A 144,179-nucleotide genomic window follows, 5' to 3' on the forward strand; every position below is an offset into this window, starting at 1 on the left:
AAAAATCTGTCAATGTGCCCTTGCGCAAGGCACTTAGCCCTAATTGCTCCTGTAAATTGCTCTGGATAAGACTGTCTGCTAAATTACAAAAAAAAATTTTTTTTTTGATCATACAAAAATCTCCAGGCTCATCCCTAAGCTTTTCATCAAAACACAGGCGGGGTGTCCGCTTTAATATAATATCATTAAGGATTCTACTCATTCATTTCTGAAGAAAAACACAAATGTGAAAAATGTATTGGTTGGCTATTCCGTTTAGCCACACAACTATCTTTATTTTACCCTTATTTTACCAGGTAAATTGACTGAGAACACATTCTCATTTACAGCAATGACCTGGGGAATATTTACAGGGGAGAGAAGGGGGGATGAATGAGCCAATTGTAAACTGGGGATGACTAGCTGACCGTGATGGTATGAGGGCCAGATTTGGGAATTTAGCCAGGACACTGGGGTTAACACCCCTACTCTTACGATAAGTGCCATGGGATCTTTAGTGACCACAGAGAGTCAGGACACCCGTTTAACGTCTCAATCCGAAAGACAGAACCCTACACAGGGCAATGTCCCCAATCATTGCCATGGGGCATTTGGGATATATATATATTTTTAGAGCAGAGGAAAGGGTGGCTCCTACTTGGCCTCCAACACCACCAATGGGTTTTTAATCTATTTGAGGCTGGAGCAAACAGGCTACATTTCCAGGACTGGGAAGTTACCATAGTTCATGTGTTACCATGGTTTCAGTCACCATTTTCGTTTTTGAGACATGAAGCAAGCTAATGGAGCCCATCTGTGTCGCATATGACAGAAAGACAAAACACACATCTTAGATCATTTAAGATAACTTTTGGGCACGCGTTGTAACATTGTATCTGGCTAAATCTTTCGGGAAATACAAGTCAATTGGCTATACCTATGACGCTACGAGGACAGAGAGTGTAGTAGAGAAAACGAGCTCCTATTGTTACAGGTAGAGAGATATATGAATTGATATACTGTGCTGTAAAATGATAACGGAGAGAAAGAGGGATATCTGATCATGTCCGTGTCAAGTGCATGTCCAAATAAATATTAACGACGTCTGGAATCCAACAGTTTCACTGCAATTATCAAACGGCAAGAGCCCGACAAAACGCCAAACCTCAACATGTCAAACCGGTACATGTCAACAGCTCGTAGGCACGGTTTAGCGGAGACGCATCTCTCGACGCCAGGTAGGTTAAACCTATCTTTATTTTCATGAAATAATTATTTTCACCCGACTTATGCCCGTCTTAACTGAAATGTTGCGCTTTCATTTTTCTAGGAGCTGCATCTGGCCAAATACACCAGGTGAGTGACAAAAAACAGGCTCATCACACCGCTTTTTCAATAAAAGCGAATGAAAGGCAGTGTAACGTTAATCTTAAACAATTCAATCTTCATTCTGATAAGCATTTTCTCAGTGTGCTAACAATTAGGGTGCAAAATTAGGATGCAAACTGGTAGCCAAAATGTTGCCAGTAATATATATATAAAAAGTATGGGATGCTCCATAAACAATTAAAGGGATCTCACAAATGTTTACATCCAAAGAACAATAAAAGTCTCTTGACTGAAACGGTGGTGTGCTGTCTTAGTTTGTGGAGCATCCAACATCAGTGTGATGGACTTTCCATTTTATTTATATATTTGTTCTCTCTCTGTGCACCTGTAAACACAAGAGCAGTTTAAAGTAGGGCTTTATAAAATAATAAGAATGAATAGTTATTATTTCTCAGATCTTGCTCCTGAATTCAAATGTTTTATTGCCCACAGGACTTCTATATCTCTCATCTGATTCGTCAACTTGAGGACTTGGACATGTCAAGTGGCGTCAGAGCACAGAAGGTGATAACTGTAAAAGTACTTACAATAGTTTAGACCATTTAGATGTACAGCATGTATGAGCAAGTCTAATCCATTTGAACTGTTCTGGATGTTTCCAGACAAGGAATTGTTACCGGTTGTGTGTGTGACCATTTCAACAAATTCCTTTGCTTTTAGCGTACTGTTGTTTTTAATGCCTTCAATAATACAAATTACTTTAAAATTAATTTAATACAATCATCTTTTTAATTTCTTAGATATTTCCATCAACACTCAATTCAAGTATCTACCTGACCACCTGCCATAGCCCATCAGAGTCTACATCAGTGTAAGTAGATAAATATTTTAAATGCCTGCTTTACTACCCTAACTTGGTGACAGCTGGGCTATTCACGGGCTGAATGAGATTTTCAGTGTGGGAATATTACTCCTCTGTATACCAGTCACCTGTATAGAGGACAATGGGATATTAAACAATGGGCCAGCCATTACCTTGATGGAGGGAAAATCAATCAGAAATGTATGCCAGCCCGTCTGACAGAATTTGGTGTCATGTTTGTTCTGCCGTCGCCAAAACACCGAACTTTAAATTGACTAGCTATTCATTGGAATCAATTTAAAAAAAAATGTTTTAAAATAATGTTGTGTATCCAAACTCAAATATTAGGTTACTTCACCCCCATTTCTTGATTATCAAAAAGGAATATTCCACTCAAAATATAACCAAACATGATTTACCATTTACCTTGGCTATAGTCAATCCACTAGGACAGATTTTAGGTATCCGCTTTGCTTCGATAAACTACTTAAAAACACCACGTGGTTGTCAGTATTACCAAAGGTGTAAATTAAAACACCTTTCAGGTTTACGGAGTTTGAAATTAAAATACGTGTTTTATGACATTATTAAGATCGCCATACTACTTATTTTTATTCCCTCTTATCTTTAGCCAGAGCCAATCACAGAGAGCCCAGTTCAGGATGATCCACAGACGTCCAACAATCAACATCCATCATCTCAACAGCAGGCTACGGCACCCGAGTTTCACCAAACATAACCAAGGGGAGGGCCGGGACACAAGCTGCAGTGAGTCTCTGTTGAAAATCACACCTGTCCAGGCGGCTTACACTATCAATTCGAGGGATAGGAGAAGGGCCAATGGGGAGAGGAGGGTAAAGACATTCTACTGTTGGGGCCCAATGAATGACAGAGCAGGGCTTGGGTCAGGAACCATCACCGATGGGTCAAAGCGAAACGGTAGCAGCACACCGGCAGACATCCACTCTGACGCCAGCGATCTATCCGACCAAGAGAAAGGGGGCGCCCAGGCCCACGAGTGGGTTACGCCCAAAGTAGAGCTCCGGTTGAGGCCTGAACCTTTCGACTTAGACCTGGACTCCGACTTGCACTTCTCGGAGTCGTCGGAGGCCCAGTCGCCATTTGCGGAGGTGCTCCCAGCATCTCTGAAAGTGCTGGATCTGACCCGGAGTCTGCCCAGCACGGCCGATTGGGAAAGTCGCCAGAGCCTGCACATGCGAGAGCCTTCATTGGTTGCCATCGTAAGCAGACTATCTGAGATGGAGGATCTGCAGGCGGCCACAGTACAGCGAGAGCTGACCAAAACGGGCCGGTGTCGGCCGGCGACGGCCATCAGCTTGACCAGGAGCACTTCTCGCTTGAGGAAAGCAGATTCAGTTGTGTCCAGTGTTACGGAACTGAGCCTGTCTCAAGACTCACGCACTAGGCCGACTTGTGCTCCTTACAAACAGAATCGCATCAGGGTGGGTGCAAGGCCACATACAGTCTTTAAGAGACCCTGTTCCAGCTCAGCCAAACTAAACAGGACAGAGACCCTTGTCCAGGTCCAGTCTTGGGGTGAGGGATCAACACCAAAACCTACAGGTTGCACCAAAATCAGAAAAGCCAAAGCTAACAAGAAAGGTACATTGACCTCCCACAGAGTGTCACCACCAAGCTCTGCAAAGAGAACTAAAGCCAGGGACTTGAGAAAAGCTTAACAAATTGGGGATTACACAGACTGCATTTAGAAAGCCTTTTCCTTTGACAGGGTGTTCCTGATCGCTGCACGATGTTCTCAAAGTAGAACATGACAGCTAAGTGAACTAGTGTACCAGTCAATGAATGTACAACATATCTCGTTAGACCTTACCTGAACCCTTTGGTGTCATGACGATATAACATGTCAAAGTTCAGGCAATGTTATCTACGTAGGTACTGGAAGCTAGTTGACTCGTGGGAGTTAGCATGCCTAAATAACACTATGTTCAGAGTTCAAATTATACAAACTCTTTGGGGTGTCAAAATCTTGACTATTTTCAGGGTGTCCTCACTGACTGTTTAAGTTCATATTCTAGCACCCCTTAAATTCAAACCATGGTTGAGTCATGTTTGTTTTAAGTCAGTTGTCATTAAGCAGACAGGCTAAGTCATGATTGTTTTTGTGACATCTTGTCATTATGGCAACACGATTAATGTAGGCTATGGCAGCGTCCAAGTAAACGGTTACCAAAGAAACTCAAAATCTTCAGATAGTCTGTGCCTATGTTTATTATATTAATACGCCAAATGAAAAATGAACACACGTTGTTATGTTCTCAAGGACAAAGCATGCACACTGATGTTATCATATCATAAGGAAACAGTAGTGTACAAGATTACATTGAATAAAGTGAAGGATGTAGACAAATGTGTTACATAACATTACATTTTTTTTTCTTTTTCTGTTGTAAAAGAGAAATATCCACAGGGGCTCATTCGTTGAACATCTTCCCTGGTCTCCAGTCTTACATGGGTACCAAAGCAGAAAGAGGAGACTGAAGGAACCAAGGCAGGGAAGAGAAGTTCTGACTTACCCTGAAAAACAAAAAAAACACAAAATTGCAATGTTACCAGTGATAACATGAATCTGGCCATATTTATCAATAACAAGAAAAAGTATTACCTTTATGGTTGATCACTTTGGCATAGATTTAGCCACATTATAACCAAAGTTCAATCGAACTAAATACAATTTATCATGATTTCCATATACTTTCTCAGAATCCATAAGTAAAAAAATCAGAGTTCATGAACAAATCTCAGTCTAATGGGTCCAAAATCTCACCCAATGTGTCTAATGCTGACTCATTACGATAACAACGTGTAATAGTGACTCATTACGATAACAACGTGTAATAGTGACTCATTACGATAACAACGTGTAATAGTGACTCATTACGATAACAACGTGTAATAGTGACTCATTACGATAACAACGTGTAATAGTGACTCATTACGATAACAACGTGTAATAGTGACTCATTACGATAACAACGTGTAATACCGACTCATTACGATAACAACGTGTAATAGTGACTCATTACGATAACAACGTGTAATACCGACTCATTACGATAACAGCGTGTAATACCGACTCATTACGATAACAACGTGTAATAGTGACTCATTACGATAACAACGTGTAATACCGACTCATTACGATAACAACGTGTAATAGTGACTCATTACGATAACGTGTAATACCGACTCATTACGATAACAACGTGTAATAGTGACTCATTACGATAACAACGTGTAATAGTGACTCATTACGATAACAACGTGTAATACCGACTCATTACGATAACAGCGTGTAATACAGACTCATTACGATAACAACGTGTAATAGTGACTCATTACGGTAACAACGTGTAATACTGACTCATTACGATAACAACGTGTAATACTGACTCATTACGATAACAACGTGCAATACTGACTCATTACGATAACAACGTGTAATAGTGACTCATTACGATAACAACGTGTAATAGTGACTCATTACAATAACAACGTGTAATAGTGACTCATTACGGTAACAACGTGTCTAACACCGACTCATTACGGTAACAACGTGTCTAACACCGACTCATTACGATAACAACGTGTCTAACACCGACTCATTACGGTAACAACGTCTAACACCGACTCATTACGGTAACAACGTGTCTAACACCGACTCATTACGGTAACAACGTGTCTAACACCGACACATTACGGTAACAACGTGTCTAACACTGACTCATAATAACTGAAGTAGTTACTGATAACATATTTGAAAAATGTCAGGTCATGACATGTCTACTAATAATTGACTTAGCAAAATGGCATCATCATACAATGCCCCCCCGTCTTCCTGCTTAGACATCAACGATGGAATAAAAATCTGCCAAGACTGCGACATTTGCCTCTTCCTAATTTGCGCCCTCCCTTGAGCTTTGCCCACATGGGGAAAAGCCGCAAGCGTCAGTCTCAGAAGATTTGAATGCTGTTGTTGATTTCTGTATGCAGGAATTTCCCCCGCTTTGTATGATGTTGTCATATTGATGAGTCCACCTTTACAAATACAGTAACTCTCTCCAGAACAGAAACCTTTGTCCAGAGGAGGTTCCTTGCGAGACTCTTCTCTAAAAGGGCGGCACCTAGAACATATAGAGAACAAATGAACAAGTATCTTGGTTCAACTTTGACAGTTACAAGTCAAGCTACCTGATGCCTGGTGGTTCAACTTTGACAGTTACAAGTCAAGCTACCTGACGCCTTGTGGTTCAACTTTGACAGTTACAAGTCAAGCTACCTGACGCCTTGTGGCAATCTGGAACCAGTTTAGAGCCATATGCGTAACCAAAACACACTCAGGTACATGTGCAGCTTGTAATGACACTTTGTTAACCAAAAAGTGTCTGTCATGTGTAGACGAATACAACGATAAATCCTTAACAGAGGAAACATTTGGAACCACAACTTTTTAATGGTCGAGTGTGGGTGAGCGTCTATGACAAATGCCTTCCCGGAAAACAGTAAGCAAAATGAATTCGCCATATTGTATTTTACATCACCCCCAGTGTTGTTGGCTTCTAGTATCTAATAACAAGCTGGAGCATCCCCAGGGAACATTAGTGTAGAGGTGCTGACTATCGGCAAATTAACTGGAAGCTATACAACTAAATAGAGTCGCTGGGAGTTATACGAGTTTACGACTATTTATTTCTATATCTTTACGGCTTTTAGTATCTACACATGCCATCAGAAATGACCTTGATAAGTGGCCTTGTGGAGGTCTTGTCTCTCTGAAAGGGGAGCCCGGCCTGGAGAAGGAAGTGCTGGACTCTTGTCTCGCTCTCAGCCACCACAGGAAACATCATTGTGGGGAAAAACAGCACAAACATCAGCGTCAGTGAAACAGCACACAAAATGTTGTCTTCTTCTGCTCCTTTGGTTTGAACTAAATCTAGCACGTGAGGGACGAATTCTAACTTTCGATCTGTACGTGTCAAGTTTTGGCGCACAGATCTCAAGTTTGGATTCCAGCCTAAAAGTTGCTGAACACCAAAGTATTCTTAGTTTAGGTTTGGCTTTAAAAAGAACGCATTTCAGTTCATTGTTGACACTTTATGTGGCCTGAACATTGGCATTTGTATGTAGGGAAGACATTTTATGGAAAAGGCATACATACTGCATTAGCTACTCATTTAGGCTGTTTTATTTCTGTTTTGGTCCTATAAGATCATCATTATATATATATATAACACCAAATAAAGTAGAGGCAATTACCGCTCATAACAAGCAGACTCAAAGCTCAGTGCAGGAATATCCCTGTATCAAAAGACACCATGGTCATACAAAACATGAAAACCAATGACAGATAACAGAGGGAAACGACACACTTTACATAGCCTTATTCTATTCTATTTTTTTTTTTTTTAAAGAGAACACACCTAGAAACAATTAACACATGCTTTTGTGTACATAGCAAGACTGCTATCCTCTAACACCGTAAAGGGAGCACAGAAAAAAAGGTATTCATTACACAGTAGAGCAAATAAAACATAGCTGTTGCATTAAGAGAAGTACACTGAAGGTGACAGCTTGTTGGATAAAGCCCCCCCCCCCCCCCCACCCCACACACACACACACAATTTTCTCTCTACAATTTAGATGCATGAGTGATTTTGGATTTTTTAAAATCCAATCTTTGCCATAGTGATTTGAATTATGCTTAAGAAATATATAGTTGTCTTATAGAAACCATATTTCTTGACATAACCATGTCTACAGGGACATCTGGCTAAAACCATGTGTAATATATAAAACACATAAACCATGAGGTAATAACCAGTTGAAGTTGATGAGTTTAGTTTTTTGTTTAGGAGGGTGGGGGAGATAGCTTACCTTCAATGTACTGTAAGTGGTATACAACCTGCTTTAAACATGAGGGGCCATCCCTGCAGGTGTGCTCAAGTAGAACCCAAGGACCCCCCCAACCGTTTGGGTTTTCGGCACTGACAGACCTACAGGCAGCAGCAGAACGGGCATGCGGACCAGGGCCTGCACAGACACCAGGATGTGGGGACAGGGTGGATGGGGGCTTTCAATACCTGGGGGAGACGCGGATATAGACATCATTTATGCTGGCCCTGCACCACATCACAGGTAACAGTAAGTCAAAGGAGCTGCCAAGGTTGCAGGAGTTTAGTCAACCCACTGTACAAACATCCCATTCAAAAGGGTAAGGGTATTGGGTTACCCTCCCTGCTTGTCACTGCCTTGGTAACTCATGAATGACCGTTAACTCAAAAACCCTTCCCAACAATCAGAATTAACATTTGACTAACCCAATCAGAATTAACATTTGACTAACCCAATCAGAATTAACATTTGACTAACCCAATCAGAATTAACATTTGACTAACCCAATCAGAATTAACATTTGACTAACCCAATCAGAATTAACATTTGACTAACCCAATCAGAATTAACATTTGACTAACCCAATCAGAATTAACATTTGACTAACCCTCCCCAATAATCAGAATTTACATTTTACTTAACCCAATCAGAATTCACTTTTTTTTTTTACAGCAAAAAATGTCATCCACCTTCAGTCACCTGCAAGGGGCCAATCAAAAAACGGAAGATCTGATTGGATGAAAGTCCAACTCGAGTGGCTTACTGTCCATGAGATAGAGGGCTTATAATGAGACAGAACTATCTGACTTGCAGGTATGCTGAAGAAACTGAACATATGCTATGCAGCAGGCATTCTGCTTGGAGCCCTACTATGGTTATTTATACAATCCAGAAGATCGATGAAAAACGGGAGAGAGTGTGTGTGTGGTTCAAACAGGGGAAGAAAGATAATACTACTTCCTCTCCATCAGCAGTGCCAGATGGGATGGGGGTCCAACCATAGTCAAACTAAGGACTCAGTACTGGTTGCAGCAATCAATGCATGACTGTGAGTGGATACAGTACGAAGTGGTCAGAAGATCTTCTCCTGGATGTAGGGGTGCTGCAGGGCCTGGTTGATGCTGATCCTCTTGGCCGGGTCCAGCATAAGTGTCTGGTCCAGCAGGTCCTTGAGCTGGGCCACCTTCTTGCGTTGGTCCTCGGGCAGACGCTGGCAGCCCACCATGTCAGCCAGCAGCTCCTTGGTGGGGTTGATGGTGCTCATCACTGTCACCTTCTCCTGTGAATGGGTGGGACAGAAGAAGAACAAGCGGGGGAGGGGGGAGAGCGATGGAGGGAGGGAGGGAGGACAGGAGGTAGAGTGAGAGAGAGAAAGAGTTGGGATGAGAAGCAGAACAGATAAGTGGTGTGGAGTTGGATGGGGCGGGGCAAGAGATCAGAGTCGAAAAAGACCCAGAGAGGAAAACAAAACGGTTTTAAAAGAAGGAGAGTAAAGGAGAGAGGAAAACAAAAACGATTTTAAAAGGAGAAATGAGTGAAGAAAACAAAGATGGTAGAGAGAAAATTAGCAGAGATATGGAAGGGGGGGTGGAATAGGAGGAAAAGGAGAATGAAAAGAGGGGGAGAGAAAGAGGGAGAAAAAGAGTGGGAGAAAGAGGGGGGGGGGGGGGTGGAAAAGGAGTAAGGACAGAAGGCAAGAGCAATGACACCATAGAGATGAGATGGACATAAATCGATACATCATATCATTTGGGGTTCGTTTAACTTTTTTGCAGATCACAAGGTTTTCGAGTCATCCTCAGAAAAGTAGAGTCCTTAAAAATAGACACATGGCTTAGCTTACTATCCTCCATTAACATTCCCACTGAGACAATATGAGAGAAAACAACAACCTCCTACCCTTTCAGTAACTCTGTCTACTTCGGTGTACAGGAAGTTGAGGTTCTGGTCAAAGTGCTGGTCCTTGAACACGCCTTTCCTGATCATCTGTGCAGGATAGAAAGATAATAGTTGGGGGGTCAATTCCATTTCAAATGATTCCATTCAGGAACTAACCAGAAACTCAAGAGTTTAGATTCTTCAGATAAAAAAAAATTTGAATTTCAATAACACTTCTGAATAAATTGTTTTTCTGCTGTAAAATGTCCCTTAGCAGGGTGAAGGGAGAGTTTCTGGATGGACCCTACAGTACAGTTAAATGTCCCTTAGCAGGGTGAAGGGAGAGTTTCTGGATGGACCCTACAGTACAGTTAAATGTCCCGTAGCAGGGTGAAGGGAGAGTTTCTGGATGGACCCTACAGTACAGTTAAATGTCCCGTAGCAGGGTGAAGGGAGAGTTTCTGGATGGACCCTACAGTACAGTTAAATGTCCCGTAGCAGGGTGAAGGGAGAGTTTCTGGATGGACCCTACAGTACAGTTAAATGTCCCTTAGCAGGGTGAAGGGAGAGTTTCTGGATGGACCCTACAGTACAGTTAAATGTCCCGTAGCAGGGTGAAGGGAGAGTTTCTGGATGGACCCTACAGTACAGTTAAATGTCCCTTAGCAGGGTGAAGGGAGAGTTTCTGGATGGACCCTACAGTACAGTTAAATGTCCCGTAGCAGGGTGAAGGGAGAGTTTCTGGATGGACCCTACAGTACAGTTAAATGTCCCGTAGCAGGGTGAAGGGAGAGTTTCTGGATGGACCCTACAGTACAGTTAAATGTCTCGTAGCAGGGTGAAGGGAGTGTTTCTGGATGGACCCTACAGTACAGTTAAATGTCCCGTAGCAGGGTGAAGGGAGAGTTTCTGGATGGACCCTACAGTACAGTTAAATGTCCCGTAGCAGGGTGAAGGGAGAGTTTCTGGATGGACCCTACAGTACAGTTAAATGTCCCTTAGCAGGGTGAAGGGAGAGTTTCTGGATGGACCCTACAGTACAGTTAAATGTCCCGTAGCAGGGTGAAGGGAGAGTTTCTGGATGGACCCTACAGTACAGTTAAATGTCCCGTAGCAGGGTGAAGGGAGAGTTTCTGGATGGACCCTACAGTACAGTTAAATGTCCCTTAGCAGGGTGAAGGGAGAGTTTCTGGATGGACCCTACAGTACAGTTAAATGTCCCTTAGCAGGGTGAAGGGAGAGTTTCTGGATGGACCCTACAGTACAGTTAAATGTCCCTTAGCAGGGTGAAGGGAGAGTTTCTGGATGGACCCTACAGTACAGTTAAATGTCCCGTAGCAGGGTGAAGGGAGAGTTTCTGGATGGACCCTACAGTACAGTTAAATGTCCCGTAGCAGGGTGAAGGGAGAGTTTCTGGATGGACCCTACAGTACAGTTAAATGTCCCTTAGCAGGGTGAAGGGAGAGTTTCTGGATGGACCCTACAGTACAGTTAAATGTCCCTTAGCAGGGTGAAGGGAGAGTTTCTGGATGGACCCTACAGTACAGTTAAATGTCCCTTAGCAGGGTGAAGGGAGAGTTTCTGGATGGACCCTACAGTACAGTTAAATGTCCCGTAGCAGGGTGAAGGGAGAGTTTCTGGATGGACCCTACAGTACAGTTAAATGTCCCGTAGCAGGGTGAAGGGAGTGTTTCTGGATGGACCCTACAGTACAGTTAAATGTCCCGTAGCAGGGTGAAGGGAGAGTTTCTGGATGGACCCTACAGTACAGTTAAATGTCCCGTAGCAGGGTGAAGGGAGAGTTTCTGGATGGACCCTACAGTACAGTTAAATGTCCCTTAGCAGGGTGAAGGGAGAGTTTCTGGATGGACCCTACAGTACAGTTAAATGTCCCGTAGCAGGGTGAAGGGAGAGTTTCTGGATGGACCCTACAGTACAGTTAAATGTCCCGTAGCAGGGTGAAGGGAGTGTTTCTGGATGGACCCTACAGTACAGTTAAATGTCCCGTAGCAGGGTGAAGGGAGAGTTTCTGGATGGACCCTACAGTACAGTTAAATGTCCCTTAGCAGGGTGAAGGGAGAGTTTCTGGATGGACCCTACAGTACAGTTAAATGTCCCGTAGCAGGGTGAAGGGAGAGTTTCTGGATGGACCCTACAGTACAGTTAAATGTCCCGTAGCAGGGTGAAGGGAGAGTTTCTGGATGGACCCTACAGTACAGTTAAATGTCCCGTAGCAGGGTGAAGGGAGAGTTTCTGGATGGACCCTACAGTACAGTTAAATGTCCCTTAGCAGGGTGAAGGGAGAGTTTCTGGATGGACCCTACAGTACAGTTAAATGTCCCTTAGCAGGGTGAAGGGAGAGTTTCTGGATGGACCCTACAGTACAGTTAAATGTCCCGTAGCAGGGTGAAGGGAGAGTTTCTGGATGGACCCTACAGTAGAGTTAAATGTCCCTTAGCAGGGTGAAGGGAGAGTTTCTGGATGGACCCTACAGTACAGTTAAATGTCCCGTAGCAGGGTGAAGGGAGAGTTTCTGGATGGACCCTACAGTAGAGTTAAATGTCCCTTAGCAGGGTGAAGGGAGAGTTTCTGGATGGACCCTACAGTACAGTTAAATGTCCCGTAGCAGGGTGAAGGGAGAGTTTCTGGATGGACCCTACAGTACAGTTAAATGTCCCTTAGCAGGGTGAAGGGAGAGTTTCTGGATGGACCCTACAGTACAGTTAAATGTCCCTTAGCAGGGTGAAGGGAGAGTTTCTGGATGGACCCTACAGTACAGTTAAATGTCCCGTAGCAGGGTGAAGGGAGAGTTTCTGGATGGACCCTACAGTACAGTTAAATGTCCCGTAGCAGGGTGAAGGGAGTGTTTCTGTGGTTGGTGGATTTTGGTCTGACCTTGTTGGGCATCTTGCCCTTGAGGTCCATGGCGAGCTTGATCATGTGGTTGTTGGTTTTCCCTGGGAAAAGGATCTTGCCCGTGTACAGCTCATACAGAGTGCAGCCAACGGACCACATGTCGATGCCGTGGTCGTAAAGCTTCCCGATGACTGCAAGGACAGATAAAGGCTTTAGGAGACTTGGGTCAAACTATGGAAAATTAGTATGTTTGATGAGCGTTGTGTTCATAAGGGCACACCGTTTTCAAAAAGATTCAAAACATTTTATAATGGGGGGGGGGGGGGGGGGGGAGTAGCCCCCTCCCTATTTTACGCAGTTTTTCATTCCGTTTGGCGAGTACTAAACACGACAGTTGAATATTTTCCCTTCAAGTTAAGACCTACAGCAGTGTTCTCCAACTGGTCGCGGAGAGCTGCTGCACTAATTCAACCAATCAAGGACTTGATGAGCAGGTGATTAGTTGAATATAACTGGGCTGGAGAAAAAGCCTGAACCCAGTAGCTCTCCAGGTCAAGGGTCGTGACAGGATAAAAATGAAAAAAAAGAACAGGAGGAGAAGAACACAAAAAGAGAAGAGTAGGAAAAGACAAGAAGAGAGGAGTCTCACTAATCTCCGGCGCCCTGTAGAACCGGCTAACCAGGTAGGGAGTGATGTCATTCTCTGCCACGTGCGACGCTGAACCAAAGTCGCAGAGCTTGAGGATGGTTTTCGACTCGTTCACCTGTTGAAAACAAACCAATAAAAAAAAATATATATATATATGCCACTTGACCTATATAAAAACTCCAGCCAACAGGTTTAAAAAGATCAAAGGTGACATCAAAGCCCTGTCAAACAGCACATTGTTCACACTGGGTGGGTTCAATTAGCCCCGTGAAATAGCATATTGTTCACACTGGGTGGGTTCAATTAGACTGAACTGAGGTCCACTCCCGTCATGTGACGGGGAGAAACTGTAAGGGTAGAGTGCCCTGATAAAAACTGACAGTTATCTCCACAAGCGGGTCATAATACCAACAAGGCATCATATCATGATGGATCGTTTGGAAATATACAACCTGCTATTAAAACATTAATTCTCCATTAAATGTTTGTTAAAATCTTCTCTCTGGGGGCTATGGTGGGTTAGTGGTGACTCTCTCTGGGGACTACGGTGGGTTAGAGAAGACTCTCTCTCTGGGGACTACGGTGGGTTAGAGGTGACTGTCTCTCTCTGGGGACTACGGTGGGTTAGAGGTGACTGTCTCTCTCTGGGGACTACGGTGGGTTAGAGGTGACTGTCTCTCTCTGGGGACTACGGTGGGTTAGAGGTGACTGTCTCTCTCTGGGGGCTACGGTGGGTTAGAGATGACTGTCTCTCTCTGGGGACTACGGTGGGATAGAGGTGACAGTCTCTCTCTGGGGGCTACGGTGGGTTAGAGATGACTGTCTCTCTCTGGGGACTACGGTGGGATAGAGGTGACAGTCTCTCTCTGGGGACTACGGTGGGTTAGAGGTGACTCTCTCTCTGGGGACTACGGTGGGTTAGAGGTGACTGTCTCTCTGGGGACTACGGTGGGTTAGAGGTGACAGTCTCTCTCTGGGGGCTACGGTGGGTTAGAGGTGACTCTCTCTCTGGGGACTACGGTGGGTTAGAGAAGACTCTCTCTCTGGGGACTACGGTGGGTTAGAGGTGACTGTCTCTGGGGGCTACGGTGGGTTAGAGGTGACTCTCTCCGGGGGCTACGGTGGGTTAGAGGTGACTGTCTCTCTCTGGGGACTACGTTGGGTTAGAGGTGACTCTCTCTCTGGGGGCTACGGTGGGTTAGAGGTGACTGTCTCTCTCTGGGGGCTACGGTGGGTTAGAGATGACTGTCTCTGGGGACTACGGTGGGTGACTGTCTCTCTCTGGGGACTACGGTGGGTTAGAGATGACTGTCTCTCTGGGGACTACGGTGGGTTAGAGGTGACTGTCTCTCTCTGGGGACTACGGTGGGTTAGAGGTGACTCTCTCTGGGGGCTACGGTGGGTTAGAGGTGACTGTCTCTCTGGGGACTACGGTGGGTTAGAGGTGACTGTCTCTCTCTGGGGACTACGGTGGGTTAGAGATGACTGTCTCTGGGGACTACGGTGGGTGACTGTCTCTCTCTGGGGAATACGGTGGGTTAGAGGTGACTGTCTCTCTCTGGGGGCTACGGTGGGTTAGAGGTGACTGTCTCTGGGGACTACGGTGGGTTAGAGGTGACTCTCTCTCTCTGGGGACTATGGTGGGTTAGAGGTGACTGTCTCTCTCTGGGGACTACGGTGGGTTAGAGGTGACTGTCTCTCTCTGGGGACTACGGTGGGTTAGAGGTGACTGTCTCTCTCTGGGGACTACGGTGGGTTAGAGGTGACTGTCTCTCTCTGGGGACTACGGTGGGTTAGAGGTGACTGTCTCTCTCTGGGGACTACGGTGGGTTAGAGGTGACTGTCTCTCTCTGGGGACTACGGTGGGTTAGAGGTGACTGTCTCTCTCTGGGGACTACGGTGGGTTAGAGGTGACTGTCTCTCTCTGGGGACTACGGTGGGTTAGAGGTGACAGTCTCTCTCTGGGGACTACGGTGGGTTAGAGAAGACTCTCTCTCTGGGGACTACGGTGGGTTAGAGAAGACTCTCTCTCTGGGGACTACGGTGGGTTAGAGGTGACTGTCTCTCTGGGGACTACGGTGGGTTAGAGGTGACTCTCTCTGGGGGCTACGGTGGGTTAGAGGTGACTCTCTCTCTGGGGGCTACGGTGGGTTAGAGGTGACTGTCTCTCTCTGGGGGCTACGGTGGGTTAGAGGTGACTGTCTCTCTGGGGGCTACGGTGGGTTAGAGGTGACTCTCTCTCTGGGGGCTACGGTGGGTTAGAGGTGACTCTCTCTCTGGGGGCTACGTTGGGTTAGAGGTGACTGTCTCTCTGGGGACTACGGTGGGTTAGAGATGACTGTGTCTCTCTGGGGGCTACGGTGGGTTAGAGGTGACTGTCTCTCTCTGGGGACTACGGTGGGTTAGAGGTGACTCTCTCTCTGGGGACTACGGTGGGTTAGAGGTGACTCTCTCTCTGGGGGCTACGGTGGGTTAGAGGTAACTGTCTCTGGGGCTACGGTGGGTTAGAGGTGACTGTCTCTCTCTGGGGGCTACGGTGGTTTAGAGCAGACTGTCTCTCTGGGGGCTACGGTGGGTTAGAGGTGACTGTCTCTCTGGGGGCTACGGTGGGTTAGAGGTGACTGTCTCTCTGGGGGCTACGGTGGGTTAGAGGTGACTCTCTCTCTGGGGGCTACGGTGGGTTAGAGGTGACAGTCTCTCTCTGGGGGCTACGGTGGGTTAGAGATGACTGTCTCTCTGGGGACTACGGTGGGTTAGAGGTGACTGTCTCTGGGGACTACGGTGGGTGACTGTCTCTCTGGGGGCTACGGTGGGTTAGAGATGACTGTCTCTCTGGGGACTACGGTGGGTTAGAGGTGACTGTCTCTCTGGGGACTATGGTGGGTTAGAGGTGACTGTCTCTCTCTGGGGACTACGGTGGGTTAGAGGTGACTCTCTCTGGGGGCTACGGTGGGTTAGAGGTGACTGTCTCTCTGGGGACTACGTTGGGTTAGAGGTGACTGTCTCTCTCTGGGGACTACGGTGGGTTAGAGGTGACTGTCTCTCTCTGGGGACTACGGTGGGTTAGAGGTGACTGTCTCTCTGGGGGCTACGGTAGGTTAGAGGTGACTGTCTCTCTGGGGACTACGGTGGGTTAGAGGTGACTGTCTCTCTCTGGGGACTACGGTGGGTTAGAGGTGACTGTCTCTGGGGGCTACGGTGGGTTAGAGGTGACTGTCTCTCTCTGGGGACTACGGTGGGTTACAGGTGACTGTCTCTCTCTGGGGACTACGGTGGGTTAGAGGTGACTGTCTCTCTCTGGGGACTACGGTGGGTTAGAGGTGACTGTCTCTGGGGGCTACGGTGGGTTAGAGATGACTGTCTCTCTGGGGACTACGGTGGGTTAGAGGTGACTGTCTCTGGGGACTACGGTGGGTGACTGTCTCTCTGGGGACTACGGTGGGTTAGAGGTGACTGTCTCTCTCTCTGGGGGCTACGGTGGGTTAGAGATGACTGTCTCTCTGGGGACTACGGTGGGTTAGAGGTGACTGTCTCTCTCTGGGGACTACGGTGGGTTAGAGGTGACTCTCTCTCTGGGGGCTACGGTGGGTTAGAGATGACTCTCTCTGGGGGCTACGGTGGGTTAGAGGTGACTCTCTCTCTGGGGGCTACGGTGGGTTAGAGGTGACTGTCTCTCTCTGGGGACTACGGTGGGTTAGAGGTGACTGTCTCTCTCTGGGGACTACGGTGGGTTAGAGGTGACTGTCTCTCTGGGGGCTACGGTGGGTTAGAGGTGACTGTCTCTCTGGGGACTACGGTGGGTTAGAGGTGACTGTCTCTCTCTGGGGACTACGGTGGGTTAGAACTGACTGTCTCTGGGGGCTACGGTGGGTTAGAGGTGACTGTCTCTCTCTGGGGACTACGGTGGGTTACAGGTGACTGTCTCTCTCTGGGGACTACGGTGGGTTAGAGGTGACTGTCTCTCTCTGGGGACTACGGTGGGTTAGAGGTGACTGTCTCTGGGGGCTACGGTGGGTTAGAGGTGACTGTCTCTCTCTGGGGACTACGGTGGGTTACAGGTGACTCTCTCTCTGGGGGCTACGGTGGGTTAGAGGTGACTGTCTCTCTCTGGGGGCTACGTTGGGTTAGAGGTGACTCTCTCTCTGGGGGCTACAGTGTGTTACAGGTGACTGTCTCTCTCTGGGGACTACGGTGGGTTACAGGTGACTGTCTCTCTCTGGGGACTACGGTGGGTTAGAGGTGACTGTCTCTCTCTGGGGACTACGGTGGGTTAGAGGTGACTGTCTCTCTCTGGGGACTACGGTGGGTTAGAGGTGACTCTCTCTCTGGGGGCTACGGTGGGTTAGAGGTGACTGTCTCTCTCTCTGGGGGCTACGGTGGGTTAGAGATGACTGTCTCTCTGGGGACTACGGTGGGTTAGAGGTGACTGTCTCTCTCTGGGGACTACGGTGGGTTAGAGGTGACTCTCTCTCTGGGGGCTACGGTGGGTTAGAGATGACTCTCTCTGGGGGCTACGGTGGGTTAGAGATGACTCTCTCTGGGGGCTACGGTGGGTTAGAGGTGACTGTCTCTCTGGGGACTACGGTGGTTTAGAGGTGACTGTCTCTCTCTGGGGACTACGGTGGGTTAGAGGTGACTGTCTCTCTGGGGGCTACGGTGGGTTAGAGGTGACTGTCTCTCTGGGGACTACGGTGGGTTAGAGGTGACTGTCTCTCTCTGGGGACTACGGTGGGTTAGAACTGACTGTCTCTGGGGGCTACGGTGGGTTAGAGGTGACTGTCTCTCTGGGGACTACGGTGGGTTAGAGGTGACTGTCTCTCTCTGGGGACTACGGTGGGTTAGAGGTGACTGTCTCTCTCTGGGGACTACGGTGGGTTAGAGGTGACTGTCTCTGGGGGCTACGGTGGGTTAGAGGTGACTGTCTCTGGGGGCTACGGTGGGTTACAGGTGACTGTCTCTCTCTGGGGACTACGGTGGGTTAGAGGTGACTGTCTCTCTCTGGGGACTACGGTGGGTTAGAGGTGACTGTCTCTGGGGGCTACGGTGGGTTAGAGATGACTGTCTCTCTGGGGACTACGGTGGGTTAGAGGTGACTGTCTCTGGGGACTACGGTGGGTGACTGTCTCTCTGGGGACTACGGTGGGTTAGAGGTGACTGTCTCTCTCTCTGGGGGCTACGGTGGGTTAGAGATGACTGTCTCTCTGGGGACTACGGTGGGTTAGAGGTGACTGTCTCTCTCTGGGGACTACGGTGGGTTAGAGGTGACTCTCTCTCTGGGGGCTACGGTGGGTTAGAGATGACTCTCTGGGGGCTACGGTGGGTTAGAGGTGACTCTCTCTCTGGGGGCTACGGTGGGTTAGAGGTGACTGTCTCTCTGGGGACTACGTTGGGTTAGAGGTGACTGTCTCTCTCTGGGGACTACGGTGGGTTAGAGGTGACTGTCTCTCTCTGGGGACTACGGTGGGTTAGAGGTGACTGTCTCTCTGGGGGCTACGGTGGGTTAGAGGTGACTGTCTCTCTGGGGACTACGGTGGGTTAGAGGTGACTGTCTCTCTCTGGGGACTACGGTGGGTTAGAACTGACTGTCTCTGGGGGCTACGGTGGGTTAGAGGTGACTGTCTCTCTCTGGGGACTACGGTGGGTTACAGGTGACTGTCTCTCTCTGGGGACTACGGTGGGTTAGAGGTGACTGTCTCTCTGGGGACTACGGTGGGTTAGAGGTGACTGTCTCTGGGGGCTACGGTGGGTTAGAGGTGACTGTCTCTCTCTGGGGACTACGGTGGGTTACAGGTGACTCTCTCTCTGGGGGCTACGGTGGGTTAGAGGTGACTGTCTCTCTCTGGGGGCTACGTTGGGTTAGAGAAGACTCTCTCTCTGGGGACTACGGTGGGTTAGAGGTGACTGTCTCTCTCTGGGGACTACGGTGGGTTAGAGGTGACTGTCTCTCTCTGGGGACTACGGTGGGTTAGAGGTGACTGTCTCTCTCTGGGACTACGGTGGGTTAGAGGTGACTGTCTCTCTCTGGGGGCTACGGTGGGTTAGAGATGACTGTCTCTCTCTGGGGACTACGGTGGGATAGAGGTGACAGTCTCTCTCTGGGGGCTACGGTGGGTTAGAGATGACTGTCTCTCTCTGGGGACTACGGTGGGATAGAGGTGACAGTCTCTCTCTGGGGACTACGGTGGGTTAGAGGTGACTCTCTCTCTGGGGACTACGGTGGGTTAGAGGTGACTGTCTCTCTGGGGACTACGGTGGGTTAGAGGTGACAGTCTCTCTCTGGGGGCTACGGTGGGTTAGAGGTGACTCTCTCTCTGGGGACTACGGTGGGTTAGAGAAGACTCTCTCTCTGGGGACTACGGTGGGTTAGAGGTGACTGTCTCTGGGGGCTACGGTGGGTTAGAGGTGACTCTCTCCGGGGGCTACGGTGGGTTAGAGGTGACTGTCTCTCTCTGGGGACTACGTTGGGTTAGAGGTGACTCTCTCTCTGGGGGCTACGGTGGGTTAGAGGTGACTGTCTCTCTCTGGGGGCTACGGTGGGTTAGAGATGACTGTCTCTGGGGACTACGGTGGGTGACTGTCTCTCTCTGGGGACTACGGTGGGTTAGAGATGACTGTCTCTCTGGGGACTACGGTGGGTTAGAGGTGACTGTCTCTCTCTGGGGACTACGGTGGGTTAGAGGTGACTCTCTCTGGGGGCTACGGTGGGTTAGAGGTGACTGTCTCTCTGGGGACTACGGTGGGTTAGAGGTGACTGTCTCTCTCTGGGGACTACGGTGGGTTAGAGATGACTGTCTCTGGGGACTACGGTGGGTGACTGTCTCTCTCTGGGGAATACGGTGGGTTAGAGGTGACTGTCTCTCTCTGGGGGCTACGGTGGGTTAGAGGTGACTGTCTCTGGGGACTACGGTGGGTTAGAGGTGACTCTCTCTCTCTGGGGACTATGGTGGGTTAGAGGTGACTGTCTCTCTCTGGGGACTACGGTGGGTTAGAGGTGACTGTCTCTCTCTGGGGACTACGGTGGGTTAGAGGTGACTGTCTCTCTCTGGGGACTACGGTGGGTTAGAGGTGACTGTCTCTCTCTGGGGACTACGGTGGGTTAGAGGTGACTGTCTCTCTCTGGGGACTACGGTGGGTTAGAGGTGACTGTCTCTCTCTGGGGACTACGGTGGGTTAGAGGTGACTGTCTCTCTCTGGGGACTACGGTGGGTTAGAGGTGACTGTCTCTCTCTGGGGACTACGGTGGGTTAGAGGTGACAGTCTCTCTCTGGGGACTACGGTGGGTTAGAGAAGACTCTCTCTCTGGGGACTACGGTGGGTTAGAGAAGACTCTCTCTCTGGGGACTACGGTGGGTTAGAGGTGACTGTCTCTCTGGGGACTACGGTGGGTTAGAGGTGACTCTCTCTGGGGGCTACGGTGGGTTAGAGGTGACTCTCTCTCTGGGGGCTACGGTGGGTTAGAGGTGACTGTCTCTCTCTGGGGGCTACGGTGGGTTAGAGGTGACTGTCTCTCTGGGGGCTACGGTGGGTTAGAGGTGACTCTCTCTCTGGGGGCTACGGTGGGTTAGAGGTGACTCTCTCTCTGGGGGCTACGTTGGGTTAGAGGTGACTGTCTCTCTGGGGACTACGGTGGGTTAGAGATGACTGTGTCTCTCTGGGGGCTACGGTGGGTTAGAGGTGACTGTCTCTCTCTGGGGACTACGGTGGGTTAGAGGTGACTCTCTCTCTGGGGACTACGGTGGGTTAGAGGTGACTCTCTCTCTGGGGGCTACGGTGGGTTAGAGGTAACTGTCTCTGGGGCTACGGTGGGTTAGAGGTGACTGTCTCTCTCTGGGGGCTACGGTGGTTTAGAGCAGACTGTCTCTCTGGGGGCTACGGTGGGTTAGAGGTGACTGTCTCTCTGGGGGCTACGGTGGGTTAGAGGTGACTGTCTCTCTGGGGGCTACGGTGGGTTAGAGGTGACTCTCTCTCTGGGGGCTACGGTGGGTTAGAGGTGACAGTCTCTCTCTGGGGGCTACGGTGGGTTAGAGATGACTGTCTCTCTGGGGACTACGGTGGGTTAGAGGTGACTGTCTCTGGGGACTACGGTGGGTGACTGTCTCTCTGGGGGCTACGGTGGGTTAGAGATGACTGTCTCTCTGGGGACTACGGTGGGTTAGAGGTGACTGTCTCTCTGGGGACTATGGTGGGTTAGAGGTGACTGTCTCTCTCTGGGGACTACGGTGGGTTAGAGGTGACTCTCTCTGGGGGCTACGGTGGGTTAGAGGTGACTGTCTCTCTGGGGACTACGTTGGGTTAGAGGTGACTGTCTCTCTCTGGGGACTACGGTGGGTTAGAGGTGACTGTCTCTCTCTGGGGACTACGGTGGGTTAGAGGTGACTGTCTCTCTGGGGGCTACGGTAGGTTAGAGGTGACTGTCTCTCTGGGGACTACGGTGGGTTAGAGGTGACTGTCTCTCTCTGGGGACTACGGTGGGTTAGAGGTGACTGTCTCTGGGGGCTACGGTGGGTTAGAGGTGACTGTCTCTCTCTGGGGACTACGGTGGGTTACAGGTGACTGTCTCTCTCTGGGGACTACGGTGGGTTAGAGGTGACTGTCTCTCTCTGGGGACTACGGTGGGTTAGAGGTGACTGTCTCTGGGGGCTACGGTGGGTTAGAGATGACTGTCTCTCTGGGGACTACGGTGGGTTAGAGGTGACTGTCTCTGGGGACTACGGTGGGTGACTGTCTCTCTGGGGACTACGGTGGGTTAGAGGTGACTGTCTCTCTCTCTGGGGGCTACGGTGGGTTAGAGATGACTGTCTCTCTGGGGACTACGGTGGGTTAGAGGTGACTGTCTCTCTCTGGGGACTACGGTGGGTTAGAGGTGACTCTCTCTCTGGGGGCTACGGTGGGTTAGAGATGACTCTCTCTGGGGGCTACGGTGGGTTAGAGGTGACTCTCTCTCTGGGGGCTACGGTGGGTTAGAGGTGACTGTCTCTCTCTGGGGACTACGGTGGGTTAGAGGTGACTGTCTCTCTCTGGGGACTACGGTGGGTTAGAGGTGACTGTCTCTCTGGGGGCTACGGTGGGTTAGAGGTGACTGTCTCTCTGGGGACTACGGTGGGTTAGAGGTGACTGTCTCTCTCTGGGGACTACGGTGGGTTAGAACTGACTGTCTCTGGGGGCTACGGTGGGTTAGAGGTGACTGTCTCTCTCTGGGGACTACGGTGGGTTACAGGTGACTGTCTCTCTCTGGGGACTACGGTGGGTTAGAGGTGACTGTCTCTCTCTGGGGACTACGGTGGGTTAGAGGTGACTGTCTCTGGGGGCTACGGTGGGTTAGAGGTGACTGTCTCTCTCTGGGGACTACGGTGGGTTACAGGTGACTCTCTCTCTGGGGGCTACGGTGGGTTAGAGGTGACTGTCTCTCTCTGGGGGCTACGTTGGGTTAGAGGTGACTCTCTCTCTGGGGGCTACAGTGTGTTACAGGTGACTGTCTCTCTCTGGGGACTACGGTGGGTTACAGGTGACTGTCTCTCTCTGGGGACTACGGTGGGTTAGAGGTGACTGTCTCTCTCTGGGGACTACGGTGGGTTAGAGGTGACTGTCTCTCTCTGGGGACTACGGTGGGTTAGAGGTGACTCTCTCTCTGGGGGCTACGGTGGGTTAGAGGTGACTGTCTCTCTCTCTGGGGGCTACGGTGGGTTAGAGATGACTGTCTCTCTGGGGACTACGGTGGGTTAGAGGTGACTGTCTCTCTCTGGGGACTACGGTGGGTTAGAGGTGACTCTCTCTCTGGGGGCTACGGTGGGTTAGAGATGACTCTCTCTGGGGGCTACGGTGGGTTAGAGATGACTCTCTCTGGGGGCTACGGTGGGTTAGAGGTGACTGTCTCTCTGGGGACTACGTTGGGTTAGAGGTGACTGTCTCTCTCTGGGGACTACGGTGGTTTAGAGGTGACTGTCTCTCTCTGGGGACTACGGTGGGTTAGAGGTGACTGTCTCTCTGGGGGCTACGGTGGGTTAGAGGTGACTGTCTCTCTGGGGACTACGGTGGGTTAGAGGTGACTGTCTCTCTCTGGGGACTACGGTGGGTTAGAACTGACTGTCTCTGGGGGCTACGGTGGGTTAGAGGTGACTGTCTCTCTGGGGACTACGGTGGGTTAGAGGTGACTGTCTCTCTCTGGGGACTACGGTGGGTTAGAGGTGACTGTCTCTCTCTGGGGACTACGGTGGGTTAGAGGTGACTGTCTCTGGGGGCTACGGTGGGTTAGAGGTGACTGTCTCTGGGGGCTACGGTGGGTTACAGGTGACTGTCTCTCTCTGGGGACTACGGTGGGTTAGAGGTGACTGTCTCTCTCTGGGGACTACGGTGGGTTAGAGGTGACTGTCTCTGGGGGCTACGGTGGGTTAGAGATGACTGTCTCTCTGGGGACTACGGTGGGTTAGAGGTGACTGTCTCTGGGGACTACGGTGGGTGACTGTCTCTCTGGGGACTACGGTGGGTTAGAGGTGACTGTCTCTCTCTCTGGGGGCTACGGTGGGTTAGAGATGACTGTCTCTCTGGGGACTACGGTGGGTTAGAGGTGACTGTCTCTCTCTGGGGACTACGGTGGGTTAGAGGTGACTCTCTCTCTGGGGGCTACGGTGGGTTAGAGATGACTCTCTGGGGGCTACGGTGGGTTAGAGGTGACTCTCTCTCTGGGGGCTACGGTGGGTTAGAGGTGACTGTCTCTCTGGGGACTACGTTGGGTTAGAGGTGACTGTCTCTCTCTGGGGACTACGGTGGGTTAGAGGTGACTGTCTCTCTCTGGGGACTACGGTGGGTTAGAGGTGACTGTCTCTCTGGGGGCTACGGTGGGTTAGAGGTGACTGTCTCTCTGGGGACTACGGTGGGTTAGAGGTGACTGTCTCTCTCTGGGGACTACGGTGGGTTAGAACTGACTGTCTCTGGGGGCTACGGTGGGTTAGAGGTGACTGTCTCTCTCTGGGGACTACGGTGGGTTACAGGTGACTGTCTCTCTCTGGGGACTACGGTGGGTTAGAGGTGACTGTCTCTCTGGGGACTACGGTGGGTTAGAGGTGACTGTCTCTGGGGGCTACGGTGGGTTAGAGGTGACTGTCTCTCTCTGGGGACTACGGTGGGTTACAGGTGACTCTCTCTCTGGGGGCTACGGTGGGTTAGAGGTGACTGTCTCTCTCTGGGGGCTACGTTGGGTTAGAGGTGACTCTCTCTCTGGGGGCTACAGTGTGTTACAGGTGACTGTCTCTCTCTGGGGACTACGGTGGGTTAGAGGTGACTGTCTCTCTCTGGGGACTACGGTGGGTTACAGGTGACTGTCTCTCTCTGGGGACTACGGTGGGTTACAGGTGACTGTCTGTCTGGGGGCTACAGGTGACTGTCTCTCTCTGGGGGCTACGGTGGGTTAGAGGTAACTGTCTCTGGGGCTACGGTGGGTTAGAGGTGACTGCCTCTCTCTGGGGGCTACGGTGGGTTAGAGGTGATTGTCTCTCTGGGGGCTACGGTGGGTTAGAGGTGACTGTCTCTCTCTGGGGGCTACGGTGGGTTAGAGGTGACTGTCTCTGGGGCTACGGTGGGTTAGAGGTGACTGTCTCTGGGGCTACGGTGGGTTACAGATGACTGTCTCTGGGGCTACGGTGGGTTACAGGTGACTGTCTCTGGGGCTACGGTGGGTTACAGGTGACTGTCTCTGGGGCTACGGTGGGTTAGAAGTGACTGTCTCTGGGGCTACGGTGGGTTAGAAGTGACTGTCTCTGGGGCTACGGTGGGTTAGAGGTGACTGTCTCTCTCTGGGGGCTACGGTGGGTTAGAGGTGACTGTCTCTCTGGGGGCTACGGTGGGTTAGAGGTGACTGTCTCTCTCTGGGGACTACGGTGGGTTAGAGGTGACTGTCTCTCTCTCGGGGCTACGGTGGGTTACAGGTGACCGTCTCTCTCTGGGGGCTACGGTGGGTTACAGGTGACTGTCTCTCTCTGGAGACTATGGTGGGTTAGAGGTGACTCTCTCTCTGGGGGCTACGGTGGGTTAGAGGTGACTGTCTCTCTGGGGGCTAAGGTGGGTTAGAGGTAACTGTCTCTGGGGCTACGGTGGGTTAGAGGTGACTGTCTCTCTCTGGGGGCTACGGTGGGTTAGAGGTAACTGTCTCTGGGGCTACGGTGGGTTAGAGGTGACTGTCTCTCTGGGGCTACGGTGGTTTAGAGCAGACTGTCTCTCTGGGGGCTACGGTGGGTTAGAGGTGACTGTCTCTCTCTGGGGGCTACGGTGGGTTAGAGGTGACTGTCTCTCTGGGGCTACGGTGGGTTAGAGATGACTGTCTCTCTCTGGGGGCTACGGTGGGTTAGAGGTGACTGTCTCTCTGGGGCTACGGTGGTTTAGAGGTGACTGTCTCTCTGGGGCTACGGTGGGTTAGAGGTGACTGTCTCTCTCTGGGGGCTACGGTGGGTTAGAGGTGACTGTCTCTCTGGGGGCTACGGTGGGTTAGCGGTGACTGTCTCTCTGGGGGCTACGGTGGGTTAGAGATGACTGTCTCTCTGGGGACTACGTTGGGTTAGAGGTGACTGTCTCTGGGGCTACGGTGGGTTAGAGGTGACTGTCTCTCTCTGGGGGCTACGGTGGGTTAGAGGTGACTGTCTCTCTGGGGGCTACGGTGGGTTAGCGGTGACTGTCTCTCTGGGGACTACGGTGGGTTAGAGGTGACTGTCTCTCTGGGGGCTACGGTGGGATAGAGGTGACTGTCTCTGGGGCTACGGTGGGTTAGAGGTGACTGTCTCTCTCTGGGGGCTACGGTGGGTTAGAGGTAACTGTCTCTGGGGCTACGGTGGGTTAGAGGTGACTGTCTCTCTGGGGCTACGGTGGTTTAGAGCAGACTGTCTCTCTGGGGGCTACGGTGGGTTAGAGGTGACTGTCTCTCTGGGGGCTACGGTGGGTTAGCGGTGACTGTCTCTCTGGGGGCTACAGTGGGTTAGAGGTGACTGTCTCTCTGGGGACTACGGTGGGTTAGAGGTAACTCTCTCTCTGGGGACTACGGTGGGTTAGAGGTGACTGTCTCTCTCTGGGGACTACGGTGGGTTACAGGTGACTGTCTCTCTCTGGGGACTACGGTGGGTTACAGGTGACTGTCTCTCTCTGGGGGCTACGTTGGGTTACAGGTGACTGTCTCTCTCTGGGGACTACGGTGGGTTACAGATGACTGTCTCTCTCTGGGGACTACGGTGGGTTAGAGATGACTGTCTCTCTCTGGGGACTACGGTGGGTTACAGGTGACTGTCTCTCTCTGGGGGCTACGGTGGGTTAGAGATAACTGTCTCTGGGGCTACGGTGGGTTAGAGGTGACTGTCTCTCTGGGGGCTACGGTGGGTTAGAGGTGACTGTCTCTCTGGGGACTACGGTGGGTTAGAGGTAACTCTCTCTCTGGGGACTACGGTGGGTTACAGGTGACTGTCTCTCTCTGGGGACTACGGTGGGTTACAGGTGACTGTCTCTCTCTGGGGGCTACGTTGGGTTACAGGTGACTGTCTCTCTCTGGGGACTACGGTGGGTTACAGATGACTGTCTCTCTCTGGGGACTACGGTGGGTTAGAGATGACTGTCTCTCTCTGGGGACTACGGTGGGTTACAGGTGACTGTCTCTCTCTGGGGGCTACGGTGGGTTAGAGATAACTGTCTCTGGGGCTACGGTGGGTTAGAGGTGACTGCCTCTCTCTGGGGGCTACGGTGGGTTAGAGGTGATTGTCTCTCTGGGGGCTACGGTGGGTTAGAGGTGACTGTCTCTCTCTGGGGGCTACGGTGGGTTACAGGTGACTGTCTCTGGGGCTACGGTGGGTTAGAGGTGACTGTCTCTGGGGCTACGGTGGGTTACAGGTGACTGTCTCTGGGGCTACGGTGGGTTACAGGTGACTGTCTCTGGGGCTACGGTGGGTTACAGGTGACTGTCTCTGGGGCTACGGTGGGTTACAGGTGACTGTCTCTCTGGGGGCTACGGTGGGTTAGAGGTGACTGTCTCTCTGGGGGCTACGGTGGGTTAGAGGTGACTGTCTCTCTCCGGGGACTACGGTGGGTTAGAGGTGACTGTCTCTCTCTCGGGGCTACGGTGGGTTACAGGTGACCGTCTCTCTCTGGGGGCTACGGTGGGTTACAGGTGACTGTCTCTCTGGGGGCTACGGTGGGTTAGAGGTGACTGTCTCTCTCTGGGGGCTACGGTGGGTTAGAGGTGATTGTCTCTCTTGGGGCTATGGTGGGTTAGAGGTAACTGTCTCTGGGGCTACGGTGGGTTAGAGGTGACTGTCTCTCTCTGGGGGCTACGGTGGGTTAGAGGTAACTGTCTCTGGGGCTACGGTGGGTTAGAGGTGACTGTCTCTCTGGGGCTACGGTGGTTTAGAGCAGACTGTCTCTCTGGGGGCTACGGTGGGTTAGAGGTGACTGTCTCTCTGGGGGCTACGGTGGGTTAGAGGTGACTGTCTCTCTCTGGGGGCTACGGTGGGTTAGAGGTGACTGTCTCTCTCTGGGGGCTACGGTGGGTTAGAGGTGACTGTCTCTCTGGGGGCTACGGTGGGTTAGCGGTGACTGTCTCTCTGGGGGCTACGGTGGGTTAGAGGTGACTGTCTCTCTGGGGGCTACGGTGGGTTAGAGGTGACTGTCTCTCTCTGGGGGCTACGGTGGGTTACAGATGACTGTCTCTCTCTGGGGACTACGGTGGGTTAGAGGTGACTGTCTCTCTCTGGGGGCTACGGTGGGTTACAGGTGACTGTCTCTCTGGGGACTACGGTGGGTTAGAGGTGACTGTCTCTCTCTGGGGACTACGGTGGGTTAGAGGTGACTCTCTCTCTGGGGGCTACGGTGGGTTAGAGGTGACTCTCTCTCTGGGGGCTACGGTGGGTTAGAGGTGACTCTCTGGGGGCTACGGTGGGTTAGAGGTGACTGTCTCTCTCTGGGGGCTACGGTGGGTTAGAGGTGACTGTCTCTCTCTGGGGGCTACGGTGGGTTAGAGATGACTGTCTCTCTGGGGACTACGGTGGGTTAGAGGTGACTGTCTCTCTGGGGACTACGGTGGGTTAGAGGTGACTGTCTCTCTGGGGACTACGGTGGGTTAGAGGTGACTGTCTCTCTCTGGGGACTACGGTGGGTTAGAGGTGACTGTCTCTCTCTGGGGGCTACGGTGGGTTAGAGATGACTGTCTCTCTGGGGACTACGGTGGGTTAGAGGTGACTGTCTCTCTCTGGGGACTACGGTGGGTTAGAGGTGACTCTCTCTGGGGGCTACGGTGGGTTAGAGGTGACTGTCTCTCTGGGGACTACGGTGGGTTAGAGGTGACTGTCTCTCTGGGGACTACGGTGGGTTAGAGGTGACTGTCTCTCTCTGGGGACTACGGTGGGTTAGAGGTGACTCTCTCTGGGGGCTACGGTGGGTTAGAGGTGACTGTCTCTCTCTGGGGACTACGGTGGGTTAGAGGTGACTGTCTCTCTCTGGGGGCTACGGTGGGTTAGAGGTGACTGTCTCTCTGGGGACTACGGTGGGTTAGAGGTGACTGTCTCTCTCTGGGGACTACGGTGGGTTAGAGGTGACTCTCTCTCTGGGGGCTACGGTGGGTTAGAGATGACTCTCTCTCTGGGGGCTACGGTGGGTTAGAGATTACTCTCTCTGGGGGCTACGGTGGGTTAGAGGTGACTCTCTCTCTGGGGGCTACGGTGGGTTAGAGGTGACTGTCTCTCTGGGGACTACGGTGGGTTAGAGGTGACTGTCTCTCTCTGGGGACTACGGTGGGTTAGAGGTGACTGTCTCTCTGGGGGCTACGGTGGGTTAGAGGTGACTGTCTCTCTGGGGACTACGGTGGGTTAGAGGTGACTGTCTCTCTCTGGGGACTACGGTGGGTTAGAGGTGACTGTCTCTCTCTGGGGACTACGGTGGGTTAGAGGTGACTGTCTCTCTGGGGACTACGGTGGGTTAGAGGTGACTGTCTCTCTCTGGGGACTACGGTGGGTTAGAGGTGACTGTCTCTGGGGGCTACGGTGGGTTAGAGGTGACTGTCTCTCTCTGGGGACTACGGTGGGTTACAGGTGACTCTCTCTCTGGGAGCTACGGTGGGTTAGAGGTGACTGTCTCTCTCTTGGGGCTACGTTGGGTTAGAGGTGACTCTCTCTCTGGGGGCTACAGTGTGTTACAGGTGACTGTCTCTCTCTGGGGACTACGGTGGGTTAGAGATGCCTGTCTCTCTCTGGGGGCTAAGGTGGGTTACAGGTGACTGTCTCTCTCTGGGGACTACGGTGGGTTACAGGTGACTGTCTCTGGGGACTACGGTGGGTTAGAGATGACTGTCTCTCTCTGGGGACTACGGTGGGTTACAGGTGACTGTCTCTCTCTGGGGGCTACGGTGGGTTACAGGTGACTGTCTGTCTGGGGGCTACGGTGGGTTACAGGTGACTGTCTGTCTGGGGGCTACGGTGGGTTACAGGTGACTGTCTCTCTCTGGGGGCTACGGTGGGTTAGAGGTAACTGTCTCTGGGGCTACGGTGGGTTAGAGGTGACTGCCTCTCTCTGGGGGCTACGGTGGGTTAGAGGTGACTGTCTCTCTCTGGGGGCTACGGTGGGTTACAGGTGACTGTCTCTGGGGCTACGGTGGGTTAGAGGTAACTGTCTCTGGGGCTACGGTGGGTTAGAGGTGACTGTCTCTCTGGGGCTACGGTGGTTTAGAGCAGACTGTCTCTCTGGGGGCTACGGTGGGTTAGAGGTGACTGTCTCTCTGGGGGCTACGGTGGGTTAGAGGTGACTGTCTCTCTCTGGGGGCTACGGTGGGTTAGAGGTGACTGTCTCTCTGGGGCTACGGTGGGTTAGAGATGACTGTCTCTCTCTGGGGGCTACGGTGGGTTAGAGGTGACTGTTTCTCTGGGGCTACGGTGGGTTAGAGGTGACTGTCTCTCTGGGGCTACGGTGGGTTAGAGATGACTGTCTCTCTCTGGGGGCTACGGTGGGTTAGAGGTGACTGTCTCTCTCTGGGGCTACGGTGGGTTAGAGGTGACTGTCTCTCTGGGGCTACGGTGGGTTAGAGATGACTGTCTCTCTCTGGGGGCTACGGTGGGTTAGAGGTGACTGTCTCTCTCTGGGGCTACGGTGGGTTAGAGGTGACTGTCTCTGGGGGCTACGGTGGGTTAGAGGTAACTGTCTCTGGGGCTACGGTGGGTTAGAGGTGACTGTCTCTCTGGGGCTACGGTGGGTTAGAGCAGACTGTCTCTGTCTGGGGCTACGGTGGGTTAGAGGTCACTGTCTCTCTCTGGGGGCTACGGTGGGTTAGAGGTGACTGTCTCTCTCTGGGGGCTACGGTGGGTTAGAGGTGACTGTCTCTCTCTGGGGACTACGGTGGGTTAGAGGTGACTCTCTCTCTGGGGGCTAAGGTGGGTTACAGGTGACTCTCTCTCTGGGGACTACGGTGGGTTACAGGTGACTGTCTCTCTCTGGGGACTACGGTGGGTTACAGGTGACTGTCTCTCTCTGGGGCTACAGTGGGTTAGAGGTGACTGTCTCTCTGGGACTACGGTGGGTTAGAGGTGACTGTCTCTCTCTGGGGGCTACGGTGGGATAGAGGTGATTGTCTCTCTCTGGGGGCTATGGTGGGTTACAGGTGACTGTCTCTCTGGGGCTGCGGTGGGTTAGAGGTGACTGTCTCTCTCTGGGGGCTACGGTGGGTTAGAGGTGACTGTCTCTCTGGGGCTACGGTGGGTTAGAGGTGACTGTCTCTCTGGGGCTACGGTGGGTTAGAGGTGACTGTCTCTCTCTGGGGGCTACGGTGGGTTACAGGTGACTGTCTCTCTCTGGGGACTACGGTGGGTTACAGGTGACGTACCAGGATATTGTCAGGTTTGATGTCGGCGTGAAGGATGTTGCAGCGTTTGAGCAGCTTCAGGGCCAGGAAGAGCTGCTGGCTGTAGGAGCGCACCGCCTTGATGTGGAGGCCCACGTCTTTGCCATACTTCTTCAGCACCTCGCGCAGGTTCATACTGAGGAGGAGAGAGAGTAGAGAGACACCACATACAATATTAGGGGTGAGTCACAAAATGGCACCCTATTCACTAAATACTGCCGACATTGCTCGTCCAAATATTTATATATTCTTAATTCCATTCTTTTAGATGTGTGTGTTGTTGTGAAATTGTTAGATATATTACTGCACTGTTGGAGCTAGAAACACAAGCATTTCGTTCCACCCGCAATAACATCTGCTAAAACACGTGTAGGTGACCAATAAAATATGATCGATTTTAGCGCACTTCTAACCACAGAAGAAGAAGAAGTAGTTGTTGTTCACTATGGTAGGGAATATGGAGCCATTTCAGACAGTTTAGTAATCCGTCTGCACTAAAAATAATTGAGATGCTGGTTACAACGAAAACAATATCTACTCAAGAGGTAAAACACGGGACAGAGTTAGACTGGAAATTGCCAGCGACCTCACGATACTTTTGTATTTTACCTTACTCTATTGTCGGAATAAAAAATAAAAAATCTAACAGAAAAGTATTGATCCTTTTTTTAACCTAATTTTACCCAAGACAATGTGCAGTAGGATGTTGGTACCCAGCCTCTCTCTCTCTCATAGTGTAATAATGAGTGTGTGTGTTATGCCTATTGATCAGCGTTGGCACTCATGTTAATAATTTTAACTATTTTATGTAAACAATTTAAAAAAATAAAAAGCTTTTACATTTGATTTACTATAACTCTATTACTAATCAAATTAATTGTCAGGGAAATTACATGAAATGCTGTTTGTTGCAGTAGGCCTTTAGAATAATGCAAAACATATCCTGGACTCTTTAAGTTGATGAACAGGAAGTAAAAACGATGCCAGTCAGACGGCACGGCTGGCCCATCGAAACTACACAATAAACGATACCGAAACTAATTTCACACATGACAGTTAGCCTATAGACAAGATTAATTTGACAACACTCTGACGAGTGACAATATTAGGCCATCAGCTTTGATTTCTATACAGTATCAGAAAGAGCATATTCTGCTGTTTCTATGACATTTACCTCTGTCAAATAACTCTCATGATTCAAGAGGTGCAGCTCTATTTCCAAATGTCACATTTTCAAAGAATATACGTGCGGTCCCTGTATTCAGCACGACACCCCCCCCACGCAGCAGAATATACGTGCGGTCCCTGTATTCAGCACATGACACCCCCCCCACGCAGCAGCATTGCTTTGGCTACTAAGCAAAAACAAATAACATTAAACTTAAAAATATGCTATTTATTTAGGCAATACATCCTTTACAATTGTTCATGCACTGGTGCCTTTGTTAAGGAATATATAGCAAATAATATCACCTGAGCACCTATCTGGTTATATTATCTTTTTTATTTTCTACTTTGTCAAAAGCAGCTGTAGCTGGACTTTATTAATTACTATAACTCTTTTACTAATTTAATCTAAAATAAAGTTGATACAATTAAAAACATTACTGTAATCCATTTTAAGGGAAACTAAAATAGGCTATAGGCCTATGCTTTTTTTTTCTAGGACAAAACATATCCATGACTATAAAAAAATAAAAATAAACTATTGTTGTTATTTTTTTGTTTAAAATTGATATAGTTCCACAAATATCTCTTCATGCAACTAATCCTTAACAATAGTTGATGCACTATTTATCATGCGTTGGCGCTTATGTTTCAGCACCTTGTTGTGGGTTGATATGCATCTGATGCTAAAGGAGATGACCGGCAACGTCCTCTAGCGGGTACCTGTAGGATGAAAGGCCAGGCGGTTCTAGTGTTTAAAAAGAACAAGCTATAGGATGAGAAATACTGGAAGTCTTTTGCAAGTACAGCCGACTAGTGCTAGCTAACGTTAAACTGCCCAGCAAAAAGAAAGAAAGAAGAAAAATCAATAATTGGGAGTCACAGTATTGATTTAATAAAATGGGCAAAAATAATACCACCATTCCATCCCCAGGACAGAGAGCAGCAGACTCCCTCAGACTTCAAAACAGCCTCTTTGCATCAATAAGACCACCTCTTTTCAGACTCCATCTCCAGCAGCTAAGGCTTTTACAACAAAAAAATGATCACTTGAAACCACATTCTTTAACACAGGGAGAGCAAGCCTATGCGCAAGGGGCCCACCTTGGGGTGACCGTATTGCCGCCACACCGGCGGTAAATACCTTGTTGAGTCAAGGTAATCAGGCTTCTCCAAGCTGATGCCGCTGCTGGTCATTAGTAGCCTACCAAACTTGCGAACTGCCTGGTACCCAGCACTCTATTGTCCCTCTAATTACGCTGACATCAATGTAAATGTAATTGAAAATCTAATTAAACACTTAATCAGAGCCCATGAGCTTATGTTGCGCAACATCTCTACAGGCTATGCAATTGTGCAAGAAAACAGAGTGATGGCCTCTACTAAAAAGAGGATCATGCACCATTAAAATGTATTAAAAATCAAAACATATAGCCCAACATTTGTAGAACTAAAATTATGCTTAATTTAGAGTTATTAATGTATAAGAATACCTATTTCTTTGTTAACCGCTCAACACAACTCAGCATTCCCTCCAATAGTTTGGAGAAAATATCCTTTATTTTATTCAATTCTATTCGTAACTACTATAAAATAATGCCGGAATTCTAAGCAAATCTTGTCTGCTAAATGAACTAGCGTAGCCCACAGCCTTTTGGCATAGCCACATCAGGACAACTCAGAGTGTGCTATTCTGTTCTGAAATAGACTACATGTTCTTCAAATCATGCTTCTTAAAACCGGTCGAAAATAAATAAAAATGGCTTCATTGTGAAGGTGTAGGCTATATTAAATTAATTGATTAGACTTTTTAAAATGTAGATGTTCAAAAGATCTGCATCAATGGCTTGAAGCCAGGAGATGCTAAATGTGTTCATTAATTAAGCCAATTACCGTGAAACCGACAGCTATTTGCTTGACAATCACCGGCTGACAACCTTTCGTGACCGCAACAGCCCTAGGCCCACCCTGCCTATACAATGAGAAGGGAAACACTGCACTCAATCTAGGGGTGCCAGTAACCTGGAGGGTGGTACCTGAGAGGCTCGAAGACCAGGCAGAGGTGCTGCTTGTGGTAGAAGTGTCGGAAGAGGCGCAGGCAGTGGAACTTGTCGTCAGGGTCGGCATCGTTGAGTTTCTTCAGGAACTCCAGCTCCTTCAGCCCAGTCTTCTGCCTTTTGGGACAAAGAGACCACTTCGATGAGTCTAAAGTCATGGACACACTGGTGTGCCAGTAGTACAGGTCCCCCTGGAGAGCGATTGTGTGGACAGGGTTTTGGTTCCAGCCCTGCTCTGACACACCTGACTCAGATAATAATAAGTACAGGTTAGTGGAATATGGTGTGTTCGAGCAGGGCTTTAATAAAAAGCCTGTACAATATCTACCCACAATAGTAACTGAGGTAGATATGTAACTAGGAACACAGTAACAGCAGTGTAAGTGATGAAAAAAAAAGGAGTGCAAAATTAAAAATGGTCAACGCAGATAGTTAAATAGTTAACCAAACCAAACTAATTATTAACCAGTCTTATGGCTTGGGGGTAGAAGAAGCTGTTCAGGGAACAGTTGGTTCCAGACTCGGTGCATCGGTACTGCTTGCCGTGCGGTAGCAGAGAGAATAGTCTAGGACATGGGTGGCTGGAGTCTGACAATTTTTAGGGCCTTCCCCTGGTATAGGAGGTCCTGGATGGCAAAGAGCACTGTACTGGGCTGTACACTCTACCCTCGGTGGCGCCTTGTGGGTTGCTAAGCAGTTGCCATACCAGGCGGTGATGCAGCCAGTCAAGATGCTCTCAATGGCGCAGCTGTAGAACCTTTTGAGGATCTGAGGGCCTGTTGTCATGCCCTCTTCACGACTGTTGGCGTATGTGGACCATGATCGATCCTTTGTGATGTGGACACAGTAACTTGAAGCTCTCGACCCGCTCCACTACAGCCACGCGATGTAAATGGGAGCACGTTCTGTTTCCTGTAGTCCACGATCAGCTCCTTTGTCTTGCTGACGTTGAGGGAGATGTTGTTGTCCAGGCACCACACTGCCAGGTCTCTGACCTCCTCCCAATATGCCAGCTCATCATCTGTGATCAGGCCTACCACTATCGTGTCATCGGTAAACTTAATGGTGTTGGGTGTTTTGCGTGGCCACGCAGTAGTGGGTGAACAGGGAGTACAGGAGGGGACTAAGCACGGACCCCTGAGGGGCCCCCGTGGTGGATGTGTTGTCGCCTACCCTCACCACTTTCTCTAAGGTATTTTTCGTAATGTGTCAGACCCCAGGAAGACTAGCTGTCGCAATTGGCGTCAGCTAATGGGGATCCTAAATCAAATAAACAACCTGGGGGCGGCTCGTCAGGAAGTCCAGAATCCAGATGCAGAGGGAGGTGTTTTAATCCCAGGGTCCTTAGCTTAGTGATGAGCTTGGTGTTTAACGCTGAGCTGTAGTCAATGAACAGCAGGTAGTATCTCCCCAGTTTCAAAATGTTTTCTGCCTACAGAACCGGGTCCAAGACTAGCTATTGGTAAACGACACTCACATGAGCTCGTTGTTCCGAATGATCTTAATAGCAACCTCCTGGCTGGCGCGGGCCACGTCACGGGCTCGGATGACGTTGCTGAACACGCCCTGCCCAGTGTAGCCGTACACACTGTACCGCTTGTCCAGTTTCTCCCCGATATTGAGTCCTGTCAAATAGCAAAAGACATTGAATGTATTAGCTAATTGGTTATGAATAAGTAGGGATTGACCTTAAGCGTTTCCCTGTTGCCTGGGGCAAGTAAAACAAAAACGGAAAAGAATTCCAGTAGGCCTAAAACAGATCTTTATGGTTCATTCCCATTGTTTAGGTGAAAGACAATTTATGGGATTTATGGCAGCCGGGCAAGTGAGCTTGCTCTATGGTTGCGCCATTAGGAAGAATAAAAAATTAAAAACATATTTCCAGTAGCCTAACCACACACTATTTTTTGCTACACTGGAACAGTACCTTTTGGTCAATGCGAGCAGAATGCTAGCCACAATATCCTTTTGCTCTCAGGCGTGAGCTGCGTGTCGAAATCTTCAAAATAGAACCAGAGCTGAATATTATGCTCAAAACAGAGCCGGCACGGTTACGCTCAGGACTTGTTGAACTGAACAGGAGCGTCTCACGCTAAGCAAAAGTTACGCGTCCGAGGTAGCAGGCGAGTAAAACAGATTGTTTAATCCTCCTTGTTGTTTGAATTAGTGACCAACAAGAAATGGCAATTTTGCAAGTAAACAACCATCTTCACATTTTCGGGGCAAATCAAAGTTTATTGGTCACGTACACAGATGTGAAAGCAGCTGCAGCGAAATGCTTGTTCCTCTAGCTCTGAAAGTAATATCTAGCAGTAAAAAATATAAAATAAAAACACACGGACATTAAGAAATATCAAAACACGTCAGAGACTGGAATATAAATAAACATCCAACATAAAATATTAAAACGCAACATGTAAAGGGTTAGTTCCATGTTTCATGAGCTGAAATAAAAGATCTCAGAAATATTCCATCTGAACAAAAATCTTATTTGGGTAGGGTGCTGAGGAGTATTTCTGTCTGTAATAAAGCCCTTTTGTAGGGAAAAACTCATTCTGATTGGCTGAGCCTGGCCCCTCAGTGGGTGCCCTCCAAGGCCCACCCACGGCTGCACCCCTGCCCAGTCATGTGAAATCCATAGATTAGGGACTAAGGAATTAATTTCAATTGACTGATTTCCTTATATGAACTGTAACTCTGTAAAATCTTCAAAATGGTTGCATGTTGCATTTGATATTTTTTGTTCAGTAGTGATTAATGAATGAATAAGCTAACAAACAAATGAAGGAACAAAATAAGGAGCTTTAATTCCAAATGGGACTTACGGTAGTATCCCTCTGCGTCTGTCCAGTTGTCTCGGAGGTTGGGGTTCTCCTTGAAGTCCTTCCCGATACCTGCTGCTCGAAACCTTGCACTCTGCAGTGGCCACAAATCACTTAGTGTTAGTATGACGGGAAACCAATGGTTTTTCCCAATGTTATTTTTTTTCCCCCTTTCAAGAATCAGTTATTATTCTGATGGGAATATGTGCTTGATTGAGCTTGCCTGGAGCAATGGAACCAAAGGAACAGTCCCAAAAGTGCAAATGCTGTCCATCTGGCACCCCATGCAGGCCCATTTAAACGCTAATTTGAACCAAGGTCTGACTGTCAGGCTACAATACGAAACCACAGTTGAAGTGGTATTCTGACTTGAGATTGACGCGCCAAACTTTTGGCCCCGCACTGACATTAACAAATGATTTACGCTTAAAAGTCCCAACTTGCGCGCTTATCCCGACTCAACAAAAAAAATCTGACAAGCAGTTCTCAGTCGCCTCACAGAAAGGTCACCAGAGAAAACGCTGTGGCCCGGTCTAAAGTTACCCGCTGACAGACGCTTGTTTGGACAGTAATAATAACAAGGGCGACCCGAGACACGGACACCACTCTTAGCAACCCTATCTGACAGGATCCTATTCCATAGACAACTTCATAAAAAAAAAAATAAAAAAAGTTGAAGACACATTGGCACAAAGTCATGGTGGTCAGATTCCAAACAACGCAATGGCATCAAAGCAACGGGAGGAGTACTCACGTCAAAGTAGGCGGCGAACATGTCATCCGATTCAGTAAACATGTCGGGGCCGGAAGGTTTTTTGGGGTTGGTTCCTTCTAGGAAAGAAATGGGCTCGAGTTTAAGATCAAGCACTGTTTATCTGTAAAAGCATCTTGACAACTGCTAATGTCAATATAACTTAAAAAAAAAAAATTATATATATATATATATATATTTCATTGATTAAGAAGTCAAGAGTACATGAGAAATTAACATCATATTAATAAGTAATTGAGTAATAGATTTATGAACTATATTTGAAAAATCGATCAATGTCCAGGAAGTCTGGTGGGTAGGAGCGTTGGGCCAGTAACCGAAAGACTGCTGGATCAAATCCCAGAGCTGACAAGGTAAAAAAAATCTGTTGTTCTGTCCCTAAGCAAGACAGTTAACCCACTGTTCCCCGGGTGCTGAAGACGTGGATGTGGATTAAGTCAGCCCCCCTCCCCGCACCTCTCTGATTCAGAGGGGTTGGGTTAAATGCTTAAGACAGATTTCAGTTGAATGCATTCAGTTGTACAACTGACTAGGTATCCCCTTTACACTTCTGAATCACTACTACTAAGCTGACTACTACTAAGCTGACTACTACTACTAAGCTGACTACTACTACTACTACTACGCTGACTACTACTACTACTAAGCTGACTACTACTACCAAGCTGACTACTACTACTACTACTAAGCTGACTACTACTACTAAGCTGACTACTACTACTAAGCTGACTACTACTACTAAGCTGACTACTACTACTAAGCTGACTACTACTACTAAGCTGACTACTACTACTAAGCTGACTACTACTACTAAGCTGACTACTACTACTAAGCTGACTACTACTACTAAGCTGACTACTACTACTAAGCTGACTACTACTACTAAGCTGACTACTACTACTAAGCTGACTACTACTACTAAGCTGACTACTACTACTACTGCATCAGATAAACATCCCGAGTGCTGCTGTTTCTGCTACTACTGTATCAGACAAACATCCTGAGTGCTGCGGTTGCTACTACTACTGCATCAGACAAACATCCCGAGTGCTGCTGTTTCTGCTACTACTGTATCAGACAAGCATCCCGAGTGCTGCTGTTTCTGCTACTACTGTATCAGACAAACATCCCGAGTGCTGCGGTTGCTGCTACTACTGTATCAGACAAACAAACATCCCGAGTGCTGCTGTTTCTGCTACTACTGTATCAGACAAACAAACAAACCAAACATGCCGAGTGCTGCTGTTACTACTACTACATGAGACAAACAAACATCCTGATTGCTGCTGTTACTACTACTACTGTATCAGACAAACAAAACATACAGAGTGCTGCTGTTACTACTACTACTGTATCAGACAAACACCCACCTGGGTCAGACACTTCATAGTATTTAACAACAGAGTATTCTATGGTTTCCATAATGTACCAAGCGAAGATCAATTAGTTGAAAGTATTTGTCATAGGTCTATGTCTTAGTTGACAGGTCTGATGTACACACACTTATATACAGCACCTATGTTTACCATCTCTCTCCTGTTCGATGAGGTTGTGCTTAGCCTTGATGTTTTCTTCAAAGGTGTCCATGTTTTCCCGCTCGTACTCTTTGACGTCGGCCGTCACACGCTCCAGGATGTCGTCCGGCGAGGGCGAGCGGCTGCGCTGGCTGCTCTGCGGGCTGCCGGGCTCCGACATGTTACTGTCCTCGTTCCCTCCCTTGTACTTCTGATCACAGAAAAAAAAAACACACACACACGTCAGCAAGAAGAATATGTATAAAAACAGACAATATTTATAAAAGTCGAGCAGAATCCCAAGACTTCCTTAATATGACAGATTGCGCACGAGCTGTTAACAAAGAGACACACCACATAGGATATTACAGTACCACAGATCACGTTGATAGAATAGTCACTATCGGAGCTCATCCAGTTTATTCTCTAGTGATTATAAACATGATACATTTTAAAATGTGCACCCTTTTCTAAATAATAAAAAAATTAAATTGTGCATACAAAATCATCTCTATATGGTCACAATTATTGGTATTCTTAGTGGTGTGCTGGGAGGGCATACAGGAATTCTGGTTGTTGGTGGACAGGGAGAGAGCGAGGTTTGTGGATAGGCAGAGAGCGAGAGGTTTGTGGACAGGAAGAGTGAGAGAGGGGGAGGGGGGTTACATTTTCCAGGAATACAGAATACACTGCCCTCCCTCCCTCTCTGTCGCTCAGCCCAGCCTTCTTCCTGCCTACCGATGTAGTCATCTTACACAACAATCAGAAACTAGTGATCAACACACCAGGACCCGATCAGCCAATCAAAAAGGTGGGTGTGCCATTAAGCTTTTGAGTGACTCCCTTGGCACTAAGCAACACAAAACCTGGGATTAGGAGTGTGGCCAGAGTATAGGCACTGCACAGTGTCCAACGCCATTCGAATTGTTGAACTAACAATCAAACAGCTGTGCCTGTCATGTTTGCATGCCGTGCATGACAATAGCCAATAAAGAAAGGTTCAAATACATATTGTAGCAACATGGCTGTGTGGCTCTGGTTAAGTTAGGTCGGCGCAGAGGGGATGATGACGTCATACGTCTTTTTACGCACCCGGACGATGGCCAGACGCTGTAGCCTCCGCTGTTCGATGAGAGCCTCCTCGTCGTCCTCATCCACATCGTAATCTTCCAGCCTATTATAGGACAAACCACGTCAACACACACATACAATGTGGTCGTCCACCCCACAACCATTGACAAAAGTTATATTGCTAAATTAAAAATTAAAAAAAGGTAATTTAAATATATAATTTATAATTTAATTAATGACATTGAAATGGATTAATGTTGTATCATTTGTGTATGATCCATCCATTCAACACATCTGAGGTAAACAGTAAGCAAATCAAATTAAAATCCCAAGTGAACTGCCTACACTTCATCTTCAGAGTCCTCCTTGTCGACCTTCATTCCCTCCGAGAGGCTGCCCTTGAACTTGTCCTCTCTGTCCCGGCTCAGTCTCTGCCTCCCCTCCTGGGATCTAGAACCCCACTGCGGCCTCCGTCCCATCCTGTCCCGATCCAATGACCTACGTAGAAGAGTCGCAGGAAAGAAAAGCAAAAGCCAGGTGCAATATGTAAGATGACCGATGTTCAACGGTCATTTCAATTAATGATATACAGTGCATTCGGAAAGTATTCAGACCCCTTCCCCTTTTTCCAAATGTTGTTACGATACAGCCTTATTCTAAAATGTGTGTGTGTATATATTATATATAAAAAAATCCTCATCAATCTACACACAATACCCCATAATGACAAAGTGAAAACAGGTTTACACATTTTAGCAAGCGCATTTAAAAACCAAAAAGCAGAAGTACATTATTTACATAAGTATTCAGACCCTTTGCTATGAGACACGAAATTGAGCTCAGGTGCATCCTGTTTTCACAACTTGATTGGAGTCCACCTGTGGTAAATTCAATTGATTGGACATGATTTGGAAAGGCACACACACACAACCAATCAAAAGTAAGGACATACCGACTCATTTTTACCATTTTCGACATTGTAGAATAATAGTGACGACATCAAAACTATGAAATAACACATATGGAATCAAGTAAAAACCCCCCCAAAAAAGTTTTAAATCAAAATATTTTATATTTGAGACTCTTCAAAGTAGCCAACCATTGCATTGCGCCCGCTTGGCATTCTCTCAACCAGCTTCATGAGGAAGTCACCTGGAATGCTTTTCCAACAGTTTTGAAGGAGTTTCCACATATGTTGAGCACTTGTTGGCTGCTTTTCCTTCACTCTGGGGTCCAACTCATCCCAAACCATCTCAATTGGGTTGAGGTCGGGTGATTGTGGAGGCCAGGTCATCCGATGCAGCAATCCTTCTTGGTCAAATAGCCCTTACACAGCCTGGTGGTGTGTTTTGGGTCATTGTACGGCTGAAAAACAAATGATATAGTCCCACCAAGCGCAAACCAGATGGGATGGCGTATCGCTGCAGAATGAATGCTATGGTAGCCATGCTGGTTAAGTGTGCCTTGAATTCTAAAAGACCAAGTGGTGGACAAGACGGTTGGAAACAAAAATCTCAAATTTGGATTTCCATTGCTCATGTTTCTTGGCCCAAGCAAGTCTCTTCTTATTGGTGTCCTTTAATAGTGGTTTCTTTGCAGCAATTTGACCATGAAGGCCTGATTCACGCAGTCTCCTCTGAACAGTTGATATTGAGATGCGTCTGTCACTTGAACTCTGTGAAGCATTTTTTTAGGCTGCAACCTGAGGTGCAGTTAATTGCCGATTTCTGAGGCTGGTAACTATAAATTAACTTGTCTTCTGCAGCAGAGGTAACTCTGGGTCTTCCTTTCCTGTGGCGGTCCTCATTAGAGCTAGTTTCATCATAGCTCTTGATGGTTTTTGCGACTGCAGTTGAAGAAACTTGAAAAAAAATACAATCTTGAAATTTTCCGGATTGACTGACCTTCATGTCTTAAAGTAATGACGGACTCTCTTTGCTTTTTTGAGCTGTTCTTGGACTTGGTATTTTACCAAATAGGGCTATCTTCTGTATACCACCCCTACCTTGTCACAACACAACTGATTGGGACAAACACATTAAGAAGGAGAGAAATTCCACAAATTAACAAGACACCTGTTAATTGAAATGCATTCTGGGTGACTACCTCATGAAGCTACTTGAGAGAATGCCAAGCGTGTGCAAAGCTGTCATCAAGGCAAAGGGTGGCTACTTTAAAGAACCGTAAATATAAAACATATTTTGAGGGGCCTCCCAAGTGGTGCAGTGGTTTAAGGTAGTGCTCGCTGTGTCACTAGAGATCCTGGTTCGAGTCCAGGCTGTCGCAGCCGGCTGGGGTTAGGGGAGGGTTTGGCCGGCTGGGATGTTCTTGTCCCATCGCCCACTAGCGACTCCTGTGTCGGGCCTGCGCAAAGCACACATTGTGTCAAGAACAAGTGCAGCTTGACTGGGTTGTGTTGCGGAGGACGCACGGCTCTCGACCTTCGCCTCTCCCGAGTCCATATGGGAGTTGCAGCAATGGGACAATTAGATACCACAAAATTGGGGAGAAAAAGGGGTAAAATAATAAAATATATTTTTGATTTGTTTAACACTTTTTGATTACTGCATCCATGTGTGTTAATTCATAGTTTTGATGTCTTCACTATTATTCTACAATGTAGAAAACTGTAAAAATAAAGATAAACTCTGAAATGAGTAGGTGTCCAAACTTTTGCCTGGTACACAGTTGATAGTGCATGTCAGAGCAAAAACCATGCCATGAGGTCGAAGGAATTGTCTGTAGGATTGTGTCAAGGCAAAGATCTGGGGAAGGGTACCAAACTATTTCTGCAACATTGAAGGTCCCTCAGAACAGTGGCCTGGTGAACCACCAAGACTCTTCCTAGAGCTGGCTGCCCGGCCAAACTGAGAAATCAGGGGAGAAGGGTCTTGGACAGGGAGATGACCAAGAACTCTGTGGTCACTCTGACAGAGCCCCAGAGTTCATCTGTGGAGATGGGAGAACATTCCAGAAGGACAACCATCTCTGCAGCACTCCACCAATCAGGCCTTTATGGTAGAGTGGCCAGACGGAAGCCACTCCTCAGTAAGAGGCACATGACAGCCCACTTGGAGTTTGCCAAAGGCACCTAAAGGACTCTAAGACCATGGGAAACAAGATTATCTGGTCTGATGAAACCAAGATTGAACTCTTTGGCCTGAATGCCAAGCGTCATGTCTGGAGGAAACCAGGCACCATCCCTACGATGAAGCATTGTGGTGGCAGCATCATGCTGTGGGTATGTTTTTCAGCGGGAGGGACTGGGAGACTAGCCAGGTTTGAGGGAGAGATAAACGGAGCAACATACAGAGACATCCTTGAAGAAAACCTGTTCCAGAGAGCTCAGGACCTCAGACTGGGGCGAAGGTTCACCTTCAGACAGGATAACGACCCTAAGCACACAGCCAAGACAACGCAAGAGTGGCTTCAGGACAAGTCTCTGAATGTCCTTGAGTAACCCAGCCAGAGCCTGGACTTGAACCCCGATCTCCCTGAACATCTCTGGAGAGACCTGAAAATAGCTGTGCAACGACACTCCCCATACAACTTGACAAAGCTTGAGAGGATCTGCAGAGAAGAATGAGAGAAACTCACCAAATAGAGGTGTGCCAAGCTTGTAGCGTCATATCAAAGAAGATTTGAGGATGTAATCACTGCCAAAGGTGCTTCAACAAAATACTGAGTGAAAGGGTCTGAATATTTATATAAATGTGCAAACATGTATTTTATTTGATCCATTGTAGAATAAAGGTGTAACGTAACAAAATGTGGAAAAAGTCAAGGTGTCTGAATACTTTCCGAATGCACGGTATAAAACTATTGAACCTTGAAGAAAAACATGATTAGGATGGCAGGTAAATTAGCAGTTAGAGCGTTGGGCCAGTAACCGAATGGTTGATGGTTCGAATACCCAAGCCAACAAGGTGAAGAATCTGTCAATGTGCCCTTGAGCAAGGCAAATAACCCTAACTTGCTCCAGTGGTGCCGTACCGCTAGGGCTGATCCTGTAAAACACCACATTTCACTGAACTGATCCTGTAAAACACCACACTTCACTGAACTGAACCTGTAAAACACCACACTTCACTGAACTGATCCTGTAAAACACCACACTTCACTGAACTGATCCTGTAAAACACCACACTTCACTGAACTGATCCTGTAAAACACCACACTTCACTGAACTGATCCTGTAAAACACCACACTTCACTGAACTGATCCTGTAAAACACCACACTTCACTGAACTGAACCTGTAAAACACCACATTTCACTGAACCAATCCTGTAAAACACCACACTTCACTGATCCTGTAAAACACCACACTTCACTGATCCTGTAAAACACCACACTTCACTGAACTGATCCTGTAAAAAAAACACACTTCACTGAACCTGTAAAACAACACATTTCACTGCACCTATCATACTGCTACGGCTGATCCTGTAAAACACCACACTTCACTGAACCGATCCTGTAAAAAAACACACTTCACTGAACCGATCCTGTAAAACACCACACTTCACTGATCCTGTAAAACACCACACTTCACTGATCCTGTAAAACACCACATTTCACTGAACTGATCCTGTAAAACACCACACTTCACTGAACTGATCCTGTAAAACACCACACTTCACTGAACTGATCCTGTAAAACACCACACTTCACTGAACTGATCCTGTAAAACACCACACTTCACTGAACTGATCCTGTAAAACACCACACCACACTTCACTGAACTGATCCTGTAAAAAAACACACTTCACTGAACCTGTAAAACAACACATTTCACTGCACCTATCATACTGCTACGGCTGATCCTGTAAAACACCACATTACACTGAACTGATCCTGTAAAAAAACATACCTCACTGCACCTATCCGGTTACGTGACAATACAATTAGAAGAACTATGATAACCTCAAAACAGGTAAGTTGCAACACTCCCCATTATATATATATATTTTTATTGTGAGTAAAGATTAAAATAAAGAATGACGTTTCGGTCCAAGTAGACCATCGGACAGAGAATCGGGATAGAATAACTTGTGTATTTTTAGACTCACAGACATATACACAACACAGGCGGGGACAGTACAGTTATCAGACATATTGGGACAAAAGTACCTCCACCCACCTCCTCCTGAATGGAGACCTGCTGCGTCTCCTGGGAGAGCAACACCTCCGCCTGAATGGTGAGCGGCTGAGCCGTCGCCGGGCACCTAGAGCTGCGCTGGCATCCCTACGGCCCCCCGCTTCGTCCTGGCTCCGAATCCTGAAGGTCACGCAGGAACAGGACAAATGGTTACACATTCAATGTTCACCATGCATTACCTAAAAATAAAAAAAAGGTGTGTGATTTGGACACGATTCAATGTGTGGATGACATAAACTGGACTATGTTTGGATGGGACATGATGACACATGCCATCTTCCACATGGCAATTAAGTACTGGTTTTACGTCAACACTCCTTTCTTCTTCGTGGATTTGATCTGCTTCAGATTCTGCCGATAGACCCTTACAAAGACTCAATCATGGACACGCTTACTGACAGTTGTGGCTGCTTTCTATGGTGTATTGTTATCTCTAACCTCTTGACCTTTGTGCTGTTGACTGTGACCAAATAAGTTTTTTTTTACCAAGTCATGTTGCTACCATGCTGTGTAATGTTGTCGTCTTAGGTCTCTCTTTATGTTCGTGTTGTGTCTCTCTTGTTGTGATGTGTGTTTTGCCCTATATTTATATTGTATTTATTTATTATTATTTTTAAATCCCAGGCCCCCATCCCAGCAGGAGGCCTTTTGCCTTTTGGTAGCCCATCATTGTAAATGAGAATTTGTTTCTTAACTGACTTGCCTAGTTAAATAAAGGTTAAATAAATCAAATAAATACTGGCTAAAGCAGCTGTCTACTTGCAATTAGTGAGTTGGGCTAGTAACTGAAAAGTCACCGGTGTTGAATACCCGAGTAGACAAGGTTGAGGTGCCCTTGAGCAAAGAACTTAACCCTAATTTGCTCCAGGGGCGCTGTACTACTATGGCTGACCTTGTAAAACCACACATTTTACTGCTCCTATCATACTGCTACGGCTGACCCTGTAAAACACATTTCACTGCATCTATCCGGTGTATGTGACGATATAACATCTTGTTATTATTTTAAATGAGATGTAGTTTTAAAATGTGAGCCCGGCCCCTTAACAAATCCTCGGTGTGGTGTCTAACACCATCGTATTCACTAGAAACCAAGCGGAAGCGACTAGCTGAAACGGAGAGGGACTATGCTAAATTTAACCCATAAGAAACACTACTATTCATTGTAAACTGTTTCGCTACAGTGTGAACTAATGAATACAGCCCCCAATGCTCATGGTCTATTCCAGCGGGAGAGTGACAACCCCGAACCTAATAGTTTGTCACAATATGTTAACAGTAAATTAATTTGTGGAGAAGATGCATCTCCTCCGTGAAAACAAAATTGCCTGTTTATCTGTATAAAACACAAAAGGACAGATTTCTTAACTCATCAACTTGGATGTTTTTTTTTGTGATGCGTGTGTGTGTGTGTGTGTGTGGATTCGGCATGAGGCCAAACAATGTCTTGACCTGCCAGGTGAGAGTCTCAGTCGGTCCACCTCTCTCCTTTGACTCTCTGGGGGGCTCGGGTGGCCCCCTCTGAGTGGTGGCGGTGACCTGGCCCTTCGCTCGGCTCCGGTGGAGGCCCGGAGGTCCCGGCACTGTGATGGGGACTTGCTGCGCTGCAGCTGGGAGGCAGGACCTGGCGGCCTTCCTCGTAGGCCAGGAGAGCAGTTCTCATTCCCAGAGGAAGCGTCCTTGGCGGGGGACTTGATCGCCTTCTTGTGTTTGTCCTGGCTTTGTGTCTCTCTGCTTTGAGCCGGCAGGGAAGGCTGCTTGCTAGTGCCAGGAGGAGACTTGGACGCCTGTGCCCTTTCCTTGAAGCAATCTGCACTCCTGGAATGTCTCCTGTTGTCTCTATCCCTGGACGTGCTCAGTCCTCTCATCTGATCCTTGGTCTTGCCGTCGATCTTTCTCTTCCTGCCGTTTTTATTGGGATTGTTCTGCTTAGCTTTGCCGGCGTCTGTCGACTCTCGCTGGACTCTACCGGTGTCTTTAGCAGTCTGCGAGCCTGAGCCAGCCACGTGCCCCGTTGCCCCTTTCCGGAAGTGCTGCCCGTTGCACATCCTCTCCCCCTGAATCTCCCCATCCTCCTCCACCCCAGAGTGGTATCCCTGGAGTATGAGAGCCATGCCCGACTGTACCCCCCTGCCACCCTCAGTCATTTCACTGTCTAGCTCGGCTTGGATCAGGGCCCTCTGTTTCTCCAGCTCCTCCAGAAGCGCCATCTCATCGTCTTCCAGTCTCGGCGGCTTGGCAGAGGAAGAGTATGGGAAAGCGTTGTCGTCGCCACCGGTGGTGAAGCCGTCAGTCAAGGGGCCGTCTTTACGCTTGTGCTTTTTGTGCTTGTGCCGGTGCTTGTGGCGTCGCTCCTTGTCCTCAGGCGAAGACTGCTTGTGTCTCTTGTGTTTGCTTCGGTGCCTGTGTTTATTTTTCTTGGTCTTAGCTGAGGTCGCGGCGACCATGAGCGTCGACGAACTGGCCTCTGCCTTCCCTGCGCCTCCTTCCTCCTCTGACAGGTCCTGGTTTTCCTCTTCATTGCCACTCTCTGCTTTCTCTCCCCTGCACATGACAGGACATGGGAAGGAGTAATGTAATGATTAATCAACTGGAATGCTCCATGGTAAATCGGTTCATTTGACAACTATTGCTGGTTTAATATACAACAACTAGTTGTGCAACTTGAGTGTTTCTCAGACCTTTCCTTGGGGACCCCAGTCGTTACACAATTTTGTTGCAGCTTGAACAAGCCCACCTGATTCAATTAGCTAGTCAGGGGCTTGATGATTGGCAAGTTGAATCAGATGGTCTAGCTATTGATTATAGCAAACGGCTGGGGGTCTCGGCTAACCTTGTCCAGTATTTATCCTAGTTTCATTACCATAACATAGGCTTGTAAGCTAGCTAGCTAGCTAGAAGCGAAACAGACTCTGGCTAGCACCTAACAACGCGTATATAAGACGATTTTTTTCAAAACAATAACTGGTTATGACCACACGCAGAATAACCCATATGGAAAACTATACATTTTAGCTACCTAAAACACAATTTAAAAAATATCTTACGCTTGTTTTTTCTCGCTGTCACCAGTTAACGTTATAAAGTCAATGGCAGCCATTTTCAGTGAGGGGATTCGATTAATCTCGTCCAGGCGCCCGTTTCAGCGGGTTTCGCATTAGCTAAAAGTTGATGGCATTCAATGTGGGACTGTCTGCCTCCCGGGCGTGAGCCAGGTGCCCCGTTTAAAGCCCGTGACGAAGTTGGCTAAAAACAAATATGTTGTAATTTAGCACGTGTTGTAATTAGTAGGAGGACTCTGTGATTTCCCATGCAGATGTGATTGCATGGGAAATTCCCCCAAAATGTATGGAACATAGATGTTTATGGACGATGCACCATGTTACCTTGTTGACAAAATGAGCGAGCGACACAGATTATTGTTCGAGTTGAAATGGAGCTCCTACCCAGTGCCCCGGAGTTCATTGTAATCGAATAGGCACATCGTTTACTTTGGACATGCGCAATGGATAGGAAAGCGAGACAAACCAAAGCGTTGTCTTTAAATTATTTTTCGTCTGTATCCTCTATATGAGAGATTTCGAAATAATTCATCTTCCTTTTGCGTATACTTTGATTTTTACAAACTATTATACAATGACTTATTACATCAAATGTTTCAACAAGACAATAAGTAATTTACTGCACAGAAACTAAGCATACCATTGACAGTGGTCCCTAAAAGGTCAGCATGGGTTGGCTCATTTGCATGCTTGGATCCAGTTTGTTTCGGAATCGGAAATGTTTACATTTCATACTTTAAGTATATAATTATGGCTGACATAACGGGGACATCATTGTCGGATAATCTAACTAGCTATGGACTGTAGGTCTATGTTAACATTTGCTGGCTAGCTAGCTACCTGAAACTTCTGGTGATGACTGACAAGATGTTTTAACAAATGTAAAGTTAGTGGTTGCACATTCAGTGTTTACAGCCCTTAGCCGTGGTATATTGTCCATACAGTATATCACAAACCCCAAAGGTGCATTATTGCTATTATAAACTGGTTATAACATAATTAGAGGATACTCCTGGTATATGATCTGTTATAAATTGGGTGGTTCGAGCCCTGAAGGCTGATTGGCTGAAATACGTGGTATATCAGACTGTATACCACGGGTATGACAAAATAATAATTTTTACAGCTCTAATTACGTTGGTAACCAGTTTATAATAGCAATAAGGCACCTCTGGGGTTTGTGGTATATGGCCAATATACCACAGCTAAGGGCTGTATCCAGGCACTCCTCGCTGCGTCGTGCTTAAGAGCAGCCCTTAGCTGTGGTATATTGGCCATATACAACACACCCTCGGGCCTTATTGCTTAAATATTTCAGCCAATCAGCATTAAGGATTCGAACCACCCAGTTTGTGTGAGTTATAGCACATAAAACATTTTACTGCCACAGACAAATTTGTATTTTATTTCACCTTTATTTAACCAGGTAGGCTAGTTGAGAACAAGTTCTCATTTGCAACTGCGACCTGGCCAAAATAAAGCATAGCAGTGTGAACAGACAACAACACAGAGTTACACATGGAGTAAACAATAAACAAGTCAATAACATAGTAGAAAAAAAGAAAGTCTATATACATTGTGTGCAAAAGGCATGAGGAGGTAGTAGGCAATAAATAGGCCATAGGAGTGAATAATTACAATTTAGCAGATTAACACTGGAGTGATAAATGATCAGATGAACATGTGCAGGTAGAGATACTGGTGTGCAAAAGAGCAGAAAAGTAAATCAAATAAAAACAGTATGGGGATGAGGTAGGTAGATTGGGTGGGCTATTTACCAATAGACTATGTACAGCTGCAGCGATCGGTTAGCTGCTCAGATAGCAGATGTTTAAAGTTGGTGAGGGAGATAAAAGTCTCCAACTTCAGAAATAATGAGTTCATGGATTTTGGTGTGAATTCAGGTATTACATTTATTGTCAAACGTCACTATTTTTTCTTAAGAGTGCACTCATATATAAATGTTCTTCTTTTATCAGGAATTTCCTTTGTTTTCTTTGTTAAAATAAAGAAAATGATATGCTCCTCATTTGCATAAATACACTGGGTATATTTGCAAACCTTAATATATTAACATAAAGTGGAACAAAGCTGCAACCACCAAACACCTGCTCTGTCTACCCTACCTGAACTCACCTGCTCTGTCTACCCTACCTGAACTCACCTGCTCTGTCTACCCTACCTGAACTCACCTGCTCTGTCTACCCTACCTGAACTCACCTGCTCTGTCGACCCTACCTGAACTCACCTGCTCTGTCTACCCTACCTGAACTCACCTGCGCTGTCTAGACTGTCCATAGAGAATGATAGAGAAAGCATCCCTATGTAGTTACCATTATGACATCTGTGACCGCATGGGCAACGCTGTCTAGACTGTCCATAGAGAATGATAGAGAAAGCATCCCTATGTAGATCCCATTATGGCATCTGTGAGCGCGTGGGCAGTCATCGAGACAATCTCCATTTTGAAGTGTCACATCTGCTCCTGCCACACCCCCTAGTGGTCATCCAGTGTCTGCTTGACCTGCAGCCATTCCTCCAGTACTCACTCACTCAATTCAATTAAATTCAAGGGGCTTTATTGGCATGGGAAACATGTGTTAACATTGCCAAAGCAAGTGAGGTAGATAATATATAAAGTGAATATGTAAAGTGAAATAAACAATAAAAATTAACACTCTCTCTCTCTCTCTCTCTCCCCTCCCCTCATCTCCCCTCCCCTCCTCTTCTGTTTGTGTGTGATTGTGTGGTTGGAGACGTGTGAGCTGCAACAAGTTCCATTATCAAGGCCTCTACAAATACTCAGTTCTGCCACTTCCACCAGATCGTAATCTCTGCTCAGTCAGTTTATGCTTCTAGCCATTATTATTATTCAAGATCCTGTTACCCTGCTTGTACCTGTTTCCCTGCTTGACGCTGTTTATCATTTCACTGCAGTTTTGCCGCCCTGACTCTGGCTCCTGTCTCCTGTTCCACATCACAATAAAATTGGAAGTCCCGCCCATGCTAATAAGACCTGGTCGAAGTGTACAGCTGCAGAGTGTGCCAGTTCACCAGCATCCACACACACGTACTGGAGAGGCACGACTTATGAGACCCTGTCTTGAGAAGGTCCATGGCCTAGAGGTGGATGTAGGGGTTGGAGTTGAACTGATCCAAAATGGCTCCCCAGGCTAAAACCTGGAGGATGACCTCCATTCTGGCTCAAAGGATGCTGATGATGACCAGCCCCTCCCTGCATCATAGCCCCTCCCTGCACCATAGCCCCTCCCTGCATCCAATCAAATCAAATCAAATTTATTTATATAGCCCTTCGTACATCAGCTGATATCTCAAAGTGCTGTACAGAAACCCAGCCTAAAACCCCAAACAGCAAGCAATGCAGGTGTAGAAGCACGGTGAAGCAGGTGCATCATAGCCCCTCCCTGCACCATAGCCCCTCCCTGCATCATAGCCCCTCCCTGCACCATAGCCCCTCCCTGCATTATAGCCCCTCCCTGCACCATAGCCCCTCCCTGCACCATAGCCCCTCCCTGCACCATAGTCTCTCCCTGCATCATAGCCCCTCCCTGCACCATAGCCCCTCCCTGCACCATAGCCCCTCCCTGCACCATAGCCCCTCTCTGCACCATAGCCCCTCCCTGCACCATAGCCCCTCCCTGCATCATAGCCCCTCTCTGCACCATAGCCCCTCCCTGCACCATAGCCCCTCCCTGCACCATAGCCCCTCCCTGCATCATAGCCCCTCCCTGCATCATAGCCCCTTCCTGCACCACAGCCCCTCCCTGCACCATAGCCCCTCCCTGCACCATAGCCCCAAAGCACCAAACCAACCTTCTCATTGTGTGCACCCAAAATATTTATAAGCATTTGGCCTGGACATAGGCCCTATTTGAATTCAGTAAAAATCCATCTGTGAAGTAATCACTGATTAGACGACACAAGGGCTCAACCATCTTTCAGGAAAGATGCACTTCTAAATAATTTGAACAGGGCTCCGGTAAGCTACTGTATCAAATATATTCTGATGAATTTTCACAAGTTGGTGTTTTAACACAGTTGAATCAGTTAATTATATCAACCATACGTTTTTGAACATTAAAGGGGCAATCTGTGATTGGTACTTCCATGTTGGACATTTAAAGTAATATACCCATTGATTCTTAAAGAATATAACTTATAAAAATGCCTCATGAGCTTAGCAACTGTCATATCCAATCAGCAACCAACATATCATTTTTCCCCCCATTTTTTTTGTAGACAATGTGATTGTAAACAAACATTTTATAGCATTTTTATAACATTTTTCAACCATATATTTAATATAATGAGTGGTCAGTCCTTGCATTAACGGCTCTGCTCATGAATTTGAGATTGGTTATATTTCTCCCATTCATCCCTCAGCTGTTTACCAAAACAGTGGCATGGTATCCGATTTGTTGTTTGAACTGCAGATTGCCAATTTAACGTTCCCCTCTCCAACTCACATGCGCGCTTCAAGGAAGTTCACCCACGAAAGCAATTACACACAAGACCTTTTAAAAAAATATATATATATTTTACCTTTATTTAACTAGGCAAGTCAGTTAAGAACAAGGGGCTGAAGCAGACAAGAAGAAGGAACGTAGAGGAGGGGCAGGAAAGAGTTCTGCTGTTCCCTTTGCAACAGGAAGTCACTCAGAGGTGTCAGTAACCCATTTTACCACAAGGGGTCAGAGTTCAGTGGAAGATCATTACAAGAGCAACTTACAGTAATGAGTGCCACTTTGACTGTTGACTTGTTTTTTCATTTTTTTCAGACCATACACTTTCAAAAATAAAACTTGTCACCAAAAAATAAAAACTTCATCGTTTGGTGTTCATTTTAAAGTATGACCATGTTATGAATACATCTCGATGAGCCATGACAGGAAGTTCTCCACCACATGGACATTTTATTTTACTAGGCAAGTCAGTTAAGAACAAATTCTTATTTTCAATGACGGCCTAGGAACAGTGGGTTAACTGCCTGTTCAGTGGCACACGCGTACCTTGTCAGCTCTGGGACTTGAACTTGCAACCTTTCGGTTACGAATCCAACACTCTAACCACTAGGCTACCCTGCCGCCCCGACATGCAACAGGCGACAAGCCACGTTGAGTGTCCCCATTGCCACTTCAAGCACCCGGCTCAAGGCTTCACTGGTACAGCACCTCCGTGTTCACACAGGTCATGTTTTTATACCATGGCCAATCGTCCTACAGTAACGGGTACTGTAGGCAGCACAAGGATACATACACGTACACATACACATTTTAACACATGTTGTGTCATTTAGCAGATGCTCTTATCCAGAGTGATACACACACACACACACACACACACACACACACACACACACACACACAGGTACTAGTGTTATTCATGACGCATGTAGTAGTAAGGCACAGTACTGTGTGTGTGGCTTGTGGATCAGACGTCTCTGTTTAAGAAATGGTGTGTTAGACGTTTAATGTAGTTTTATTTATTTATTTATTTTTAACAGAAAAGCTGGACATGCAAAAACCAGTGAACACCGTCAGAGGGGTAACTGGACCCTCATTTTCCCGTTGTTCACTGGTTCTTACCGGGGGAGGGGGGGGGGGGGGGATGTCGCTGTGGCCCAATTTTATTACAGAACCTTTCCCACACATTCTGTCTCAGCAAGTGCTTTGAGGGCTGTGTGGCCATGGTAACATCAGGGAGGTTACATAATATGCCATGGGGTTGAAGAATGGAATGTTCATCCCATATAGGCCAATGTTCCTTCCCACTGACATGATATGAACATCAAAAAACACAATATTTAGTAGAATGCATTGTTTTTCCTAGATATTTTCCCTAAAGTGGGGCCAGGCCCCCTCGAGAAACTTGCAGGAAAGCAGACACCAATGTTTACAATATATTGTTGACATTTCCTTTAGGAATTGGGATGCAATGGGCAACAGAGCAAGTAATATGAGATACGCAGTTTTATACAGCCTGGATTCAAACCAGGGTGTCTGTAGTGATGCCTCAAGCACTGATATGCAGTGCTTTAGACTGCTGCGCCACTCGGGAGCAACCAAGTCTGGCATTGAAACCCCATTATTAAGTAACTACCTACTCTGGCCAAATAAAAAAGTGATCTTTGGTTAGCTTTGGGTTTAAAAGTTAGCTTTGGGTTTAAAAAGGGTTTTCCTACTATTCCTGGAGTGCAGAGTTCCCAACCCGTCCTTGAGGGCCAGAGTCACATTGTTTAACTTTGCTTTAAAGACCCCCTGTAGAGACTAGTAAAAAAAAAACACGTTCAACTGTTCTGCTTGCGGCTATGGAAACCTGACCTGTTCACCGGACGTGCTACTGTACCTCGTCCCGGACTTGCTGTTTTTCGACTCTCACTCTCTCTCTCTCTCTACCGGACCTGTTGTCTCGAACTCTGAATGCTCGGCTATGAAAAACCAACTGACATTTACTCCTGAGGTGCTGACCTGTTGCACCCTCGACAACCACAGTGATTATTATTATTTGACCCTGTTGGTCATTTATGAACGTTTGAACATCTTGGCCATGTACTACAACAGGTAAACTACACACAGGTAAACACACACACACACACACACACACACAAACACGCACACACACACACACACACACACACACACACACACACACACACACACACACACACACACACACACACACACACACACACACACACACACACACACACACACACACACACACTCTCACACTCTCTCTCTCTCGCTCTCTCTCTCTCTCTCACACACACACACACACACACACAAATAGCTCTTTAGAGTTCATGTTAATCGTTTGCAAAGTCTCTCTACTCCTCAATGGTAGCCTCTGTCTACCTCAACAGTCTCCCACACACTAGCTCACTGTAAGAAAGCTCTCTCCCTCTCCATCTCTCTCTCTTGCCATCTCTCTCTCCCTCTCCATCTCTCTCTCTCTTGCCATCTCTCTCTCTCTCTTCCTCGCTCTCTTTTTCTTGCTCTCTCTTTCTCTCTTTCTGTAGCATCCAGAAAAAGAGCTTGGACCTCCACGCACGGCGCCACCTCAAAGGCGAGTCTTTCCCCTGACACCTCTGTCCGTACCCTACGCCAGACCACCAGCCACGTGCGCAATGCACCACCACTCTAGATCGTCCCCCGTATTAGGACCAAGGACACCCAAACGCTCCAAATCCTCTACCCTTGGCAGGAAGGGCCCAGCAATCCTGACAAAGGCCTTTCATTGAGCTGTTTTCAGTAGGCACCAAGCCAAAGAAAATTGACTGATGTAGGGAGGGACTACCGTGGATGTGTCCAATAAGAAACGCTTATTTTCCTTTTTCTGTTGCGTGGCCTAATGAACATGACCCTGGTCTTGTATGTAAATATGTAATGAATCTTATTAAACAAGCACATCTATTTTACGACACCACGTACTACTTGATACTACTTTTATTACACAGTATTAACCTATTCATTTTCTATGAAGTTTTTTTTCAGATTCGTTAAATCAAAGCAGGTGCCACTGAGTAACATGTGGCACCAGGTAGTTTGCATAGGAGTACATCATTTCTATCATCTCTGTCTTCAGTGGTATGGCATGGAGAAGTGCCTATAATCTAATTTTGCACCCCCCCCTCAAAAAGATTCTAACTGCCTGCCCGGCGTGAAAAATTCAATGACAAAACAGTGACATACACTCTGAATGACCTAAAATGATCAATCTCATATTGGTCTTTCGCAGTCAGACAGACCCAAGCTGTAGTGTGCAAGTAGTCTAATAGTAGGCCTACTATTGAAACAGATAAAGAAGACAACTGAGTCAAAGAAATCCTGTTTTCGCTTTCAAAAGTGAAAGTTTTTTAAATAAATAAACTAAAACTAAACTGGATGTTCAAAGTCTACATCAGGAGACCACTTCTGAGGTCTGAGAAAAATCTAAGAAAATTAGTGTAGTTACCCTTTAATTAAACTGGCCCCGGCACTTAGCACTGTTTGGTTAGTGTGTTGCTGTAGAGCACATGAGATGGAGTTTGCAAAACAAATGGCCATTGGATTGATGCAAATAATCATGATATCATTCTGCCAGGTAGGCATATATAGGCTACGTTGTAGTTAACATTTAATTGAAAAGGTTTTTGCGAAAGCCTTTCCATCTACCAGTAGAAGGTTAGGCCAGTCATTAGCATCGCTATATTTTCCCTGTTCCTTAATTGTTTGAAACCTGGATGTTTTATCAAATCAAATCAAAGTTTATTTGTCACGTGTGCCGAATACAACAGGTGTAGTAGACCTTACAGTGAAATGCTTACTTACAGGCCCTAACCAACAGTGCAATTTTTAAGTAAAAAAAAGGTATTAGGTGAACAATAGATAAGTAAAGAAATAAAAACAACAGTAAAAAGACAGTGAAAAACAGTAGCGAGGCTATAAAAGTAGCGAGGCTATAAAAGTAGCGAGGTTATATACAGTAGAGAGGCTATATACAGGCACCGGTTAGTCAGGCTAATTGAGGTAGTATGTACATGTAGGTATGGTTAAAGTGACTATGCATAGATGATAAACAGAGAGTAGCAGTAGTGATGAAGAGGAGTTGACGGGGTGGAGGGTGGCGGGACACAATGCAGATAGTCCGGGTAGCCAATGTGTGGGGACACCGGTTAGTCAGGCTAATTGAAGTAGTATGTACATGAATGTATAGTTAAAGTGACTATGTAGATATGATACACAGTTCATAATATGATGTCTTACTAGCTTCAAAGTAGCCTTTTGACAAAATCCTGCCATAGAAACGTGGAGGCAATTATTTTCTATTGTTTTTCAAATTAACTCTTTCATTGCCACCAGCCAAAGCCAGTATCCTAGTCATGATAGCAACCCATGATAGTTGTTGCATCTTTAGGTTGCATCTAAATTCCTAATGGATATTTCCATCTCTGTCCATGGGAAACCATTCACATGTGTAGCGCACATTTTAGAAAATGTGTTTTCCCTCAAATTTGATCAATGTTTTAAGCTCAACATTCTGATATGTTACATCAGCCTCATTGATTGATATGGCGTATAGCCTAACTCTACTACACTACTTTGATTTACGCATCGTGGGGATTAAGAAGTGAGTATATCCAATGCCCATCAAAAGAGTGGCTATAAGGTGTATAACTGTGTATACCTTCCACCACACCACTGCTTACAGTTACAAGAGAGATGAGCAGTACATTTGACATTATATTTACAGAATTTAAAATATTAGAAAATGCATTACTTTTTTATATAACTGCCCTGTGCATGCGTACTTTTCTCTGAAATCTGTAAGCCTCTACCTGAAGAGAGCGACTTTATCAGATACTGTGGTAGTCCTAGTGCAGTAGTTTACCAAGGTCTGTGGTAGTACTAGTAGTTTACCAGTTACTGTGATAGTACAAGTAGTAGTAGTAGTTTATCAGGTACTGTGGTAGTACTAGTGTAGTAGTTTACCAAGTACTGTGGTAGTACTAGTAGTAGTTTATCAGGTACTGTGGTAGTCCTAGTGTAGTAGTTTACCAAGGTATGTGGTATTACTAGTAGTTTACCAGTTACTGTGATAGTACAAGTAGTAGTAGTAGTTTATCAGGTACTGTGGTAGTACTACTAGTAGTAGTAGTTTATCAGGTACTGTGGTAGTACTAGTAGTAGTAGTTTACCAGTTACTGTGATAGTACTACTAGTAGTAGTAGTTTATCAGGTACTGTGGTAGTACTACTAGTAGTAGTAGTTTATCAGGTACTGTGGTAGTACTACTACTAGTAGTAGTTTATCAGGTACTGTGGTAGTACTAGTAGTAGTTTACCAGGTACTGTGGTAGTACTAGTAGTAGTTTACCAGTAACTGTGATAGTACTAGTGTAACGGATGTGAAACGGCTAGCTTAGTTAGCGGTGCGCGCTAAATAGCTTTTCAATCGGTGACGTCACTTGCTCTGAGACCTTGAAGTAGTAGTTCCCCTTGCTCTGCAAGGGCCGTGGCTTTTCTGGAGCGATGGGTAACGATGCTTCGTGGGTGACTGTTGTTGATGTGTGCAGAGGGTCCCTGGTTCAGGCGAGGGGACGGTCTAAAGTTATACTGTTACACTAGTAGTACTTTATCAGGTACTGTGGTAGTCCTAGTAGTAGTTTATCAGGTACTGTGGTAGTACTAGTAATAGTAGTAGTAGTTTACCAGGTACTGTGGTAGTACTAGTAGTGGTTTATCAGGTTCCGTGGTAGTACTAGTAGTACTTTATCAGGTACTGTGGTAATACTAGTAGTGGTTTATCAGTTACTGTGGTAGTACTAGTAGTACTTTATCAGGTACTGTGGCAGTCCTAGTAGTAGTAGTTTACCAGTTACTGTGGTAGTACTAGTAGTAGTAGTAGTTTATCAGGTACTGTGGTAGTACTAGTAGTAGTTTACCAGTAACTGTGATAGTACTAGTAGTACTTTATCAGGTACTGTGGTAGTCCTAGTAGTAGTTTATCGGGTACTGTGGTAGTACTACTACTAGTAGTAGGATGGGTACCACAGTACCTGATAAAGTACTACTAGTACTACCACAGTAACTGGTAAACTACTACTAGTAGTTTACCAGTTACTGTGGTAGTACTAGTAGTACTTTATCAGGTACTGTGGTAGTCCTAGTAGTACTTTATCAGATACTGTGGTAGTCCTAGTAGTACTTTATCAGGTACTGTGGTAGTACTATTAGTGGTTTATCAGGTACTGTGGTAGTACTAGTAGTACTTCATCAGGTACTGTGGTAGTCCTAGTAGTAGTATAGCAGGTACTGTGGTAGTACTAGTTTATCAGGTACTGTGGTAGTACTAGTAATAGTGGTAGTACTAGTAGTAGTTGTAGTTTACTTGGTACTGTGGTAAGACTAGTAGTAGTAGTTTATCAGGTACTGTGGTAGTACTAGTAGTAGTTTACCAGGTAATGTGGTAGTACTAGTAGTGGTAGGATTTCCCAGTACCCAAAACTATTCTGTAGTTTTATAGTATACTGTTGGTATACCGATGGCAAACAACCAATAACACAGGAGACCAAATATTTCCCCCATAGTTTGCTGTGCTTCTTCTAACAGAGAGAAATGCTGACATTGCCAAAATGATTTGGAAACGATTCCAACACACTCTCTCATTAGAGCTAGTATCCAAGGGGACGCTGGTCGTGTTACATAATAATGTGGGGTTGAGGGACTGACTGTGGCTGGAATCCCCCCCCCCCCCCATCCCGTAAATTTCTCTTTAACCACTGTTATTTAGCAGCAACAGCACAGCTTGGGGAATGGTTGTCTGTCTGTGTGGATTCATGTAGAAATTCTAATCTTTGTTATTCAGCACAGGAAGATTCAGAGAACTTATTTGCATGTACAGTATATTAGGCTATGTTGAAGTTGTATGCGTGATGCTAACTGATGACAGAGTGAGAGTCAGAGCAGGACTCTTTGCTGATTCCGCGTATGACTTTGAATGTGAGTTTGCGTGAACCTTGAAAACCAGGCCGGCGTTGCCCACTGATCAGCTAAGGATCATTATAGACTAGAATAACAGATCAATGAACAGGCCAATGGACCACCGGCCATGTCATCTTTTTCATTGTTTTTACTTCTTCTTCTTTTTTTGCACCATTTTTATTTTTGTGTATGTCCATTTTGACCAGCCCACCCAACAAAAAAATGGTCCGGCCCATCTGGCATTTACCAGAATTGCCAGATGGCCAATCCGCACCTGGCACATAGGGCAGGCAAATGATCAAAGTATTTGATAGATTGCACATCGTTTTTTGTTGTTGTTTTGTTTATTTTTCAGGGACCATAAATAACATGCAATTGCACCAGATTTAGCTAGATAGCACTTTTTTTTAAATTTTCATTTCAAGTCCCTTACTTTACTTGGACTTGGCAGGTAGCCTAGTGGTTAGAGCATTGGGCCAGTAACCAGAATGTTGCTAGATAGATCAAATCCCTGAGCTGATAAGGTAAGAATCTGTCCTTTTACCCCTGAACAAGGCAGTTAACCCACTGTTCCCAGGCTGTCATTGTAAATAAACATTTGTTATAACTTCACTGTAGTTGAATATATATTTAAAAAAGTTTAACCCAGGTTGGATGTGCTGTGTACTGAACATACCGTGGTTATTGTTTAAATACTGTACTAGGCTAACCCTAGCCTACAAGACCTGTGCCTCAGTTGACATAGTAAACACCGTGCTGTGAAGCAAATCCCACCTCTCAATCCCACGGATTGGATTATCCCACCTTTGTTGTTAAAAATAAACACAGCACCAGTTCCGCTAGCATCCACTATCCTGAATGGACCATCAACTAAACCGCAGGTATTTAATTGCCAGTACATCAACATTTATTTGAAATCACTGGCTTTCTTAGCTCTAAATTGTTTTCTAGGTTTGCAAAACTTGCTGTTGCAGATGGTTTTGTAGTCATGCTATATTGCGTCGTTAGTGTGGTTTGGGGTTTGGGCATCCCCGGCTGCATAGCATCAAGTGGTGTGCGGGAGCGGAGCATAAATAATCAGCTAAACTTCCAACCTGGCAACCTTCTTCAAGTCACTTCTGCCAGTGAGAGAAGAGTCGCTTCCATCAGCGGGAATGGTACTTGTGGAATTTTGATCCAACTGGACATCATACAAGCCATTTAGGATAATCGAAACGGCACTTTATATTTCTGAAAACGTTAGAGAAAAAAATCCTTTCCCGACAGTTTGCCTATGCATGATGAAGATTGGGGAAAGGAATCAAATTGCAAGTATTTAGACTTCCCGAAGTCAAACTAACAATTATAGCCTGTCATCGACTGGGAATTAAGCAGTGGAAATGGCAACTTTTGCTTTTGAGGGAACTTCGCTCATGAACATGTTTGTACAAAACTGTTGGGTTGTTGGCACACAGCGAATAATTAGTCAACGCGGAGAGGAAGAATTCATTGAAGTCCGGACCGAGTTATCGGACAGGAGCGTTCTCTATTTGCACAGAACGGACCGCGATCTCGGAAGCCTTCTAAAGAGACTCATGGATGCTTTCCCAGAGGATAGAGCAACTCCTACACAGTCAGCGCTCCTAGATGGTAGGTAGCCCGTTATAAATACATGACCCATGATAAACAACTCACAGAATCAGAACTACATTATTCTATGTCCTATGTGGATGAAAAGTTGAATAGACCATTTCATGTGGAAATAAGCCTAAAATGTACAGGCCCACAATAATAATTCAAAGTAGAGCCTACATTGATGGATACTGTCATGTGAAGGTGTACAAACCTAGTTTATATAAAAACACCAAGATGACATGTCGTTCTTACATGGACAAAATCTTGCAAAGTCATATTACAAATGCATCATTGAAAGCCTATACAAATTGTAAACCTATAGTCTACAGTATAAATACAGTATTTAAAATAACTTGACTGTATTTATATTCTGAAATACTTTAAAATACGACTTGTATTGAAATAGTTCCTGTCTATGGTTTTTCCCCACCAGGACTTGTGCGAATAAGAGACGCTGCAGAGGCCAATGATATTGAGATTCGATTGCAAGAGGTGGAAAAACTCCTCAGGAGGGTCGTTACCTTGCCAATGAAGGTAGAGTGGCCTATAGTTATTTACATCTAGCAATGCATATCGATATACAGTTATGACTCTTCATAATAACCCTCTGGCTATTTCAACAGGCCACTAGTTGACGTGGTATTAAATAATACAGCGTGGACTCAAATGACAATTTATGTGTCTCCTTCAAGACGGTTGGAAAAGCATTTCCAGGTGAAGCTGGTTGAGAGAATGCCAAGAGTGCGCAAAGCTGTCATCAAGGCAAAGGGGTGGCTACTTTGAAGAATCTCAAATATATTTTGATTTATTTAGCGCTTTTTTGGTTAGTACATGATTCCGTATGTGTTATTTCATAGTTTTCATAGTTTTGATGTCTTCACCATTATTCTACAATGTAGAAAATAGTACAAATAAATGAGTAGGTGTGTCCACAATTTTGATTGGTGCTGTATCTTATACTTATCCCTTCTGAGGTTGAATAATATTGCTTATGAAGTCATTTATTTCTGAGCCTTGGAAGGGAGTACTTGGGCTGTATTCCCTGAAAATGTTTCCCCTAGGCGGGGTGATTCCTTACATCCTCTCTCCTCGCCTCCTCAAAACGTCAGAGAGAAGCGAGGTGAGCATTGAGGGAGATTTTCTCCTGGGTTATTTTCTTCCAACACTCTCCTCCTTTCCGTAGAGAAGGTGACGAGGAGAGAGGAAACAAGCAATCGAGGAAAATACTTTTGAGATTCACCCAAAGGTAGTTGTGTTCTACTCTCATCTTCAACCTTTTCGTCTACAGTATTCACGATCAGAAGCAGTGCTCACGTTCTTTGAGCAATCTCCGCTGGACCTGATGATAAGAGAAAACAACATCAACAACATGGAGCCATACTACCAGAGTCCAGTAACAATATCAGGTCTGAATGTATCTAGCAATTTATTTAATGACCATGTTTTTACTGCCAACAAGTGCCTGATTTATTGTTTAGCTAATTTCACAGTCCACATTCCAGTTTCTGGAGGGCAAACGAATGTGCTGCCCAATTAAAGCAACATCAAGTGCACCGAACCAAAATATAAATGCAACATGCAACAATTTCAAAGATTTTACTGAGTTAAAGTTCAAAAAAGGAAATCAGTCAATTAAAAGAAATGCAATCTATGGATTTCACATGACTGGGCAGGGTTGCAGTCATAGGTGGGCCTTGGAGGGCATAGGCCCACCCAATTGGCAGCCAGGTCCAGCCAATCAGAATTAGTTTTTAACCACCAATAGGCTTTATTACAGACAGAAATACTCCTCAGCACCCCTCCCACACCTCCTCAGATGATCCCACTGGTGAAGATGTGGAGGTCCTGAGCTGGCGTGGTTACAGGTGGTCTGCGGTTTTGAAGCCGGTTGGACGTAAATTCTCTAAAACAACGTTGGCTGTAGCTTATGTTAGAGAAATGAACATTAAATCATCTGGCAACAGTTCTGGTGGTCATTCCTGCAGTCAGCATTCCAATTGCACGCTCACTCAAAACGTGAGACGTGGCATTGTGTTGTGTGACAAAACGGTACATTTTAAAAGTGGCCTTTTATTGTCCCCAGTACAAGGTGCACCTGTGTAATGATCATGCTGTTTAATCAGCTTCTTGATATGTTACAAATGTCAGGTGGATGGATTATCTTGGCAAAGGAAAAATGCTCACTTAACAAGGATGTAAAAAAATTTGTGCACAAGATTTGAGAAAAACAAGCTTTTTCTGCATATGGAACATTTCTGGGGATTTTTTATTTTTAGCTCATGAAACATGGGACCAACACTTTACATCTTGCATTTTATATCTTTGTTCAGTGTAGTTTAATTGACAACATACTATGGGGAGTTGCACTCTCGCAACTTCAGTTGAAAGATCTACAATCAAGCCTGACAAGGCCAATGAAATCCATGTCTATCTGGAAGCCCCGCCTTGCACAGGTGATACGTGTGAGGCAGAGATTAATATTCTTCAATTATTCCACTCTTCACCTAGGTGTGAATGATATACGCTTCTGAAAACAAACAACTGGAAAATGAGACTTTCTTATGTTGCGCCAAACTAAACTGTCCCATAGTGGTAGAGCGTACTCACCTCCTGGACATTGTGCGCTGAAGGTTGTACTTGTTCCTAATCACAAACAATTAGTTATTCTTCAATTTGATGGTGCAATGTGTAAGATGGCTAAGAAAACAACTGAAGCGCTTATGGCTAAGCCGGGTTCGGGGTTGAGATCATGCCGCCAGGTCAAACCAGTTATATCATTTCTCTGAAAGATACTCACCATCTAGTTTGTCTTGGTTTGGAACACGCTCAGGTGGCACTCGCTCGAACCAGTCCGTGTGCGCATTGCCACGTACTGTGTACAAACTCTCTGGAAAGTCAAATTCTTGAGAAAGCTTGGAATTACCGATTGCTACTTCCCTTTCCTGGATACAGGTACCTCGGCTGGGACCCGGAGAGCAGGATGCGGAGAGGGATTAGAGAAAATGTATTGTCTGCCTGGGCGTGGGGTATGTTGTGGCTGCCTGCGCCCAACTTGGCTCCTGTGCACTCTGTCGTTGGTTACGGGAGGATACTCTAAGACAGAGGGTGGCCAGGTTCGGTGAGTACCCCCCCCCCCGCAGCCTGTGTCTGCCTTGGTCAAGCACCGCTTCCCTCTCTTGCCAGACTTGTTGATAAGGGGTCCAGTCCCACATCCGTGAGCTGCTCCTAGATGAACTTTCGAGACTGGGCTAGCTAAACAAGCGCTGCATAGCGTGCTAGCCAGGTTGGCTAACTCGCCAAGGCAAACTAGCTATTACTAGCTATTCTTGCGTCCCCACGGTGGAGTTTCTTGTAGCTCTCATTTAGGATACGTATCATTAAGTCACTTGGTTATTCTAAACGGACCGTGCTATTAGCTAGCATGCTTAAGGGAGTGAAGGAAATGGGGTTTGCGTGAACCTCCGATGAAGAAGCAGCCTCCCGAGCACTTGGATGTGCTAACCCTCGGAGCGAGGGGACTTGGCACGGGTCTGAGTGACTTGTGCACCCCTCTGCAAAAACATTACTGTGACAACACCTGGGTCTTGTTCAGTAGACACAAAACAGAAGAGAACCTTTCGAAACGAAGGAGGTGCCACAGAAAATGCTACAACACCGACTTTAGTAGTTTGTTGCAAAGCGCTTCGCTGCAGTGTACCCTACTGAACATGTATTGTCCAGTATTGTACATTATCAGAATATTAACAAACATATTGTGCCTTTTTGCTTTACAGATATCATGAGGTGCAATGGATTTTGTCTGGCTAACACTGAGACCATTTTCTATGACTACAGTGCACCACAGGATAGACACAGAGCCCTGTCAGTGTCCACATGTACAGAGTCTGCAGGTTTTGGGTGAGTTGTCATCTTCCTTTCATCATCCACCAGAATTGAGAATTTCAATAAGCATTTTTCTACGGCTGGCCATGCTTTCCACCTGGCTACTCCTATCCCGGTCAACAGCACTGCACCCCCCCACAGCAACTCGCCCAAGCCTTCCCCATTTCTCCTTCTCCCAAATCCGTTCAGCTGATGTTCTGAAAGAGCTGCAAAATCTGGACCCCTACAAATCATCTGGGCTAGACAATCTGGACCCTTTCTTTCTAAAAATGATCTGCCGAAATTGTTGCCACCCCTATTACTAGCCTGTTCAACCTCTCTTTCGTGTTGTCTGAGATTCCCAAAGATTGGAAAGCAGCTGCGGTCATCCCCCTCTTCAAAGGGGAGGACACTCTTGACCCAAACTGCTACAGACCTATATCTATCCTACCATGCCTTTCTAAGGTCTTTGAAAGCCAAGTCAACAAACAGATTACCAACCATTTCGAATCTCACCATACCTTCTCTGCTATGCAATCTGGTTTCAGAGCTGGTCATGGGTGCACCTCAGCCACGCTCAAGGTCCTAAACGATATCTTAACCGCCATCGATAAGAAACATTAGACTCTGTCAATCACCACATCCTCATCGGCAGACTCGACAGCCTTGGTTTTTCAAATGATTGCCTCGCCTGGTTCACCAACTACTTCTTTGATAGAGTTCAGTGTGTCAAATCGGAGGGTCTGCTGTCCGAACCTCTGGCAGTCTCTATGGGGGTGCCACAGGGTTAAATTCTTGGACCGACTCTCTTCTCTGTATACATCAATGATGTCGCTCTTGCTGCGGGTGAGTCTCTGATCCACCTCTACGCAGACGACACCATTCTGTATACTTCTGGCCCTTCTTTGGACACTGTTAACAACCCTCCAGGCAAGCTTCAATGCCATGCAACTCTCCTTCCGTGGCCTCCAATTGCTCTTAAATACAAGTAAAACTAAATGCATGCTCTTCAACCCGATCGCTACCTGCACCTGCCCGCCTGTCCAACATCACTACTCTGGACGGCTCTGACTTAGAATACGTGGACAACTACAAATACTTAGGTGTGTGGTTAGACTGTAAACTCTCCTTCCAGACCCATATCAAACATCTCCAATCCAAAGTTAAATCTAGAATTGGCTTCCTATTTCGCAAAAAAGCATCCTTCACTCATGCTGCCAAACATACCCTTGTAAAACTGACCATCCTACCAATCCTCGACTTCGGCGATGTCATTTACAAAATAGCCTCCAATACCCTACTCAACAAATTGGATGCAGTCTATCACAATGCAATCCGTTTTGTCACCAAAGCCCCATATGCTACCCACCATTGCGACCTGTACGCTCTCGTTGGCTGGCCCTCGCTTCATACTCGTCGCCAAACCCACTGGCTCCATGTCATCTACAAGACACTGCTAGGTAAAGTCCCCCCTTATCTCAGCTCGCTGGTCACCATAGCATCTCCCACCTGTAGCACACGCTCCAGCAGGTATATCTCTCTAGTCACCCCCAAAACCAATTATTTCTTTGGCCGACTCTCCTTCCAGTTCTCTGCTGCCAATGACTGGAATGAACTACAAAAATCCCTGAAACTGGAAACACTTATCTCCCTCACTAGCTTTAAGCACCAACTGTCAGAGCAGCTCACAGATTACTGCACCTGTACATAGCCCATCTATAATTTAGCCCAAACAACTACCCTCTTTCCCTACTGTATTTAATTAATTAATTAATTTATTTAGCTCCTTTGCACCCCATTATTTTTATTTCTACTTTGCACATTCTTCCACTGCAAATCTACCATTCCAGTGTTTTACTTGCTATTTTGTTATTACTTTGCCACCATGGCCTTTTTTTTGCCTTTACCTCCCTTATCTCACCTCATTTGCTCACATCGTATATAGACTTGTTTATACTGTATTATTGACTGTATGTTTGTTTTACTCCATGTGTAACTCTGTGTTGTTGTATGTGTCGAACTGCTTTGCTTTATCTTGGCCAGGTCGCAATTGTAAATGAGAACTTGTTCTCAACTTGCCTACCTGGTTAAATAAAGGTGAAATAAAAAATAAAATAATTTTATTTCATACTATGTGTAAATCACTCTGAAATTTCCCCTAGTGGACAGTCATGTTTATTGTATCACTTGCTACTATCCATTGTAATGACGTACAGTCTTGGTTGTGGTTTAGAAAATTATGACACATTAATTATGTTATTTTTAAAGAATTAGTTCACTTAAAATATATATATATTTTTTTAAATCAATTCGTTTAGACAGTTGCCCTATGAGCAAAGAACATTGAAAATACACATTTTTTGGGGTTGAAAAGGTAATCTTTTTGTTTTTTAACGTCTTCAGCCCACTTGGCCATTATTTAGCTAATTACGTCCAGCATTTCCTGGTTAGCATTTTCAGAGCATGTAGCAATGCTAATGGGAATGGATGGACTCGGGTAGCGGTACACCCAAAAGCATGGGGGAAAAGAGCATCCACTTTCCCTCGCTCCACATGTCTTTCCCCATGCCCATGTGTACACCGATAGCGGGGTCTATCCGTTTCCTTTAACATAGCATTGCTTCAAATATTCTAGTCTTGGGATGCTGGACATTGCTAAAAAAAACACTGTTGAAATAACTTTACAACTGTCAGTGTCACGGATCCCGCCGAAGATGGTGCCTGTTCGGGCGGCGGTCGTCGTCGCCGGCCTACTAGCTGCCACCGATCCCCTTTTCTGTTTCCTTTAGTTGTGTCTGATTTGTTGCACCTGTTTCGTGTTTAGGTTTGGTTGTGGGCTATTTAAACCCAGTAGGCCCGCCGGGTTTTGTGCGGGCTTGTTTTTCAGTGTGTCAAATTGGAGGGTCTGCTGTCTGGACCTCTGGCAGTCTCTATGGGGGTGCCACAGGGTTAAATTCTTGGACCGACTCTCTTCTCTGTATACATCAATGATGTCGCTCTTGCTGCCGGTTCATCCATAGTCGGAAAGAAACAAACTTCCCCTTTAATTAAAGGCAGATTGCACTGCATTTTTCAATATCATGATGATGTGGCAGGTGACACTTTGCTTCTTTAAAGTCCAATATCTTGAAAACTTGACTGCTGACATGCGAAACATTTCGGGACTGCATCAACAGTGGACGAATGAAGAAGGGGGAGAAAAAAACCCACAATATCGTTTTTCAGTCTATTCCCTTTTTGTCTTTAAAGAAATAATATATTTGCTGTTTCTTTGTCTCACATAGAACAAGTCACCAGCCATCAACATGCCTGCATCTTTCTTACACTACATTCTCCAATGCCTTGTCTTTGGAGTATTTTCATATTTCCCCATCGTTTTTCAGGTACGATACCCAATCTGGGTTTAAGGAGACCCTGGACATCGTTGAGACAGCATCATCGGATGGTAGTGCCGAAGACCAAGAAACGTCTTTCCCTAATCTGACGTACTACCAACTACTGACCTACGAGACTGATATTCTGGAATGAACGACAGGGGCGGACATATTGTTTGATTCTGTATGGTTCTCACTTTCACTGGTCCGGTCCAAATGATGTAGGTTACAGACAGGGTTGGGGAGTAACAGATTACAGTAGTCAGTTATGTGTAATCTGATTACCCCGACAAAAAACTGTACCTGTAACAAGTTATGTTACCAGCAAAAATATTGTAATCGAATTAAAGATACTTTTGGAAAGACTAGATTACTTTTAAATTCAGAAATTATGTTTTGCAAAAATACATTGAGACCTTTCTGTTTTCTCAATGAAATTCAATTCAGCATAAAAAAAACAAGGCTCAAGTTTAAGTTTGTTCCACTTGAGTGAGTTTTGACCACAAGACCACAATGATGACTCACCAATGTGTTTGACAAATCCTTTTTTTTGTTGTTGTCTTCTAATGCCTCTTAAGAGGAAAGTAACTGAAATCATTCAGATTACGTTAATGAGTTTGGGTAATCCAAAGGGTACGTTACTGATAACAATTTTGAACAGGCACAGTACTTTTGGCCATGTAGTGTAACTTGTAACGGATTACTTTTAGAAAGTAACCTACCCAACCCCTGGTTACAGACTGTTGCTGCTAGACTCACCTGGTCTGGTCTAAATGATGTAGGTTACAGACTGCTGCTGCTAGATTCAAATGGTTTCACATTTGTGCCACGATGATGGTAGAGTAAAAATACTCGTTCTCCAATCTTATTAACCAATATACTAACTCACCAATATACTAACTCTTAACAAGATATTAACTGACTTGCCTAGTTAAATAAATGTTAAATATAAAATAAATTAACACGAAATATATTGCATTGCATTGAGAACTGGTGTCATTCTTTTCCAGGTTAAATCACTAGATGTGTTTTCCCAACATGCAGGAAAAAGGTTCGCTCAACTTATTCTAGGGTTTCACATCCTGGAATCTGCTATGTTAAAGTTTTGTTGATAAATACTGGTTGGGGATGGGGAGATCAGAGGGATATAGCACAGGAAGGGAGTGGTGGGGCAATGTGGTGGTCTGCAGGCGGCAGCACTACCACCAGACCAGACCCCACCACATTCCCATGGATCTGTACCCTTATTGCATATCTTGTTGGAGCCCACATTGCCGTAGGATTAAAACTGACGCCATAATGCACAGTGAGAAAAGGGTACATAAATGAGAGTAAGTAAATTGTGTATCTCATGCCTGAGTGGGGCACACATTGGAATTGGTTCCCCAGTCTAGAATGTAAACTGCACAACACTGCCGCCAACTGGCCAATAAGGATAAAAGCACATTCCAGATATGGTGCAGTTCTTTGGGTGCATCTCGATAGTGGCTTTCTCTCCTCGTCTCCTCTCCTTCATCTGCATTGATCTGGTGGTCTTGTTTTGATCTGTAACAAACTGGTGAAAAGAACATAGTGAAGCCTATACTAGATCTAGTCCAATCCAGTTCTTTACCTAGTCCAATCCAGTTCTTAATCTAGTTCAATCCAGTTCCTTACTAAATCCAATCCAGTTCTTTACAATACCTAGTCCAATACAGTTCTTTATGACAGCTAGTCACATCCAGTTCTTTATCTAGTCCAATCCAGTTAATTACGCCAGCTAGTCCAATCCAGTTCATTACGCCAGCTAGTCCAATCCAGTTCATTACGCCAGCTAGTCCAATCCAGTTCTTTACGCCAGCTAGTCCAATCCAGTTCTTTACACCAGCTAGTCCAATCCAGTTCATTACGCCAGCCAGTCCAATCCAGTTCATTACGCCAGCTAGTCAATCCAGTTCATTACGCCAGCCAGTCCAATCCAGTTCTTTACGCCAGCTAGTCCAATCCAGTTCTTTATGCCAGTCCAATCCAGTTCATTACTTCAGCTAGTCCAATCCAGTTATTTACGCCAGCTAGTCCAAACCAGTTATTTACGCCAGCTAGTCCAATCCAGTTCTTTATGCCAGTCCAATCCAGTTCATTATGCCAGCTAGTCCAATAGAGTTATTTTACACCAGTGTAAATGAAGAAAAGTAGACAAGTAGAGAAAGCCATTTTAGACTATTCAAATCAAATGTAATTGTATTTGTCACATACACCATTAGCAGAAAGTGCAAAAGGTGCAATGAAATGCTAGCTCACTCAACATTGCAGTACAATAATCAATATCCAAATGAGATAGAGCCTGTGTATTTTCATCTTGCATCCGTTGGTTCCCTGATCATTTTGCAATTGAGTTAATATCATACCATCTAATTCCTTTATTAGATTAACAGTGCAGTATTTTGGTTTAAGCGTTGTCAAGGGCGTCAAGTCTTAGACTCATCACCTATATGAAGCTGTAGTTAAATCATTAACTATTGAGGTAAATCACTAATGTGAGTCTCAATTGACTTTAAAATCCTAGAGAAAAACCTGGTTTCGTCTGCTTTCTACCAGACGACAATTATCTGTAAGGTCCAACACCCCCTTTGGCCTCCTTTCCTTCCAGTTCTCTGCTGCTAATGACTGGAATGAATTGCAAAAATCGCTGAAGCTGGAGACTTATATTTCCCTCACTAACTTTAAACATCACCTATCTGAGCAGCTAACCAATCGCTGCAGCTGTACATAGCCCATCAGTAAATAGCCCATCCAATCAACATACCCCATCCCCATATTGTTTTTATTTACTTTTATGCCCTTTTGCACACCAGTATTTCTACTTGCACATCATCATCTGCACATCTATCACTCCAGTGTTAATTTACTAAACAAACAAGCTTTAGACGATGAACTGCAGAGGGGTGTGTCTGTGTTTGACCTGTGTCTGTCTTCAATTTGCAGCGGGCAGACAAGTTTGATATCAGTCAGAATTCTCGGCGACGTATTTATATTTTTTCAATTTTGTCGCCCCGACTTGTTAGATATTATGCACATTGATAGATTGATAGCAATCGTCCTTACCATTTAATTTATCATGGTAGCAGTCTAACAGGAGGCAGCAGCAGACCGAAAAATAGAAGTGAAAGTGATTGGGTGAAATTATGAAGCGAGTGGACAGAGAAATACAGCTTCACTCTATCCAATCAGAGTAGCAGGATCCAAGTACAACCCACCCTTCCCTTTATAGACAGGCAAACTAGCCAGTTGGGATATTTAGATCATGTAGCACCTCTCTTGACTCATTGACATGAAAAATATCCGTCCTGGGGCCTGTTGCACAAAACTAGGATAAGGGATTAAGCCAGGATATCTTGGTGATCCTGGCTCAATTGATCCGTAATCCGGTTGCACTAAAGATGGATAGGGGGCAGGAGGATATGTTATGGTATAAATTACCATGGAGATTTATTCTGTGGAGCTAGCCTGCTCCAGACCAGGCTAAATTCCAGGATCTATTTAATCTCATCCCTAATGTCAGTCAGCAGTCACCACAAATGGAAACCAATAGTTATTTCACTGCTCACTATACATTGTTATCACATATAACTAGACCCACTGTTATTTAAACGTTTGTGATCATTCATTTCAATGATTTTGGATAAAAAATGATTTTTAGATGTTGCTATCATTAGATAATTTACAGTTTCCCATAGACTATAAGGCTATATATAAAATGATAGAATATTAGGGCCACAGAGGGGAAAAAAACACAAGTCATAATATTGTAACCAGTTGTTTTAAAGGAGGACAGTTGTTAAAATGACAGATGTGGGGCATTTCGTGAAATTGTACTTCAGTATGGTTTCATAAACAAAGACATGCTGATGTGCCAGAATATTAAGTATCACATTGTCATAAGTATCAAAACTGTAAAAACAATATGTAGCTTTTCTGCAGAAAGAACCAGCCTCATAAATTTATGACTTTATCCTTTTTCTTCAGTGTGGCCCTAGTACTCTGTCATATAAACAAATACACATTCCATATGAATATAAAAACACAATGTGTAACATTATGTTCCTTTATTGAATAAGGACAAAACAAAGCAGGTAAACCATTAGCTCCTTTCGAAACTGAAGTCACAGTGACTCTACAAGATGGAAAGCACAGAATCCAAGCATATTATACAAAATGATACATACACATTCAAAGGTCTGTATATAACACACCCTGCATGTCTGCACACTAAAATAAATGCAGGACAAATCCATACACATCAACTGAACAGACAAATGAATGGATGCAGTAGCCTCCCTGCAGCCTTGTATTACACACAGTATACCGCACAAACATCATAAGAGGCCAAATTCGTCAAAAAACGAACCCAAAAAAAACAAAATTCCTCTGCCACCGCAGGACATATTTAACCAAAATTGAAAGCACACATACTAACTAAAATAATTCAACACATATTGGTCCCTCAGCAGCCGACCACTGTCGTCATCAGGGAAGATTGCCGGATTGTCCCAGTCCATGGCTGGTGGCACTCTGGGGGCCCTCTCCTTCCTCAGGCAGGCCACATTGTGGAGGACAGCACAAGCCACAGTAATATCACATGCCCTAACAGGGCTGACCCTTAATTTGTGAAGGCAGTGAAAGCGTGCCTTCAGGAGGCCAAAGGTCATTTCAACTCTGGCCCTGGTCCTGGCATGGGCATGGTTGTAGGCCTCCTGTGCTTCCTGGGGGTCTGTGAAAGGTGTCAGGAGAAAAGGCTGGCAGCCATACCCCCTGTCTCCCAGCAACACACCAGAGAATTCACCTGTCAACACAAAATCTCATCATTACTACCTCATAAACACAGTGATATTCTTGACACAGCCATGATGGTTATAAATAGGGGTTGTGTGGCTTACCTTGTGATAGATTTCAGAGGCCCGAAAGATTCTGGAGTCATGGACTGAGCCAGGCCATTTTGCCACAACATTGCTGATCACACAGTCAGCATTGCAGACCATCTGAAATCATAAGATGAGGAATATTACACCAATCAATGCACATCACTGGCAATGCAGAGTGTTCGTCAATGGACAATATCAAAAAGTTATGTTCACCTGAACATTAATGCTGTGAAAGGATTTCCTATTCACAAAATCGGCCTCATGGGCACCTGAGGGGGCTTTTATCCTTATGTGTGTGCAGTCCACTGCACCAATGACATTGGGGAAACCTGTCACACAAAGTAATGAGTATCCTACTATGTGTTAACAGTTGTCCTGTAATTTGTAGATCCTCTTACCTGCAATCCTATAGAACTCCTCTTTGATGTCACAGAGTCTTCTGTGGCCAGGGAAGGAGATGAAGACATCTGCTAATGCTTTGATAGCCAGACACACACTCCTTATTGTGCGGCAAATTGTGGCCTTGTTCAGCTGTTCTGCATCCCCCACTGAGTACAGGAAGGCTCCACTAGCAAAAAAGCGCAAGGCCACACAAACCATTTGCTCCACACTCAGTGCATGGCTCCGTGCAGTGCGGTGCTTAATCCTGGGACCCAGTAGTCTGCATAGATACCTGATGCAATCTGCAGAAAACCTGTATCTTTCATATAGATTGTCATCAGGGAAGGCCAGTGGGTCCAACCGGTCCCTGAAGACCCTTTCTCGCCTGAAGGCTCTCCTCAGCACAAGTGCTTCTTCATCCACCACATCTCGCACGAATGGGCATGCCATTGTCAGAGCAGAAAGGAACACACAATTTTGGGCCTTCATATAGGCTAGTGGCCACACCTGGTGCTGGGGGGGTGGGCAAAAGAGGGCGATGCCTTATAACGATGACTTGGTTGTACTGATTGCTGGGAAAATAAAAAAAAACTTAGAAAGATGCCACCGTCCTGTGTGCTCACAATAAGAGCTCATATGTCATGGCTCACTTGACTTTACGAGAATATACCTAATTTTTATTTTGAGCTGTGTCATCTTCTTGGAGCTGGGGGAGGAAAGAAAAATAATGATTAATACATTTGTGTTACAGTTAGCATACAGTGTACATTGAAGGCATATCTCACCTCCCTCAAGTTTTTTTATTTCAAGGTCCAGTTTCCTAATTGTCCTCTTTTTTATTTCGAACTCCAGTGCAAGATTTTCCATCTTTTTCTTCTTGTACTGAATGTCTATGTCTGCCAGTTCTATTTGGCGCCGGAGGTGGTTGCCATACAACTTTCTGATAGCTTGTGAGCTCTGTGAACACAATACAATTAGCGCAGCTGGAATTTGGCAGGATGTGGTGTCCTTTTATTAATACGCACTATGTTGCCAAGCTGGTTTTCCCACTGTATAGCATCTGGGTCCTGTAAAAGAATTTAGATTTTTTGATTTTGATGAGGACTCCTCACCATTGTAGAGTAAATAGTACTTTCACAGTCTTAACATGATACCTCATGCCTTCTGGAATCCAGAGAGATGGTCTCCTCCTCATCATCGTCTCCATCATGTGCTGTTGCTGCTGCACTGGGGCCTTCACCCTATCACATTTAATCGGATTCATATTGAAGCTAGTAGACAAGACATGCCAGGCCTACAGTATGCCTTTGATGGAGTACTCACTGGATCAGCATCGTCTGGTGCTTGTGCTGGTGGCTCTAACAGGAACACAGTGCTGCCAGACACTGCAAGGCAATAGGTAAACCAAAGTCAGACAGTCCAAATTGATTCAATATGAATGTGGTTGTATCCCATGTAGAGATGGAAGGACATACCTTGAATGAAGCGGGTGGCATCTTGGGAGGAACCTATGCTCGTCTCTTTCCCCCCAGGGATCCCCTCTAAGACGGGCCTGCCTTTATTTAGCTCCAAGGCCATGTCCTCTGCTGGGGTAAGGTCAGCCTTTGGTGACCCACCACCCGTGCCTTGTCTGTGGGTATTCTTTTTCACTGCTAAAACAGTACAGACAATGTGTGAGCAGGCACCTTCTGGGTACAATATATGCTTGTGCTTTGTTAAATATTAGTCAGGGACCATACCATTCTGCAGAATGTTCTTGTATTTGATTTTGACCTGCTGCCATGTCCGTTTTGGCCCGTTCATGTTTAATCTACACACACACACACACACACATTTAATGGAGTCACACTGCAAAAAATTACTTGGTATTTTTGTCTTGTTTTCAGTAAAAATATCAAAATTTATCATAGCTTTATACAGTGTGATGGAGTTACTTTACACAATTTCACTCATATCTGCAGTGCATTTCAATAAAAAATTTAACCGTTTCATAATTACAGTACAACTGCATTTTTGGAGATGTGAATTAAATATTTGAATTGTAATTGTGATGTTTCAGCGGAGCGGTGAGTGTGTAATTGTGCACTACTTACGCATTCAGGCGGTCTGCAATACTTTGCCACGCTTTTTCTCTTTGCTTTATCACTGTGGCGGTGTTGCCTTTCTTCTTAATTATATCTTTTACCTCCTCGTATGCCTCCATGAGGATTTGTGCTTCCGACGGGGAAAAGTACGCGGCTCTAGTTGCCATGGTAAATCAGTTAATCTGTGATCTGTGGCGGGGTCTATTTGAGTGAGCCGTGAGCGCGCACCTATCCAGGATTGGTTTCACCTGGCTTAATGAATCCGTGTCTGCTCATCCTGGCTTGGTCTTTGTGCAACCAATTAAGCCTGGACGCACATGTTTTGGCTTCATTGAGCTCAGCTGAGTCATTTATCCCGGATGTCTTAATTCTACTTTTGTGCAACAGGCCCCTGACACCTGAAAATGTTTTTGTTTAATTTCCAGAAATTTTCCCATTGTCACGCCCTGGCCATAGACAGGCTTTTATTCTTTATTTTGGGTGGGCCAGGGTGTGACTAGGATGGGCATTCTAGTTTCTTTATTTCTATGTTTTCTGTTTCTATGTTTTGACCGGGTATGGTTCTCAATCAGGGACAGCTGTCTATCGTTGTCTCTGATTGGGAATCATACTTAGGCTGCATTTTTTCCTTTTTATTTTGTGGGTAGTTATCTTGGTTAGTGGCCTTAGGAAGCGTCACGGTCGGGGTCTTTGTAGGCGACATTGACATAAATAAAGGAAAATGTACGCTCACCTGCACCTTGGTCCGGTCATTTCCAAGACGGCGGCCGCGACACCCATATTCGTTACAATACTTGTTTTGTCCGACTACTCGGTACACCTCTAGTAAATATCTCCTGCTCCGTGTTAGCTGATCTTCGGCTTGTTTTCAAAGATTTCCTGGTAACTGAATTTAGGCTCTTTTTCAATTGTTAACACGTATATCCTCTCCTCACCACCTCATTGCATTGATCGGAAATAACTGTTTCGGATAAAAGTCCATGAGGATCTTCCAGCATATTGTTTTCCCCTGTCAAGTCTTTCCCAAATCAATACAGATGGAAGGGAATGAGGAGGGGACAGATTTTTAAATGAACTGAGGTAAGCCTTTGTTGTTCACTCACCTGGCCACGTGCAGGCTCTAACCTGAAGAAATGTTTACTGAGAGATACTTGCTGGTTTTCAAGCATTTAATAGTAGCCTAAAGCATTTGCATTATGTATTGTGTAGAGATTTATATATTGCTTGTTTGTATTGCCTGTTTTTAATGTCACTTTTAGGCATTTGTAAAGCTGCTGTCTTGGCAAGATCTCCATTAAGAGTATTCCTCTCAAGGGACTCCCTGATTTTAAATAAACCTTTTTTTTTTTTTTACCACAGGTTTACTAAGTTCTGTATTTCTTATAGGTCCATGAACTGTATTTTCAATATAATGAAACTGCAGAATGATTATTGTGAAATAAATTGTATTTTTAGGTGTTTAAAAAAAAAACTTAGCATATTTTATCATTACTAGTTGTCATTAAGCTAAAAGCCTAAATTCTGTGGTGTAAAAATACTTTAAAGTACTACATAAGTAGTTTTCTTTTTGGGAGTGATCTGTACTTTACTATTTTTATTTTTGACAATTTGTACTTTTACTTCACTACATTCCTAAACAAAATAATATCCTTTTTACTCCATACATTTCCCGTGACACCCAAAAGTTCGTACATGTTGAAAGCTTAGCAGAACATCCCTGGTCATCTTTACTGACTCTGATCTGGGGACTCACTAAACAAATGTACTTCATTTGTAAATTGGAATGCGCCCCTGGCTATCAATGGTTTGCTTAACTTTTTTATTTTGAATTATTTATACTTTTGATACTTAAGTATTTTAGTAATTACATCTACTTTTGATATTTAAGTGTATATACAAAACCAAATACGGCTGTGGCAGAAGGCGTAGATGACCAGAGCATTACCCAGCACGCCCAACATGAGGATGACGGAGAGGATGATTTAGAGAGCATGTCAAATGTATATATTTTCTGTAATTGTGTGGTATACATTTTTATAGCAATCTAAATATTTATTGAAAGTATTCTTTTTAAATATATTTTGTTCTCAAAGCTATTTCAAATAAATTACAATAAAGAGAATGTATCTTTTTTTTTTTTTTTTGGTCTCAGCTCCATGTTCAAATGCAGCAGGGTGGCAAGGATGTACAACAGTTTCTTTGTGCTTTGTTCTGCCGTCCCCCAGGACCGAGTTTTGCCGTCCCCCAGGACCGAGTTTTGCCGTCCCCCAGGACCGAGTTTTGCCGTCCCCCAGGACCGAGTTTTGCCGTCCCCCAGGACCGAGTTTTGCCGTCCCCCAGGACCGAGTTTTGCCGTCCCCCAGGACCGAGTTTTGCCGTCCCCCAGGACCGAGTTTTGCCGTCCCCCAGGACCGAGTTTTGCCGTCCCCCAGGACCGAGTTTTGCCGTCCCCCAGGACCGAGTTTTGCCGTCCCCCAGGACCGAGTTTTGCCGTCCCCCAGGACCGAGTTTTGCCGTCCCCCAGGACCGAGTTTTGCCGTCCCCCAGGACCGAGTTTTGCCGTCCCCCAGGACCGAGTTTTGCCGTCCCCCAGGACCGAGTTTTGCCGTCCCCCAGGACCGAGTTTTGCCGTCCCCCAGGACCGAGTTTTGCCGTCCCCCAGGACCGAGTTTTGCCGTCCCCCAGGACCGAGTTTTGCCGTCCCCCAGGACCGAGTTTTGCCGTCCCCCAGGACCGAGTTTTGCCGTCCCCCAGGACCGAGTTTTGCCGTCCCCCAGGACCGAGTTTTGCCGTCCCCCAGGACCGAGTTTTGCCGTCCCCCAGGACCGAGTTTTGCCGTCCCCCAGGACCGAGTTTTGCCGTCCCCCAGGACCGAGTTTTGCCGTCCCCCAGGACCGAGTTTTGCCGTCCCCCAGGACCGAGTTTTGCCGTCCCCCAGGACCGAGTTTTGCCGTCCCCCAGGACCGAGTTTTGCCGTCCCCCAGGACCGAGTTTTGCCGTCCCCCAGGACCGAGTTTTGCCGTCCCCCAGGACCGAGTTTTGCCGTCCCCCAGGACCGAGTTTTGCCGTCCCCCAGGACCGAGTTTTGCCGTCCCCCAGGACCGAGTTTTGCCGTCCCCCAGGACCGAGTTTTGCCGTCCCCCAGGACCGAGTTTTGCCGTCCCCCAGGACCGAGTTTTGCCGTCCCCCAGGACCGAGTTTTGCCGTCCCCCAGGACCGAGTTTTGCCGTCCCCCAGGACCGAGTTTTGGAAACCCTGGGCTAAATGTTGATGTGTACCATCACATATTGGTTTTCATAGTTAGTATGACCTTTTATTTAGTAACCCAGCGCTGGGTAAATACTGGACAGAACACACACTGGGTTATTTAGTGTAGTTATTCTTAAGGCTGAGGTAATTAAACCGCAATCCCACATCATTGTCACTTAGCCCCATTTGACCCATACTATACAATGATATAAAGGTTCTCTGAAAAAGGTTTTTCTTATGTTCACCATAGAGTAAGGCTTCACCACATGTGCAATAAGGCAACCAGCCTAGTCAAACTTAGGCCCACAGGCCCAGAATTAGGCCAGTCTGTTCGGCAGTAATAGGCTTAGTGAAGATTTAAAAGCCCTGCAGCAAATTCCACGGCGCGTGTGTGTGTGGATACGTGTGTTTTGTGCAACACATGGTAAGCCATACCAACCAGATGGGATAACAGCGTGAGTTATTACATCTTCAAATCCCCCATTATCTGGTCCTGTATGCAAGTTAGCTATTTTCCCTCATTCGCTCTCTTGCTCTCTCTCTCTCTTGCTCTCTCTCTCGCTCATGGCTATTTTTCAGTACAGGGATTAAATGTTAAAGAATCATCTCTCCATGGGGGGAACATAGCGGAATGGTCTATAATGCAAAAACTTCATAAAAGGCATCTTGTCAGAAGTCAATTAATCCACAAACACAAATATATATTATATCTTAAATGACCGTGTTTTCATATAATCGTCAAGCAAGCCCATTCAAAAGATTAGGGGACTGGCCCTGGAAGAATGCCACGGCACCTTTTCATAGCGTGTGTGTATATATGTGACATACAGTGAGTGCACAAAACATTAAGAACACCTGCTCTTTCCATGACATAGACTGACCAGGTGAATCCAGGTGAAAGCTATGATCCCTTATTGATGTCACTTGTTAAATCCACTTCAATCAGTGTAGATGAAGGGGAGGAGACAGGTTAAAGACGGATTTATATATATATATATATATATATATATATATACATTAGGGCAGGGTTTCCAAAACTTGACCCCAGGACCGAGTTTGGAAAACCCTGTATTAGGGTATTTTGTAGTTTTATTGACAGGTATAGGAGAATATGGGTAGATAAATGATAAGGACACAGGGCAGAAAGTGAGGGGTGGAATGGGGGGATTGAACCACTGCCTCCAGGTGCCTTGACATTGTGCTTTCATCATATCTTCCCAAAGTGAATTGTTTCTCATTTCTGGTCATTCTCAGGCAGTTACTCTCCAGGAATACCCTGCTGTGGCAGTGTTCAAGGATGGCACTTACTTCCTTTATGATGGTAAGAGACCAGAGTTGAATTACAGTCCCAAGCGGGGAAAAAATACTTGATTAATATATTTGTAATTTATCGAAGTATGTCAGTGATAAATATTTGTATATTTAAAATGATCTAAATTGGAACAAATGTAAATATATTTAATATGTTTTAATGTCCAGTTAATAAGTGTTTTATTAGCATTTCAGTATATTAAATATATTTTAAATGATCTCAATTAGGACACTTTTCTGTTGTTGTACTTAAGTACATTCTTAGTATATTAGATAAAGAGCAAAACAAATATTATTTGAATACACTTTTGGTATGTTTTATGTATATTTCTCATAAATTAGTAATATACAAAAATTATAATTCACTATAAATGTAAGCCTGATGTAGATGGTCAATCAACGTCCTTATATTATTAGTAAACTAGCATGGTCAATTAAATAGTATTTGAAAATATAGTTTCTATATTCTTTATGAAGAAAGTGTACTTTTAATGTGTTACAAGTATACTTTTATTCATTAACCACATAGGCTTATTATAATTAGCAACATTAAGGCTTCATTGATTGAGCAAGATATCCTCTTACCCACGGTTACAACAGGCCACTCACAAAGTAGTTGTGGCTGGAGTGGCAATTTCAAACTAAAGTAATTGATAACTGTGCACCAGTGTTATTTCAAACTTTTGTTGTAATATGCAATGAAATAACTCAATATTAGCAAGGTGTTCTTAATCTTTTGTACACTCAGTGAATACTTATTGAGTACTTGATCACGAACAGAATTTCAGAAAATAATGCTTCAACTTAAAAACAACTCCCAAGTTTATTTTGAACGAATATTACAATGAAAGCGTATGAAATTAAAGTAAAATTATAGTATATGTATAGTATAATTAAAGATATACTAGAAAAGTACACCTTGAATTTGAAGTATATTTAAGCAGGCCCGAGGCGGTGTGGTATATAGCCAATATACCACGGCCAAGGGTTGTTCTTAGCACGACGCAACGCGGAGTGCCAGGACACGGCCCTTAGCTGTTAGGGGTGTGTATCGGAGGCGAAGTCAGGTGCAGGAGAGCAGAGTGTAGTGAACAGGCACACTTTTTATTCCGGTCAAAATGACAGCACAAAATAACAACATGTGCCCAAAACACGGAACATACACAAAAAGTAATGCGCGTAACAATATCAAAATACACATAACACAAACAATCTTACACAAAGACATGATGGAGGAACAGAGGAATAAATACATATAAATTGATTGGGGAATGAAAACCAGGTGTTCAGGGAACAAGACAAAACAAATGGATACATAAAAAAATGGAGCTGCTAGAAAGCCGGTGACGTCGACCGCCGCCTGAACAAGGAGAGGAGCCGACTTCGGCGGAAGTCTTGACATTAGCCGTGGTATATTGGCCATATATCACAACCCCCAGAGGTGCCTTATTGCTATTATAAACTGGTTACCAACGTAATTAGAGCATTAACAATACATATTTTGTCACACCCGTGGTATGCGGTCGGATATACCACGGCGTTCAGCCAATCAGTTTATAATATATTAATTTGTTTTTCGCTTGGGATTCTTTTCCCTTCACCCAGACCACTCATTCACTCCCCCCTCATGCATTTAAAAGCATTGGATTGGTGCAACCACGGCCGGAGGGTTTTCACCATATTCCTGACCTCAATCCAATCATTTTAAATCCATGAAGGAAAGTGTGTGAGTGCACACTTCCGAATAAGAAGGGTATAGAATTGGACCACATCCCTAGTACATAGTCATCTACAATTTTGTTGAAGGGATTGTTCACAAATAAAAGGGTTCATTGTAGACGGGTTGGTTGTTTAGCAACAAAACCGATACGTGCACAACTATGGGGCAAAACAGACCAGGTTGGCTTAGATTGTTAACATGTAAACAATATTTAGTCTCCAATGCTTATTGAAAACATAAATACATTTGTACAATGAGCACTTGTTACTTCTCAAGTATGTCGTTACAGTTGTTGGTTAGCTAGATTTGCCATATTAGCATTGACAAATCAGTCAAACGCCTCAAAAAAAGACACGGTATCAAGAACAAGATGAAAGTAGCTGAAACGAGTCATGATTCTCCCACATGGCCGTTTCTTGTCATTGCTGACAGCTGTCTGGCCATCCAGAATCACAACAACACACAGACTTCTGCCCCATGAATGCACGCACATCGGTTGACTGACAACGTCACTGAAAGCCATCTATACCTCGGCTGTTGTTTGATCAATCAATACTTTTTTGTGTATTTTCCTGTTGTTTATTCACTCTCTGGTTAACCTTAGTATTCTCAGACTAGAAACTATCTGTTATACTGTATGTTCTTTGTCTTGTCTTTTAGAACAACAGGATGGGGACCTCACGTCGTGGATCAATAGAGAACGATTCCTCAATTACCTCCCGATTGACAGCTACACCTTTTATGCAATGGGAGATACAGGTTTGTTACACTCTCTCATGGACACACACGCATCTCACAGACACACACACACACACACACACACACACTGCGAACATGGTAGAGGATGTCCTTTACTAGTAAATTACTTTTCAGGAATTATAAGTATTATAGAATAGATGTCTCTGTGTGTCTACTTGTCTACCACAAGGTGGCAGGCAACAGTGTCCAATATTCAGTGAGTGTATGACTTGTGCATTACATTGCTAATACATTCTCACAGAGTGTGGCTTTATTGAGTCAAGCTGAAATAAAAGTCTCTGTGAATGATGCATATGAAGTGATGTTAAATGAGTGTTCCTCCGTGTCTGGAAATGTTTTGGTGTTTTATGTGCGTTCCTCACCATAAATGTTTCTGTGTTTTATATGCATTCCTCACCATAGGCAAACTGGTGGTTCTGGTTGTAGTGGAGGAGAAAACCCCCACTAAGGAGAGCATCCGGTATGAGTATCTCTTTTAACCCAATATAATGTTACGGATAGTTCGTCTGAATTACACATTTACCTCATATCTGTGCTACATTTTAAGTTACACATTTACTGTAGATCTCAAGTTTGTATTTGGCCAAGTTCACCCTTACAAAATCAACTGTTGTTCCTGTGGCAAATATTATCCTCAAAACACTATATTAATATTCTATCCTTATTAATCAAATACTCTACCCTACTCAGTTCCAAGACCATGGTGAAAAGAGTGGCCACTGAATACAAGGACTTCTGTAGCAAGTGAGTTGGTTTGAAACAGAGTGAAACAGTACAGGTAATATCTGAACTTGTGCAATGAAAAATGCACTTTTTTTATTTATTTTGGAATATGTTTTTCTACGTTGTACCCTAATGAACATGATCCTGGTGTTCTCAAGAGAATTCCAGTTCGGCCATTTGGACGGAAACGAGTACATCAATGGCCTCATAATGGAGTGAGTGATCGTTTCTCTATTCTCCCCTTCTTTAGTTGTTAGAAGTAGCCAGAAGTTTTGGCACAAATCTGCCATTGGCGTACAATTAATGATATACGCAAATGTTGAGTTAAGCGTAATTAGGATCTTTATTTCTGGCGAAAAATACGGTTCTCCAGAACCTGGCCAGCCTAGTAGTACACATGGCGTGTTGACAACTAACCCTAAAAACCCAATGTGTGTGTGTGTGTGTGTGTGTGTGTGGTGTGTGTGTGTGTGTTGCCAGGGAAGTGTCCTTCATCACCGTGCTCAACGTGTCTAACGATGGGTATTTCTTGTCGCCCAACAAAGTGGAGACAAAGGACCAGCTGTTGAAGTTCATCGATGGCGAGTTGAAGGTCCGGATTAAAGGTCAGTCTAACTAAACCTGAGTTAAAGTCTGACCTGAGATAAAATAGTATTTGAAATATATATTTTTTTATAAAATGTATCTGAGGCAATAGAACCATTGGAAGAGTTCTGAAAAAAAGCAGGCCCTGTTATTGTTTTTGTTTAGGGAGGCTCAAACAAACATTCAAAGGATTCAAATCCAGAGAATGTTAAAATATGATACGTCTGATGCAATGCGTAAGTGTCCACTGAAACGTTGTGTTTCACACAACAACATTTGAATAGTCCATGTCTTGCTTTATAATAGCCAACGTTCATCTTGTTTCATTAGTCCCAGGGGGGGAATGGATTCTATCAACGCTTTATAAGGATGGCGTTCAACACCAAAACGACTGTCTCTCTCTCTCTCTCTCTCTCCCTCTCTCCCTCTCTGTCTCTCTGTCTCTCTGTCTCTGTCTCTCTGTCTCTGTGTCACTCTGTCTCTGTGTCACTCTGTCTCTGTGTCACTCTGTCTCTGTGTCACTCTGTCTCTGTGTCACTCTGTCTCTGTGTCACTCTGTCTCTGTGTCACTCTGTCTCTGTGTCACTCTGTCTCTGTGTCACTCTGTCTCTGTGTCACTCTGTCTCTGTGTCACTCTGTCTCTGTGTCACTCTGTCTCTGTGTCACTCTGTCTCTGTGTCACTCTGTCTCTGTGTCACTCTGTCTCTGTGTCACTCTGTCTCTGTGTCACTCTGTCTCTGTGTCTTTGTGTCTCTCTGTCTCTCTGTCTCTCTGTCTCTCTGTCTCTCTGTCTCTCTGTCTCTCTCTGTCTCTCTCTGTCTCTCTCTGTCTCTCTCTGTCTCTCTCTGTCTCTCTCTGTCTCTCTCTGTCTCTCTCTGTCTCTCTCTGTCTCTCTCTGTCTCTCTCTGTCTCTCTCTGTCTCTCTGTCTCTCTGTCTCTCTCTCCCTCTCTCTCTCTCCCTCTCTCTCTCCCTCTCTCTCTCTCTCCCTCTCTCTCCCTCCCTCTCTCTCCCTCTCTCTCCCTCCCTCTCTCTCCCTCTCTCTCCCTCCCTCTCTCTCCCTCTCTCTCCCTCCCTCTCTCTCCCTCTCTCTCCCTCCCTCTCTCTCCCTCTCTCTCCCTCCCTCTCTCTCCCTCTCTCTCCCTCCCTCTCTCTCCCTCCCTCTCTCTCCCTCTCTCTCCCTCTCTCTCTCTTTATAAGGATGGCGTTCAACACCAAAACGGCTGTTACGGTCACAGAACATGTTGACACTCAAGAAATGCTTACACTTTTGCTTTGATATATTATTTGTTATTATTATTGTGGAATGCATTTTATTTCTATACTTATATCAAAGTAGGGCTTTGCCTTCGCCCCTGACCAATGTATAGTATTCAATGTTCGGTTTGCTCTCTCTCGCCCTCTCCACTCTCTCGCCCTCTCCTCTCTCTCGCCCTCTCCACTCTCTCGCCCTCTCCTCTCTCTCGCCCTCTCCTCTCTCTCGCCCTCTCCTCTCTCTCGCCCTCTCCACTCTCTCGCCCTCTCCACTCTCTCGCCCTCTCCTCTCTCTCGCCCTCTCCTCTCTCTCGCCCTCTCCACTCTCTCGCCCTCTCCTCTCTCTCGCCCTCTCCTCTCTCTCGCCCTCTCCTCTCTCTCGCCCTCTCCTCTCTCTCGCCCTCTCCTCTCTCTCGCCCTCTCCACTCTCTCGCCCTCTCCTCTCTCTCGCCCTCTCCACTCTCTCGCCCTCTCCACTCTCTCGCCCTCTCCTCTCTCTCGCCCTCTCCTCTCTCTCGCCCTCTCCTCTCTCTCGCCCTCTCCTCTCTCTCGCCCTCTCCTCTCTCTCGCCCTCTCCTCTCTCTCGCCCTCTCCTCTCTCTCGCCCTCTCCACTCTCTCGCCCTCTCCTCTCTCTCGCCCTCTCCTCTCCCTCGCCCCTCTCCCTCTCTCTCCGCCCTCTCCTCTCTCTCGCCCTCTACTCCTCCTCTCTCTCGCCCTCTTCTCTCTCTGGCCCTCTACTCCTCCTCTCTCTCCCCCTTTCAATTCAATTCAAGGGGCTTTATTGACATGAGAAACATATGTTTACATTGCCAAAGCAAGTGGAATAGATAATAATCAATTGTGAAATAAACGATAAAAAGTGAACAGTAAACGTTACATTCACAAAAGTTCCAAAATAATAAAGACAGTTCAAATGTCATATTAGTGCCTTGCGAAAGTATTTGGCCCCCTTGAACTTTGCGACCTTTTGCCACATTTCAGGCTTCAAACATAAAGATATAAAACTGTATTTTTTTGTGAAGAATCAACAAGTGGGACACAATCATGAAGTGGAACGACATTTATTGGATATTTCAAACTTTTTTAACAATATCAAAAACTGAAAAATTGGGCGTGCAAGATTATTCAGCCCCTTTACTTTGGTATGTCTCTTCTCTCCTCTTCTCTCTTCTCTTCTTTATCTCGCTTCTTTCTCTCTTCTCTTCTCTCTCTTTCTCTCTCTTTTTTTTTTCTCTCTCTCGGATTATATTTACCAAAGCACCCCTTCTGGGCATCTTCCTCGTCTTTGTTTTTGGCTTTCTGTTACGTCCTGTACAAGACCTGCCATATGGTGAGATTGGGAATGAAGGATGAGGAACCAATCACTGGCGCGAGGGAGGAACCAAACCAACTCGAAAGGTCCCAGGAGAGACAAGAAGACGAAAATGAAAAATACTGCAGAAAAGAAGGTAGATTAAGTATGAAACGGACAGCTGACCTTTTTCTATTGAGCTGCCATCTTGGCCAGGTTTCCCTAGGTATTCTGACCTCAAAGGGACTTCCTGGATAAATAAAGATTACATCTAAATAAATATTCTACAGATGAGTGACCGAATCAGTGGATTCGGAAAGAATTCTTATTGGAAATTCTTTCAAAAGTGAACCATTCCCCTTTCCCTCAGATGTGCTTGTTTTCAACAAAAAATAGCATCAGTAATTATCCCATACGAGTGATGACTGTTCACCTCTAATGCTTGGAAGAACACTTGGGGACCTACTTCCCAATCTGTTTGACTGTGATCCTGGCTCAGTTGACATGCCAGGAAGTGAAATCAAACAGCTGATGGAGCTGTCATGTGACTGAATACTGCAGACAACGCATGCACAGGTCACTACGGAGGAGTTTTGGTTCCTGACTCAAAGGGAATACCCTGCTGTCTCCATCTGAGCATTAATGCCACATTCAAAACAACTGGGCACTTGTACCTGGGAACTCGTAAATCTCAGAATTCGGACTTCGGTGCATTCCCGATAACTGGGAACTTCTGAAAAAAACTAGCTCCGACTGGGGAAAAAATCGTTTTGAACGGTCAGCCAACTCGGAATTCCAACTTGGGATCTCTGACCTCTTTCTAGAGCTCGGACTTTCCGACCTGAAGATCACTGACGTCATAATTTGACCTCATATTTTTCAGTATTACCCAGTTGTCTTGAAAGCAGCATAAAACTCATGTCACCTTTCGCCAGCTCATAGCTGTGGTCCATTGTTCTCGTCTACATTAAAACCAAATATCGATCCAGGTTGGATGTGACAGCAGAGACGAGGTGCGCACTGTCGACCACGACTTTGAGAAACTCTGACGAGACATGCATCAAACACACACCCATGTCATGAGTGGTGGTGAGATAAGATACATTATGTCAGAGTAATTTGCAATTGACTGTCATTAGCTCCACATTAACAGTAGGCCTACGATGTGATGGTGAGTTGAGAAGACAATCAGAAATCAGAAGGTGCAGCACACGGGCCCCCAGTTGCCCATTGCTGGTTTAAGCAATATTGTAATGACTTGAATTGCCTTCTGAAAGGCTGGGTGGTGTGCCTATGGAGGAGGTCAATTCGTGATTCAGGTTGAGTGGTTACCTTAGTATGTTCAGCGGAACTTTAATTCAGGGGCGCAATTGTCATTGGGGACAGGGGGACATGTCCCCCCCATATTCTGAAATAAAACATTCTATACAGTTAAAGTCGGAAGTTTACAAACTTAGGGTGCAGTCATTGCCACAAATGTCTTGTTAACAAACTATAGTTTTGGCAAGTCGGTTAGGACATCTACTTTGTGCATGACACAAGTCCTTTTTCCAACAATTGTTTACAGACAGATTATTTAACTTGATCTGTATCTGTACAATTCTACTGGGTTAGAAGTTTACATACCCTAAGTTGACTGTGCCTTTAAACAGCTTGGTAAATTCCAGAAAATGATGTAATGGCTTTGGAAGCTTCTGATAGGCTAATTGACATCATTTGAGTCAATTAGAGGTGTACCTGTGGATGTATTTCAAGGCCTACCTTCAAATTCAGTGCCTCTTCGCTTGACAGCGTGGGGAAATTTTTAAAAATCAGCCAAGACCTCAGAAGAAAATGGTAGACCTCGACAAGTCTGGTTCATCCTTGGGAGCAATTTCCATGCAGCCGTCATACCGCTCAGGAAGGAGACGCGTTCTGTGTCCTAGAGATGAACGTATTTTGGTGTGAAATGTGCAAATCAATCCCAGAACAACAGCAAAGGACCTTGTAAAGATGCTGGAGGAAACAGGTACAAATGTATCTATACCCACAGTAAAATGAGTCCTATATCGACATAACCTGAAAGCCCGCTCAACAAGGAAGTAGCCACTGCTCCAAACCACCATAAAAAAGCCAGACTATGGTTTGCAACTGCACATTGGGATAAAGATCGTACTTTTTGGAGAAATGTCCTCTATTCTGATGAAACAAAAATAGAACTGTTTGGCCATAATGACCATCGTTATGTTTGGAGGAAAAAGGGGGAGGCTTGCAAGCCAAAGAACACCATCCCAACCGTGAAGCACAATCTATTGAAGCAACATCTCAAGACATCAGTCAGGAAGTTAAAGCTTGGTCGCAATGGATATTCCAAATGGACAATGACCCCAAGCATACTTCCAAAGATGTGTCAAAATGGCTTAAGGACAACAAAGTCAAGGTATTGGAGTGGCCATCACAAAGCCCTGACCTCAATCCCATAGATCATTTATGGGCAGAACTGAAAAAGCGTGTGCGAGCAAGGTTTACAAACCTGACTCAATTACACCAGCTCTGTCAAGAGGGATAGGCCAAAATTCACCCAACTTATTGTGGGAAGCTTGTGGAAGGTTACCTGAAACGTTTGACCCAAGTTAATCAATGTAAAGGCAATGCTAACAAATACTAATTGAGTGTATGTCAACTTCTGACCCACTGGGAATGTGATGAAAGAATAAAAGTTGAAATAAATCATTCTTTCTACTATTATTCTGACATTTCACATTCTTAAAATAAAGTGGTGATCCTAACTGACCTAATTTGTATTATTTTTTATTATTATATATATTTTTTATATATTTTTTTATCTATATGTGTCAGGCCACCCAAGTGGCGCAGCGGTCTAAGGCATCTCACTGCAATAACTGGTTTGAATCCAGGCTGCATCACATCTGGCCGTGACAAGATGTCCCATAGTGCAGCGCAAAATTGGCACAGCGTCAGCCAGGGTAGGACATCATTGTAAATTAGAATTTGTTCTTAACTGACTTGCCTGGTTAAATTTAAAAAATCAATAACAACAAAAAGTATTTGGAATGTGATACAAAACAAGGCAACAGTGTGCTTCAGGACAAAACAAGGCAACAGTGTGCTTCAGGACAAAACAAGGCAACAGTGTGCTTCAGGACAAAACAAGGCAACAGTGCGCTTCAGGACAAAACAAGGCAACAGTGCGCTTCAGGACAAAACAAGGCAACAGTGTGCTTCAGGACAAAACAAGGCAACAGTGTGCTTCAGGACAAAACAAGGCAACAGTGTGCTTCAGGACAAAACAAGGCAACAGTGTGCTTCAGGACAAAACAAGGCAACAGTGTGCTTCAGGACAAAACAAGGCAACAGTGTGCTTCAGGACAAAACAAGGCAACAGTGTGCTTCAGGACAAAACAAGGCAACAGTGTGCTTCAGGACAAAACAAGGCAACAGTGTGCTTCAGGACAATGTGGATGATCCAAGCTGTTTGGACAGTTTATCCGACTGGATAAACTATATACATGTCCCCCCCCTACTTCTAAAACCAAAGTTGCGCCCCTGCTTTGAGTTCTATATCATGGATCCTTTTCTGAGAAATTATTGGGGTTGTGCCCGTTCACTACAAACTCTTTTATTTGTTTTATTTTATATCTTATAAATGTTTTCTTTCAAAAAAATGTATGAATGAATTAATATCAATTCAGTTTTGCAGAAGAGAATTTGTAGGCCCTATGTAAACTGTAATTTTCCTCACAGCGAGTTACAACCAGGAGGGGTTTACAGTTTAAATGTTCTCTTTGTTCTACTCTAGTGATCGTGTTTTAGGATCATCATTAAAGCGCTGTGAAACACTGTATGAATGTATCTACAGCAGTAACACGTCTGACTTTCTATACCTCAACATTACCTGAAAACAAATTTGACGAAATATTGAACCTTTGATCATTTTAATCAATATTTGTTTTTAAAAGTACTTAGTTTCATTTATTCATCCTTCCATCTAACATTCACTCATCCTTCCATCCAACATTCATTCATCCTTCCATCCAACATTCATTCATCCTTCCATTTAACCACTTCAGCTTCTTTCATTGAACGTTGTGGTTTGTGTATCTCAGGTCAGAATGTGGCCCTTTATGTACTGACTGTACAGGGACCTCTCAGTGTGTTTTCCTCTGATCTAAGGGATCTAATGCATCATGTCTTAGAATTTATCTTGTTGCAATAATAATAATAATAAATAAACACTTCAAGAAAGCGTTACTGATTGGGATTATTTTACACTGATGCACTGTTTCACAGTGAAAACACCTATCTCTTTCTTCACTTCTTTAAACAATAAAAGGTCATTCACCAAAATATCTGAAAATGGCTATAAATTACTCTTCACGATGCTAAAAACAGTCACACTTTCAACTAAGAAACTACATGTACTTTTGCATTCAAATATGTACTACTACTTGTGGGAAAATATGCAAAAACGATCAACCAGGGGCCACAGGAAATATCAGAGTGCCTTATTTGCACAAGAGGTCAACTTTGCATATGACCTGGTTGACAAGGCCTGAAAGCTATATCCTGAGGATATTTACCCTTGGCCTGAAGTTGACAATTCTGTTGAGCTTGACGATCAGGCAGGGTTTTCCTTCCTTGAAGCCGAAGTCTATGTGCTCAACACTGGAGCAGGGCCCAAGCCAGGATTTTAGGAAGCGACAGGCTTTCCTGACCCCATTACACATTTATCTCTGAAGAAGCCAATACACAATTCCATAAGTAGAGCTCCGTCAGGCTAAGTAGAGCTCCACCAGGCTAAGTAGAGCTCCACCAGGCTAAGTAGAGCTCCACCAGGCTAAGTAGAGCTCCATCAGGCTAAGTAGAGCTCCACCAGGCTAAGTAGAGCTCCACCAGGCTAAGTAGAGCTCCATCAGGTTAAGTAGAGCTCCACCAGGCTAAGTAGAGCTCCACCAGGCTAAGTAGAGCTCCACCAGGCTAAGGTTATTGTCATGCGGACAAGTTAGAGAAGATCAGTGGTGGAAAAAGTACTCAATTGTCATACTTGAGAAAAAGTAAAGATACTTTAATAGATAATTACTGAAGTAAAAGTGATAGTCACCCAGTAAAATACAACTTCAGTAAAAGTCTAAAAGTATTTGGTTTTAAATATACTTGAAATTGCTAAAATGTACTTAAGTGGAAAAAGTAAAAGTATAAACCATTTGGATTCCTTATATTAAGCAAATCAGACGGAACAAATAAACAGGTATTTTTATTGACGGCTAGCCAGGGGACACTCAAACACTCAAACACTCAGACACTCAGACACTCAAACACTCAGACACTCAGACACTCAGACACTCAGACACTCAAACACTCAGACACTCAAACACTCAGACACTCAGACACTCAGACACTCAAACACTCAGACACTCAGACACTCAGACACTCAAACACTCAGACACTCAAACACTCAGACACTCAAACACTCAGACACTCAGACACTCAGACACTCAGACACTCAGACACTCAAACACTCAGACACTCAGACACTCAGACACTCAGACACTCAAACACTCAAACACTCAGACACTCAAACACTCAGACACTCAGACACTCAGACACTCAGACACTCAAACACTCAGACACTCAGACACTCAGACACTCAAACACTCAGACACTCAGACACTCAGACACTCAGACACTCAGACACTCAGACACTCAAACACTCAGACACTCAGACACTCAGACACTCAAACACTCAGACACTCAAACACTCAGACACTCAGACACTCAAACACTCAAACACTCAGACACTCAGACACTCAAACACTCAAACACTCAAACACTCAGACACTCAGACACTCAGACACTCAAACACTCAGACACTCAAACACTCAAACACTCAGACACTCAAACACTCAAACACTCAGACACTCAGACACTCAAACACTCAGACACTCAGACACTCAGACACTCAAACACTCAGACACTCAAACACTCAGACACTCAGACACTCAGACACTCAGACACTCAGACACTCAAACACTCAGACACTCAGACACTCAGACACTCAGACACTCAGACACTCAGACACTCAGACACTCAGACACTCAGACACTCAAACACTCAGACACTCAGACACTCAGACACTCAGACACTCAGACACTCAGACACTCAGACACTCAGACACTCAGACACTCAAACACTCAAACACTCAGACACTCAGACACTCAGACACTCAGACACTCAAACACTCAAACACTCAGACACTCAGACACTCAAACACTCAAACACTCAGACACTCAGACACTCAGACACTCAAACACTCAGACACTCAAACACTCAGACACTCAGACACTCAAACACTCAGACACTCAAACACTCAGACACTCAAACACTCAGACACTCAGACACTCAGACACTCAGACACTCAGACACTCAAACACTCAGACACTCAAACACTCAGACACTCAGACACTCAACACTCAGACACTCAACACTCAGACACTCAGACACTCAGACACTCAGACACTCAGACACTCAACACTCAGACACTCAAACACTCAGACACTCAGACACTCAAACACTCAGACACTCAGACACTCAGACACTCAGACACTCAGACACTCAGACACTCAGACACTCAGACACTCAGACACTCAAACACTCAAACACTCAGACACTCAGACACTCAAACACTCAACACTCAGACACTCAGACACTCAAACACTCAGACACTCAAACACTCAGACACTCAGACACTCAGACACTCAGACACTCAGACACTCAGACACTCAGACACTCAGACACTCAGACACTCAGACACTCAAACACTCAAACACTCAGACACTCAGACACTCAAACACTCAGACACTCAAACACTCAAACACTCAGACACTCAGACCACTCAAACACTCAGACACTCAGACACTCAGACACTCAGACACTCAAACACTCAAACACTCAGACACTCAGACACTCAAACACTCAAACACTCAGACACTCAGACACTCAAACACTCAGACACTCAAACACTCAGACACTCAGACACTCAAACACTCAGACACTCAAACACTCAGACACTCAAACACTCAGACACTCAGACACTCAGACACTCAGACACTCAAACACTCAGACACTCAGACACTCAGACACTCAAACACTCAGACACTCAGACACTCAGACACTCAGACACTCAAACACTCAGACACTCAAACACTCAGACACTCAAACACTCAGACACTCAGACACTCAGACACTCAGACACTCAGACACTCAGACACTCAGACACTCAGACACTCAGACACTCAGACACTCAAACACTCAGACACTCAGACACTCAGACACTCAGACACTCAGACACTCAACACTCAGACACTCAGACACTCAAACACTCAGACACTCAGACACTCAGACACTCAGACACTCAGACACTCAGACACTCAGACACTCAGACACTCAGACACTCAGACACTCAGACACTCAGACACTCAGACACTCAGACACTCAGACACTCAACACCAACACTCAGACACTCAAACACTCAAACACTCAGACACTCAGACACTCAAACACTCAGACACTCAGACACTCAGACACTCAGACACTCAAACACTCAGACACTCAAACACTCAGACACTCAGACACTCAAACACTCAGGACACTCAGACACTCAGACACTCAGACACTCAGACACTCAGACACTCAGACACTCAAACACTCAGACACTCAAACACTCAGACACTCAAACACTCAGACACTCAGACACTCAGACACTCAGACACTCAAACACTCAGACACTCAGACACTCAGACACTCAACATCAGACACTCAGACACTCAGACACTCAGACACTCAGACACTCAGACACTCAAACACTCAGACACTCAGACACTCAGACACTCAGACACTCAGACACTCAGACACTCAGACACTCAGACACTCAGACACTCAAACACTCAAACACTCAGACACTCAGACACTCAAACACTCAAACACTCAGACACTCAGACACTCAAACACTCAGACACTCAACACTCAGACACTCAGACACTCAGACACTCAAACACTCAAACACTCAGACACTCAGACACTCAGACACTCAAACACTCAGACACTCAAACACTCAGACACTCAGACACTCAAACACTCAGACACTCAAACACTCAGACACTCAAACACTCAGACACTCAGACACTCAGACACTCAGACACTCAGACACTCAAACACTCAGACACTCAAACACTCAGACACTCAGACACTCAAACACTCAAGACACTCAGACACTCAGACACTCAGACACTCAAACACTCAGACACTCAAACACTCAGACACTCAGACACTCAAACACTCAGACACTCAGACACTCAGACACTCAGACACTCAAACACTCAGACACTCAGACACTCAGACACTCAGACACTCAAACACTCAAACACTCAGACACTCAGACACTCAAACACTCAAACACTCAGACACTCAGACACTCAAACACTCAGACACTCAAACACTCAGACACTCAAACACTCAGACACTCAGACACTCAAACACTCAAACACTCAGACACTCAGACACTCAAACACTCAGACACTCAAACACTCAAACACTCAGACACTCAGACACTCAAACACTCAGACACTCAGACACTCAGACACTCAGACACTCAAACACTCAAACACTCAGACACTCAGACACTCAAACACTCAAACACTCAGACACTCAGACACTCAAACACTCAGACACTCAAACACTCAGACACTCAGACACTCAAACACTCAGACACTCAAACACTCAGACACTCAGAACACTCAGACACTCAGACACTCAGACACTCAGACACTCAACACTCAGACACTCAAACACTCAGACACTCAGAACACTCAACACTCAGACACTCAAACACTCAGACACTCAACACTCAGACACTCAGACACTCAAACACTCAGACACTCAAACACTCAGACACTCAAACACTCAGACACTCAGACACTCAGACACTCAGACACTCAGACACTCAAACACTCAGACACTCAAACACTCAGACACTCAGACACTCAAACACTCAAGACACTCAGACACTCAGACACTCAGACACTCAGACACTCAAACACTCAGACACTCAAACACTCAGACACTCAGACACTCAAACACTCAGACACTCAGACACTCAGACACTCAGACACTCAAACACTCAGACACTCAGACACTCAGACACTCAGACACTCAGACACTCAGACACTCAGACACTCAGACACTCAGACACTCAGACACTCAGACACTCAGACACTCAAACACTCAAGACACTCAGACACTCAGACACTCAGACACTCAGACACTCAAACACTCAGACACTCAAACACTCAGACACTCAGACACTCAAACACTCAGACACTCAGACACTCAGACACTCAGACACTCAAACACTCAGACACTCAGACACTCAGACACTCAGACACTCAGACACTCAGACACTCAGACACTCAGACACTCAGACACTCAGACACTCAAACACTCAGACACTCAAACACTCAGACACTCAAATCAAATCAAATTTATTTTTATAGCCCTTCGTACATCAGCTGATATCTCAAAGTGCTGTACAGAAACCCAGCCTAAAACCCCAAACAGCAAGCAATGCAGGTGTAGAAGCACGGTGGCTAGGAAAAACTCCCTAGAAAGGCCAAAACCTAGGAAGAAACCTAGAGAGGAACCAGGCTATGTGGGGTGGCCAGTCCTCTTCTGGCTGTGCCAGAACACTCAGACACTCAGACACTCAGACACTCAGACATCATTTACAAATGAAGCATTTGTGTTTAGAGTCCTTCAGATCAGAGGCAGTAGGGATGACACTTGATAAGTGTGTGAATTGGACCATTTTCCTGTCAAAATGTAACGAGCACTTTTGGGTGTCAGGGAAAATGTATGGAGTAAAAAGTACATTCTTTTCTTTAGGAATGTAGTGAAGTAAAAGTAAAAGTTGGCAAAAATATAAATAGTAAAGTCAAGTACAGATACCACAAAAAAACGACTTAAGTAGTACTTTTGAAGTATTTTTTCTTTACACCACTGGAGACGATCACGAAGCATTGTTGGTCTGGCTACTGACATGAACAGAGACCTGCCACCTCTCCGACAGTACACCTTTGAACTTCAGAGTTCTGTGGGAGAGTGTTAATATGAAGTCTCACAGTTTCATTGCATTGTAAAATGACACCACATTAGGCGTTCTGGGGTCTGGGGGAGCATGGAAAGATGCCAGCATTCCAATCTTGTGAGTTAATGGATGATGAATGTAGAATTGTTGGCTCAGTTGAAGTGATCTTATCTGTGTGAATAATTAAGAGCAGAGCTCAGCACAGTGCAGAAGGGTTGTCTCACGTTGTCTCACATTCTTTTCTTTTTTTTTTAAACTTTCTCTCGACCAAATTATGGCCGTAAATGTGGAGTCATATTGAAGGAATCTTTTCCAAGCAATACATGACTACATTGCACATCTGCTACCACAGCTGCTGCAGGTCCCATTTCAACATCCTTAGTTTGCGGACGCGTTTCATTGAAGCAAGAAGAACTAAAGCTCGGATTTATCAATTTGTATGGAGATGGACTGCAATCACGGAAGTACTTTTCATTTCTTATGAAGGCTCTCTGGATAACGTACTGTTGTACTTTCTTGACGATGACAAGTCTGGAAGGACGTTAACAGAGCTGTGTTGATAGCTCAAGAGACACATGCAGTTATGTTCAAATGATTCTCCATCCAAGCAATATCATGCACTGTTTCACATTCCTGTGGATTTAATAGGTGATCAAACTGACTTTCTTTCTCTCTATCAGCTTGATGTCCCTTTTTTGTCTACTAAGTTACATGACGCACATTACGGTTGATGTTACTATGACAGAATTTCTCCCCCCAAAAACTAAAAACAAACTTTTTTTTCTTCCAATAACAGAACACATGGGAAAGAGTGAAGGAATGTAACCGAAGATGAACTGCAACGGAGAAGCAACAGATAGCAAGGGAGTAGGAACTTGGAAAAGACAAACAGTGTTTCAGATTAGACTTAGAAAATAGCTTAAAAAAGGACAATAAAAATAAACACATCTGGTTTTTGAATCATGGCTGAAAAATGCACAGGACGGTCTGTAGTTTTATTCTCACTCTTGGCCGTTGTAGTTTCCTTCTCAGGAATTACTGACGTTTTAGGCAAAAATAATATTGATGAGGAGTTGGAGAAAAGCACATTTCAAGGAGACGGAAGCACCAACGGGCATCCGGAAAACTGGCCTGCGAATCTTCACCCTAACCTGTATTTTCACCAAGTGGACATACGTTTACTGCAGCAGAGATCTGCCACGACGCACAGACATATTTTTAAAGTTATCCGGCTTGCTGTTGGGACTATGCTCGCCAATACTGCTCTCTATCTACCCCCGGTTAAGCATGAGGAATTTTCCAGCAAATGGAATGAAATTTATGGCAACAATCTCCCCTCTCTCGCTCTGTACTGTTTGCTCAGCCCCAAAGATACAGCTGCCCATCAATTCTTAATGAGATACATGGACCAGATGGCAGTGTACCCTAACTGGACGGTGACCAGCGCTCCCAACGACGAGGTTCCCATGGCTCACTCCCTCACAGGATTTGCCACAGCCTATGACTTCATCTACCCTCTCCTGGACACATCGCGAAGGGCACGCTACATGAAGAAAATACGTGCCGCCACAGAGGAGCTGTACGAACTCTCCAAACACAGGGGTTGGGGGAAGCAGTTTTTACAGAATCATCAGACTACCAACATCTTAGCCATCCTGACCGGCGCCCTCGTGGTGGGAGCACACAGTGACCCGGAGACAATGATGTGGAAGCAGGTGGCCGTTAACTACATGGAAAAGACCATGTTCCTCCTCAGTCACGTAGTGGATGGCTCGCTAGACGAGGGTGTGGCCTATGGGAGCTACACCGCAAAGTCCATCACTCAGTACGTTTTCCTGGCGCGTCGCCACTTCGACATCGACAACACCCAGAACAACTGGTTGCGGGCGCACTTCTGGTTCTACCACTCCACACTTCTGCCAGGCTTCCAGAGGACAGTGGGCATCGCTGACTCCAACTACAACTGGTTCTATGGACCGGAGAGTCAGCTGGTGTTCCTCGATGCATTTGTGCTCCGGGACGGCACCGGAAACTGGCTGGCCCAGCAGATCCGCAAACATCGTCCCAAAGATGGCCCCATGGAGCAGTCAGCAGCCCAGCGCTGGGCCACCTTACACACTGAGTTCCTGTGGTATGATAGTGAGCTCTCCAAGCAACCACCAGCCAGGTTTGGCAAAGCAGTACTGCACATGTTCTCAAACTGGGGTGTGGTGACTTACGGGGCTGGTTTATCATATGGTCAAGGCAACACATTTGTCTCCTTCAAATCGGGGAAGCTGGGCGGTAGGGCGGTGTATGATATCGTCCATTCAAAGCCCTACTCCTGGTTGGAGGGCTGGAGCAATTTCAATCCGGGCCATGAGCACCCAGACCAGAACTCCTTCACCTTTGCCCTTAATGGACAGGTATTTGTTTCAGAGGCACTGTACGGCCCCAAATACAGCTACCTCAACAATGTCTTGACGTTCGCCCCGTCTCCCACAAGCCAGTGCAATCAGCCCTGGGAGGGCCAGCTTGGAGAGTGCGGCAAGTGGCTGCGGTGGGCGGAGCCTGAGGTCGGCAACACAGCCGGTGAGGTCATTATAGCTGCCAATCATGGGGATTCTCTGTTCGTTAGTGGAGAAGCGGCATCGGCCTACTCCTCTGTGATGGGGCTGAAGAGCGTATACCGTGCCCTTGTCTTGCTCAACTCACAGACTCTGCTGGTGTTTGACCATGTGGAAAAAAGCAAGGAGTCTCCGTTGAGTACTCTGAGTGCTTTCTTTCACAACTTGGACATTGATTTTAAATATGTCCCTCACAGGGCTTTAGACAGGTACAATGGGGCACTGATGGACGTTTGGGATGCTCACTACCAAATGTTTTGGTTTGACAGTCAGGGGAATAGTCCAGTGGCGAGAATACAGGAGGCAGAGCAGGCTGCTGAGTTTAAGAAACGATGGACCCAGTTTGTCAACGTGACCTTTCCAATGGAGGGCACGGTCACCAGAGTGGCCTATTTGATGCACAGTCCCAATGTCAAAATCTCCAACTGCAGATTCATCGACAATAGTAAAAATGGAGTACGAATCTCTATTGTCGTCAACGGCACAGAATCCATTGTGTCCATCGTAACAAACTACAATGACATTGGCGCCAGATATAGCTACTTGGGCTTTGGGGGATATGCAAAGATGCAAAGCAGGCATCAGATAATCCACTTCGGTCTGGGAGTTCAAACGATGACTGAACAAAACACTGTGGATCCAGTCTATGACTTTGGGTTTATGGTTAATATAGTGGGAGGGCTGACACTGTGTCTCGCCATTGGGTTTTTAATCCTGCAACGCACGTTTTATTTCTGCTTCCGCAAGATCATGCGCTATACTTTAACGTTTGTTCTCCTGCTGTGGGTCGTTGAGTTTCTGTTTGTTTCCAATAGCTGTGATTGGCTTGTCTGTGTCCAACCAGTGTCCGATCTGCCCCCAAACCCTCTCCCCACAGTCGTCGTTACATCTCTGCCAGGGTCTGGGGCTGAAGTTCTCAAGACCCTTTTCTATAACAGCTCTGACTTTGTTTATCTCCAAGTCCCCACAGAGCACCTAGTCATCCCGGACACTGAGTTCAACTTTGACCCCCTGGTGGATGCCTGCGTGTGGTCCAGACTAGATGCGGAAAGAGGTCACTACAAGGCCATCCAGGGCTGGTTCCATTCCTTGGTCTATAACCCTAGACTTCACCTGCAGAACATTCAGTTGCACAACGAGGGCAGCTGGAATGAGATTGAGGTGGAGCTTTCTGGCAAGAGGAGGAAGCCAATTCGTAGGCAGTCAGGGTCAAGGGGGAGTTCAGATAGAGATGGGGAGTATGTTCGGGAGCTAAGGCGGCACATGGAGAAGTACCCTAATGCCCGCCCTGTCCTCAGCCTGAGCAGCGGGAGCTGGACCCTGAAACTCCCGTTCTTCCGAGAGGTGGTCGGTCACTCATTTCGGGCGTTGCACGTGGTGCGAGATCCTCGCGCTTGGATTTACCTTATGCTCTACAACAGCGAGCCAAGCCTCTATTCTCGCAAGAATGTGCAAAAACATGTCGCCGCAATTTTTAAGCAAGAGAGGAACGGCGGGAGAAGCAAGTGTACACTAGGGTTCACCCAGGAATTCTTGACATTGCACAGCGTCCTCTCTGATCCAGAGATGGAGCCGGTGCTGCTACTGGCCCATCTGTGGCTGGCCCACACAACCACGGCACTCCAGGTCAACGGCGACCTCACCGCCTCTTACCTCCATGTGAAATTTGAGGACATTGTGCAATATCCTGAGGAGACAGCAGGAAAGATACACACATTTCTCGGGGTTCCCGTGGCCCCAGCTGCCCTCAACCAGCTCATGTTCGCCACCTCCACCAACCTGTACAACCTGGTGTACGAGGGAGACATATCGCCGGTCAGCATCAATGTGTGGAGAGAAAAAATGCCCATCCACGAGATCAGAATGATAGAGGACACATGCTTAAAGGTTATGGAGAGGCTTGGGTACTCAAGGTACTTAAGTTAATAGCTGCTGTATGATGTCCTACGATGGACACCGTACTTTTGGTTTGTTGACATGTATACTTTGTTGTTCTATATTTTTGCACATTCCACTATTATGACACTTTTAATTGTCCAGTCCTTGTTTATAGACTGGGATGTATAAAATAGAACAGAGTGATGTGCTCCTTAACACTTTTTTAAAAGTGTATGATTTGTCTGACTAACGTGATGTGTTTTCATCCAAACAGTTTTGAAGTTTGTTGGCTGGTTATTTAGCCACGCCCAGAATCTACTGGCGAGCATTTTTGGAGCATGTAGCAATGCTAGGGGGACACGGATTGTTGATTCAACATTAAACAAATCAGCAACCATAGCTAGTGAAATCTCTGCAACCCTAAACAAAGAGTTGCAGTTTGTTTTAGAATGGGTGGCTAGTACTAAACTGGTCCTGAACATCTCTAAAACTAAAAGCATTGTATTTGGTACAAATAATTTAGAGATGCTCTGATGTTTTGACACCACACTCCACAAAGCAAATCCTGCAGGCTCTAGTTTTATATTGTCTTGATTTTTGGTCCTGCAAGTGCTGCAAATAAGGACCTAAAAAAACTGCAGCTGGCCCAGAACAGAGCGACACATCTTGCTCTTCACTGTAATCAGAGGGCTGATATCAATATTTTGCATGCCAGATAGAGGAGAGACTGACTGCATCGCTTCTTTAAAAAAATTTTTTTTAAAGAAACATTTATTTGCTGAAAATTCTAAATTGTTTGAATAGTGAACTTACACACAGCACTGACACACACACTTACCCCACCAGACATGACTCCAGGGGTCTTTTCACAGTCCCCAAATCCAGAATGAATAAAAGGAAACATACATTTTTATATAGAACTCCCTTCCATCTCAAATAGCTCAAGTGAACAGCAAACCTGGCTTGAATCCCCCCCCTCCCCCCCCAGATAAAGCAACACCTCACAGAACGCCTCTCCCTTATTCGACCTAATTATGTTGTGTGTATGTACTGATAGATGCTACTGACTGTACATTAAAATTATCAACATTGAAACGATAAATGTAGGCCGAGAATAGTAGGTCTCTCTTGATATTTCTTTTCAGTATTGAGTCAGTGCAGAATCTTTTAGTTATATTTTTTACTTGTAAATGTATGTAGTCCTGTCTTTTCAGCTGTTCTTATCTATTCATGTTCTGTATCATGTTTCATGTTTTGTGTGGGACCCCAGGAAAAGTAGCTGCTGCTATCACAACAACTAATGGGGATCCTTATAAAATACCAAGAAAAACACAAACAATTGTAATAGTGGTGCATTCAGTCGATAATACGTTTAAACATATATATTTTTGGGGGTGAAATATCCCTTTAAAGTAATTGGAATACTGGATTGGATTTAACAGTGTTATTTACATATTTTGCTACAGTATATCATAAATCTTTTCTAAACTATTGGTCGATCACTTGATTTCAAACACCACTCTTATTTATAGTAGATTTTTTTTCAGTGGTAAGGGGTAAAACACTGCTTGTAAATTCAGTGCAGTACTTTTATCAGAGCATTGTGGGATACAACAAACCAGCAGGCTTCTCTTACTGATAGTAAATGCATTTTGCGGAAGAAAAACATTTTCTCAACCAGGAAGTGAATACAGTTATAGCAAACTCTTTGAAATATGCAAAATATGCAATCGTGTAAATTGAGAAATGATTTACATTCACTGCAAAGAAAGAGCCTTGCCTCAAATTGCTTTAGAAAAGACAGCATATATTTGTTTTACTGTTGTGTAAGTCATGTCCGAAACACTGCACTACACATAGGACATTAAATATCCTTTAAACGTTATAGCCCTAGAAAAGAGCAACATGTCCATCTAGTGTACACACTATGAATTGCTATATGTCAAATCAAATAAATCATCAAATTTTATTTGTCACATACACATGATTAGCAGATGTTAATGCGAGTGTAGCGAAATGCTTGTACAAAGCTCCATGTGTCACATTTAAATAAGAACACATTTTCAGTCATTCTTCTCCAGAGGAACTTACAGGAGCAAGTAGATTTAAGGGCCTTGCTCAAGGGCACATTGATAGATTTTCCACCAAATCGTCTCGGGGATTAAAACCAGCCACTCCTGATTACTAGCCCAACGCTCTTAAACGCTAGTCTACATGCCACCTACTTAAAAGGCTCAATTGTTTTGTAAATGTTGCTGAAGGATGCGATGATTTGATATTATCAGTGAATGAGCAATACAATGGAAACTAATAGAGCAAATTTAATTTCTTAATAACACTTCTATATTTGTATTGACACCATGAGAGCAACATTTCTTAAAAAAGAAAACATGATTTGAGGCTATACAGCATTTGCTAACGAAGTCTCTTGAATGCACCAAGTTTAGCAAATCTCCTGAATATGCTTTATACATTATTATCCATTTGCTAACGAAGTCTCTTGAATGCACCAAGTTTAGCAAATCTCCTGAATATGCTTTATACATTATTATCCATTTGCTAACGAAGTCTCTTGAATGCACCAAGTTTAGCAAATCTCCTGAATATGCTTTATACATTATTATCCATTTGCTAACGAAGTCTCTTGAATGCACCAAGTTTAGCAAATCTCCTGAATATGCTTTATACATTATTATCCATTTGCTAACGAAGTCTCTTGAATGCACCAAGTTTAGCAAATCTCCTGAATATGCTTTATACATTATTATCCATTTGCTAACGAAGTCTCTTGAATGCACCAAGTTTAGCAAATCTCCTGAATATGCTTTATACATTATTATCCATTTGCTAACGAAGTCTCTTGAATGCACCAAGTTTAGCAAATCTCCTGAATATGCTTTATACATTATTATCCATTTCTAAATGCTTATTCACAAACATTGCAGTATTGTATGTCCTTGTTTTTTATTTATTTGTTATTTATTTATGATAATTTAAGTTGAGTTGTACGTATCTAATCTAACACGATTCCCTATTCTACCTAACAATCATAACGGTTTTATACATACATACATACATACATACATACATACATACATACATACATACATACATACATACATACATACATACAGAAAGTATTCAGACCCCTTGACTTTTTCCACATTTTGTTACGTTACAGCCTTATTCTAAAATGGAATAAATTGTTTTTTCCCCCTCATCGTTCTACACAAAATAACCCATAATGACACATTTTTGCAAATGTGTGTGTATATATATATATATATATATATATATTTTTTTTTTAAACAAAGACATTTCACATTTACATAAGTATTCATACCCTTTACTCAGTACTTTGTTGAAGCACCTTTGGCAGCGATTACAGCATTGAGTCTTCTTGGGCGTGTTCATCAAGGATCTCTCTGTACTTTGCTCCATTCATCTTTCCCTCGATCCTGACTAGTCTCCCAGTCCCTGCCTCTGTAAAACATCCCCAGAGCATGATGCTTCCATCACCATGCTTCAGAATAGGGATGGCGCCAGGTTTCCTCCAGACGTGACGCTTGGCGTTCAGGCCAAAGAGTTCAGTCTTGGTTTCATCAGACCAGAGAATCTTGTTTCTCATGTTCTGAGAGTTCTTTAGGTATCTTTTGGCTAACTCCAAGCGGGCTGTCATGTACCTTTTACTGAGGAGTGGCTTCCGTCTGGCCACTCTACCATAAAAGTCTCATTGGTTGAGTGCTGCAGAGATGGTTGTCTTTCTGGAAGGTTCTCCCATCTCCACAGAGGAACTCTGGAGCTTTGTCAGAGTGACCATCAGGTTATTGGTCACCTCCCTGACCAAGGCTCTTCTCCCCAATTGCTCAGTTTGACCGGGCAGCCAGCTCTAGGAAGAGTATTGGTAGTTCCCAACTTCTCCATTTAAGAATGATGGAGGCCACTGTTTTTGGGGACCTTCGATGCTGCAGAAATGTTTTGGTACCCTTCCCCAGATCTGTGCCTCAACACAATCCTGTCTCGGAGTGCTACGGATTATTGCTTCAACCTCATGGCTTGGTTTTAGCTCTGACATGGACTGTCAACTGTGAGACCTTATATAGACAGATGTGTGCCATTCCAAATCATGTCCAATCAATTGAATTTAACGCAGGTGGACTCCAATCAAGTTGTAGAAACATCTCAAGGATGATCAATGGAAACAGGATGCATCTGACCTCAATTTCGAGTCTCATAGCAAATGGTCTGAATACTTATGTCAATAAGGTATTATATATATATATATATATTTTTTTTTTTTTAATTCTAAAAACCTTTTCTAGCTTTGTCATTATGGGGCATTTTGTGTAGAAGGAAAACAATAAATTTAATACATTTTTGAATAAGTAACGTAACAAAATGTGGGAAAAAGGAAGGGGTCTGAATACTTTCCTAATGCATACATACATGCTGTACACGATAACGTAACTGCTTCTGCTTTGAATGTACAGTTGTTTCCATGTACCAGTAGATGGCGACACAACACAAGAGAACCCACAGATGAAGCAAAAACTAATATCAACGCACATCAGTACGTTGTCTTTGTGCCTTTTTATGATCTTTAATTGAAAATTACTCTGAAAAATAATAGCCATAGTAATTTCAGTGCTGCGTTTTTAACTATTTTACTCTCGAAACAGTTCCAACAACTTTGACCCAATCACTAATTCAGACCCAAATAAATATAAATCCAAAAGGATAAATTAAATGGAAACTACTTCTCTAGAAAATGGTAACTGTTTCTCTCTAAATAGTAACTACTACTCTGGATAAGATCATCTGCTAAAAATTTAATTTAAAAATGTGAAATCGCAGTTTCAAAAGTCATTTCCCCATGATGTATTCTCTGTGTCGGTTGTTACATTTGCAGTGTCCGATGTCCAATATGCTGTGGTTTTCGCATTCATGCAAAGAATAACTTACCTTTGATTAATTTACCTATGCCACTGACTTTGATGAATGAAGTTTACCTACTACCCAGCGAACTGTGTGCAATTCCCCTTTTTTCTAATGTCTAGCCCTGTGTGGCTGAGCACAGACACATGTTGCTCTATTGAATCCCGTGGCTTATTCAATACAGTGTTAATATATTCTTTACAGTGGTATTGAATATACTACCACATATGGGGTTCCATGTAGAACACTCTGTGGAAAGGGTTTTGCCTGGAACCCAAAAGGGTTCTACTTGGAACTGAGCAAAGTATAGAGAGAGATCCTTGATGAAAACCTGCTCCAGAGCGCTCAGGACCTCAGGCTGGGGTGAAGGTTCACTTTCCAACAGGACAACGACCCTAAGCACACAGCTAAGACAAAGCAGGAGAATTCTCTGAATGCTCTTGAGGGGCCCACCCACTGCCCAGGCTTGAACCCGATTGAACATCTCTGGAGAGACCTGAAATAGCTGTCCAGCAACTCTCCCCATCCAACCTGACAGATCTTGAGTGGACCTGCAGAGAAGAATGGGAGAAACTCCACAAATACAGGTGTGCCAAGCTTGTAGCAACATGCCCAAGAAGACTCGAGGATGTAATCACTGCCAAAGGTGCTTCAACAAAGTACTGAGTAAAGGGTCTGAATAATTATGTAAATGTTATATTTCAGTTTCTTATTTTTAATAAACGAGCAAACATTTCTAAGAACCAGTTTTCGCTTTGTCATGATTGGGCATTGTGTGTAGATTGTTGAGATTATTATTATTTTTAAAATCAATTTTAGAATAAGGCTGTAACGTACATATATTGTTTTTAAAGTCAAGGGGTCTGAATACTTTCCGAAGGCACTGTATATCTCAATGTAAGACCTCAGACTGGAATAGAACAGAGTTTCTAATGTATTCACATCAGACATGGGTTCAATTTAGAATTCCATAAAACTGATTTGATAATTTATTGGGACAAGTTACTACATTCTTAGAAAAAAAGGGTTCTAAAAGGATTCTTCAGCTGTCCCCATAGGAAAACCCTTTTTGATTCCAGGGAGAACCCTTTTTGATTCCAGGGAGAACCCTTTTTGATTCCAGGTAGAACCCTTTTTGATTCCAGGGAGAACCCATTTTGATTCCAGGTATAACCCTTTTTGATTCCAGGTAGAACCCTTTTTGATTCCAGGGAGAACCCTTTTTGGTTCCAGGGTGAACCCTTTTTGGTTCCAGGTATAACCCTTTTTGATTCCAGGGAGAACCCTTTTGGCTTCCAGGTAGATCCCTCTGTGGAAAGGGCTTTACCTGGAACTCAAAGGGCTTCTACTTGTCTCTATTGAGACAGCCGAGAACCCTTTTAGGTTCAAGATATTAAAAAAATTCGGACCACATTATGGTTATCCCCCAAATCCTTGAACTACACTAAAATAATGTTGTGTCCATCACGTTCCCACTGTGGGCCTTGAGAGCACTGCAGATCCATCAGAAGTGAGAGTACGCCCCACACAAACAACAGTGGATATACACAAAGCCGTACTCCATTTTACAGAATCAATCCCTCGCAGTGGATGGATGACAAATGAAGTCAGGCTTCCCACAAACATGGACAGATTTCCAGTTGATAAAATCACTGGGATGCCAATCCAGAAATAAAAGCCATATTACAATCTGTGTTGTGATAATTGCGTTGTTTGCTCTATAACCTGTTAGTTCATATGCCTTGTCACCGTGATATATTGGCCTAAGGCCCGAGACGTTAAGAAGACAGTGGCAGAATAAATTCAACCACACCTTTGTTTCATCACAAAACCGGAGAAGTCCACAAAGCATATTGCATGGAACAAACAGTTACATCAAATCAAATGTTATTTGTCACATGCGCCGAATTCAACAGGTGCAGACGGTACAGTGAAATGCTTACTTACAAGCCCTTAACCAACAACGCAGTTTTAAGGAAGTACTTAAAAAAAGTAATAGATAAGAATAACATATAATTAAAGAGCAGCAGTAAATAACAATAGCTAGTCTATATACAGGGGGTACGGGTACAGAGTCAATGTGCGGGGGCACCGGTGCCGAGGTAATTGAGGTAATATGTACATGTAGGTATAGTTATTAAAGTGACTATAATAACTGAGAGTAGCAGCAGCGTAGAAGTGGGGGAGGGGGGGGGGGGTGCAAATAGACTGGGTAGCCATTTGTTTACCTGTTCAGGAGTCTTATGGCTTGGGGGTAGAAGCTGTTTTAGAAGCGTCTTGGACCTAGACTTGGCGCTCCGGCACAGCGTTGCCGTGCAGTAGCAGAGAGAACAGTCTATGACTTGGGTGGCTGGAGTCTTTGACAATTTTTAGGGCCTTTCTCTGACCGCCTGGTATAGAGGTCCTGGATGGCAGGAAGCTTGGCCCCTGTGATATTGGCCCCTGTGATGTACTGGGCCATACGCACTACCCTCTGTAGTGCCTTGCAGTCGGAGACTGAGCAGTTGCCATACAAGGCAGTGATGCAACCAGTCAGGATGCTCTCGATGGTGCAGCTGTAAAACCTTTTGAGGATCTGAGGACCCATGCCAAATCTTCTTTTGAGGGGGAATAGGTTTTGTCGTGCCCTCTTCACGACTGTCTTGGTGTACTTGGACCATGATAGTTTGTTGGTGATGTGGACACCAAGGAACTTGAAACTCTCAATCTGCAACACTGCAGCCACGTCGATGAGAATGGGGGCGTGCTCGTTGCTCCTTTGCCTGTAGTCCACAATCATCTCCTTTGTCTTGATCACGTTGAGGGAGAGGTTGTTGTCCTGGCACCATACGGTCAGGTCTCTGACCTCCTCCATATAGGCTGTCTCATCATTGTTGTGTCATCAGCTAAATTTATGATGATGTTGGAGTCGTGCCTGACCGTGCAGTCATGATTGAACAGGGAGTACAGGAGGGGACTGAGCACGCACCCCTGAGGGGCCCCTGGGTTGAGGATCACCATGGCGGATGTGTTGTTGCCTACCCTTACCACCTGGGGGCGGCCCGTCAGGAAGTCCAGGATCCAGTTGCAGGGGGAGGTGTTTAGTCCGAGGGTCCTTAGCTTAGTGATAAGCTTTGAGGGCACAATGGTGTTGAACGCTGAGCTGTTGTCAATGAATAGCATTCTCACATAGGTGCTCCTTTTGTCCAGGTGTGGATCTGTTGGTGCGGTATGCAAATTGGAGTGGGTCTAGGGTTTCTGGGATAATGGTGTTGATGTGAACCATGACCAACCTTTCAAAGCATTTCGTGGCAACAGGCGTGAGTGCTACAGATCGGTAGTCATTTAGGCAGGTTACCTTAGTGTTCTTGGGCACAGGGACTATGGTGGTCTGCTTGAAACATGTTGATATTAGCGACTCAGACCGGGAGAGGTTGAAAATGTCAGTGAAGACACTTGCCACACATCCTGGTAATCCGTCTGGCCCTGCGGCCTTGTGAATGTTGAGCTGTTTGAAAGTCTTACTCACATCGGCTGCGGAGACCATGATCAAAGTCTTCCAGAACAACTGGTGCTCTCATGCATGTTTCAGTGTTACTTGCTCGGAGTACACATCCTGGTAATCCATCTGGCCCTGCGGTCTTGTGAATGTTGACCTGTTAAAGGTCTTACCCACATCAGCTGCGGAGAGCGTGATCATGCAGTCGTCCAGAACAGCTGATGCTCTCATGCATGTTTCAGTGTTACTTGCCTCGAAGCGAGCATAGAAGTTATTTAGCTCATCTGGTAGGCTTGTGTCACTGGGCAGCTCTCGGCTGTGCTTCCCTTTGTAGTGTGTAATAGTTTGCAAGCCCTGCCACATCCGACGAGCGTCAGAGCCGGTGTAGTATGATTCAATCTTAGGCCTGTATTGACGCTTTGCCTGTTTGATGGTCCGTCAGAGGGCATACAGGTTTCTTATAAGCCTCCGGGTTAGAGTCCCACTCCTTGAAAGCGGCATCTCTACCCTTTAGCTTGGTGCGAATGTTGCCTGTAATCCATGGCTTCTGGTTGGGGTATGTAAGTATGGTCTCTGTGGGGACGACGTCCTCGATGCTCTTATTGATAAAGCCAGTGACTGATGTGGTGTACTCCTCAATGCCATCGGAAGAATCCTGGAACATATTCCAGTCTGTGCTAGAAAAACAGTCCTGTAGTTTAGCATCTGCTTCATCTGACCACTTTTTTATAGACCGAGTCACTGGTGCTTCCTGCTTGAATTTTTGCTTGTAGGTATGAATCAGGAGGATAGAATTATGGTCAGATTTTCCAAATGGAGGGCGAGGGAGAGCTTTGCTCTGTGTGTGGTCTAGAATTTTTTTCCCTCTGGTTGCACATTTAGCATGCTGATAGAAATTAGGTAAAACTGATTTAAGTTTCCCTGCAATAAAGTTCCCAGCCACTAGGAGCGCCGCCTCTGGATGAGCGTTTTCCTGTTTGCTTATGGCGGTATACAGCTCATTGAGTGCGGTTTTAGTGCCAGCATCGGGCTGTGGTGGTATGTAGACAGCTACAATAAATACAGATGAAAACTCTACAGCTTATCATGAGATATTCAATTTCAGGCAAGCAAAATGTTGAATCTTCCTTAGATATCGTGCACCAGCTGTTGTTTACACATATGCATAGGCCCCCACCCCATTTCTTACCAGAGGCTGCTGTTCCATCCTGCCGATGGAGTGTATAACCCACCAGCTGCATGTTCTTAATGTCGTCGTTCAGCTACGACTCGGTGAAACATAAGATATTACAGTTTTTAAATGTCCCATTGCTTTCAGTTCGTCCCATTTATTTTCCAGCGATTGAATGTTAGCTAGCAGGATGGAAGGCAAAGGTAGATTAGTCACTTGTCACCTGATCCTCACAAGGCACCCTGATCTCCTCCAGCGAATGACGGTGATCTGGGCCTGGTCGGGTATCTGTAGTATTTCCCTCCCGTCATTCAGTAATCGCAGTTCTGATGTCCAGAAGCTCTTTTTCAGTCGTAAGAGACGGTAGCAGCAACATAACATGGTTGGTTAAGAGCCGATAAGACAGCTGCCATCTCCTCCGGTGCCATCTTTTCCATTTCCATTACCTATAGTATGGTCAAGCAAGTTAATGATTCTGACGTTTTTGGGCTTACTAAACAACTATTGATTTAGAACCACGGAGAATTACAGCATGTCGCAAAGAAAACATGAACTGTCTCCACTATTCCAGCACCATTTCAACCTCAACATTTCAACATCACCAAATCATCTATTCTTAGTCTAATACAGTGAAAACTAAAAGATACCAAAAACGAATTAGTCCAATCAACGTAAGCTAAATATGATGAGGCTTTCCATGGTACTGATTTCTGTTTAGCCATACTGGGACCTGGAATCATATTGGTTTCATACTTCATAATTCATACTTAAAAATGAACACCACTTGCTTGAGTATGGTGCAATACAACTGTTACCACCCTGTAACATTGACCTACCACCCCTGTCTGTTACCACCCTGTAACATTGCCCTACCACCCCTGTCTGTTACCACTCTGTAATATAGACTTACTAGCCCTGTAACACTGACCTCCCACCCTGTAACATTGACCTACCACCCCTGTCTGTTACCACCCTGTAACATTGACCTACCACCCCTGTCTGTTACCACCCTGTAACATTGACCTACCACCTTGTAACATTGACCTACCACCTTGTAACATTGACCTACCACCTTGTAACATTGACCTACCACCCCTGTCTGTTACCACCCTGTAACATTTACCTACCACCCCTGTCTGTTACCACCCTGTAACATTGACCTACCACCCCTGTCTGTTACCACCCTGTAACATTGACCTACCACCCCTGTCTGTAACCACCCTGTAACATTGACCTACCACCCCTGTCTGTTACCACCCTGTAACATTGACCTACCACCTTGTAACATTGACCTACCACCTTGTAACATTGACCTACCACCTTGTAACATTGACCTACCACCCCTGTCTGTTACCACCCTGTAACATTGACCTACCACCCCTGTCTGTTACCACCCTGTAACATTGACCTACCACCCCTGGCTGTTACCACCCTGTAACATTGACCTACCACCCCTGTCTGTTACCACCCTGTAACATTGACCTACCACCCTGTAACATTGACCTACTAGCCCTGTCTGTTACCACCCTGTAACATTGACCTACTAGCCCTGTCTGTTACCATATTTAGGGCGGCCGGTAGTCTAGCGGTTAGAGCTTTGGGCTAGTAACCAGTTGCTAGATCGAATCCCCAAGGTGTCGTTCTACCCCTAACCAAGGCAGTTAACCCACTGTTCCTAGGCTGTCATTGTAAATAAGAATTTGTTCTTAACTGACTTGCCTAGTAAAATAAAGGTTTAATAAAGACATGTGTCATCTGGGAAATGTAGTCCACTCTAACCCAACACACTACACTGCTGAACAAGGGAGAGATTGAAAGCAACCTCAATCTAAGAGTTTTCCACACATGGAACTCTCCTGGCTATTACTCAGGAACACTGCACACAGTTATTAGGAAGACACTTGCCCTCTACGTGACTTGCCACTGTCTGAACATTTAATCTCTACCACTTTCACATTGGATAAAGAGTGTAAAGGTTTTCCTCCTCTTCGTCGGAAGAGGAGGTGTATAGCATGGATCGGATCAAGATGCGGCGTGGTAATTGTTCATGATGTTTATTTTAAAGACAAACTGAACACTAAAATACAAAAACAATAAACGTAACGCGAATAACCGAAAGCGAAAACAGTACCGTGTGGTAAACAAACACAGACACGGTAAACAAACACAGACACGGTAAACAAACACAGACACGGTAAACAAACACAGACACGGTAAACAAACACAGACACGGTAAACAAACACAGACACGGTAAACAAACACAGACACGGTAAACACACACAGACATGGTAAACAAACACAGACATGGTAAACAAACACAGACATGGTAAACAAACACAGACACGGTAAACAAACACAGACATGGTAAACAAACACAGACACGGTAAACAAACACAGACACGGTAAACAAACACAGACACGGTAAACAAACACAGACACGGTAAACAAACACAGACACGGTAAACAAACACAGACACGGTAAACAAACACAGACACGGTAAACAAACACAGACACGGTAAACAAACACAGACACGGTAAACAAACACAGACACGGTAAACAAACACAGACACGGTAAACAAACACAGACACGGTAAACAAACACAGACACGGTAAACAAACACAGACACGGTAAACAAACACAGACACGGTAAACAAACACAGACACGGTAAACAAACACAGACACGGTAAACAAACACAGACACGGTAAACAAACACAGACACGGTAAACAAACACAGACACGGTAAACAAACACAGACACGGTAAACAAACACAGACACGGTAAACAAACACAGACACGGTAAACAAACACAGACACGGTAAACAAACACAGACACGGTAAACAAACACAGACACGGTAAACAAACACAGACACGGTAAACACACACAGACACGGTAAACACACACAGACACGGTAAACACACACAGACACGGTAAACACACACAGACACGGTAAACACACACAGACACGGTAAACACACACAGACACGGTAAACACACACAGACACGGTAAACACACACAGACACGGTAAACAAACACAGACACGGTAAACAAACACAGACACGGTAAACAAACACAGACACGGTAAACAAACACAGACACGGTAAACACACACAGACACGGTAAACACACACAGACACGGTAAACACACACAGACACGGTAAACAAACACAGACACGGTAAACACACACAGACACGGTAAACACACACAGACACGGTAAACACACACAGACACGGTAAACAAACACAGACACGGTAAACAAACACAGACACGGTAAACACACACAGACACGGTAAACAAACACAGACACGGTAAACACACACAGACACGGTAAACACACACAGACACGGTAAACACACACAGACACGGTAAACACACACAGACACGGTAAACACACACAGACACGGTAAACACACAGTGAAACCCAGGCTACCTAAGTATGATTCTCAATCAGAGACAACTAATGACACCTGCCTCTGATTGAGAACCATACTAGGCCGAAACATAGAAATCCCAAAATCATAGAAAAACAAACATAGACCATACTAAATAACGACAAAACAAAGGAAATCAAGGTCAGAACGTGACAAAGAGGGTATCTGTTCCCGACACCCAAATCTGGTCCTCAGAACATGGATTACCTCTCGCCCCATTATCACCACAACCCGGACCCCTGAAACTCACCCCTGTTGCCCTAAACCATCTTCAATCCAACCCCCCATAATAAGACCCACATAATAAAAGTAAGAGCGACTCGAAGAGGGAATGTTGTGAGTAACATTGGTTACTCTTTCTCACCTTCTCTCTCTGTCTGTCATACTTTCTCTTATTCTTTTCCGTCACTATGGGAACAGCTATGGGAAAGGAGGAGGTGCAACTGTACATGAACTTGACCTCAGAGACAATAGGGCTCTATGTTGGTTTATTGGGGAAAATGGAGCTCAATTGGGCTCTATGGGGGGAAATGGGGCTATATGGGGGGAAATGGGTCTCTATAGGGCTCTTTGGGGGAAATGTAGCTCCAGGCGGTTCTATGGGGCTCTATGGGAGGGAAATGGGGCTCTACTGTGGGAAATGAGGCTCTATGGGGCTCCATGGGGGTAAATGTGGCTCTATAGGGCCCTATGGGGGGAAATGGGACTGTAGGATGTTTACATAGGATAATATCACATATTACATGGTACTTTTGTTTACCTGAATACATGATGTGCACGTGAATGGCTCAGAATTTGCCAGATCCATCAATTGACATTTGTGGCCCCAAACCCCAAACCGCACCAAAGTTGCCTGTCCCTGTGTGAATACATTTAGAATCCTCATCGTCATAAAATATACATAAAAAGTAGAGAAAAACTCACAGGTGGCGCAGTGTTCTAGGGCACTACATCGCAGTGCTAGCTGTGCCACCAGAGATCCTGGGTTCGTGTCCAGGCTCTGTCGCAGCCGGCTGCGACCGGGAGGCCAATGGGGCGGCGCACAATTGGCCCAGCGTCGTCCGGGTTAGGGAGGGTTTGGTCGGCATCCTTGTCTCATCGTGCACCAGCGACTCCTGTGGCGTGCCGGGGGCATTGCAAGCTGACCAGATCGCCAGGTGTACGGTGTTTCCTCCGACACATTGGTGCGGCTGGCTTCTGGGTTGCATGGGCATTGTGTCAAGAAGCAGTGCGGCTTGGTTGGGTTGTGTTTTGGAGGACGCTTGGCTCTCGACCTTCGTCTCTCCCGAGTCCTTATGGGAGTTGCTGCAATGAGACAAGACTGTAACTGTAACGGATACTACGAAATTGGGTAGAAAAAAGGAGGTAAAAAGAGAAAAAGTACTACTTATTTTCGAACGGTCAAACACTCAATTCTTGACGTGTGAATATCTGTCTCTAAGATGTCCCTGAGACGTGACGGAATATCAGTCCCTAAGATGTCCCTATGGCGTGTCGGAGCATCAGTCCCTAAGATGTCCCTGAGACATGACGGATCATTAGTCCCTAAGATGTCCCTGAGACGTGTCGGAATATCTGTCTCTAAGATGTCCCTGAGACGTGACGGAATATCAGTCCCTAAGATGTCCCTGAGACGTGACGGAACATCAGTCCCTAAGATGTCCCTGAGATGTCCCTGAGACGTGACAGAGTATCAGTCCCTGATATGTCCCTGAGACGTGATGGAGCATCAGTCCCTAAGATATCCCTGAGATGTGACAGCGCATCAGTCCCTGATATGTCCCTGAGACGTGATGGAGCATCAGTCCCTAAGATATCCCTGAGATGTGACGGAGCATCAGTCCCTAAGATGTCCCTGAGACATGACGGAACATCAGTCCCTAAGATGTCCCTGAGACGTGACGGAGCATCAGTCCCTAAGATGTCCCTGAGACGTGACAGAGCATCAGTCCATAAGATGTCCCTGAGACGTGATCTCTTTCGTAGGAATATTACACCAAGAGTTTCACATCTCTTCATGGGATAGCTAGGTGTTGTATAAGCTCACTAATAAACATTGTTGCTTAGAAATGTTATACATGCTCATTACATTGACATTTCAGTCATTTAGCAAATGCTCTTATCCAGAGCGATGTATAACAATGCCAATTCTAATATGCAGTGGTAGCCTGCTCAGAGGGAAAATAAATTAAATTATAAATAACTGTTATGACTGTTATAAATGTTATATTGCTGCTCATACATGTGTCTATGAACAAATGATGTCTCTTCATCTACAGTATGTCCCACTACGTCATATAGATCAATGGGGACAGAAGCAAATGATGTCATGATGATTTATTTGGTGGATGAATTTGCTAACCATCCAGGGGAGAACAGAGGCTTTTAGATTATTTAAACATGAGCTGTGTTTTGATTCCTGGTCATTGCTTCATGTAGGAGTTTGTGGCGACAATGTTTTCTTTTGACATTTCACGTGTTTATTTACATGTGAAAAGACAAGATTATAATTTTCTATCAGGGAACACGCATGTATACACACACCTACACACACACACACACACACACCTACACACACACACCTACACACACACACACACACACACCTACACACACACCTACACACACACACACACACACACACACACACACACACACACACACACACACACACGCACGCACGCACGCACGCACACACACACACACACACCTACACACACACACACACCTACACACACACACCTACACACACCTACACACACACACCTACACACACACACACACACACACCTACACACACACACACACACACACACACACACACCTACACACACACACGCACGCACGCACACACACACACACACACACCTACACACACACACACACACACACGCACACACACACACACCTACACACACACACACACACACACACACCTACACACACACACCTACACACACACACCTACACACACACACCTACACACACACACCTACACACACACACACACCTACACACACACACCTACACAGACACACACCTACACACACACACCTACACACACACACACACACACACACACGCACACACACACACACACACACACACACACACACGCACTCACTCACTCACGCACACACACACACACACACACACACACACACACACACACACACACACACACACACACACACACACACACACACACACACACACACACACACACACACACACACACAATGAACAGAAAAGCTCAGTCCCTTTGTGACATGGATTTATTAAAGAAATGACGCCTTTCATTAGAGAAACCATAATATCCTTCCTGTCATTGTGTGACTACGACCCATGTCAAAGCCTTCCATCTCTGAACTATGCAGTAATGCTAGAGGGTCCACACAGTTGCCATCGGTAACATCAAAGCCTACTTATTAAATTATCCAACTGAATATCAACCAGGATTAGTTCCATGTTGAAGTCAGATACTTATTTTTATCAGGTGGCTTTGTAAAGTAACCGGGAGTAGAGAGAGTATGATACATATTCCCCATAATGGACTGAAAACTAATGAAGCATGAAAAGCTACTGATCTCTGTTGGGGGCCCTGTGGCCATCATCATTCCATTCTCCCTCTTTTTTTCTCTCTCTTTCTTTCATTCTTCTCATCCTTCTTTCCCTCCTTCTCCAGATTTATTTCCACTCTCCCCCCACCTCTCTCCATCTTCCTGTCTCTCTCTCTCTTTGTATCTCTCTCTCTTTGTCTCTTTCTGTAGTGCACTGCCAACCCACAGCTCTCTGCGTCCTACCCCAACAGGACGGGTAGCCTATCTTCATCAGAGAGGTCTTTGAAACCTTTGGAAAATGACTCTCTCTATTTTTTTTATTTTTTTTAAAAACATTTAGTCAGGAAATGCAGTTCCGTCTTAGGTTCTGCTTGGTGCAGTGGTTGCACAGCCTTTCCTCTACAGGGAGCCAGGTTTTCCTATGTCTACCCAGCAAGGCTCTGCTCACTGAGCCTGTACTTTGTCAAGGTTTTTCTAGGGTCTTGGATCAGTAACCATGACCAAATAGTTTGCCATTGGTGTACTGTCGATTTAGGGCCAGCTAGCACTGCATTTTGCTTTGTGTTTGTGCTTCCCAATAGGTAATATAGTTTTGTTTAACTGTGTTGTAATTTGGTTTATTCTGATTGATTGAATGTTCTGTGTGTTAGGCTTCAGTGTGTTAGTAGAACGGGTTTTTGAACTCTGCCCCAGGACCAGCTGGATGAGGGGACTCTTTTCTTTGCCTAGCTCTTGGCATTGCAGGGCTTGGTAATGATATGAGATGTATGTATTTATGTTTCCAAAACGTAATCGCCCTTTCTTGAGTTTTCATTATTAGTGGATATTGGCTTAATTCTGCCCCTCTATGCATTCTTTGTAGTTTTCCTCTGTATGTAGGGGAATCTTTCAGAACATTGCATGCAGGGTTTCATTGGGGTGTTTGTCCCATTGGGTGAAATCTTGTTTTGCAAGTGGACCCCACACCTGCCATGAAGTGCATTTGGTTCAATGACACACTCAATAAGTTTTAGCCCAATGTTTATAGGCATTAAAACATCCTGCAGAGTTCTGTCCTCTGCGTAGCTGTGCTGGTCCTGCTTTTGGGCTCCATGGAGTGGAGTGGGGCCAGGTCTGGGCCGGGGGGGCTGCCTCTCTGGTCTGGTAGAAGTGGTGGTCTGGTGTGGGGTAGTAAGCTGGGCCCGGTCCAGTCTGGCTGCACCAATGGAGGTGGTGATGCTGTGGTGGTAGGTGGGACCTGGGGGTGCGCTGGGTCTGGTGTGGCATTGAGGGGGCCTGGGGGTGCGCTGGGTCTGGTGTGGCATTGAGGGGGCCTGGGAGTGCGCTGGGTCTGGTGTGGCATTGAGGGAGCCTGGGGGTGCGCTGGGTCTCGTGTGGCATTGAGGAGGCCTGGGGGTACGCTGGGTCTCGTGTGGCATTGAGGGTGCCTGGGGGTGCGCTGGGTCTGGTGTGGCATTGACGGGGCCTGGGGGTGCGCTGGGTCTGGTGTGGCATTGAGGGGGCCTGGGGCTCCTTGGTGGTGTGATGGTCTGGTGAGGGTCTCTGGGGTGGTCCTCTGTCCAGTGCGGGAGTGGGGTGTTTGTCTATGAATTGACACGTCCTTTAGAGTCATTCTCTGTCTCTTTGTCTCTCTCTCTCTCTCTCTCTCACACACACACACACTCTATTTTATTCTTACCATCCTTCTTTCTTTTTTTCGTTTGTTTTTCTCTTATTTCTATTCTCTCTCTGTCCCTCCCTCTTACAGATTTTTCTCTTTTCTGTGTGTCCCTGTGTGTTTTATCATACCCCACTCACCTTGTCCCTTACTCTATATCTCTCTCATCACTGCCTCTACTTCTCTCGTCCTTCTTTATTTTACTTTCCATCTCTTCCCCTCCTCTCTCTTTCTGTCTCTTCCTCTCCTCTCTCTTTCTGTCTCTTCCTCTCCTCTCTCTTTCCGTCTCTTCCTCTCCTCTCTCTTTCCGTCTCTTCCTCTCCTCTCTCTTTCTGTCTCTTCCTCTCCTCTCTCTTTCCGTCTCTTCCTCTCCTCTCTCTTTCCATCTCTTCCCCTCCTCTCTCTTTCCGTATCTTCCCCACCTCTCTCTTTCCGTATCTTCCCCTCCTCTCTCTTTCTAGGGCTTCCTGTTTCATGCCCTTATACACCCCATTCTCTTCAGATCACATGGTTTATTTGACATCTATGAGCTCAGTCTTTGATTCCCACTGTTAGCCAGAGAGTGGGAAAGCCCTAGAAAGAGAGAGGAGGGGAAGCCCTAGAAAGAGAGAGGAGGGGAAGCCCTAGAAAGAGAGAGACAATGTGTAGCCAGACAACCACACAGAGATCACGTGTAGACAATGTGTAGCCAAACAACCACAGAGAGATCACATGGAGACAATGAGTAGCCAGACAACCACACAGAGATCACATGGAGACAATGAGTAGCCAGACAACCACACAGAGATCACATGGAGACAATGAGTAGCCAGACAACCACACAGAGATCACATGGAGACAATGAGTAGCCAGACAACCACACAGAGATCACATGGAGACAATGTGTAGCCAGACAACCACACAGAGATCACCTGTAGACAATGTGTAGCCAGACAACCACAGAGAGATTACATGGAGACAATGAGTAGCCAGACAACCACACAGAGATCACATGGAGACAATGAGTAGCCAGACAACCACACAGAGATCACATGGAGACAATGAGTAGCCAGACAACCACACAGAGATCACATGGAGACATTGAGTAGCCAGACAACCACACAGAGATCACGTCTAGACAATGTGTAGCCAGACAACCACACAGAGATCACGTTTAGACAATGAGTAGCCAGACAACCACACAGAGATCACATGGAGACAATGAGTAGCCAGACAACTACACAGAGATCACATGGAGACAATGTGTAGCCAGACAACCACACAGAGATCACGTGTAGACAATGTGTAGCCAGACAACTACACAGAGATCACGTGTAGACAATGAGTAGCCAGACAACCACCCAGAGATCACATGGAGACAATGAGTAGCCAGACAACCACACAGAGATCACATGGAGACAATGAGTAGCCAGACAACTACACAGAGATCACATGGAGACAATGAGTAGCCAGAGAATGTACAATACAAGAAGTTTACACCAATGTATTTAGAAATGCAGACTCACTGAATGTGAATTAGCACTACTAACACAGCGCAGTGGTTTTCTGTTTGTTCAAATACGTGGTCTGAATATATGTGGGAATATGTATTAGATGTTCGCTCCGGTGCATGTCAAGATAGGAGAGACTCTGGGCGTCTGTGAGCTCATAAGTTATTTATACGCCACTTCATATCCCATCTTGCTGGAAGCTCACCTATCACACTGCATTAGTGTGTTTGGATGTCTCTGCCCATCAAATTCCCCCTGGCTTGGGTTCAAATTCAAATGAGCTCCCTTCACCTCGCCGCCTGCATGTGCTGCGAAAAACAAGGCAAAATTACTTGTAGTACTAGCATAGCTACAACCATGGAAGGTTTACACAGAGTGCTGTTGTACTGCATTGACTTGGATAAGTGATTCTCCTGTCTTATCCGGTGTCCTGTGTGAATTTATGTATGCTTCCTCTAATTCTCTCTCTCTTTACCTTTCTCTTCTCTCGGAGGACCTGAGTCCTAGGACAATGCCTCAGGACTACCTGGCCTGATGACTCCTTGCTGTCCCCAGTCCACCTGGTCGTGCTGCTGCTCCAGTTTCAACTGTTCTGCCTGCAGCTATGGAACCCTGACCTGTTCACCGGACGTGCTACCTTGTCCCGGACCTGCTGTTTTCGACTCTCTCTCTCTTCTGCACCTGCTGGATCTAACTGAAAGATCGGTTATGAAAAGCCAACTGACATTTACTCCTGAGGTGCTGACCTGTTGCACCCTCGACAACTACTGTGATTATGAAAAATTTGACCATGCTAGTCATCTGTGAACGTTTGAACATCTTGGCCATGTGCTGTTATGATCTCCACCCGTCACAGCCAGAAGAGGACTCAGAGCCTGGTTCCTCTCTAGGTTTCTTCCTAGGTTCTGGCCTTTCTAGGGGAGTTTTTCCTAGCCACCGTGCTTCTACATCTGCATTGCTTGCTGTTTGGGGATTTAGGCTGGGTTTCTGTACAGCACTTTGTGACATCGGCTGAAGTAGAAAGGGCTTTATAAACACATTTGATTGTTTGTGTAGTGACAGATGTTGGCAGGATAGCAAAGCATCGTGGTCGGAGAGGAAGAGGAAGAGAGAGGCCCAACTCCATCCAGCAGGTGGTGTTTTTTGTTGTTTCTTCAACCAAGCAAGGAGTTTTTGTACAGAGGTCAATAAGAGAGTGTCGAATTTGGTCAACTACAAAACAATGTATGATTCATTTGCTACGTGAGGTTTATTTGATCTAATAGACGTTTCGTAATGCTTAAATTGTTGCACCCTCTACGCCCGAGTGGTTTAAGGCACTGCGTCTCAGTGGTTCGATTCCAGGCTGTATCACAACCGGCTGGGATTGGGAGTCCCATAGGGTGGTGCACAATTGAACCAGCATCTTCCGGGTTAGGGTTTGGCCTGGGTAGGCCGTCATTGCAAATACAAATTTGTTCTTAACTGACTTGACAAGTTAAATAAAAAAAATAAGTAGGACATGTGACATCCCGGCAACTTTGAGAAACGGCTATGCATATTCATGACATGAGGCTAGTAGCATAGCATCTCTCTCTATTTAATACCAGCGGTTGATGTCAACAACCCTCATAGAATATTATAAAAAAATGATTACAATAATGATATGTATCCACCAATCCAAAGAAAGGATAGGCGGGAGATAGACATCCTCGCCGTGCCGCTTTGTGGACAAACAACTTCTATTGTTAGGGAGGAGAGACATCTTGTCAGTAGATCCATAGTCTTCGATGTAGTGACGTCATCTTTCTGGAGATCTACTATCTTCAGAGCATTAAGCTATTTTATCTGTAGCGTCATATTGACACTGATACATCACTATAAACATCGTCCACAAGAACAGGTCATTTAATGGTACTTTAAAGTCTTTTAATTCAAACGATTTGCTCACATTGGTAAATTTGCATTATTGAAACCAGTTACTAACCGGTCTCCCCATGAATTTGTTAACCTTTTAATAAAGAATTCCTGTTGTGTAACTGAACTTATCACAAATTATAGCTCTTCTGACAACTCTCTCAGAATGACTTCACATTGGGAGTAAAAGCTCTATTCCTGGCTGTCGCAGGGATTTTGCGTCCCAAATAGCACCTTATTCCCTAGGTAGTGCACTACTTTTGACCAGAGCGCATAGGGCATTGGTCAAAAGTAGAGCACTACATAGGGAATAGGGTGCTATTTGGTATGCAGTCAACATATTGATGAAGTGAGAGCCTGAGCAAAGGTCACTTTAAGGTGACAGCCGGGTGCTAAAATATATGCTGGTCCAAAGATGGATGTGACGCGTTGCTATTTGCTTTGGCACAAATGGGTCATGCATGCTACTGTAGGTCACTCGCACACAGCCAAGATCACCTACAGGGGCCCACCATTCTACTCACTGTTAGACCACCAAGGCCTTTAATATCGCTCAAAGCACAGACCACGGTGTCACAGATTAGATCGCCAGATGCCGTGACAGTCTTAGTATTCAGGGTGTTTTATGAAATGCAATTGTATTACTTGGGTCCGGTCTCTTCAAAAAGTAATTAAATTAGCTATGCGTCCCCCAGATAGAAAGACAAATAGAACACGGTACGGTTATCCATTATTCATAATACATCCTAGAAGCTCATTAGGTAAAAAAGGACCCTAAAACAATGGCTGTCGGTAGAAAACAATGGCTGTCGGTAGAAAACAATGGCTGTCGGTAAAAAACAATGGCTGTCGGTAGAAAACAATGGCTGTCGGTAGAAAACAATGGCTGTCGGTAGAAAACAATGGCTGTCGGTAGAAAACAATGGCTGTCGGTAGAAAACAATGGCTGTCGGTAAAAAACAATGGCTGTCGGTAGAAAACAATGGCTGTCGGTAGAAAACAATGGCTGTCGGTAGAAAACAATGGCTGTCGGTAGAAAACAATGGCTGTCGGTAGAAAACAATGGCTGTCGGTAGAAAACAATGGCTGTCGGTAGAAAACAATGGCTGTCGGTAAAAAACAATGGCTGTCGGTAGAAAACAATGGCTGTCGGTAGAAAACAATGGCTGCGTCCCCGACGGCATCCTATTCACTATATATTGCACTATTTTTTTTTAACTGAGTCATATGGGTTCCGTACGGGAGGGACCTGTACGTCATATTGCTGAGTCTACCTTTAATTAACAACGCAATTATGACATTAGAAGCACTACTCTTGCTATAAATGTGGTATTGGTTTTGACCCTGCAAATCACACAGGCATATTTACCTGCTGTACCCTGCAAATCACACAGGCATATTTACCTGCTGTACCCTGCAAATCACACAGGCATATTTACCTGCTGTACCCTGCAAATCACACAGGCATATTTACCTGCTGTACCCTGCAAATCACACAGACATATTTACCTGCTGTACCCTGCAAATCACACAGGCATATTTAACTGCTGTACCCTGCAAATCACACAGGCATATTTATCTGCTGTACCCTGCAAATCACACAGGCATATTTACCTGCTGTACCCTGCAAATCACACAGGCATATTTATCTGCTGTACCCTGCAAATCACACAGGCATATTTACCTGCTGTACCCTGCAAATCACACAGGCATATTTACCTGCTGTACCCTGCAAATCACACAGGCATATTTACCTGCTGTACCCTGCAAATCACACAGGCATATTTACCTGCTGTACCCTGCAAATCACACAGGCATATTTACCTGCTGTACCCTGCAAATCACACAGGCATATTTAACTGCTGTACCCTGCAAATCACACAGGCATATTTACCTGCTGTACCCTGCAAATCATACAGGCACCTTTGCCATCAATATCAGTTTGACAACATTTTGGCAAAGCAACACTGTGAAGTCAAAAGTGGACCATTTGATCAATTCTGCTTTCCTATCATTATGAATCACTCTGTGAGGGTAAATTACACGTTGAACATATATAGTATAATTTCAGAATGGGATATTCATTTTTTAGCCATAATTAACAAGTATATTTGTTATATTATACCTTTTTGTGATGGTTCATTGTTTAATGCTCTCCATCTGAGGTATAGTATACAAATGTGTTAATAATAATAATAATAACAATATACTTATGGTAGAAAAAATCTAAATGTTAAATAAAAATACTATAAAATAGCGATTGGGAACTACACATCGAGAAGGACTAACTTTACGATATTCTTTAGGGCATTGTGTTCAGTATCTTAGGGCATTGTGTTCACTATCTTAAGGCATTGTGTTCAGTATCTTAGGGCATTGTGTTCACTATCTTAGGGCATTGTGTTCAGTATCTTAGGGCATTGTGTTCAGTATCTTAGGGCATTGTGTTCACTATCTTAGGGCATTGTGTTCACTATCTTAGGGCATTGTGTTCACTATCTTAGGGCATTGTTTTCACTATCTTAGGGCATTGTGTTCAGTATCTTAGGGCATTGTGTTCAGTATCTTAGGGCATTGTGTTCAGTATCTTAGGGCATTGTGTTCAGTATCTTTGGGCATTGTGTTCAGTATCTTAGGGCATTGTGTTCAGTATCTTAGGGCATTGTGTTCAGTATCTTAGGGCATTGTGTTCAGTATCTTAGGGCATTGTGTTCAGTATCTTACGGCATTGTGTTCAGTATCTTACGGCATTGTGTTCACTATCTTAGGGCATTGTTTTCACTATCTTAGGGCATTGTGTTCAGTATCTTAGGGCATTGTGTTCAGTATCTTAGGGCATTGTGTTCAGTATCTTAGGGCATTGTGTTCAGTATCTTAGGGCATTGTGTTCAGTATCTTAGGGCATTGTGTTCACTATCTTAGGGCATTGTGTTCACTATCTTAGGGCATTGTGTTCCGTATCTTAGGGCATTGTGTTCACTATCTTAGGGCATTTTGTTCACTATCTTAGGGCATTGTGTTCACTATCTTAGGGCATTGTGTTCCCTATCTTAGGGCATTGTGTTCAGTATCTTAGGGCATTGTGTTCCCTATCTTAGGGCATTGTGTTCACTATCTTAGGGCATTGTGTTCCCTATCTTAGGGCATTGTGTACACTATTTTAGGGGATTGACTTTAGTCAACCTACTCTATAACAAAATAAATAACAAATATGCAAATGTTTGATGTTTTATATCTGGTATAGTATTACATCCCACTGCCAGGAAGTGAGAATTCCTCTACTGGAAATGTGAGAGATCCATCATCAACCTCTGATCAATGGAACTAACCTAAGATTAGCCAGAATCTTACTCTGTATTGTTCCTATTTGTTTACCGAGTAAGAGGAGAAATTATGGGAACATGTTCACCCATAAGAGTATAAACCCTGTCTATGCCGGGATTGTGGGTTCTACTAAACTATATGGAATTGTTTTAAGAAGGTCATACGAAGGATCATTTTGCTATTTGCTATTTGAAGAACCCTTGAAGTATACGAAATTATTTGATTACCATTTTTATTTTGCCTTACTGCTATTACTCCATACAAACGCATTGAATAACAGACTCCCTACATGGATCAACAGATAATCCTTACTGCTATTAGCCCATACAAACGCATTGAATAACAGACTCCCTACATGGATCAACAGATAATCCTTACTGCTATTAGCCCATACAAACACATTGAAGAAACAGATTCCTACATGGAACAACAGATAATCCTTACTGCTATTAGCCCATACAAACACATTGAAGAAACAGATTCCCTACATGGAACAACAGATAATCCTTACTGCTATTAGCCCATACAAACACATTGAAGAAACAGATTCCTACATGGAACAACAGATAATCCTTACTGCTATTAGCCCATACAAACACATTGAAGAAACAGATTCCTACATGGAACAACAAATAATCCCCCGAAAATATCAAAAGGAAATGTGTTCTGAAGCATCTCTCCTATACCTGAGAAAGATCAGAAAACATTTATTATTTTGTTGACATGTAAACTCACGCAGTCCACCAATCAGGCCTTTATGGTATAGTGGCCAGACGGAAGCCACTCCTGAGTAAAAGGCACATGACAGCCCACTTCACCTAAAGACTCTCAGACCAGGAGAAACAAGATTCTCTGGCCTGAATGCCAAGCGTCACATCTGGAAGAAACCTGTCACCATCCCTATGGTGAAGCATGGTGGTGGCAGCATCATGCTGTGGGGATGTTTTTCAGCAGCAGGGACTGCGAGACTAGACAGGATCGAGGGAAAGAAGATCGGAGCAAAGTACAGAGAGATCCTTGATGAAAACCTGCTCCAGAGCGCTCAGGACCTCAGACTGGGGTGAAGGTTCACCTTCCAACAGGACAACGACCCTAAGCACACAGCCAAGACAACGAAGGAATGGCTTCAGGAAAAGTCTCTGAATTTCCTTGTGTGGCCCAGCCAGAATCCGGACTTGAACCCGATCTAACATCTATGAGCTCAGTCTTTGATTCCCACTGTTAGCCAGAGAGTGGGGAAGCCCTAGAAAGAGAGAGGAGGGGAAGCCCTAGAAAGAGAGAGGAGGAACACCTGAAAATTGCTGTGCACTGACGCTCCACATCAAACCTGAAGGAGCTTGAGAGGATCTGCAGAGAAGATTGGGAGAAACTCCCCAAATACAGGTGTGGCAAGCTTGTGGCAAGCTTATACTGTACCCAAGAAGATTTGAGGCTGTAAATGCTGACAAAGGTGCTTTAACAAAGTACTAAGTAAATAGTTTGAATAGTTATGTAAATGTAATATAAAATAAAAAAAAGTTTCATAAATTTGCTAAAATTCATAACCAGTAACGTAACAAAATGTGGAAAAAGTCAAGGGGTCTGAATACTTTCCGAATGCACTGTATGTGTTTGTGAGAGTCTTTCAACAGAGGGGTCATATTAGTGTGTAGCCCAAACTGTTCAGACGCTATAGACAGAAGTTGGCAGATGGGCTGTACCGACTGCAGACGAGTCCCAAGACGCTTGTAGGGGTTGTAGAGTAAAACAGAGAACACCATCATGTTCGTAAGAGTCTCATCCATTTTAGGCCAAACCCGTTTGGACTCTACAGACGTTTTCGTGAGAAGACCAATTTTAGAGTTGTCTCATGGTCTGCCAAACACAGCTCTCTAGCTCTGACCTTTCACCACAGGTGTGGAAGTGCGACATAGACGGATGCGTTGGATTGAGATGCATCTAGTGCAGAAAAACAGATATCTCTAACTTAAACTGACAGACTTTTATGGGGATTTTTTTTAAATTATGCTAATTTGATTTTCCCCGGGGGCGCAGTCATCGACCTTATTAACTCAGGACTGCCCCGAATAGAGCTTTTCAAAAGTAGAGACCTAATTTAGTCCATAATAAAACACATTTCCAGATAGATAACTCCAGCAGAAGGTGTTCGATTTTGACCACAACATGCTTCCGAATTTGCCAAGCATTAGGTGATGGGATTTTTTTTTGTGGGAGGGGGGGTAAGATTTTGAATGCAAAATGTCAGCTTATTTTTAGTAGGTTATACAGGACTGCCGAAGGCCACTTTCAGCGCTGTCTCTTATCATTGAAGCCAAGCATTCATTCACGCTCTCACATATCAAGCCAATTCATATTTCCCCTCCTCTGTCTTTGGAAATGTTAAGTCTCATTTGTGTGCTGTTATTAAACAATAAGGCCCGAGGGGGTGTGGTATATGGCCAGTATAACATGGCTAAGGGCTGTTCTTAGGCACGACTCAAAACCCTTAGCCGTGGTATATTGACCATATACTCCAAACCCCCAAGGTGCCTTATTGCTATTATAAACTGGTTACCAACGTAATTAGAGCAATACAAATGTATATGTCAGCCAATCAGAATTCAGGCCTCGAACCACCCAGTTTATAATGGCAGTTAGAAAAACTTTCAAATTCTCTCTGGCATTCCTTTGCGGAGTTTGCTGACATTACATTTTAAAAATTTAATAACGGAAGTAGAACTCTTATTTACAATGACAGCCTACACCAGCCAAACCCAGTTGACAGTGGGCCAATTAAGCGGCACCCTAAGAGACTCCACAAATACAGCCAGTTGTGATAGAGCCTGGATTTGAACCAGGGCATCTGTAGCCTCAAGCACTGAGATACAGTGCCTTAGACCACCGCACCACTCAGGAGCACAAAATCAACTCCCAGCTACAGCTTATTTTACTAAAGCATCTAGATAGAAATGTGGTATAGCCCTTTACTTGAAATATTTACCTTTTTTTTACAAAAAAGTTATATACAAAGAATATACTTCCTATAGACACTGGCTGTAGGATAGCCCTAATAAAGAACAGGCAGTGTCAACAAAGGCATTTGATAAGCAAATCTTAGTAGAAATCCACTCCAAGAAAAATGATCTGCAGTCTGCTACAATTCCCATTACACAATAGACATTGTCTTGATAAAATGATTTTTTGTTCTGATAGTGTTCACTCAGACACCGAGGGATATTCAGTGGAAAGCAGCACTGTATTATCATGGTACAATGCCAACGAGCAGAAGCTAAAAGGCTCTTTGGGTTTATCGGGCTGGCTTCGGGCCTGGGACATGCTACTATTTCATTTAGAGCTAATGGCTTAGCCAAAGTTAGCCCTTTCTGAATGGGAAGTAAGGAATGTCAGTCCAAAAAGAATGCAGGAGGGAAGCTACAGTATCGGTTCAATCTCTCCTTTCATCAGGAATCGATTACCCGTTCCAATAAAATTTAATTACCTCCAGACTTGAGCGTAATAACTGACATGATGGCTGTCGCCTGAAATCGGGATTACATTTCGCTGCAGGACAAAGAGACATCAATGTTGGCGAAAGTTCTGCAATGGAATGAAATGGGAGGGGGGGGAATGAATTTCTAAGAAAGGTGACAAATTCCACCCAACACTTCAATATGAAATAGGGCCTTTGAGTGACTGCCACTCATCTTGATTAAGTCCCATTATAGAGTAATGTAAATTAACCAATGCCCTCATAATTAAGATTCCATTGCTAAATGTTTATCCCTGCCCTGTCTTTATTCCCAACTAGTTTTAATAATATATCATTAAAACTCCTGATTACCCTGCACACAGATTAATTAAGCCTAGAGCTTTGGGCCAGTAACCAACAGGTCACTGGTTTGAATCCTTGAGCTGAACAGTTGAAAAAAATCTGTTGCTGTGCCCTTGAGCAAGGCGCTTAACCCCAATTGCTCCAGGGGCACTGGGCATTGGTGACCTCCCTCCCTGTGTGTGTCTCAGGCGGAGATGGGTTATGCAAGAAACACATTTCCATTACACTCTTGTACAAGTTTGTATAAATGATTAGTATTGGACTAAACAGCTATTTCAATTGAGATTCACCACTGAAATAACATTTTAGTACAGGACTAGGCTTTATCTGTGTCTCTGAAACAGGCCCTAATAGATTTAACATACTTATTTGATACAGCTGCATTACGTCTACCATAGCTACCTGGTCCTATGTATTTGACTACTTAGATTTTGGATCCATAAAGAGAACTGTCCCCTGCCTGTTTCTCGCCCATGTATCACTCATACACAATGCCCCGAGTTACTGCCCATTACGGTGAGTGAATTATACATATAATCACATCTCCCATTCCACCTCATTAGCTTCCTCACCTAACCCCCTGATTCACTGGCTGGAGAGTACTAATTCAAAACCACGAGTCGCCGTGTTCAGGCGGATGTCCTGTCAGAGTGCAAGTTTAACCGCGGGAAAAATGGTTGCGGACATTGGCTCCGAGACCTGTTAATTAGATTTATCACTGCAGAAGCCTAGGAGCCTAGCCACAAAATGAAATTAATGTGTTGTAGGGGGGACTCAGGGGTGGAAATAGAATATGTCTCCTTCGATTTGCGAAACAATTCTTGCTGAACCTGAAATATGTAGGCTGCCCCATGGTATGAATAAATAATTGACGGTGTGGAAAGTGCGTCGGCTGAGTAGAAAGGGTTTCCGTTTGTTTCTCAGCGGATATTTGTAATACTGACACGTATTCCTAAGAGCATACTCCTTTGTTTCTGTCACTGTAGGCCTATACAATGTATGTACAATGCCACGTTATACAGTATCTTTGCTTACCTTCCAAACAACTTACAGAATGCCAGACTAAACCAGCGGTTCCCAAACTAGGGGAAGTGGCCCCATGTGGGGTCGCCTGATATGAAAATGGGAGAATTTCCCAAATCCTGAAGAAGAAAAAATATATATTTCTACAAATATTACAATATCATCTTTGCATCTCAAAACCATTGTCAAATCAAATCAAATCAAATCAAATGTAATGTGGTTAACCTTAAAAATCTAAATGAAAATGATTCAAACATAAAAATATGAAATCACACACTATTGCAGAGACTTTGGCACCAAAATGGAGCTTTATGGTCCCTGGTCAAAAATAGTGCACTACATAACTTTTACAAGGAACTCTCGAGATTTAGTTATTCTCAACCACACCTCTAAAGAGGCCTCTCTAAGTTGTTGTTTTGATGTTGAGGACCCTCTTTAGCATTCAAACAGTGAGGGGCACACCACACAACAATCTCATGCATTGTAATTTAGGGTTATCATTGTGTTATTATGTCTGAACAATTCTACTTTCTGTCTTGGGCTGGCAAACTCTGCCTTTAAGGCAGATAAGAAAGTAATTGAAAACAAGGAAAGTACATTTCCTGAAGAAAATATGGTGTGCTTGCTAGTTTGTTTTAAAGTATTTATGGTGTGTGAAATACATTATTGTTGTGGTAGTGACTGCACTAATAATGGTACTGGTTATAGTTTAAATAGTATGTAGATGTAGATGGAAAGATTGATTGATTGATTGGTTGATTGGATATGATAAGATAGGATAGCCTGAACATGTGAAAGTTGGTTCGCTGTCTCAAGCTTGAAGAGTTACTGTTCAAAAGTTACTGTTGGTGATTTATAGTTAATACAAGTTTTTAAGAGTTTGAAGTTGGGTTTGCCTGAACATGTGAATGTTTGTTAGTGAGTTAATTTATGCTAATGTATGCAAATGTATATAGTTATAGTGGATAAAAATGTTTTTAATAATTTGAAGTTAGGATTGCTTGAACATTTGAAAGTTGGTTTGGTGTCTCTAGCTTGAACAGCTCAAGAGTTTATGGAAAATGTTATGCAAATGTATGCAAATGTACAATATCAGTCAGAAGTTTAAACACACCAAAATGTACTCCCACTAAGTCTAACAGTATATGTTGAGATGTGTCTGTTACTTTTTTTGGGCTGCAATCTGATCTGCTAGAGCTGCCCCGGTCAACTGTAAGTGCTGTTATTGTAAAGTGGAAACGTCTAGGTGCAGCAACGGCTCGAAGTAGTAGGCCAGACAAACTCACAGAACGAGAATGCCGAGTGGTGAAGTGCGTAGCCCGTAAAAAGTTGTAACACTCATTACCGAGTTCCAAATTGCAACGGCAGCACAATTAACCGTTTGTCCAGATCTTCATGAAATGGGTTTCCATGGCAGAGCACCAGCCTACGAAATATTCCTGATTTTAGCTCCCCATATGATTTCTGTTTGTTGGCCAACTAGCCACCTTGCCATTGGCATAAAGAGTAAATATATTAATCAGATGTGTGTGGCAATAGCTAACTAGCTATCACATTATATTGCCACTAGATAGGCTGGATAAGCTATCTAAGTAGCTGCAGTGTCAACTATATAGCTAGCTAACTTTAGCTAAATCAACCGATCAGTCCAGTGCAGTATCCTCCCATTCCATTGCTCTCTCTCATTCTGGGTTTGTGTGTCTAAATGTCATTCTGTTTTTATGACAAGGCCTATAAGTACATCTGTCATACTGTCAGTGTACAATCTCAGTAAGCTTTTGGTGCCACATACTAAAAATCAACACAACAAGTGTAAGTGTCTCTTTTTAGTTACAGCTTGTAGCTACACAACTGAGGGGGAGGGGAGTGGGCAGCTAAGAAAAGAAAACACCATTCAAAGTGGAAAGGAGAGGTTCAGAAGAGAAGGAGGATGGAATGTAAATCTGGTTTTGTCTAGAAGGGATACAGCTTTTGTCAAAAATTGCTTTTTGTAGCAGGTTAGGAGATTTAAGTCAGGAGTAGTAGGTTAAGGTTAGGAAAAGGGTTCAGATGAGCTAAAATTCAACAACAAAAATTTTACTTTTGATGTCAATTACATTCTATGATGAAATGTGTCAGATTTGCATACTAGTGCCATGATTGACAGTGAAACGTTGGTTTTTATTGTTCGACTGTTGGAACACTTACCTGTTCATTCTGAAACATTTGAGTCAATTGGAGGTGTACTTGAGGATGTATTTCAAGGCCTACCTTGACATCATGGGAAAATCAAATGAAATCAGCCAAAAATTGTAGACCTCCTCAAGTCTGGTTCATCCTTGGGAGCAATTTCCAAACGCCTGAAGGTACCACGTTCATCTGTACAAACAATAGTACGCAAGTATACACACCACAGGACCACGCAGTCGTCATACCGCTCAGGAAGGAGACGCGTTCTGTCTCCTAGAGATGAGGGTACTTTGGTGGAAAAGTGCAAATCAATCCCAGAAACAACAGCAAAGGACCTTGTGAAGATGCTGGAGGAAATAGGTACAAAGGTATCTATATCCACAGTAAAAACGAGTCCTATATCGACATAACCTGAATGGCCACTCAGCAAGGAAGAAGCCACTGCTCCAAAACCGCCATAAAATAGCCAGACTACAGTTTACAACTGCACATGGGGACAAAGATAGTAATTTTTGGAGAAATGCCCTCTGGTCTGGTGAAACAAAAATAGAACTGTTGGCTATAATAATGTTTGGAGACTTGCTAGCCAAAGAACACCATCCCAACCGTGAAGCATGGGGGTGGCAGCATCATGTTGTGTAGGTGCTTTGCTGCAGGAGGGACTGGTGCACTTCACAAAATAGATGGCATCATGAGGGAGGAAAATGATGTGGATATATTGAAGCAACATCTCAAGACATCAGTCAGGAAGTTAAAGCTTGTTCGCAAAAGGGTCTTCCAAATGGACAATGACCCCAAGCATACTTCCAAACGGCTTAAGGACAACAAAGTCAAGGTATTGGAGTGGCCATCACAAAGCCCTGACCTCAATCCTATAGAAAATGTGTGTGCAGAACTGAAAAAGCGTATGCGAGCAAGGAGGCCTACAAACCCGACTCAGTTACACCAGCTCTGTCAGGAGGAATGGGCCAAAACTCACCCAACTTATTGTGGGAAGCTTGTGGAAGGCTACATGAAACGTTTGACCCACGTTAAACAATTTAAAGACAATGCTACCAAATACTAATTGAGTGTATGTAAACTTCTGACCCACTGGGAATGTGATGAAAGAAATAAAAGCTGAAATATATCATTATCTCTACTATTATTCTAACATTTCACATTCTTAAAATAAAGTGATGATCCTAACTGACCTAAGACAGGGAATTTTTTACTAGGATTAAATGTAAGGAATTGTGAAAAACGTAGTTTAAAAACAAGTTAAATGTATTTGGCTAAGGTGCAAATTTCCAACTTCAACTTTATATATAACGATGGTTGTTGATGTGTGTGGATGAATTTCAAATACATTTTTGTACATTTGAATGTACAAAAATAGGACCTTGATCTACAGCGTTTGAGCGAGCGAGAGAGAACATTATTTTAAGATAGCGAGCCCTGATCCCAATGACATAATTGCCCCCGAACGGAGAGAAAGAAAACTGACACATTTTTGGCAAATCACAAGGCTCATTTGAATTTCTTGATGCATCAGGAAAATTCTACGCAACAAAAGAGTGGTCAAGTTAAGATCTGACATCTGCACCTTCACACTGACAGTGAAAAGTTGAATTGGATGAAAATGCATTCATGCCAAGTCAATAGCCATTTCCGCACCTAAATTATATCTCCACAGCGGAAGACAGCGGCTCAACTTCAGGGTGTATGGGTTTGATGGATGAGTGTGTTTGTTTGTGCTCTCTGAAGGCCCCCCTTTGTCTGACACGGAATAACTCTGTTCAGGTTGACCTACTTAAATGTCCAATAAAACGGTATTATTAGTATTATCACATGCATCGCTATCATCCTTGTAAATCATGTGACGCAGGCCCTATGGTCATCATTGACACGCTCCCCACAGAGTGATGAAGTGCCCACAAAACAAAAACTCACAATGACCCAGTTACGAATTTAAGACTGTTGCTCCGACTGATTTTAAAAGTGAAGCTACTTTGGGGATTGCTGCACTTTGAGTTGAACGTGTGCATAGGAAGAGTTTATTATCTCTGTCTTTACTTCACAGATTTTCTCCTGTGGATGAGGTCAATTTACTACACAGATACTCTTCCAATATTTTTCATCATTACTACCACGCTACGTAGTTTTACCTACTACTACAATCACTAGTATTATCACACAACTAGCACAGCAATACTGTCCTACCAAGCAAAAAGGCAGTAACTCCTCATTTGGTCAAAAATTAGTTCATGTCATTTTGCTACATTAAATACATGCTAAATCATGTGGACAAGTATCCTGCCTCTATTGTATTGTGATTTGGAGAAAATGTGGGTCATGTTAGCAGTAACTGTATAAAGTTACTGTGAAACCAAGGTAAATAAAAGCAAATTTTTCTCAGTTCCACACCACGGGCAGTTACTGTCTTTTTGCTTGGTAGGGCAGAATAGTAATCCCACAATACCAGTTCAACCACTACTTCACTATTGTATTTAATGAATAGAAGTATTAACATGTTTTAACAAGAGTTGTGACAGAGATTGGAGTGGAATAATTGTGACTTGTCTGTCTCCAGCAAATCTTTGAGTGCACAGTGGGGACTATGGCTTCTAATGATTTCATTTCACACCCTGCCCATCATACCGGCTATCATCATATTGCAGAAATAATTGCTTGGGTTCCTGTGAAGACTAAGACATGATTTCCCTTTGCCTCTTATCATCAGTGAAACATTAAAAACATCCATCATAAAACTGTGCAAAACTGCCTAGCACTTTGAAATTATGATTCTTTTTTAAAAGCTGCTTACCTTGTACTTTGCACATCCATAGTGTGAGTTCAGTACATTCTCCGGTTAGGGGAGGCTGAGTTTAAGTAAAGAAATACTGTACCTCTGATATGTTAAGTCATAATTATTTAATTAAAGTTAGGATTATGGCATTTAATACAACAGGAACTGGGGATATGTTGGTGTGTTATGACAATTACAACAACAAAACCCATAAACCATTAAACTGATGATTCATAATACAAAAAAAGGTAAACAAAATAATAACTCGCACAGAATAAAAATGTATTTAGTCTTGTAATAGTATTTACTGCTCAAACTGAACATAATACCATTCTGTTTTCGACTGTGTGACTGGGGTTGCTATTTAGGAGGTGGGATTGAGGGTGAGATGAATGGTTGCTGACAGGTCTAACCTCAATCCTTGGCCGGACATGCTAACATTTGAGTTGTCTAGTTTGCAGGGTTTGATGAGTTAGCCAAGGTGCTTGTGTCCAGATGCAGCCACTTTGTCTCTGCAGGAGTTCAGGAAGCTTGAGGCGAGACGCCCCTAGGTGGTGGAAGATGGTTGTAATTCTGGGGGAGCAGTTGGTTTTCATTTCAGTAGCAATGTTTTTTACTCTCCAAGGTACAGATCTATCTGCCAAAGGGTAAGAAGCATAGGATGCGGGAAGACACTAGATGTGTTCCAGGGGGTCTGTTGTGAAGGCACTGAGATTGTGATAAGGTCACATTGAGTTCACACAGAGTTCAAACCCGAAAAAGTGTCCCATTGTGATCCAAAGAATTGTAGATATGAAGTCACTGTCAATGTCTGAAAAATTGCAGGAATTCTGTGCAGTAGTGCATTAGTTTTGAGCACTTCTCCACACCTTGTTTTTTGACTGGAAGTTTAATCTGGCCAACCTTCACAGCTTTGTATATGTGATGCCATCAAGTTTCCAAATTTTCAGTGATTCAGGTCCAACACATGAACCATTCAGCCAACACAGCCGTGTGAAATATTTACCAAACAAGCTGCAATAACTGAATATCTAGAATGTAATTTTATGCTGCAGTGTTAAGATTTATCTTCACTGGAACTAAGGGGCCCGATCCATGAAAAACAGATCATTATTCCTCCTCCACCAAACTTTTCAAATGGCACTATGCATTCAGGCAAGTAGAGTTATCCTGGCATCCGCCAAACCCAGATTCGTCCGTTGGACTGCCAGATGATAAAGCGTGATTCATCACTCCACATAATTAATTTCCACGGCTCCAGAGTCCAATGGCTGTGAGCTTTACACCACACCAGCCGATGCTTGGTATTGTGTATGGTGATCTTAAGCTTGTGTGCAGCTGCTCGGCCATGAAGCTCCCAACAAACAGTTATTGTCCTGAAATTGCTTTCAGAGGCAGTTTGGAACTCGGTAGTGAGTGTTACAGACAATTTTTATGCACTACGCGCTTCAGCACTTGGCGGTACCATTCTGTGAGCTTGTGTTGCCTACCACATCGCAGCTGAGGCGTTGTTGCTCCTAGATGTTTCCACTTCACAATAACAGGACATACGGTTGACAGCAGGGCAGAAATTTGACAAACTGAATTGTTGGAAAGGTGACATCCTGTGACGGTGCCACGTTGAAAGTCACTGAGCTATTCAGTAAGCCATTCTATGACAAACCATTTTTTTTTAACATATCCTTGGTGACTTGATATGGATAATGTGCTTAATGCATGGACTTGTCCTTTGATTCAAGTGCTCAGAATCTGTATTCCTTGAAAAACAGTTCAAATAGGCTCTTCAGTAGACAGTCTCGTCTTTACAGAAGTAAAATTGACAGAATGAGATAAATGACTGGTTAAGGCCTGGTAGTTAACATAACAAGCTGCGATGGCCGAGTGGTTAAGGCGTTGGACTTGAAATCCAATGGGGTCTCCCCGCGCAGGTTTGAACACTGCTCCCAGAGCTTTGCCAAACCAGTATTTTGAACATATCCTTGGTGACTTGATATGGATAATCTCTTTAATGCATGGACTTGTCCAGTGATTCAGGTGCTCAGAATATCTTCCAAGACAAAGAGTTCAAACAGGCTCTTCAGAACAGATCCTTCTGGTTGTGAGATAGTCGAGCTGTTACGGACTGCAAGATAACAGAGTAAGTTTTGATTGGTAGAGTGGTTAAGGCTTTGGACTTGAAATCCAATGTTGTCTTCTTGCGCAGGGTTGAAATCTGCTCGCAGTGCTATGACAAACCAGTATTTTGAACATATCCTTGGTGACTTGATATGGATAATCTCTATGAGACATGGACTTGTCCAGTGATTCAAGTGCTCAGATTACTTTTGTCTTTGTGTGAGCTAATTGAGAAAGTTGTGATGGCCGAGTGGTTAATTAGTGATTTGGCGTAAAAAGATCAATATGTCGGGCCATCATGTTTACCATTTTACACCAATGATGTCTGTTTCCAAATCCTAATCCCTTTACTTGCATTCCAACAGCTGCAATGGCCGATTCTTTAGACGTTGGACCAGAATTTCAATGGGGTCTCCCCACCCATGTTTTAACATTGCTTGAAGCGAATAGCCCACTTGTTCTTTCTCCTCATCACTTTGCTTAGATTCATACTGCTGCGATGGCCAAGTGGTTTAAGCTTTGCAAATGAACTCCAGTGTTGTCTCCCCATACAGTTTTTAAAACTGCTCGCATCGCATTGACAAAGCAGTCTTTATTTGTAAAATAGCATTGGTGACTTGATATTGATGAAGTGCTTAATGCATAGACTTGTCCTTTGATTCAAGTGCTCAGAATATGTATTCCTTGAAAAACAGTTCAAATAGGCTCTTCAGTAGACAGTCTCGTCTTTACAGAAGTAAAATTGACAGAATGAGATAAATGACTGGTTAAGGCCTAGTAGTTAACGTAGCAAGCTGCGATGGCCGAGTGGTTAAGGCGTTGGACTTGAAATCCAATGTGGTCTCCCCGCGCAGGTTCGAACCCTGCTCATAGCGCTATGACACACCATTTCTATTTTTACATATCCTTGGTGACTTGATATGGATAATGTGCTTAATGCATGGACTTGTCCTTTGATTCAAGTGCTCAGAATATATCTGCCTTGACAAACAGTTCAAATAGGCACTTCACTACAGATACTGTTGTTTGTGTTAGATTTGCGATGGAAAATCTGAGAGCCAAGTGGTTAAGTCCTCAGACTTGAAACCCAATTGCGTCTCCCTGCTCTTTTTAAAATCTTATTCTCAGTGAATAGTCCACCTGTACTTTCTCTGCACATAGTTGTTTGACTTGCACAGTAAACTTCCAACCTTCACAGCTTTGGAAAGGACCGAGGTTACTTGGCGCAATAAAGTCAATATGTCGTGCCATCAAGTTGACCATTTTGCACCAATGATGTCTGTTTCCAAATCCCAATCCCTTTACTTGCATTCCAACAGCTGCAATGGCCGAGTTCTTTAGACGTTGGACCTGAATTTCAATGGGGTCTCCCCACCCATGTTCTTACCTTGCTCGAAGCGTATAGCCCACTTCTGCTTTCTCCTCATCACTTTCCTTAGATTCCTACTGCTGCGATGGCCAAGTGGTTTAAGCATTGGAATCAAAATCCAATATGTTCTCCCCAATATGTTCTCCCGTGATGATAAAGTAGACCTTTAGTAATTGGATCTGTCTCCTCTGAATTTAAATTGTCCTTACTTTATGGGCTCGTCTAACGATTGAAGTGCTCACAAAATGGCTTATTTTACTTGAAAAATATTTCAACTAGGCATTTGGAAACTTTTGTCCTTGTGTGAGCTAACTCAGCAAGCTGTGATTGCAGAGTGGTTAAATCGTTGACCTCGAAATCCATTGGGTTCGCCCAGTGCAGTTTTGAACCCTGCACGCAGCGCTTTGACAATCCAGTCTTTATTTGTTACTGATCATTGGGGACTTGATATGGATAATGCGTGGACATGTCCTTTGATTCAAGTGCTCAGAATTTATCTTCCATGACAAACATTTAAAGTAGGCTCTTCAATAGCGATATTATGGTCATTTTAGAGGTCAAATGGACAGAACGAGATAGCGGACTGGTTAAGGCATCTTAGGTAAAAGGAGAAGCTGTGATGGCCGAGAGGTCAAGGCGTTGGATTCGAAATCCAATGGGGTCTCCCCGCGCAGGTTCGAACCCTGCTCACAGCGCTTTGACAAACCAGTCTTTATTTGCGACATGTCATTGGGGAGTTGATATGGATAATGTCCTTAATCTGTGGACTTGTCCTTTGATTCAGGTGCTCAGAATATATCTTCTAAGACAAAGAGTTCAAACAGGCTCTTCAGAACAGATCCTTCTGGTTGTGAGATAGTCGAGCTGTTAAGGACTGCAAGGTAACAGAGTAAGTTTAGATGGTAGAGTGGTTAAGGCTTTGGACTTGAAATCCAATGTTGTCTTCTTGCGCAGGGTTGAAATCTGCTCGCAGTGCTATGACAAACCAGTATTTTGAACATATCCTTGGTGACTTGATATGGATAATCTCTTTAAGACATGGACTTGTCCAGTGATTCAAGTGCTCAGAATACTTTTGTCTTTGTGTGAGCTAATTGAGAAAGTTGTGATGGCCGAGTGGTTAATTAGTGATTTGGCGTAATAAGATCAATATGTCGGGCCATCATGTTTACCATTTTACACCAATGATGTCTGTTTCCAAATCCTAATCCCTTTACTTGCATTCCAACAGCTGCAATGGCCGATTCTTTAGACGTTGGACCAGAATTTCAATGGGGTCTCCCCACCCATGTTTTAACATTGCTTGAAGCGAATAGCCCACTTGTTCTTTCTCCTCATCACTTTGCTTAGATTCATACTGCTGCGATGGCCAAGTGGTTTAAGCTTTGCAAATGAACTCCAGTGTTGTCTCCCCATACAGTTTTTAAAACTGCTCGCATCGCATTGACAAACCAGTCTTTATTTGTAAAATAGCATTGGTGACTTGATATTGATGAATTGCTTAATGCATAGACTTGTCCTTTGATTCAAGTGCTCAGAATATGTATTCCTTGAAAAACAGTTCAAATAGGCTCTTCAGTAGACAGTCTCGTCTTTACAGAAGTAAAATTGACAGAATGAGATAAATGACTGGTTAAGGCCTGGTAGTTAACATAGCAAGCTGCGATGGCCGCGTGGTTAAGGCGTTGGACTCGAAATCCAATGGGGTGTCCCCGCGCAGGTTCGAACCCTGCTCACAGCGCTATGACACACCATTTCTATTTTTACATATCCTTGGTGACTTGATATGGATAATGTGCTTAATGCATGGACTTGTCCTTTGATTCAAGTGCTCAGAATATATCTGCCTTGACAAACAGTTCAAATAGGCACTTCACTACAGATACTGTTGTTTGTGTTAGATTTGCGATGGAAAATCTGAGAGCCAAGTGGTTAAGTCCTCAGACTTGAAACCCAATTGCGTCTCCCTGCTCTTTTTAAAATCTTATTCTCAGTGAATAGTCCACCTGTACTTTCTCTGCACATAGTTGTTTGACTTGCACAGTAAACTTCCAACCTTCACAGCTTTGGAAAGGACCGAGGTTACTTGGCGCAATAAAGTCAATATGTCGTGCCATCAAGTTGACCATTTTGCACCAATGATGTCTGTTTCCAAATCCCAATCCCTTTACTTGCATTCCAACAGCTGCAATGGCCGAGTTCTTTAGACGTTGGACCTGAATTTCAATGGGGTCTCCCCACTTATGTTCTTACCTTGCTCGAAGCGTATAGCCCACTTCTGCTTTCTCCTCATCACTTTCCTTAGATTCCTACTGCTGCGATGGCCAAGTGGTTTAAGCATTGGAATCCAAATCCAATATGTTCTCCCTTTACAGTTTTTACAGGGTGATGATAAAGTAGACCTTTAGTAATTGGATCTGTCTCCTCTGAATTTAAATTGTCCTTACTTTATGGGCTCGTCTAACAATTGAAGTGCTCACAAAATGGCTTATTTTACTTGAAAAATATTTCAACTAGGCATTTGGAAACTTTTGTCCTTGTGTGAGCTAACTCAGCAAGCTGTGATTGCAGAGTGGTTAAATCGTTGACCTCGAAATCCATTGGGTTCGCCCAGTGCAGTTTTGAACCCTGCGCGCAGCGCTTTGACAATCCAGTCTTTATTTGTTACTGATCATTGGGGACTTGATATGGATAATGCGTGGACATGTCCTTTGATTCAAGTGCTCAGAATTTATCTTCCATGACAAACATTTAAAGTAGGCTCTTCAATAGCGATATTATGGTCATTTTAGAGGTCAAATGGACAGAACGAGATAGCGGACTGGTTAAGGCATCTTAGGTAAAAGGAGAAGCTGTGATGGCCGAGAGGTTAAGGCGTTGGATTCGAAATCCAATGGGGTCTCCCCGCGCAGGTTCGAACCCTGCTCACAGCGCTTTGACAAACCAGTCTTTATTTGAGACATTTCATTGGGGAGTTGATATGGATAATATCCTTAATCTGTGGACTTGTCCTTTGATTCAGGTGCTCAGAATATATCTTCTAAGACAAAGAGTTCAAACAGGCTCTTCAGAACAGATCCTTCTGGTTGTGAGATAGTCGAGCTGTTAAGGACTGCTAGGTAACAGAGTAAGTTTAGATGGCAGACTGGTTAAGGCTTTGGACTTGAAATCCAATGTTGTCTTCTTGCGCAGGGTTGAAATCTGCTCGCAGTGCTATGACAAACCAGTATTTTGAACATATCCTTGGTGACTTGATATGGATAATCTCTTTAAGACATGGACTTGTCCAGTGATTCAAGTGCTCAGAATACTTTTGTCTTTGTGTGAGCTAATTGAGAAAGTTGTGATGGCCGAGTGGTTAATTAGTGATTTGGCGTAATAAGATCAATATGTCGGGCCATCATGTTTACCATTTTACACCAATGATGTCTGTTTCCAAATCCTAATCCCTTTACTTGCATTCCAACAGCTGCAATGGCCGATTCTTTAGACGTTGGACCTGAATTTCAATGGGGTCTCCCCACCCATGTTTTAACATTGCTTGAAGCGAATAGCCCACTTGTTCTTTCTCCTCATCACTTTGCTTAGATTCATACTGCTGCGATGGCCAAGTGGTTTAAGCTTTGCAAATGAACTCCAGTGTTGTCTCCCCATACAGTTTTTAAAACTGCTCGCATCGCATTGACAAACCAGTCTTTATTTGTAAAATAGCATTGGTGACTTGATATTGATGAAGTGCTTAATGCATAGACTTGTCCTTTGATTCAAGTGCTCAGAATATGTAT

At 44.7% G+C, this 144,179-nt stretch overlaps 5 protein-coding genes and 5 non-coding genes across 18 annotated transcripts; 9 read left to right on the forward strand and 1 right to left on the reverse strand.

The window, feature by feature from the left end:
- The first annotated feature begins 620 nt into the window (after positions 1–620).
- Positions 621–4,559, forward strand: LOC109871595 (uncharacterized). Its single transcript, XM_020462502.2, has 5 exons — positions 621–1,217; positions 1,310–1,335; positions 1,801–1,872; positions 2,109–2,179; positions 2,802–4,559. Exons 1-5 carry the CDS (start codon positions 1,151–1,153, stop codon positions 3,868–3,870), a joined length of 1,305 nt encoding a protein of 434 aa, XP_020318091.2. The 5' UTR covers positions 621–1,150; the 3' UTR covers positions 3,871–4,559.
- Positions 4,403–49,048, reverse strand: prpf4ba (pre-mRNA processing factor 4Ba). 6 transcript variants are annotated; one of them, XR_004205776.1, is made up of 16 exons: positions 48,946–49,048; positions 47,351–48,442; positions 45,881–46,018; positions 41,084–41,236; positions 40,760–40,841; positions 39,680–39,878; positions 38,136–38,212; positions 37,385–37,475; positions 36,037–36,184; positions 34,539–34,676; positions 31,318–31,471; positions 13,485–13,599; positions 12,875–13,026; positions 10,001–10,087; positions 8,801–9,380; positions 4,403–8,289 (listed from the first exon to the last, which is right to left on the reverse strand). XR_004205776.1 is itself a non-coding variant. In XM_031806847.1 (15 exons), exons 1-15 carry the CDS (start codon positions 48,996–48,998, stop codon positions 9,174–9,176), a joined length of 2,883 nt encoding a protein of 960 aa, XP_031662707.1. In that variant the 5' UTR covers positions 48,999–49,048; the 3' UTR covers positions 4,403–9,173. The 6 variants fall into 6 exon arrangements, 2 of the variants coding, with proteins under 2 accessions (XP_031662707.1, XP_031662705.1); XR_004205775.1 differs by having other exon boundaries at positions 8,791–9,380; XR_004205778.1 differs by having other exon boundaries at positions 4,403–4,726; positions 6,949–9,380.
- Positions 49,049–60,246: 11,198 nt separating this feature from the next.
- On the forward strand, positions 60,247–70,264 carry LOC109871640 (PX domain-containing protein 1). Its single transcript, XM_020462567.2, has 5 exons — positions 60,247–62,071; positions 62,490–62,590; positions 63,345–63,462; positions 65,830–65,953; positions 69,301–70,264. Exons 1-5 carry the CDS (start codon positions 61,822–61,824, stop codon positions 69,443–69,445), a joined length of 738 nt encoding a protein of 245 aa, XP_020318156.1. The 5' UTR covers positions 60,247–61,821; the 3' UTR covers positions 69,446–70,264.
- A 7,048-nt stretch (positions 70,265–77,312) lies between these two features.
- On the forward strand, positions 77,313–88,926 carry LOC109871582 (protein disulfide-isomerase TMX3). 4 transcript variants are annotated; one of them, XM_031806459.1, is made up of 9 exons: positions 77,313–77,737; positions 81,161–81,227; positions 83,598–83,696; positions 84,099–84,156; positions 84,387–84,440; positions 84,578–84,634; positions 84,900–85,024; positions 85,170–85,240; positions 86,203–86,487. In XM_031806459.1, exons 3-8 carry the CDS (start codon positions 83,684–83,686, stop codon positions 85,214–85,216), a joined length of 354 nt encoding a protein of 117 aa, XP_031662319.1. In that variant the 5' UTR covers positions 77,313–77,737; positions 81,161–81,227; positions 83,598–83,683; the 3' UTR covers positions 85,217–85,240; positions 86,203–86,487. The 4 variants fall into 4 exon arrangements, with proteins under 4 accessions (XP_031662319.1, XP_020318071.1, XP_031662317.1 ...); XM_020462482.2 differs by lacking the exons at positions 85,170–85,240; positions 86,203–86,487 and adding an exon at positions 87,516–88,926; XM_031806457.1 differs by lacking the exon at positions 85,170–85,240.
- A 9,046-nt stretch (positions 88,927–97,972) lies between these two features.
- On the forward strand, positions 97,973–105,109 carry LOC109872395 (dermatan-sulfate epimerase-like protein). The gene is made up of 2 exons (XM_020463608.2): positions 97,973–98,334; positions 98,483–105,109. Exon 2 carries the CDS (start codon positions 98,649–98,651, stop codon positions 102,216–102,218), a length of 3,570 nt encoding a protein of 1,189 aa, XP_020319197.1. The 5' UTR covers positions 97,973–98,334; positions 98,483–98,648; the 3' UTR covers positions 102,219–105,109.
- A 33,668-nt stretch (positions 105,110–138,777) lies between these two features.
- Positions 138,778–138,859, forward strand: trnas-uga (transfer RNA serine (anticodon UGA)). The gene has a single exon. It is a non-coding gene; the product is annotated as a tRNA-Ser (tRNA).
- A 959-nt stretch (positions 138,860–139,818) lies between these two features.
- On the forward strand, positions 139,819–139,900 carry trnas-uga (transfer RNA serine (anticodon UGA)). The gene has a single exon. It is a non-coding gene; the product is annotated as a tRNA-Ser (tRNA).
- Positions 139,901–141,007: 1,107 nt separating this feature from the next.
- trnas-cga (transfer RNA serine (anticodon CGA)) lies at positions 141,008–141,089 on the forward strand. Its single transcript has one exon. It is a non-coding gene; the product is annotated as a tRNA-Ser (tRNA).
- Positions 141,090–142,053: 964 nt separating this feature from the next.
- Positions 142,054–142,135, forward strand: trnas-cga (transfer RNA serine (anticodon CGA)). The gene has a single exon. It is a non-coding gene; the product is annotated as a tRNA-Ser (tRNA).
- Positions 142,136–143,245: 1,110 nt separating this feature from the next.
- Positions 143,246–143,327, forward strand: trnas-cga (transfer RNA serine (anticodon CGA)). The gene has a single exon. It is a non-coding gene; the product is annotated as a tRNA-Ser (tRNA).
- Positions 143,328–144,179: the final 852 nt, after the last annotated feature.

This window comes from Oncorhynchus kisutch, linkage group LG27 (assembly GCF_002021735.2).
Source record: "Oncorhynchus kisutch isolate 150728-3 linkage group LG27, Okis_V2, whole genome shotgun sequence".
In the NCBI taxonomy this organism is placed as follows: domain Eukaryota; kingdom Metazoa; phylum Chordata; class Actinopteri; order Salmoniformes; family Salmonidae; genus Oncorhynchus; species Oncorhynchus kisutch.

Excerpts from the sequence above, each read along its gene's own strand:
- LOC109871595 (XM_020462502.2), top strand. The coding sequence starts at position 1,151 with ATGTCAAACCGGTACATGTCAACAGCTCGTAGGCACGGTTTAGCGGAG. Across the intron at positions 1,218-1,309 it reads GACGCATCTCTCGACGCCAG|GAGCTGCATCTGGCCAAATA; the intron begins GTAGGTTAAACC and ends TCATTTTTCTAG. Across the intron at positions 1,873-2,108 it reads GTGGCGTCAGAGCACAGAAG|ATATTTCCATCAACACTCAA; the intron begins GTGATAACTGTA and ends TTAATTTCTTAG.
- prpf4ba (XM_031806845.1), bottom strand. The coding sequence starts at position 48,998 with ATGGCTGCCATTGACTTTATAACGTTAACTGGTGACAGCGAGAAAAAA. Across the intron at positions 40,842-41,083 it reads GAGGACTCTGAAGATGAAGT|GCTGGAAGATTACGATGTGG; the intron begins GTAGGCAGTTCA and ends GTCCTATAATAG. Across the intron at positions 9,381-10,000 it reads TAGACAGAGTTACTGAAAGG|GAGAAGGTGACAGTGATGAG; the intron begins GTAGGAGGTTGT and ends ACCCATTCACAG.
- LOC109871640 (XM_020462567.2), top strand. The coding sequence starts at position 61,822 with ATGGCAACTTTTGCTTTTGAGGGAACTTCGCTCATGAACATGTTTGTA. Across the intron at positions 62,072-62,489 it reads ACAGTCAGCGCTCCTAGATG|GACTTGTGCGAATAAGAGAC; the intron begins GTAGGTAGCCCG and ends TTTCCCCACCAG. Across the intron at positions 63,463-65,829 it reads GAGTCCAGTAACAATATCAG|ATATCATGAGGTGCAATGGA; the intron begins GTCTGAATGTAT and ends TTTGCTTTACAG.
- LOC109871582 (XM_031806457.1), top strand. Across the intron at positions 84,441-84,577 it reads TACAAGGACTTCTGTAGCAA|AGAATTCCAGTTCGGCCATT; the intron begins GTGAGTTGGTTT and ends GGTGTTCTCAAG. Across the intron at positions 84,635-84,899 it reads ATCAATGGCCTCATAATGGA|GGAAGTGTCCTTCATCACCG; the intron begins GTGAGTGATCGT and ends GTGTGTTGCCAG.
- LOC109872395 (XM_020463608.2), top strand. The coding sequence starts at position 98,649 with ATGGCTGAAAAATGCACAGGACGGTCTGTAGTTTTATTCTCACTCTTG.